The sequence below is a fragment of the Struthio camelus genome, chromosome 5, assembly GCF_040807025.1.
Source record: "Struthio camelus isolate bStrCam1 chromosome 5, bStrCam1.hap1, whole genome shotgun sequence".
In the NCBI taxonomy this organism is placed as follows: Eukaryota; Metazoa; Chordata; class Aves; order Struthioniformes; family Struthionidae; genus Struthio; species Struthio camelus.
The window spans coordinates 14,030,063-14,171,423 of record NC_090946.1 but is presented as its reverse complement, the minus strand read 5'-3'; the positions used below and the strand labels follow the sequence as shown (position 1 = coordinate 14,171,423).

General features: G+C 59.2%; 1 long non-coding RNA gene across 1 annotated transcript; it reads right to left on the bottom strand.

Moving 5' to 3' along the window:
- Positions 1 to 90,240: 90,240 nt before the first annotated feature.
- LOC138067413 (uncharacterized) lies at positions 90,241 to 92,754 on the bottom strand. The gene is made up of 3 exons (XR_011141273.1): positions 92,637 to 92,754; positions 90,837 to 91,078; positions 90,241 to 90,569 (listed from the first exon to the last, which is right to left on the bottom strand). It is a non-coding gene; the product is annotated as an uncharacterized lncRNA (long non-coding RNA).
- Between the last annotated feature and the right edge of the window lie 48,607 nt (positions 92,755 to 141,361).

Below are 141,361 nucleotides of genomic sequence, written 5' to 3'. Positions count from 1 at the left end.
AACCACTCCGCCAAGCCGAAAAGCAGTGCGTCAGGGCTGAAACCCCTCCGTGAAGCCGAAAAGCACTGTGTCGGGGCTGAAACCCCTCCGTGAAGCCGAAAAGCACTGTGTCGGAGTTGAAACCATTCCGCCAAGCCGAAAAGCACTGTGTTGGGGTTGAAACCCCTCCGTGAAGCCGAAAAGCACTCTGTCGGGTTTGAAACCACTCCGAGGCCAAAAGCAGTGCGTCGGGGCTGAAACCACTGTGCCGGGGCGGAAACTGCTCCGTCAGGCTGTAAACCACTGCGTCAGGCCGAAAAGCATTCCACCAGGGCCAAAACCACTGCGTCGGGGCTGAAAGCGTTTCACGAGGGCTAAAACCACTCCGCCGACATTAAAACCACTGCGCCAAGCCTAAAAGCACTGCGTCGGGGCTGAAACCACTCCGCCGAGCCTGAAACCACTGCGTCAGGCCTGAAACCACTCCACCGAGCCGAAAACAACTCCGTCGGGGCCAAAACCACTCCACCAGTGCTGAAACCGCTCCGTCGGGGCTGAAACCCCTCCGTGAAGCCGAAAAGCACTGTGTTGGGGTTGAAACCCCTCCGCCAAGCCGAAAAGCACTGTGTCAGGGCTGAAACCACTCCGCCAAGCCGAAAAGCACTGCGTCGGGGTTGAAACCACTCCATCAAGCCTAAAACCACTCCGCCGGGGCTGAAACTAGTGCGTCAGGGCCCAAACCACTCCAGCAGTGCTGAAACCACTCCGTTGAGCCTGAAACCACTGCGTCGGGGCTGAAACCACTCCGCCGAGCCTGAAACCACTGCGTCGGGGCTGAAACCACTCCGCCGAGCCTGAAACCACTGCGTCAGGCCTGAAACCACTCCGCCAGGGCCAAAACCACTGCGTCAGGCCTAAAACCACTCTGCCGAGCCTAAAACAACTCCGTCGGGGCCAAAACCATTCCACCGAGGCGAAAACCACTCCGCCGGGGCTGAAACCACTCCGCCGAGCCGAAAAGCAGTGCGTCAGGGCTGAAACCCCTCCGTGAAGCCGAAAAGCACTGTGTTGGGGTTGAAACCCCTCCGCCAAGCCGAAAAGCACTGTGTCGGGGCTGAAACCATTCCGCCAAGCCGAAAAGCACTGTGTCGGGGTTGAAACCACTCCGCCAAGCCGAAAAGCACTCTGTCGGGGCTGAAACCACTCCGCCGAGCCGAAAAGCACTCTTTCAGGGTTGAAACCACTCCGCCAGGGCCAAATCCACTCGGTCAGGGCTGAAACCACTCCATCAAACCTAAAAGCACTGCATCAGGCCGAAAACCACTCCGTCGGGGCTGAAACCACCGTGCCAGGGCCAAAACCAGTCTGCCAAGCCTAAAACCACTGCGTCGGGGCGAAAACCACTCCGCCGGGGCTGAAACCACTCCGCCGAGCCTAAAAGCAGTGCGTCGGGGCTGAAACCACTGCGTCAGGCCTGAAATCACTCTGCCGAGCCTGAAACCACTGCGTCAGGCCTAAAACCACTCCGCCGAGCCTAAAACAACTCCGTCGGGGCCAAAACCACTCGTCTGACCTTAAAACCACTCCATCAAGCCTAAAAGCACTGCGTCGGGGCAGAAAGTGCTCCGTCAGGCTGAAAACCACTCCGCCGAGCCTGAAACCACTGCGTCAGGACAGAAGCCACTCCGTGGTTGCTGAAACCACTCTGCCGAGCCTAAAACCACTCCGCCAGGGCCAAAACCACTGCGTCGGGGCTGAAACCACACCGCCAGGGCCAAAACCACTGCGTCAGGCCTAAAACCACTCCACCGAGCCTAAAACAACTCCGTCGGGGCCAAAACCACTCCACCAGTGCTGAAACCGCTCCGTCGGGGCTGAAACCCCTCCGTGAAGCCGAAAAGCACTCTGTCGGGGTTGAATCCACTCATACAAGCCGAAAAGCACTGCATCGGGGCTGAAACCACTCATACAAGCCGAAAAGCACTGCATCGGGGCTGAAACCACTCCGCCAGGGCCAAATCCACTCGGTCAGGGCTGAAACCACTCCATCAAACCTAAAAGCACTGCATCAGGCCGAAAACCACTCCGTCGGGGCTGAAACCACCGTGCCAGGGCCAAAACCAGTCTGTCAAACCTAAAACCACTGCATCAGGCCGAAAACCACTCCGTCGGGGCTGAAACCACCGTGCCAGGGCCAAAACCAGTCTGCCAAGCCTAAAACCACTGCGTCGGGGCGAAAACCACTCCGCCGGGGCTGAAACCACTCCGCCGAGCCTAAAAGCAGTGCGTCGGGGCTGAAACCACTCCGCCGAGCCTAAAAGCAGTGCGTCAGGGCTGAAACCACTCTGCCAAGCCTAAAACCACTCCACCGACATTAAAACCATTCCGCCAAGCCTAAAACCACTCTGTCGGGGCTGAAACCACTCCGCCGAGCCTAAAAGCAGTGCGTCAGGGCTGAAACCACTCCGCCGAGCCTGAAACCACTGCGTCAGGCCTGAAACCACTCTGCCGAACCTGAAACCACTGCGTCAGGCCTAAAAGCACTCCGCCGAGCCTAAAACAACTCCGTCGGGGCCAAAACCACTCCACCAGTGCTGAAACCACTCCGCCGGGGCTGAAACCACTCCGCCAAGCCGAAAACCACTGCGTCGGGGCTGAAACCACTCTGCCAAGCCTAAAACCATTCCGCCAAGCCTAAAACCACTGCGTCGGGGCTGAAACCACTCCGCCGAGCCTGAAACCACTGCGTCAGGCCTGAAATCACTCTGCCGAGCCTGAAACCACTGCGTCAGGCCTAAAACCACTCCGCCGAGCCTAAAACAACTCCGTCGGGGCCAAAACCACTCGGCTGACCTTAAAACCCCTCCGTGAAGCCTAAAAGCACTGCGTCAGGGCAGAAGCCACTCCGTGGTTGCTGAAAGCACTCCGCCGAGCCTAAAACCACTCCGTCGGGGCTGAAACCACTCCGTGGTTGCTGAAACGACTCCGCCGAGCCTAAAACCACTCCGCCAGGGCCAAAACCACTCCGTCGGGGCTGAAACAACATCGCCAGGGCCAAAACCACTGCGTCAGGCCTAAAACCACTCCGCCGAGCCTAAAACAACTCCGTCGGGTCCAAAACCACTCCACCAGTGCTGAAACCGCTCCGTCGGGGCTGAAACCCCTCCGTGAAGCCGAAAAGCACTGTGTCGGGGCTGAAACCCCTCCGTGAAGCCGAAAAGCACTGTGTCGGGGCTGAAACCCCTCCGTGAAGCCGAAAAGCACTGTGTCGGGGCTGAAACCCCTCTGTGAAGCCGAAAAGCACTGTGTCGGGGCTGAAACCCCTCCGTGAAGCCGAAAAGCACTGTGTCGGGGTTGAAACCACTCCGCCAAGCTGAAAAGCACTGTGTCAGGGTTGAAACCACTCCGCCAGGGCCAAAACCACTCGTCTGACCTTAAAACCACTCTGCCAGGGCCAAAACCACTGCGTCGGGGCTGATACCACACCGCCAGGGCCAAAACCACTGTGTCGGGGCTGAAACCACTCCGCCGAGCCCAAAACCACTGCGTCGGGGCTGAAACCACTCCGCAAGGGCCAAAACCACTCTGCCAAACCTAGAACCACTCCGCCGGGGCTGAAACCACTCCGCCGAGCCTAAAAGCACTCCGTCCGGGCTGAAACCACTCCGCCAGGGCCAAAACCCCTCCGCTGACATGAAAACCATTCCGTCAGGGCTGGAACCACTCCGCCGAGCCTAAAACCCCTCCGTTGGGGCTGAAACCACTGTGCTGGGGCGGAAACTGCTCCGTCAGGCTGTACACCACTGTGTCAGGCCGAAAAGCACTCCACCGGGGCCAAAACCACTGCGTCGGGGCTGAAAGCGTTCCACCAGGGCTAAAACCACTCCGCCGACATTAAAACCACTGCGCCAAGCCTAAAAGCACTGCGTCGGGGCTGAAACCACTCCGCCGAGCCTGAAACCACTGCGTCAGGCCTGAAACCACTCCGCCGAGCCGAAAACAACTCCGTCAGGGCCAAAACCACTCCACCAGTGCTGAAACCGCTCCGTCGGGGCTGAAACCCCTCCGTAAAGCCGAAAAGCACTCTGTCGGGGCCGAAACCCCTCCGCCAAGCCGAAAAGCACTGTGTCGGGGTTGAAACCACTCCGCCAAGCCGAAAAGGACTGTGTCGGGTTTGAAACCACTCCGCCAGGGCCAAAACCACTCGTCTGACCTTAAAACCACTCCGCCGAGCCTAAAAGCACTGCATCGGGGCTGAAACCACTCCGCCGAGGCCAAAACCACTGCGTCGGGGCTGGAACCACTCCGCCGAGGCCAAAACCACTGCGTCGGGGCTGGAACCACTCCGCCGAGGCCAAAACCACTGCGTCGGGGCTGGAACCACTCCATCAAGCCTAAAACCACTGCGTCGGGGCTAAAACTACTGCGACAGGCCCAAAACAACTCCGTCAGGGCCCAAACCACTCCACCAGTGATGAAACCACTCCGCCAAGCCTGAAACCAGTGCATCGGGGCTGAAACCACTCCACCAGTGCTGAAACCACTCTGCCAAGCCTAAAACCACTCCATCAAGCCTAAAAGCAGTGCGTCGGGGCTGAAACCACTCCGCCGGGGCTGAAACCACTGCGTCGGGGCGAAAACCACACCGCCGAGCCTAAAAGCAGTGCGTCAGGGCTGAAACCACTCTGCCAAGCCTAAAAGCACTCCACTGAGGCGAAAACCACTGCGTCGGGGCTGAAACCACTCCGCCGAGCCTAAAAGCAGTGTGTCATGGCTGAAACCCCTCCGTGAAGCCTAAAAGCATTGCGTCAGGTGGAAAACCACTCCGCCGAGCCTAGAACCACTCCACTGAGCCTAAAAGCACTGCATTGGGGCTGAAACCACTCTGCCAGGGCTAAAACGACTGCGTCGGGGCTGAAACCACTCCATCAAGCCGAAAAGCACTGCGTCGGGGCTGAAACTAGTGCGTCAGGCCCAAAACAACTCCGTCGGGGCCAAAACCACTCCACCAGTGCTGAAACCGCTCCGTCGGGGCTGAAACCCCTCCATGAAGCCGAAAAGCACTGTGTCGGGGCTGAAAACCCCTCCGTGAAGCCGAAAAGCACTGTGTCGGGGCTGAAACCCCTCCGTGAAGCCGAAAAGCACTGTGTCGGGGCTGAAACCCCTGCGTGAAGCCGAAAAGCACTGTGTCGGGGCTGAAACCCCTCTGTGAAGCCGAAAAGCACTGTGTCGGGGCTGAAACCCCTCCGTGAAGCCGAAAAGCACTGTGTCGGGGTTGAAACCACTCCGCCAAGCTGAAAAGCACTGTGTCAGGGTTGAAACCACTCCGCCAGGGCCAAAACCACTCGTCTGACCTTAAAACCACTCTGCCAGGGCCAAAACCACTGCGTCGGGGCTGATACCACACCGCCAGGGCCAAAACCACTGTGTCGGGGCTGAAACCACTCCGCCAGGGCCAAAACCACTGCGTCGGGGCTGAAACCACTCCGCAAGGGCCAAAACCACTCTGCCAAACCTAGAACCACTCCGCCGGGGCTGAAACCACTCCGCCGAGCCTAAAAGCACTCCGTCCGGGCTGAAACCACTCCGCCAGGGCCAAAACCCCTCCGCTGACATGAAAACCATTCCGTCAGGGCTGGAACCACTCCGCCGAGCCTAAAACCCCTCCGTCGGGGCTGAAACCACTGTGCTGGGGCGGAAACTGCTCCGTCAGGCTGTACACCACTGTGTCAGGCCGAAAAGCACTCCACCGGGGCCAAAACCACTGCGTCGGGGCTGAAAGCGTTCCACCAGGGCTAAAACCACTCCGCCGACATTAAAACCACTGCGCCAAGCCTAAAAGCACTGCGTCGGGGCTGAAACCACTCCGCCGAGCCGAAAAGCACTGCGTCAGGCCTGAAACCACTCCACCGAGCCGAAAACAACTCCGTCAGGGCCAAAACCACTCCACCAGTGCTGAAACCGCTCCGTCGGGGCTGAAACCCCTCCGTAAAGCCGAAAAGCACTCTGTCGGGGCCGAAACCCCTCCGCCAAGCCGAAAAGCACTGTGTCGGGGTTGAAACCACTCCGCCAAGCCGAAAAGGACTGTGTCGGGTTTGAAACCACTCCGCCAGGGCCAAAACCACTCGTCTGACCTTAAAACCACTCCGCCGAGCCTAAAAGCACTGCATCGGGGCTGAAACCACTCCGCCGAGGCCAAAACCACTGCGTCGGGGCTGGAACCACTCCGCCGAGGCCAAAACCACTGCGTCGGGGCTGGAACCACTCCGCCGAGGCCAAAACCACTGTGTCGGGGCTGGAACCACTCCATCAAGCCTAAAACCACTGCGTCGGGGCTAAAACTACTGCGTCAGGCCCAAAACAACTCCGTCAGGGCCCAAACCACTCCACCAGTGCTGAAACCACTCCGCCAAGCCTGAAACCAGTGCATCGGGGCTGAAACCACTCCACCAGTGCTGAAACCACTCTGCCAAGCCTAAAACCACTCCATCAAGCCTAAAAGCAGTGCGTCGGGGCTGAAACCACTCCGCCGGGGCTGAAACTACTCTGCCGAGCCTAAAACCACTTCGCCGGGGCGAAAACCACTCCGCCAAGCCTAAAACCACTGCGTCAGGGCTGAAACCACTCCGCCAAGCCTAAAACCACTGCGTCGGGGCGAAAACCACTCCGCCAAGCCTAAAACCACTGCGTCGGGGCGAAAACCACACCGCCGAGCCTAAAAGCAGTGCGTCAGGGCTGAAACCACTCTGCCAAGCCTAAAAGCACTCCACTGAGGCGAAAACCACTGCGTCGGGGCTGAAACCACTCCGCCGAGCCTAAAAGCAGTGTGTCATGGCTGAAACCCCTCTGTGAAGCCTAAAAGCATTGCGTCAGGTGGAAAACCACTCCGCCGAGCCTAGAACCACTCCACTGAGCCTAAAAGCACTGCATTGGGGCTGAAACCACTCTGCCAGGGCTAAAACGACTGCGTCGGGGCTGAAACCACTCCATCAAGCCGAAAAGCACTGCGTCGGGGCTGAAACTAGTGCGTCAGGCCCAAAACAACTCCGTCGGGGCCAAAACCACTCCACCAGTGCTGAAACCGCTCCGTCGGGGCTGAAACCCCTCCATGAAGCCGAAAAGCACTGTGTCGGGGCTGAAAACCCCTCCGTGAAGCCGAAAAGCACTGTGTCGGGGCTGAAACCCCTCCGTGAAGCCGAAAAGCACTGTGTCGGGGCTGAAACCCCTGCGTGAAGCCGAAAAGCACTGTGTCGGGGCTGAAACCCCTCCGGGAAGCCGAAAAGCACTGCGTCGGGGCTGAAACCCCTCCGTGAAGCCGAAAAGCACTGCGTCGGGGCTGAAACCCCTCTGTGAAGCCGAAAAGCACTGTGTCGGGGCTGAAACCCCTCCGTGAAGCCGAAAAGCACTCTGTCGGGGTTGAAACCCCTCCGTGAAGCCGAAAAGCATTGTGTCGGGGTTGAAACCACTCCGCCAAGCCGAAAACCACTGCGTCAGGGTTTAAACCACTCCGCCAGGGCCAAAACCACTCGTCTGACCTTAAAACCACTCCATCAAGCCTAAAAGCAGTGCATCAGGGCTGAAACCACTCCGCCAAGCGTAAAACCACTGCGTCAGGTGGAAAACCACTCCGCCGAGCCTAAAAGCAGTGCGTCAGGGCTGAAACCACTCCGCCAGGGCCAAAACCACTCAATCGGGGCTGAAAGCGTTCCACCAGGGCTAAAACCACTGTGCCGACATTAAAACTACTGCGCCGAGCCTGAAACCACTGCGTCAGGGCTGAAACCACTCCGCCAAGCCTAAAAGCAGTGCGTCAGGTGGAAAACCACTCCGCCAGGGCCAAAACCCCTCCGCTGACATGAAAACCATTCCGTCAGGGCTGGAACCACTCCGCCGAGCCTAAATCCCCTCCGTCGGGGCTGAAACCACTGTGCTGGGGCGGAAACTGCTCCGTCAGGCTGTAAACCACTGCGTCAGGCCGAAAAGCACTCCAGCAGGGCCAAAACCACTGCGTCGGGGCTGAAAGCGTTCCACCAGGGCTAAAACCACTGCGCCAAGCCTAAAAGCACTGCGTCGGGGCTGAAACCACTCCGCCGAGCCTGAAACCACTGCGTCAGGCCTAAAACCACTGCGCCGAGCCTAAAACAACTCTGTCGGGGCCAAAACCACTCCACCAGTGCTGAAACCGCTCCGTCGGGGCTGAAACCCCTCCGTGAACCCGAAAAGCACTGTGTCGGGGCTGAAACCCCTCCGTGAAGCTGAAAAACATTGTGTCGGGGCTGAAACCCTCCGTGAAGCCGAAAAGCACTGTGTCAGGGTTGAAACCACTCCACCAGGGCCAAAACCACTCGTCTGACCTTAAAACCACTCCGCCGAGCCTAAAAGCACTGCATCGGGGCTGAAACCACAGTGCCAGGGCCAAAACCACTGCGTCGGGGCTGAAACCAATCCATCAAGCCTAAAACCACTCCATCGGGGCTGAAACTAGTGCGTCAGGCCCAAAACGACTCCGTCAGGGCCAAAACCACTCCACCAGTGCTGAAACCACTGCGCCAAGCCTGAAACCACTGCTTTGGGGCTGAAACCACTCCTCCAGAGCCAAAAACCACTGCGTCGGGGTTGACACCACTCTGCCAGGGCCAAAACCACTCATCTGACCTTAAAACCACTCCGCCAAGCCTAAAAGCACTGCATCGGGGCTGAAACCAGTCCGCCGAGCGTAAAACCACTGCATTGGGGCTGAAACCACTGCGTCAGGCCCAAAACAACTCCGTCGGGGCCAAAACCACTCCGCCGGGGCTGAAACCACTCCGCCAAGCCGAAAACCACTGCTTTGGGGCTGAAACCACTCTGCCAAGCCTAAAACCATTCCGCCAAGCCTAAAACCACTGCGTCGGGGCTGAAACCACTCCGCCGAGCCTGAAACCACTGCGTCAGGCCTGAAATCACTCTGCCGAGCCTGAAACCACTGCGTCAGGCCTAAAACCACTCCGCCGAGCCTAAAACAACTCCGTCGGGGCCAAAACCACTCGGCTGACCTTAAAACCCCTCCGTGAAGCCTAAAAGCACTGCGTCAGGGCAGAAGCCACTCCGTGGTTGCTGAAAGCACTCCGCCGAGCCTAAAACCACTCCGTCGGGGCTGAAACCACTCCGTGGTTGCTGAAACGACTCCGCCGAGCCTAAAACCACTCCGCCAGGGCCAAAACCACTCCGTCGGGGCTGAAACAACATCGCCAGGGCCAAAACCACTGCGTCAGGCCTAAAACCACTCCGCCAAGCCTAAAACAACTCCGTCGGGGCCAAAACCACTCCACCAGTGCTGAAACCGCTCCGTCGGGGCTGAAACCCCTCCGTGAAGCCGAAAAGCACTGTGTCGGGGCTGAAACCCCTCGGTGAAGACGAAAAGCACTGTGTCGGGGCTGAAACCCCTCGGTGAAGCCGAAAAGCACTGTGTCGGGGCTGAAACCCCTCCGTGAAGCCGAAAAGCACTGTGTCGGGGCTGAAACCCCTCTGTGAAGCCGAAAAGCACTGTGTCGGGGCTGAAACCCCTCCGTGAAGCCGAAAAGCACTGTGTCGGGGCTGAAACCCCTCCGTGAAGCCGAAAAGCACTGTGTCGGGGTTGAAACCACTCCGCCAAGCTGAAAAGCACTGTGTCAGGGTTGAAACCACTCCGCCAGGGCCAAAACCACTCGTCTGACCTTAAAACCACTCTGCCAGGGCCAAAACCACTGCGTCGGGGCTGATACCACACCGCCAGGGCCAAAACCACTGTGTCGGGGCTGAAACCACTCCGCCAGGGCCAAAACCACTGCGTCGGGGCTGAAACCACTCCGCCAGGGCCAAAACCACTCTGCCAAACCTAGAACCACTCCGCCAGGGCTGAAACCACTCCGCCGAGCCTAAAAGCACTCCGTCCGGGCTGAAACCACTCCGCCAGGGCCAAAACCACTCCGCCGGGGCTGAAACCACACCGCCAGGGCCAAAACCACTGCGTCAGGCCTAAAACCACTCCGCCGAGCCTAAAACAACTCCGTCGGGGCCAAAACCACTCCACCAGTGCTGAAACCGCTCTGTCGGGGCTGAAACCCCTGCGTGAAGCCGAAAAGCACTCTGTCGGGGTTGAAACCACTCCGCCGAGCCTAAAAGCACTGCATTGGGGCTGAAACCACTCCGCCAGGGCCAAATCGACTCGGTCAGGGCTGAAACCACTCCATCAAACCTAAAAGCACTACATCAGGCCGAAAACCACTCCGTCGGGGCTGAAACCACCGTGCCAGGGCCAAAACCAGTCTGGCAAACCTAAAACCACTGCATCAGGCCGAAAACCACTCCGTCGGGGCTGAAACCACCGTGCCAGGGCCAAAACCAGTCTGCCAAGCCTAAAACCACTGCGTCGGGGCGAAAACCACTCCGCCGGGGCTGAAACCACTCCGCCGAGCCTAAAAGCAGTGCGTCAGGGCTGAAACCATTCCGCCGAGCCTAAAACCATTCCGCCGACATTAAAACCACTGCGCCAAGCCTAAAAGCACTGCATCGGGGCTGAAACCACTCCGCCGAGCCTGAAACCACTGTGTCAGGCCTGAAACCACTCCGCCGAGCCTAAAACAACTCTGTCGGGGCCAAAACCACTCCACCAGTGCTGAAACCACTCCGTCGGGGCTGAAACCCCTCCGTGAAGCCGAAAAGCACTGTGTCGGGGCTGAAACCCCTCCGTGAAGCCGAAAAGCACTGTGTCGGGGCTGAAACCCCTCCGTGAAGCCGAAAAGCACTGTGTCGGGGTTGAAACCACTCCGCCAAGCTGAAAAGCACTGTGTCAGGGTTGAAACCACTCCGCCAGGGCCAAAACCACTCGTCTGACCTTAAAACCACTCTGCCAGGGCCAAAACCACTGCGTCGGGGCTGATACCACACCGCCAGGGCCAAAACCACTGTGTCGGGGCTGAAACCACTCCGCCAGGGCCAAAACCACTGCGTCGGGGCTGAAACCACTCCGCAAGGGCCAAAACCACTCTGCCAAACCTAGAACCACTCCGCCAGGGCTGAAACCACTCCGCCGAGCCTAAAAGCACTCCGTCCGGGCTGAAACCACTCCGCCAGGGCCAAAACCACTCCGCCGGGGCTGAAACCACACCGCCAGGGCCAAAACCACTGCGTCAGGCCTAAAACCACTCCGCCGAGCCTAAAACAACTCCGTCGGGGCCAAAACCACTCCACCAGTGCTGAAACCGCTCTGTCGGGGCTGAAACCCCTGCGTGAAGCCGAAAAGCACTCTGTCGGGGTTGAAACCACTCCGCCGAGCCTAAAAGCACTGCATTGGGGCTGAAACCACTCCGCCAGGGCCAAATCGACTCGGTCAGGGCTGAAACCACTCCATCAAACCTAAAAGCACTACATCAGGCCGAAAACCACTCCGTCGGGGCTGAAACCACCGTGCCAGGGCCAAAACCAGTCTGGCAAACCTAAAACCACTGCATCAGGCCGAAAACCACTCCGTCGGGGCTGAAACCACCGTGCCAGGGCCAAAACCAGTCTGCCAAGCCTAAAACCACTGCGTCGGGGCGAAAACCACTCCGCCGGGGCTGAAACCACTCCGCCGAGCCTAAAAGCAGTGCGTCAGGGCTGAAACCATTCCGCCGAGCCTAAAACCATTCCGCCGACATTAAAACCACTGCGCCAAGCCTAAAAGCACTGCATCGGGGCTGAAACCACTCCGCCGAGCCTGAAACCACTGTGTCAGGCCTGAAACCACTCCGCCGAGCCTAAAACAACTCTGTCGGGGCCAAAACCACTCCACCAGTGCTGAAACCACTCCGTCGGGGCTGAAACCCCTCCGTGAAGCCGAAAAGCACTGTGTCGGGGCTGAAACCCCTGCGTGAAGCCGAAAAGCACTCTGTCGGGGCTGAAACCACTCCGCCGAGCCGAAAAGCACTCTTTCAGGGTTGAAACCACTCCGCCGAGCCTGAAACCACTGCGCCGAGCCTAAAACCACTCGTCTGACCTTAAAACCACTCCGCCGAGCCTAAAAGCACTCTGTCGGGGCTGAAACCCCTCTGTGAAGCCGAAAAGCACTGCGTCGGGGCTGAAACCCCTGCGTGAAGCCGAAAAGCACTGTGTCGGGGCTGAAACCCCTCCGTGAAGCCGAAAAGCACTGGGTCGGGGTTGAAACCACTCCGTGAAGCCGAAAAGCACTGCGTCGGGGCTGAAACCCCTCCGTGAAGCCGAAAAGCACTGTGTCGGGGTTGAAACCACTCCGCCAAGCCAAAAACCACTGCGTTCAGGGTTGAAACCACTCCGCCAGGGCAAAACCACTCGTCTGACCTTAAAACCACTCCGCTGAGCCTAAAACCACTGCGTCGGGGCTGATACCACTCCGCCAGGGCCAGAACCACTCATCTGACCTTAAAACCACTCCATCAAGCCTAAAAGCACTCCGTCCGGGCTGAAACCACTCGGCCAGGGCCAAAACCACTGCGTCGGGGCTGAAACCACTCCGCCAAGCCTAAAAGCAGTGCGTCAGGTGGAAAACCACTCCACCGAGCCTAGAACCACTCCACTGAGCCTAAAAGCACTGCATTGGGGCTGAAACCACTCTGCCAGGGCTAAAACGACTGCGTCGGGGCTGAAACCACTCCATCAAGCCTAAAACCACTGCGTCGGGGCTGAAACTACTGTGTCAGGCCCAAAACAACTCCGTCGGGGCCAAAACCACTCCACCAGTGCTGAAACCACTGCGCCAAGCCTCAAACCACTCCGTCGGGGCTGAAACCACTCCGGCAGGGCCAAAACCACTCGGCTGACCTTAAAACCACTCCATCAAGCCTAAAAGCACTGCGTTGGGGCAGAAACTGCTCCGTCAGGCTGAAAACCACTCCACCGAGGCTGAAACCACTGCGTCAGGGCAGAAGCCACTCCGTGGTTGCTGAAACCACTCCGCCGAGCCTGAAACCACTCCGTCGGGGCTGAAACCACTCCGTGGTTGCTGAAACCACTCCGCCGAGCCTAAAACCACTCCGCCGGGGCCAAAATCACTCCGTTGGGGCTGAAACCACTCCGCGGAGCCTAAAAGCAGTGCGTCAGGGCTGAAACCTCTCCGCCAGGGCCAAAACCACTCTGCCAAGCCTAAAACCACTCCACCGGGGCGAAAACCACTCCGCCGGGGCTGAAACCACTCCGCCGAGCCTAAAAGCAGTGCGTCGGGGCTGAAACCACTCTGCCAAGCCTAAAACCGCTCCGCCGGGGCGAAAACCACTCCGTCGGGGCTGAAACCCCTCCGCCGAGCCTAAAAGCAGTGCGTCAGGGCTGAAACCACTCTGCCAAGCCTAAAACCACTCTGCTGAGGCGAAAACTACTCTGCCAAGCCTAAAACCACTCCGCCGAGGCGAAAACCACTGGGTCGGGGCTGAAACCACTCCACCGAGTTTAAAAGCAGTGCGTCGGGGCTGAAACCACTCCGTCGAGCCTAAAACCACTCCGTCGGGGCTGAAACCACTCCGCCGAGCCTGAAACCACTGCGTCAGGGCAGAAGCCACTCGGTCGTTGCTGAAACCACTCCGCCGGACCTGAAACCACTCCGCCAGGGCCAAAACCACTGCGTCAGGCCTAAAACCACTCTGCCGAGCCTAAAACAACTCCGTCGGGGCCAAAACCATTCCACCAAGGCGAAAACCACTCCGCCGGGGCTGAAACCACTCCGCCAAGCCGAAAAGCAGTGCGTCAGGGCTGAAACCCCTCCGTGAAGCCGAAAAGCACTGTGTCGGGGCTGAAACCCCTCCGTGAAGCCGAAAAGCACTGTGTCGGAGTTGAAACCATTCCGCCAAGCCGAAAAGCACTGTGTTGGGGTTGAAACCCCTGCGTGAAGCCGAAAAGCACTCTGTCGGGTTTGAAACCACTCCGAGGCCAAAAGCAGTGCGTCGGGGCTGAAACCACTGTGCCGGGGCGGAAACTGCTCCGTCAGGCTGTAAACCACTGCGTCAGGCCGAAAAGCATTCCACCAGGGCCAAAACCACTGCGTCGGGGCTGAAAGCGTTTCACGAGGGCTAAAACCACTCCGCCGACATTAAAACCACTGCGCCAAGCCTAAAAGCACTGCGTCGGGGCTGAAACCACTCCGCCGAGCCTGAAACCACTGCGTCAGGCCTGAAACCACTCCACCGAGCCGAAAACAACTCCGTCGGGGCCAAAACCACTCCACCAGTGCTGAAACCGCTCCGTCGGGGCTGAAACCCCTCCGTGAAGCCGAAAAGCACTGTGTTGGGGTTGAAACCCCTCCGCCAAGCCGAAAAGCACTGTGTCGGGGCTGAAACCACTCCGCCAAGCCGAAAAGCACTGCGTCGGGGTTGAAACCACTCCATCAAGCCTAAAACCACTCCGCCGGGGCTGAAACTAGTGCGTCAGGGCCCAAACCACTCCAGCAGTGCTGAAACCACTCCGTTGAGCCTGAAACCACTGCGTCGGGGCTGAAACCACTCCGCCGAGCCTGAAACCACTGCGTCGGGGCTGAAACCACTCCGCCGAGCCTGAAACCACTGCGTCAGGCCTGAAACCACTCCGCCAGGGCCAAAACCACTGCGTCAGGCCTAAAACCACTCTGCCGAGCCTAAAACAACTCCGTCGGGGCCAAAACCATTCCACCGAGGCGAAAACCACTCCGCCGGGGCTGAAAACACTCCGCCGAGCCGAAAAGCAGTGCGTCAGGGCTGAAACCCCTCCGTGAAGCCGAAAAGCACTGTGTTGGGGTTGAAACCCCTCCGCCAAGCCGAAAAGCACTGTGTCGGGGCTGAAACCATTCCGCCAAGCCGAAAAGCACTGTGTCGGGGTTGAAACCACTCCGCCAAGCCGAAAAGCACTCTGTCGGGGCTGAAACCACTCCGCCGAGCCGAAAAGCACTCTTTCAGGGTTGAAACCACTCCGCCAGGGCCAAATCCACTCGGTCAGGGCTGAAACCACTCCATCAAACCTAAAAGCACTGCATCAGGCCGAAAACCACTCCGTCGGGGCTGAAACCACCGTGCCAGGGCCAAAACCAGTCTGCCAAGCCTAAAACCACTGCGTCGGGGCGAAAACCACTCCGCCGGGGCTGAAACCACTCCGCCGAGCCTAAAAGCAGTGCGTCGGGGCTGAAACCACTGCGTCAGGCCTGAAATCACTCTGCCGAGCCTGAAACCACTGCGTCAGGCCTAAAACCACTCCGCCGAGCCTAAAACAACTCCGTCGGGGCCAAAACCACTCGTCTGACCTTAAAACCACTCCATCAAGCCTAAAAGCACTGCGTCGGGGCAGAAAGTGCTCCGTCAGGCTGAAAACCACTCCGCCGAGCCTGAAACCACTGCGTCAGGACAGAAGCCACTCCGTGGTTGCTGAAACCACTGTGCCGAGCCTAAAACCACTCCGCCAGGGCCAAAACCACTGCGTCGGGGCTGAAACCACACCGCCAGGGCCAAAACCACTGCGTCAGGCCTAAAACCACTCCACCGAGCCTAAAACAACTCCGTCGGGGCCAAAACCACTCCACCAGTGCTGAAACCGCTCCGTCGGGGCTGAAACCCCTCCGTGAAGCCGAAAAGCACTCTGTCGGGGTTGAATCCACTCATACAAGCCGAAAAGCACTGCATCGGGGCTGAAACCACTCATACAAGCCGAAAAGCACTGCATCGGGGCTGAAACCACTCCGCCAGGGCCAAATCCACTCGGTCAGGGCTGAAACCACTCCATCAAACCTAAAAGCACTGCATCAGGCCGAAAACCACTCCGTCGGGGCTGAAACCACCGTGCCAGGGCCAAAACCAGTCTGTCAAACCTAAAACCACTGCATCAGGCCGAAAACCACTCCGTCGGGGCTGAAACCACCGTGCCAGGGCCAAAACCAGTCTGCCAAGCCTAAAACCACTGTGTCGGGGCGAAAACCACTCCGCCGGGGCTGAAACCACTCCGCCGAGCCTAAAAGCAGTGCGTCGGGGCTGAAACCACTCCGCCGAGCCTAAAAGCAGTGCGTCAGGGCTGAAACCACTCTGCCAAGCCTAAAACCACTCCACCGACATTAAAACCATTCCGCCAAGCCTAAAACCACTCTGTCGGGGCTGAAACCACTCCGCCGAGCCTAAAAGCAGTGCGTCAGGGCTGAAACCACTCCGCCGAGCCTGAAACCACTGCGTCAGGCCTGAAACCACTCTGCCGAACCTGAAACCACTGCGTCAGGCCTAAAAGCACTCCGCCGAGCCTAAAACAACTCCGTCGGGGCCAAAACCACTCCACCAGTGCTGAAACCACTCCGCCGGGGCTGAAACCACTCCGCCAAGCCGAAAACCACTGCGTCGGGGCTGAAACCACTCTGCCAAGCCTAAAACCATTCCGCCAAGCCTAAAACCACTGCGTCGGGGCTGAAACCACTCCGCCGAGCCTGAAACCACTGCGTCAGGCCTGAAATCACTCTGCCGAGCCTGAAACCACTGCGTCAGGCCTAAAACCACTCCGCCGAGCCTAAAACAACTCCGACGGGGCCAAAACCACTCGGCTGACCTTAAAACCCCTCCGTGAAGCCTAAAAGCACTGCGTCAGGGCAGAAGCCACTCCGTGGTTGCTGAAAGCACTCCGCCGAGCCTAAAACCACTCCGTCGGGGCTGAAACCACTCCGTGGTTGCTGAAACGACTCCGCCGAGCCTAAAACCACTCCGCCAGGGCCAAAACCACTCCGTCGGGGCTGAAACAACATCGCCAGGGCCAAAACCACTGCGTCAGGCCTAAAACCACTCCGCCGAGCCTAAAACAACTCCGTCGGGTCCAAAACCACTCCACCAGTGCTGAAACCGCTCCGTCGGGGCTGAAACCCCTCCGTGAAGCCGAAAAGCACTGTGTCGGGGCTGAAACCCCTGCGTGAAGCCGAAAAGCACTGTGTCGGGGCTGAAACCCCTCCGTGAAGCCGAAAAGCACTGTGTCGGGGCTGAAACCCCTCTGTGAAGCCGAAAAGCACTGTGTCGGGGCTGAAACCCCTCCGTGAAGCCGAAAAGCACTGTGTCGGGGTTGAAACCACTCCGCCAAGCTGAAAAGCACTGTGTCAGGGTTGAAACCACTCCGCCAGGGCCAAAACCACTCGTCTGACCTTAAAACCACTCTGCCAGGGCCAAAACCACTGCGTCGGGGCTGATACCACACCGCCAGGGCCAAAACCACTGTGTCGGGGCTGAAACCACTCCGCCAGGGCCAAAACCACTGCGTCGGGGCTGAAACCACTCCGCCAGGGCCAAAACCACTCTGCCAAACCTAGAACCACTCCGCCGGGGCTGAAACCACTCCGCCGAGCCTAAAAGCACTCCGTCCGGGCTGAAACCACTCCGCCAGGGCCAAAACCCCTCCGCTGACATGAAAACCATTCCGTCAGGGCTGGAACCACTCCGCCGAGCCTAAAACCCCTCCGTCGGGGCTGAAACCACTGTGCTGGGGCGGAAACTGCTCCGTCAGGCTGTACACCACTGTGTCAGGCCGAAAAGCACTCCACCGGGGCCAAAACCACTGCGTCGGGGCTGAAAGCGTTCCACCAGGGCTAAAACCACTCCGCCGACATTAAAACCACTGCGCCAAGCCTAAAAGCACTGCGTCGGGGCTGAAACCACTCCGCCGAGCCTGAAACCACTGCGTCAGGCCTGAAACCACTCCGCCGAGCCTAAAACAACTCCGTCAGGGCCAAAACCACTCCACCAGTGCTGAAACCGCTCCGTCGGGGCTGAAACCCCTCCGTAAAGCCGAAAAGCACTCTGTCGGGGCCGAAACCCCTCCGCCAAGCCGAAAAGCACTGTGTCGGGGTTGAAACCACTCCGCCAAGCCGAAAAGGACTGTGTCGGGTTTGAAACCACTCCGCCAGGGCCAAAACCACTCGTCTGACCTTAAAACCACTCCGCCGAGCCTAAAAGCACTGCATCGGGGCTGAAACCACTCCGCCGAGGCCAAAACCACTGCGTCGGGGCTGGAACCACTCCGCCGAGGCCAAAACCACTGCGTCGGGGCTGGAACCACTCCATCAAGCCTAAAACCACTGCGTCGGGGCTAAAACTACTGCGACAGGCCCAAAACAACTCCGTCAGGGCCCAAACCACTCCACCAGTGCTGAAACCACTCCGCCAAGCCTGAAACCAGTGCATCGGGGCTGAAACCACTCCACCAGTGCTGAAACCACTCTGCCAAGCCTAAAACCACTCCATCAAGCCTAAAAGCAGTGCGTCGGGGCTGAAACCACTCCGCCGGGGCTGAAACTACTCTGCCGAGCCTAAAACCACTTCGCCGGGGCGAAAACCACTCCGCCAAGCCTAAAACCACTGCGTCAGGGCTGAAACCACTCCGCCAAGCCTAAAACCACTGCGTCGGGGCGAAAACCACTCCGCCAAGCCTAAAACCACTGCGTCGGGGCGAAAACCACACCGCCGAGCCTAAAAGCAGTGCGTCAGGGCTGAAACCACTCTGCCAAGCCTAAAAGCACTCCACTGAGGCGAAAACCACTGCGTCGGGGCTGAAACCACTCCGCCGAGCCTAAAAGCAGTGTGTCATGGCTGAAACCCCTCTGTGAAGCCTAAAAGCATTGCGTCAGGTGGAAAACCACTCCGCCGAGCCTAGAACCACTCCACTGAGCCTAAAAGCACTGCATTGGGGCTGAAACCACTCTGCCAGGGCTAAAACGACTGCGTCGGGGCTGAAACCACTCCATCAAGCCGAAAAGCACTGCGTCGGGGCTGAAACTAGTGCGTCAGGCCCAAAACAACTCCGTCGGGGCCAAAACCACTCCACCAGTGCTGAAACCGCTCCGTCGGGGCTGAAACCCCTCCATGAAGCCGAAAAGCACTGTGTCGGGGCTGAAAACCCCTCCGTGAAGCCGAAAAGCACTGTGTCGGGGCTGAAACCCCTCCGTGAAGCCGAAAAGCACTGTGTCGGGGCTGAAACCCCTGCGTGAAGCCGAAAAGCACTGTGTCGGGGCTGAAACCCCTCTGTGAAGCCGAAAAGCACTGTGTCGGGGCTGAAACCCCTCCGTGAAGCCGAAAAGCACTGTGTCGGGGTTGAAACCACTCCGCCAAGCTGAAAAGCACTGTGTCAGGGTTGAAACCACTCCGCCAGGGCCAAAACCACTCGTCTGACCTTAAAACCACTCTGCCAGGGCCAAAACCACTGCGTCGGGGCTGATACCACACCGCCAGGGCCAAAACCACTGTGTCGGGGCTGAAACCACTCCGCCAGGGCCAAAACCACTGCGTCGGGGCTGAAACCACTCCGCAAGGGCCAAAACCACTCTGCCAAACCTAGAACCACTCCGCCGGGGCTGAAACCACTCCGCCGAGCCTAAAAGCACTCCGTCCGGGCTGAAACCACTCCGCCAGGGCCAAAACCCCTCCGCTGACATGAAAACCACTCCGCCGGGGCTGGAACCACTCCGCCGAGCCTAAAACCCCTCCGTCGGGGCTGAAACCACTGTGCTGGGGCGGAAACTGCTCCGTCAGGCTGTACACCACTGTGTCAGGCCGAAAAGCACTCCACCGGGGCCAAAACCACTGCGTCGGGGCTGAAAGCGTTCCACCAGGGCTAAAACCACTCCGCCGACATTAAAACCACTGCGCCAAGCCTAAAAGCACTGCGTCGGGGCTGAAACCACTCCGCCGAGCCGAAAAGCACTGCGTCAGGCCTGAAACCACTCCACCGAGCCGAAAACAACTCCGTCGGGGCCAAAACCACTCCACCAGTGCTGAAACCGCTCCGTCGGGGCTGAAACCCCTCCGTAAAGCCGAAAAGCACTCTGTCGGGGCCGAAACCCCTCCGCCAAGCCGAAAAGGACTGTGTCGGGGTTGAAACCACTCCGCCAAGCCGAAAAGGACTGTGTCGGGTTTGAAACCACTCCGCCAGGGCCAAAACCACTCGTCTGACCTTAAAACCACTCCGCCGAGCCTAAAAGCACTGCATCGGGGCTGAAACCACTCCGCCGAGGCCAAAACCACTGCGTCGGGGCTGGAACCACTCCGCCGAGGCCAAAACCACTGCGTCGGGGCTGGAACCACTCCGCCGAGGCCAAAACCACTGTGTCGGGGCTGGAACCACTCCATCAAGCCTAAAACCACTGCGTCGGGGCTAAAACTACTGCGTCAGGCCCAAAACAACTCCGTCAGGGCCCAAACCACTCCACCAGTGCTGAAACCACTCCGCCAAGCCTGAAACCAGTGCATCGGGGCTGAAACCACTCCACCAGTGCTGAAACCACTCTGCCAAGCCTAAAACCACTCCATCAAGCCTAAAAGCAGTGCGTCGGGGCTGAAACCACTCCGCCGGGGCTGAAACTACTCTGCCGAGCCTAAAACCACTTCGCCGGGGCGAAAACCACTCCGCCAAGCCTAAAACCACTGCGTCAGGGCTGAAACCACTCCGCCAAGCCTAAAACCACTGCGTCGGGGCGAAAACCACTCCGCCAAGCCTAAAACCACTGCGTCGGGGCGAAAACCACACCGCCGAGCCTAAAAGCAGTGCGTCAGGGCTGAAACCACTCTGCCAAGCCTAAAAGCACTCCACTGAGGCGAAAACCACTGCGTCGGGGCTGAAACCACTCCGCCGAGCCTAAAAGCAGTGTGTCATGGCTGAAACCCCTCTGTGAAGCCTAAAAGCATTGCGTCAGGTGGAAAACCACTCCGCCGAGCCTAGAACCACTCCACTGAGCCTAAAAGCACTGCATTGGGGCTGAAACCACTCTGCCAGGGCTAAAACGACTGCGTCGGGGCTGAAACCACTCCATCAAGCCGAAAAGCACTGCGTCGGGGCTGAAACTAGTGCGTCAGGCCCAAAACAACTCCGTCGGGGCCAAAACCACTCCACCAGTGCTGAAACCGCTCCGTCGGGGCTGAAACCCCTCCATGAAGCCGAAAAGCACTGTGTCGGGGCTGAAAACCCCTCCGTGAAGCCGAAAAGCACTGTGTCGGGGCTGAAACCCCTCCGTGAAGCCGAAAAGCACTGTGTCGGGGCTGAAACCCCTGCGTGAAGCCGAAAAGCACTGTGTCGGGGCTGAAACCCCTCCGGGAAGCCGAAAAGCACTGCGTCGGGGCTGAAACCCCTCCGTGAAGCCGAAAAGCACTGCGTCGGGGCTGAAACCCCTCTGTGAAGCCGAAAAGCACTGTGTCGGGGCTGAAACCCCTCCGTGAAGCCGAAAAGCACTCTGTCGGGGTTGAAACCCCTCCGTGAAGCCGAAAAGCATTGTGTCGGGGTTGAAACCACTCCGCCAAGCCGAAAACCACTGCGTCAGGGTTTAAACCACTCCGCCAGGGCCAAAACCACTCGTCTGACCTTAAAACCACTCCATCAAGCCTAAAAGCAGTGCATCAGGGCTGAAACCACTCCGCCAAGCGTAAAACCACTGCGTCAGGTGGAAAACCACTCCGCCGAGCCTAAAAGCAGTGCGTCAGGGCTGAAACCACTCCGCCAGGGCCAAAACCACTCAATCGGGGCTGAAAGCGTTCCACCAGGGCTAAAACCACTGTGCCGACATTAAAACTACTGCGCCGAGCCTGAAACCACTGCGTCAGGGCTGAAACCACTCCGCCAAGCCTAAAAGCAGTGCGTCAGGTGGAAAACCACTCCGCCAGGGCCAAAACCCCTCCGCTGACATGAAAACCATTCCGTCAGGGCTGGAACCACTCCGCCGAGCCTAAATCCCCTCCGTCGGGGCTGAAACCACTGTGCTGGGGCGGAAACTGCTCCGTCAGGCTGTAAACCACTGCGTCAGGCCGAAAAGCACTCCAGCAGGGCCAAAACCACTGCGTCGGGGCTGAAAGCGTTCCACCAGGGCTAAAACCACTGCGCCAAGCCTAAAAGCACTGCGTCGGGGCTGAAACCACTCCGCCGAGCCTGAAACCACTGCGTCAGGCCTAAAACCACTGCGCCGAGCCTAAAACAACTCTGTCGGGGCCAAAACCACTCCACCAGTGCTGAAACCGCTCCGTCGGGGCTGAAACCCCTCCGTGAACCCGAAAAGCACTGTGTCGGGGCTGAAACCCCTCCGTGAAGCTGAAAAACATTGTGTCGGGGCTGAAACCCTCCGTGAAGCCGAAAAGCACTGTGTCAGGGTTGAAACCACTCCACCAGGGCCAAAACCACTCGTCTGACCTTAAAACCACTCCGCCGAGCCTAAAAGCACTGCATCGGGGCTGAAACCACAGTGCCAGGGCCAAAACCACTCCGTCGGGGCTGAAACCAATCCATCAAGCCTAAAACCACTCCATCGGGGCTGAAACTAGTGCGTCAGGCCCAAAACGACTCCGTCAGGGCCAAAACCACTCCACCAGTGCTGAAACCACTGCGCCAAGCCTGAAACCACTGCTTTGGGGCTGAAACCACTCCTCCAGAGCCAAAAACCACTGCGTCGGGGTTGACACCACTCTGCCAGGGCCAAAACCACTCATCTGACCTTAAAACCACTCCGCCAAGCCTAAAAGCACTGCATCGGGGCTGAAACCAGTCCGCCGAGCGTAAAACCACTGCATTGGGGCTGAAACCACTGCGTCAGGCCCAAAACAACTCCGTCGGGGCCAAAACCACTCCGCCAGTGCTGAAACCACTGCGCCAAGCCTGAAACCACTGCTTTGGGGCTGAAACCACTCCGGCAGGGCCAAAACCACTCGTCTGACCTTAAAACCACTCCATCAAGCCTAAAAGCACTGTGCTGGGGCAGAAACTGCTCCGTCAGGCTGTAAACCACTGTGTCAGGCGGAAAAGCACTCCGCCAAGCCTAAAACCACTGCATCGGGGCTGAAACCACTCCGGCGAAGCGAAAAGTAGTGTGTCAGGGCTGAAACCACTCCGCCAAGCCTAGAACCACTGCATCGGGGCTGAAACCACTCTGCCGAGCCTAAAACCACTCTGTCGGGGCTGAAATCACTCTTCCGAGTTAAACCACTGCGTCAGGCCTAAAACCACTCCGCCGAGCCTAAAACAACTCCGTCGGGTCCAAAACCACTCCACCAGTGCTGAAACCACTCCGTCGGGGCTGAAACCCCTGCGTGAAGCCGAAAAGCACTCTGTCGGGGTTGAAACCACTCCGCCGAGCCTAAAAGCACTGCATTGGGGCTGAAACCACTCCGCCAGGGCCAAATCGACTCGGTCAGGGCTGAAACCACTCCATCAAACCTAAAAGCACTGCATCAGGCCGAAAACCACTCCGTCGGGGCTGAAACCACCGTGCCAGGGCCAAAACCAGTCTGCCAAGCCTAAAACCACTGCGTCGGGGCGAAAACCACTCCGCCGGGGCTGAAACCACTCCGCCGAGCCTAAAACCATTCCGCCGACATTAAAACCACTGCGCCAAGCCTAAAAGCACTGCATCGGGGCTGAAACCACTCCGCCGAGCCTGAAACCACTGTGTCAGGCCTGAAACCACTCCGCCGAGCCTAAAACAACTCTGTCGGGGCCAAAACCACTCCACCAGTGCTGAAACCACTCCGTCGGGGCTGAAACCCCTCCGTGAAGCCGAAAAGCACTGTGTCGGGGCTGAAACCCCTGCGTGAAGCCGAAAAGCACTCTGTCGGGGCTGAAACCACTCCGCCGAGCCGAAAAGCACTCTTTCAGGGTTGAAACCACTCCGCCGAGCCTGAAACCACTGCGCCGAGCCTAAAACCACTCGTTTGACCTTAAAACCACTCCGCCGAGCCTAAAAGCACTCTGTCGGGGCTGAAACCCCTCTGTGAAGCCGAAAAGCACTGTGTCGGGGCTGAAACCCCTCCGTGAAGCCGAAAAGCACTGTGTCGGGGCTGAAACCCCTCCGTGAAGCCGAAAAGCACTGTGTCGGGGCTGAAACCCCTCCGTGAAGCCGAAAAGCACTGCGTCGGGGTTGAAACCCCTCCGTGAAGCCGAAAAGCACTGCGTCGGGGCTGAAACCCCTCCGTGAAGCCGAAAAGCACTGTGTCGGGGTTGAAACCACTCCGCCAAGCCAAAAACCACTGCGTTCAGGGTTGAAACCACTCCGCCAGGGCAAAACCACTCGTCTGACCTTAAAACCACTCCGCTGAGCCTAAAACCACTGCGTCGGGGCTGAAACCACTCCGCCAGGGCCAGAACCACTCATCTGACCTTAAAACCACTCCATCAAGCCTAAAAGCACTCCGTCCGGGCTGAAACCACTCCGCCAGGGCCAAAACCACTGCGTCGGGGCTGAAACCACTCCGCCAAGCCTAAAAGCAGTGCGTCAGGTGGAAAACCACTCCACCGAGCCTAGAACCACTCCACTGAGCCTAAAAGCACTGCATTGGGGCTGAAACCACTCTGCCAGGGCTAAAACGACTGCGTCGGGGCTGAAACCACTCCATCAAGCCTAAAACCACTGCGTCGGGGCTGAAACTACTGTGTCAGGCCCAAAACAACTCCGTCGGGGCCAAAACCACTCCACCAGTGCTGAAACCACTGCGCCAAGCCTCAAACCACTCCGTCGGGGCTGAAACCACTCCGGAAGGGCCAAAACCACTCGGCTGACCTTAAAACCACTCCATCAAGCCTAAAAGCACTGCGTCGGGGCAGAAACTGCTCCGTCAGGCTGAAAACCACTCCACCGAGGCTGAAACCACTGCGTCAGGGCAGAAGCCACTCCGTGGTTGCTGAAACCACTCCGCCGAGCCTGAAACCACTCCGTCGGGGCTGAAACCACTCCGTGGTTGCTGAAACCACTCCGCCGAGCCTAAAACCACTCCGCCGGGGCCAAAATCACTCTGTCGGGGCTGAAACCACTCCGCCGAGCCTAAAAGCAGTGCGTCAGGGCTGAAACCTCTCCGCCAGGGCCAAAACCACTCTGCCAAGCCTAAAACCGCTCCGCCGGGGCGAAAACCACTCCGTCGGGGCTGAAACCCCTCCGCCGAGCCTAAAAGCAGTGCGTCAGGGCTGAAACCACTCTGCCAAGCCTAAAACCACTCTGCTGAGGCGAAAACTACTCTGCCAAGCCTAAAACCACTCTGCCGAGGCGAAAACCACTGGGTCGGGGCTGAAACCACTCCACCGAGTTTAAAAGCAGTGCGTCGGGGCTGAAACCACTCCGTCGAGCCTAAAACCACTCCGTCGGGGCTGAAACCACTCCGCCGAGCCTGAAACCACTGCGTCAGGGCAGAAGCCACTCGGTCGTTGCTGAAACCACTCCGCCGGACCTGAAACCACTCCGCCAGGGCCAAAACCACTGCGTCAGGCCTAAAACCACTCTGCCGAGCCTAAAACAACTCCGTCGGGGCCAAAACCATTCCACCAAGGCGAAAACCACTCCGCCGGGGCTGAAACCACTCCGCCAAGCCGAAAAGCAGTGCGTCAGGGCTGAAACCCCTCCGTGAAGCCGAAAAGCACTGTGTCGGGGCTGAAACCCCTGCGTGAAGCCGAAAAGCACTGTGTCGGGGCTGAAACCCCTCCGTGAAGCCGAAAAGCACTGTGTCGGAGTTGAAACCATTCCGCCAAGCCGAAAAGCACTGTGTTGGGGTTGAAACCCCTCCGTGAAGCCGAAAAGCACTCTGTCGGGTTTGAAACCACTCCGAGGCCAAAAGCAGTGCGTCGGGGCTGAAACCACTGTGCCGGGGCGGAAACTGCTCCGTCAGGCTGTAAACCACTGCGTCAGGCCGAAAAGCATTCCACCAGGGCCAAAACCACTGCATCGGGGCTGAAAGCGTTTCACGAGGGCTAAAACCACTCCGCCGACATTAAAACCACTGCGCCAAGCCTAAAAGCACTGCGTCGGGGCTGAAACCACTCCGCCGAGCCTGAAACCACTGCGTCAGGCCTGAAACCACTCCACCGAGCCGAAAACAACTCCGTCGGGGCCAAAACCACTCCACCAGTGCTGAAACCGCTCCGTCGGGGCTGAAACCCCTCCGTGAAGCCGAAAAGCACTGTGTTGGGGTTGAAACCCCTCCGCCAAGCCGAAAAGCACTGTGTCGGGGCTGAAACCCTCCGTGAAGCCGAAAAGCACTGTGTCAGGGTTGAAACCACTCCACCAGGGCCAAAACCACTCGTCTGACCTTAAAACCACTCCGCCGAGCCTAAAAGCACTGCATCGGGGCTGAAACCACAGTGCCAGGGCCAAAACCACTCCGTCGGGGCTGAAACCAATCCATCAAGCCTAAAACCACTCCATCGGGGCTGAAACTAGTGCGTCAGGCCCAAAACGACTCCGTCAGGGCCAAAACCACTCCACCAGTGCTGAAACCACTGCGCCAAGCCTGAAACCACTGCTTTGGGGCTGAAACCACTCCTCCAGAGCCAAAAACCACTGCGTCGGGGTTGACACCACTCTGCCAGGGCCAAAACCACTCATCTGACCTTAAAACCACTCCGCCAAGCCTAAAAGCACTGCATCGGGGCTGAAACCAGTCCGCCGAGCGTAAAACCACTGCATTGGGGCTGAAACCACTGCGTCAGGCCCAAAACAACTCCGTCGGGGCCAAAACCACTCCGCCAGTGCTGAAACCACTGCGCCAAGCCTGAAACCACTGCTTTGGGGCTGAAACCACTCCGGCAGGGCCAAAACCACTCGTCTGACCTTAAAACCACTCCATCAAGCCTAAAAGCACTGTGCTGGGGCAGAAACTGCTCCGTCAGGCTGTAAACCACTGTGTCAGGCGGAAAAGCACTCCGCCAAGCCTAAAACCACTGCATCGGGGCTGAAACCACTCCGGCGAAGCGAAAAGTAGTGTGTCAGGGCTGAAACCACTCCGCCAAGCCTAGAACCACTGCATCGGGGCTGAAACCACTCTGCCGAGCCTAAAACCACTCTGTCGGGGCTGAAATCACTCTTCCGAGTTAAACCACTGCGTCAGGCCTAAAACCACTCCGCCGAGCCTAAAACAACTCCGTCGGGTCCAAAACCACTCCACCAGTGCTGAAACCACTCCGTCGGGGCTGAAACCCCTGCGTGAAGCCGAAAAGCACTCTGTCGGGGTTGAAACCACTCCGCCGAGCCTAAAAGCACTGCATTGGGGCTGAAACCACTCCGCCAGGGCCAAATCGACTCGGTCAGGGCTGAAACCACTCCATCAAACCTAAAAGCACTGCATCAGGCCGAAAACCACTCCGTCGGGGCTGAAACCACCGTGCCAGGGCCAAAACCAGTCTGGCAAACCTAAAAGCACTGCATCAGGCCGAAAACCACTCCGTCGGGGCTGAAACCACCGTGCCAGGGCCAAAACCAGTCTGCCAAGCCTAAAACCACTGCGTCGGGGCGAAAACCACTCCGCCGGGGCTGAAACCACTCCGCCGAGCCTAAAACCACTCCGCCGACATTAAAACCACTGCGCCAAGCCTAAAAGCACTGCATCGGGGCTGAAACCACTCCGCCGAGCCTGAAACCACTGTGTCAGGCCTGAAACCACTCCGCCGAGCCTAAAACAACTCTGTCGGGGCCAAAACCACTCCACCAGTGCTGAAACCACTCCGTCGGGGCTGAAACCCCTCCGTGAAGCCGAAAAGCACTGTGTCGGGGCTGAAACCCCTCCGTGAAGCCGAAAAGCACTCTGTCGGGGCTGAAACCACTCCGCCGAGCCGAAAAGCACTCTTTCAGGGTTGAAACCACTCCGCCGAGCCTGAAACCACTGCGCCGAGCCTAAAACCACTCGTCTGACCTTAAAACCACTCCGCCGAGCCTAAAAGCACTGTGTCGGGGCTGAAACCCCTCCGTGAAGCCGAAAAGCACTGTGTCGGGGCTGAAACCCCTGCGTGAAGCCGAAAAGCACTGTGTCGGGGCTGAAACCCCTCCGTGAAGCCGAAAAGCACAGTGTCGGGGCTGAAACCACTCCGTGAAGCCGAAAAGCACTGCGTCGGGGTTGAAACCCCTCCGTGAAGCCGAAAAGCACTGCGTCGGGGTTGAAACCCCTCCGTGAAGCCGAAAAGCACTGTGTCGGGGTTGAAACCACTCCGCCAAGCCAAAAACCACTGCGTTCAGGGTTGAAACCACTCCGCCAGGGCAAAACCACTCGTCTGACCTTAAAACCACTCCGCTGAGCCTAAAACCACTGCGTCGGGGCTGATACCACTCCGCCAGGGCCAGAACCACTCATCTGACCTTAAAACCACTCCATCAAGCCTAAAAGCACTCCGTCCGGGCTGAAACCACTCGGCCAGGGCCAAAACCACTGCGTCGGGGCTGAAACCACTCCGCCAAGCCTAAAAGCAGTGCGTCAGGTGGAAAACCACTCCACCGAGCCTAGAACCACTCCACTGAGCCTAAAAGCACTGCATTGGGGCTGAAACCACTCTGCCAGGGCTAAAACGACTGCGTCGGGGCTGAAACCACTCCATCAAGCCTAAAACCACTGCGTCGGGGCTGAAACTACTGTGTCAGGCCCAAAACAACTCCGTCGGGGCCAAAACCACTCCACCAGTGCTGAAACCACTGCGCCAAGCCTCAAACCACTCCGTCGGGGCTGAAACCACTCCGGCAGGGCCAAAACCACTCGGCTGACCTTAAAACCACTCCATCAAGCCTAAAAGCACTGCGTCGGGGCAGAAACTGCTCCGTCAGGCTGAAAACCACTCCACCGAGGCTGAAACCACTGCGTCAGGGCAGAAGCCACTCCGTGGTTGCTGAAACCACTCCGCCGAGCCTGAAACCACTCCGTCGGGGCTGAAACCACTCCGTGGTTGCTGAAACCACTCCGCCGAGCCTAAAACCACTCCGCCGGGGCCAAAATCACTCCGTCGGGGCTGAAACCACTCCGCCGAGCCTAAAAGCAGTGCGTCAGGGCTGAAACCTCTCCGCCAGGGCCAAAACCACTCTGCCAAGCCTAAAACCACTCCACCGGGGCGAAAACCACTCCGCCGGGGCTGAAACCACTCCGCCGAGCCTAAAAGCAGTGTGTCGGGGCTGAAACCACTCTGCCAAGCCTAAAACCGCTCCGCCGGGGCGAAAACCACTCCGTCGGGGCTGAAACCCCTCCGCCGAGCCTAAAAGCAGTGCGTCAGGGCTGAAAACACTCTGCCAAGCCTAAAACCACTCTGCTGAGGCGAAAACTACTCTGCCAAGCCTAAAACCACTCCGCCGAGGCGAAAACCACTGGGTCGGGGCTGAAACCACTCCACCGAGTTTAAAAGCAGTGCGTCGGGGCTGAAACCACTCCGTCGAGCCTAAAACCACTCCGTCGGGGCTGAAACCACTCCGCCGAGCCTGAAACCACTGCGTCAGGGCAGAAGCCACTCGGTCGTTGCTGAAACCACTCCGCCGGACCTGAAACCACTCCGCCAGGGCCAAAACCACTGCGTCAGGCCTAAAACCACTCTGCCGAGCCTAAAACAACTCCGTCGGGGCCAAAACCATTCCACCAAGGCGAAAACCACTCCGCCGGGTCTGAAACCACTCCGCCAAGCCGAAAAGCAGTGCGTCAGGGCTGAAACCCCTCCGTGAAGCCGAAAAGCACTGTGTCGGGGCTGAAACCCCTCCGTGAAGCCGAAAAGCACTGTGTCGGAGTTGAAACCATTCCGCCAAGCCGAAAAGCACTGTGTTGGGGTTGAAACCCCTGCGTGAAGCCGAAAAGCACTCTGTCGGGTTTGAAACCACTCCGAGGCCAAAAGCAGTGCGTCGGGGCTGAAACCACTGTGCCGGGGCGGAAACTGCTCCGTCAGGCTGTAAACCACTGCGTCAGGCCGAAAAGCATTCCACCGGGGCCAAAACCACTGCATCGGGGCTGAAAGCGTTTCACGAGGGCTAAAACCACTCCGCCGACATTAAAACCACTGCGCCAAGCCTAAAAGCACTGCGTCGGGGCTGAAACCACTCCGCCGAGCCTGAAACCACTGCGTCAGGCCTGAAACCACTCCACCGAGCCGAAAACAACTCCGTCGGGGCCAAAACCACTCCACCAGTGCTGAAACCGCTCCGTCGGGGCTGAAACCCCTCCGTGAAGCCGAAAAGCACTGTGTTGGGGTTGAAACCCCTCCGCCAAGCCGAAAAGCACTGTGTCGGGGCTGAAACCACTCCATCAAGCCTAAAACCACTCCGCCGGGGCTGAAACTAGTGCGTCAGGGCCCAAACCACTCCAGCAGTGCTGAAACCACTCCGTTGAGCCTGAAACCACTGCGTCGGGGCTGAAACCACTCCGCCGAGCCTGAAACCACTGCGTCAGGCCTAAAACCACTCTGCCGAGCCTAAAACAACTCCGTCGGGGCCAAAACCATTCCACCGAGGCGAAAACCACTCCGCCGGGGCTGAAACCACTCCGCCGAGCCGAAAAGCAGTGCGTCAGGGCTGAAACCCCTCCGTGAAGCCGAAAAGCACTGTGGTGGGGTTGAAACCCCTCCGCCAAGCCGAAAAGCACTGTGTCGGGGCTGAAACCATTCCGCCAAGCCGAAAAGCACTGTGTCGGGGTTGAAACCACTCCGCCGAGCCGAAAAGCACTCTTTCAGGGTTGAAACCACTCCGCCAGGGCCAAATCCACTCGGTCAGGGCTGAAACCACTCCATCAAACCTAAAAGCACTGCATCAGGCCGAAAACCACTCCGTCGGGGCTGAAACCACCGTGCCAGGGCCAAAACCAGTCTGCCAAGCCTAAAACCACTGCGTCGGGGCGAAAACCACTCCGCCGGGGCTGAAACCACTCCGCCGAGCCTAAAAGCAGTGCGTCAGGGCTGAAACCACTCCGTCGGGGCTGAAACCACTGCGTCAGGCCTGAAATCACTCTGCCGAGCCTGAAACCACTGCGTCAGGCCTAAAACCACTCCGCCGAGCCTAGAACAACTCCGTCGGGTCCAAAACCACTCCACCAGTGCTGAAACCGCTCCGTCGGGGCTGAAACCCCTCCGTGAAGCCGAAAAGCACTGTGTCGGGGCTGAAACCCCTCCGTGAAGCCGAAAAGCACTGTGTCGGGGCTGAAACCCCTCCGTGAAGCCGAAAAGCACTGTGTCGGGGCTGAAACCCCTCTGTGAAGCCGAAAAGCACTGTGTCGGGGCTGAAACCCCTCCGTGAAGCCGAAAAGCACTGTGTCAGGGTTGAAACCACTCCGCCAGGGCCAAAACCACTCGTCTGACCTTAAAACCACTCTGCCAGGGCCAAAACCACTGCGTCGGGGCTGATACCACACCGCCAGGGCCAAAACCACTGTGTCGGGGCTGAAACCACTCCGCCAGGGCCAAAACCACTGCGTCGGGGCTGAAACCACTCCGCAAGGGCCAAAACCACTCTGCCAAACCTAGAACCACTCCGCCGGGGCTGAAACCACTCCGCCGAGCCTAAAAGCACTCCGTCCGGGCTGAAACCACTCCGCCAGGGCCAAAACCCCTCCGCTGACATGAAAACCACTCCGCCGGGGCTGGAACCACTCCGCCGAGCCTAAAACCCCTCCGTCGGGGCTGAAACCACTGTGCTGGGGCGGAAACTGCTCCGTCAGGCTGTACACCACTGTGTCAGGCCGAAAAGCACTCCACCGGGGCCAAAACCACTGCGTCGGGGCTGAAAGCGTTCCACCAGGGCTAAAACCACTCCGCCGACATTAAAACCACTGCGCCAAGCCTAAAAGCACTGCGTCGGGGCTGAAACCACTCCGCCGAGCCGAAAAGCACTGCGTCAGGCCTGAAACCACTCCACCGAGCCGAAAACAACTCCGTCGGGGCCAAAACCACTCCACCAGTGCTGAAACCGCTCCGTCGGGGCTGAAACCCCTCCGTAAAGCCGAAAAGCACTCTGTCGGGGCCGAAACCCCTCCGCCAAGCCGAAAAGGACTGTGTCGGGGTTGAAACCACTCCGCCAAGCCGAAAAGGACTGTGTCGGGTTTGAAACCACTCCGCCAGGGCCAAAACCACTCGTCTGACCTTAAAACCACTCCGCCGAGCCTAAAAGCACTGCATCGGGGCTGAAACCACTCCGCCGAGGCCAAAACCACTGCGTCGGGGCTGGAACCACTCCGCCGAGGCCAAAACCACTGCGTCGGGGCTGGAACCACTCCGCCGAGGCCAAAACCACTGTGTCGGGGCTGGAACCACTCCATCAAGCCTAAAACCACTGCGTCGGGGCTAAAACTACTGCGTCAGGCCCAAAACAACTCCGTCAGGGCCCAAACCACTCCACCAGTGCTGAAACCACTCCGCCAAGCCTGAAACCAGTGCATCGGGGCTGAAACCACTCCACCAGTGCTGAAACCACTCTGCCAAGCCTAAAACCACTCCATCAAGCCTAAAAGCAGTGCGTCGGGGCTGAAACCACTCCGCCGGGGCTGAAACTACTCTGCCGAGCCTAAAACCACTTCGCCGGGGCGAAAACCACTCCGCCAAGCCTAAAACCACTGCGTCAGGGCTGAAACCACTCCGCCAAGCCTAAAACCACTGCGTCGGGGCGAAAACCACTCCGCCAAGCCTAAAACCACTGCGTCGGGGCGAAAACCACACCGCCGAGCCTAAAAGCAGTGCGTCAGGGCTGAAACCACTCTGCCAAGCCTAAAAGCACTCCACTGAGGCGAAAACCACTGCGTCGGGGCTGAAACCACTCCGCCGAGCCTAAAAGCAGTGTGTCATGGCTGAAACCCCTCTGTGAAGCCTAAAAGCATTGCGTCAGGTGGAAAACCACTCCGCCGAGCCTAGAACCACTCCACTGAGCCTAAAAGCACTGCATTGGGGCTGAAACCACTCTGCCAGGGCTAAAACGACTGCGTCGGGGCTGAAACCACTCCATCAAGCCGAAAAGCACTGCGTCGGGGCTGAAACTAGTGCGTCAGGCCCAAAACAACTCCGTCGGGGCCAAAACCACTCCACCAGTGCTGAAACCGCTCCGTCGGGGCTGAAACCCCTCCATGAAGCCGAAAAGCACTGTGTCGGGGCTGAAAACCCCTCCGTGAAGCCGAAAAGCACTGTGTCGGGGCTGAAACCCCTCCGTGAAGCCGAAAAGCACTGTGTCGGGGCTGAAACCCCTGCGTGAAGCCGAAAAGCACTGTGTCGGGGCTGAAACCCCTCCGGGAAGCCGAAAAGCACTGCGTCGGGGCTGAAACCCCTCCGTGAAGCCGAAAAGCACTGCGTCGGGGCTGAAACCCCTCTGTGAAGCCGAAAAGCACTGTGTCGGGGCTGAAACCCCTCCGTGAAGCCGAAAAGCACTCTGTCGGGGTTGAAACCCCTCCGTGAAGCCGAAAAGCATTGTGTCGGGGTTGAAACCACTCCGCCAAGCCGAAAACCACTGCGTCAGGGTTTAAACCACTCCGCCAGGGCCAAAACCACTCGTCTGACCTTAAAACCACTCCATCAAGCCTAAAAGCAGTGCATCAGGGCTGAAACCACTCCGCCAAGCGTAAAACCACTGCGTCAGGTGGAAAACCACTCCGCCGAGCCTAAAAGCAGTGCGTCAGGGCTGAAACCACTCCGCCAGGGCCAAAACCACTCAATCGGGGCTGAAAGCGTTCCACCAGGGCTAAAACCACTGTGCCGACATTAAAACTACTGCGCCGAGCCTGAAACCACTGCGTCAGGGCTGAAACCACTCCGCCAAGCCTAAAAGCAGTGCGTCAGGTGGAAAACCACTCCGCCAGGGCCAAAACCCCTCCGCTGACATGAAAACCATTCCGTCAGGGCTGGAACCACTCCGCCGAGCCTAAATCCCCTCCGTCGGGGCTGAAACCACTGTGCTGGGGCGGAAACTGCTCCGTCAGGCTGTAAACCACTGCGTCAGGCCGAAAAGCACTCCAGCAGGGCCAAAACCACTGCGTCGGGGCTGAAAGCGTTCCACCAGGGCTAAAACCACTGCGCCAAGCCTAAAAGCACTGCGTCGGGGCTGAAACCACTCCGCCGAGCCTGAAACCACTGCGTCAGGCCTAAAACCACTGCGCCGAGCCTAAAACAACTCTGTCGGGGCCAAAACCACTCCACCAGTGCTGAAACCGCTCCGTCGGGGCTGAAACCCCTCCGTGAACCCGAAAAGCACTGTGTCGGGGCTGAAACCCCTCCGTGAAGCTGAAAAACATTGTGTCGGGGCTGAAACCCTCCGTGAAGCCGAAAAGCACTGTGTCAGGGTTGAAACCACTCCACCAGGGCCAAAACCACTCGTCTGACCTTAAAACCACTCCGCCGAGCCTAAAAGCACTGCATCGGGGCTGAAACCACAGTGCCAGGGCCAAAACCACTCCGTCGGGGCTGAAACCAATCCATCAAGCCTAAAACCACTCCATCGGGGCTGAAACTAGTGCGTCAGGCCCAAAACGACTCCGTCAGGGCCAAAACCACTCCACCAGTGCTGAAACCACTGCGCCAAGCCTGAAACCACTGCTTTGGGGCTGAAACCACTCCTCCAGAGCCAAAAACCACTGCGTCGGGGTTGACACCACTCTGCCAGGGCCAAAACCACTCATCTGACCTTAAAACCACTCCGCCAAGCCTAAAAGCACTGCATCGGGGCTGAAACCAGTCCGCCGAGCGTAAAACCACTGCATTGGGGCTGAAACCACTGCGTCAGGCCCAAAACAACTCCGTCGGGGCCAAAACCACTCCGCCAGTGCTGAAACCACTGCGCCAAGCCTGAAACCACTGCTTTGGGGCTGAAACCACTCCGGCAGGGCCAAAACCACTCGTCTGACCTTAAAACCACTCCATCAAGCCTAAAAGCACTGTGCTGGGGCAGAAACTGCTCCGTCAGGCTGTAAACCACTGTGTCAGGCGGAAAAGCACTCCGCCAAGCCTAAAACCACTGCATCGGGGCTGAAACCACTCCGGCGAAGCGAAAAGTAGTGTGTCAGGGCTGAAACCACTCCGCCAAGCCTAGAACCACTGCATCGGGGCTGAAACCACTCTGCCGAGCCTAAAACCACTCTGTCGGGGCTGAAATCACTCTTCCGAGTTAAACCACTGCGTCAGGCCTAAAACCACTCCGCCGAGCCTAAAACAACTCCGTCGGGTCCAAAACCACTCCACCAGTGCTGAAACCACTCCGTCGGGGCTGAAACCCCTGCGTGAAGCCGAAAAGCACTCTGTCGGGGTTGAAACCACTCCGCCGAGCCTAAAAGCACTGCATTGGGGCTGAAACCACTCCGCCAGGGCCAAATCGACTCGGTCAGGGCTGAAACCACTCCATCAAACCTAAAAGCACTGCATCAGGCCGAAAACCACTCCGTCGGGGCTGAAACCACCGTGCCAGGGCCAAAACCAGTCTGCCAAGCCTAAAACCACTGCGTCGGGGCGAAAACCACTCCGCCGGGGCTGAAACCACTCCGCCGAGCCTAAAACCATTCCGCCGACATTAAAACCACTGCGCCAAGCCTAAAAGCACTGCATCGGGGCTGAAACCACTCCGCCGAGCCTGAAACCACTGTGTCAGGCCTGAAACCACTCCGCCGAGCCTAAAACAACTCTGTCGGGGCCAAAACCACTCCACCAGTGCTGAAACCACTCCGTCGGGGCTGAAACCCCTCCGTGAAGCCGAAAAGCACTGTGTCGGGGCTGAAACCCCTGCGTGAAGCCGAAAAGCACTCTGTCGGGGCTGAAACCACTCCGCCGAGCCGAAAAGCACTCTTTCAGGGTTGAAACCACTCCGCCGAGCCTGAAACCACTGCGCCGAGCCTAAAACCACTCGTTTGACCTTAAAACCACTCCGCCGAGCCTAAAAGCACTCTGTCGGGGCTGAAACCCCTCTGTGAAGCCGAAAAGCACTGTGTCGGGGCTGAAACCCCTCCGTGAAGCCGAAAAGCACTGTGTCGGGGCTGAAACCCCTCCGTGAAGCCGAAAAGCACTGTGTCGGGGCTGAAACCCCTCCGTGAAGCCGAAAAGCACTGCGTCGGGGTTGAAACCCCTCCGTGAAGCCGAAAAGCACTGCGTCGGGGCTGAAACCCCTCCGTGAAGCCGAAAAGCACTGTGTCGGGGTTGAAACCACTCCGCCAAGCCAAAAACCACTGCGTTCAGGGTTGAAACCACTCCGCCAGGGCAAAACCACTCGTCTGACCTTAAAACCACTCCGCTGAGCCTAAAACCACTGCGTCGGGGCTGAAACCACTCCGCCAGGGCCAGAACCACTCATCTGACCTTAAAACCACTCCATCAAGCCTAAAAGCACTCCGTCCGGGCTGAAACCACTCGGCCAGGGCCAAAACCACTGCGTCGGGGCTGAAACCACTCCGCCAAGCCTAAAAGCAGTGCGTCAGGTGGAAAACCACTCCACCGAGCCTAGAACCACTCCACTGAGCCTAAAAGCACTGCATTGGGGCTGAAACCACTCTGCCAGGGCTAAAACGACTGCGTCGGGGCTGAAACCACTCCATCAAGCCTAAAACCACTGCGTCGGGGCTGAAACTACTGTGTCAGGCCCAAAACAACTCCGTCGGGGCCAAAACCACTCCACCAGTGCTGAAACCACTGCGCCAAGCCTCAAACCACTCCGTCGGGGCTGAAACCACTCCGGAAGGGCCAAAACCACTCGGCTGACCTTAAAACCACTCCATCAAGCCTAAAAGCACTGCGTCGGGGCAGAAACTGCTCCGTCAGGCTGAAAACCACTCCACCGAGGCTGAAACCACTGCGTCAGGGCAGAAGCCACTCCGTGGTTGCTGAAACCACTCCGCCGAGCCTGAAACCACTCCGTCGGGGCTGAAACCACTCCGTGGTTGCTGAAACCACTCCGCCGAGCCTAAAACCACTCCGCCGGGGCCAAAATCACTCTGTCGGGGCTGAAACCACTCCGCCGAGCCTAAAAGCAGTGCGTCAGGGCTGAAACCTCTCCGCCAGGGCCAAAACCACTCTGCCAAGCCTAAAACCGCTCCGCCGGGGCGAAAACCACTCCGTCGGGGCTGAAACCCCTCCGCCGAGCCTAAAAGCAGTGCGTCAGGGCTGAAACCACTCTGCCAAGCCTAAAACCACTCTGCTGAGGCGAAAACTACTCTGCCAAGCCTAAAACCACTCTGCCGAGGCGAAAACCACTGGGTCGGGGCTGAAACCACTCCACCGAGTTTAAAAGCAGTGCGTCGGGGCTGAAACCACTCCGTCGAGCCTAAAACCACTCCGTCGGGGCTGAAACCACTCCGCCGAGCCTGAAACCACTGCGTCAGGGCAGAAGCCACTCGGTCGTTGCTGAAACCACTCCGCCGGACCTGAAACCACTCCGCCAGGGCCAAAACCACTGCGTCAGGCCTAAAACCACTCTGCCGAGCCTAAAACAACTCCGTCGGGGCCAAAACCATTCCACCAAGGCGAAAACCACTCCGCCGGGGCTGAAACCACTCCGCCAAGCCGAAAAGCAGTGCGTCAGGGCTGAAACCCCTCCGTGAAGCCGAAAAGCACTGTGTCGGGGCTGAAACCCCTGCGTGAAGCCGAAAAGCACTGTGTCGGGGCTGAAACCCCTCCGTGAAGCCGAAAAGCACTGTGTCGGAGTTGAAACCATTCCGCCAAGCCGAAAAGCACTGTGTTGGGGTTGAAACCCCTCCGTGAAGCCGAAAAGCACTCTGTCGGGTTTGAAACCACTCCGAGGCCAAAAGCAGTGCGTCGGGGCTGAAACCACTGTGCCGGGGCGGAAACTGCTCCGTCAGGCTGTAAACCACTGCGTCAGGCCGAAAAGCATTCCACCAGGGCCAAAACCACTGCATCGGGGCTGAAAGCGTTTCACGAGGGCTAAAACCACTCCGCCGACATTAAAACCACTGCGCCAAGCCTAAAAGCACTGCGTCGGGGCTGAAACCACTCCGCCGAGCCTGAAACCACTGCGTCAGGCCTGAAACCACTCCACCGAGCCGAAAACAACTCCGTCGGGGCCAAAACCACTCCACCAGTGCTGAAACCGCTCCGTCGGGGCTGAAACCCCTCCGTGAAGCCGAAAAGCACTGTGTTGGGGTTGAAACCCCTCCGCCAAGCCGAAAAGCACTGTGTCGGGGCTGAAACCCTCCGTGAAGCCGAAAAGCACTGTGTCAGGGTTGAAACCACTCCACCAGGGCCAAAACCACTCGTCTGACCTTAAAACCACTCCGCCGAGCCTAAAAGCACTGCATCGGGGCTGAAACCACAGTGCCAGGGCCAAAACCACTCCGTCGGGGCTGAAACCAATCCATCAAGCCTAAAACCACTCCATCGGGGCTGAAACTAGTGCGTCAGGCCCAAAACGACTCCGTCAGGGCCAAAACCACTCCACCAGTGCTGAAACCACTGCGCCAAGCCTGAAACCACTGCTTTGGGGCTGAAACCACTCCTCCAGAGCCAAAAACCACTGCGTCGGGGTTGACACCACTCTGCCAGGGCCAAAACCACTCATCTGACCTTAAAACCACTCCGCCAAGCCTAAAAGCACTGCATCGGGGCTGAAACCAGTCCGCCGAGCGTAAAACCACTGCATTGGGGCTGAAACCACTGCGTCAGGCCCAAAACAACTCCGTCGGGGCCAAAACCACTCCGCCAGTGCTGAAACCACTGCGCCAAGCCTGAAACCACTGCTTTGGGGCTGAAACCACTCCGGCAGGGCCAAAACCACTCGTCTGACCTTAAAACCACTCCATCAAGCCTAAAAGCACTGTGCTGGGGCAGAAACTGCTCCGTCAGGCTGTAAACCACTGTGTCAGGCGGAAAAGCACTCCGCCAAGCCTAAAACCACTGCATCGGGGCTGAAACCACTCCGGCGAAGCGAAAAGTAGTGTGTCAGGGCTGAAACCACTCCGCCAAGCCTAGAACCACTGCATCGGGGCTGAAACCACTCTGCCGAGCCTAAAACCACTCTGTCGGGGCTGAAATCACTCTTCCGAGTTAAACCACTGCGTCAGGCCTAAAACCACTCCGCCGAGCCTAAAACAACTCCGTCGGGTCCAAAACCACTCCACCAGTGCTGAAACCACTCCGTCGGGGCTGAAACCCCTGCGTGAAGCCGAAAAGCACTCTGTCGGGGTTGAAACCACTCCGCCGAGCCTAAAAGCACTGCATTGGGGCTGAAACCACTCCGCCAGGGCCAAATCGACTCGGTCAGGGCTGAAACCACTCCATCAAACCTAAAAGCACTGCATCAGGCCGAAAACCACTCCGTCGGGGCTGAAACCACCGTGCCAGGGCCAAAACCAGTCTGGCAAACCTAAAAGCACTGCATCAGGCCGAAAACCACTCCGTCGGGGCTGAAACCACCGTGCCAGGGCCAAAACCAGTCTGCCAAGCCTAAAACCACTGCGTCGGGGCGAAAACCACTCCGCCGGGGCTGAAACCACTCCGCCGAGCCTAAAACCACTCCGCCGACATTAAAACCACTGCGCCAAGCCTAAAAGCACTGCATCGGGGCTGAAACCACTCCGCCGAGCCTGAAACCACTGTGTCAGGCCTGAAACCACTCCGCCGAGCCTAAAACAACTCTGTCGGGGCCAAAACCACTCCACCAGTGCTGAAACCACTCCGTCGGGGCTGAAACCCCTCCGTGAAGCCGAAAAGCACTGTGTCGGGGCTGAAACCCCTCCGTGAAGCCGAAAAGCACTCTGTCGGGGCTGAAACCACTCCGCCGAGCCGAAAAGCACTCTTTCAGGGTTGAAACCACTCCGCCGAGCCTGAAACCACTGCGCCGAGCCTAAAACCACTCGTCTGACCTTAAAACCACTCCGCCGAGCCTAAAAGCACTGTGTCGGGGCTGAAACCCCTCCGTGAAGCCGAAAAGCACTGTGTCGGGGCTGAAACCCCTGCGTGAAGCCGAAAAGCACTGTGTCGGGGCTGAAACCCCTCCGTGAAGCCGAAAAGCACAGTGTCGGGGCTGAAACCACTCCGTGAAGCCGAAAAGCACTGCGTCGGGGTTGAAACCCCTCCGTGAAGCCGAAAAGCACTGCGTCGGGGTTGAAACCCCTCCGTGAAGCCGAAAAGCACTGTGTCGGGGTTGAAACCACTCCGCCAAGCCAAAAACCACTGCGTTCAGGGTTGAAACCACTCCGCCAGGGCAAAACCACTCGTCTGACCTTAAAACCACTCCGCTGAGCCTAAAACCACTGCGTCGGGGCTGATACCACTCCGCCAGGGCCAGAACCACTCATCTGACCTTAAAACCACTCCATCAAGCCTAAAAGCACTCCGTCCGGGCTGAAACCACTCGGCCAGGGCCAAAACCACTGCGTCGGGGCTGAAACCACTCCGCCAAGCCTAAAAGCAGTGCGTCAGGTGGAAAACCACTCCACCGAGCCTAGAACCACTCCACTGAGCCTAAAAGCACTGCATTGGGGCTGAAACCACTCTGCCAGGGCTAAAACGACTGCGTCGGGGCTGAAACCACTCCATCAAGCCTAAAACCACTGCGTCGGGGCTGAAACTACTGTGTCAGGCCCAAAACAACTCCGTCGGGGCCAAAACCACTCCACCAGTGCTGAAACCACTGCGCCAAGCCTCAAACCACTCCGTCGGGGCTGAAACCACTCCGGCAGGGCCAAAACCACTCGGCTGACCTTAAAACCACTCCATCAAGCCTAAAAGCACTGCGTCGGGGCAGAAACTGCTCCGTCAGGCTGAAAACCACTCCACCGAGGCTGAAACCACTGCGTCAGGGCAGAAGCCACTCCGTGGTTGCTGAAACCACTCCGCCGAGCCTGAAACCACTCCGTCGGGGCTGAAACCACTCCGTGGTTGCTGAAACCACTCCGCCGAGCCTAAAACCACTCCGCCGGGGCCAAAATCACTCCGTCGGGGCTGAAACCACTCCGCCGAGCCTAAAAGCAGTGCGTCAGGGCTGAAACCTCTCCGCCAGGGCCAAAACCACTCTGCCAAGCCTAAAACCACTCCACCGGGGCGAAAACCACTCCGCCGGGGCTGAAACCACTCCGCCGAGCCTAAAAGCAGTGTGTCGGGGCTGAAACCACTCTGCCAAGCCTAAAACCGCTCCGCCGGGGCGAAAACCACTCCGTCGGGGCTGAAACCCCTCCGCCGAGCCTAAAAGCAGTGCGTCAGGGCTGAAAACACTCTGCCAAGCCTAAAACCACTCTGCTGAGGCGAAAACTACTCTGCCAAGCCTAAAACCACTCCGCCGAGGCGAAAACCACTGGGTCGGGGCTGAAACCACTCCACCGAGTTTAAAAGCAGTGCGTCGGGGCTGAAACCACTCCGTCGAGCCTAAAACCACTCCGTCGGGGCTGAAACCACTCCGCCGAGCCTGAAACCACTGCGTCAGGGCAGAAGCCACTCGGTCGTTGCTGAAACCACTCCGCCGGACCTGAAACCACTCCGCCAGGGCCAAAACCACTGCGTCAGGCCTAAAACCACTCTGCCGAGCCTAAAACAACTCCGTCGGGGCCAAAACCATTCCACCAAGGCGAAAACCACTCCGCCGGGTCTGAAACCACTCCGCCAAGCCGAAAAGCAGTGCGTCAGGGCTGAAACCCCTCCGTGAAGCCGAAAAGCACTGTGTCGGGGCTGAAACCCCTCCGTGAAGCCGAAAAGCACTGTGTCGGAGTTGAAACCATTCCGCCAAGCCGAAAAGCACTGTGTTGGGGTTGAAACCCCTGCGTGAAGCCGAAAAGCACTCTGTCGGGTTTGAAACCACTCCGAGGCCAAAAGCAGTGCGTCGGGGCTGAAACCACTGTGCCGGGGCGGAAACTGCTCCGTCAGGCTGTAAACCACTGCGTCAGGCCGAAAAGCATTCCACCGGGGCCAAAACCACTGCATCGGGGCTGAAAGCGTTTCACGAGGGCTAAAACCACTCCGCCGACATTAAAACCACTGCGCCAAGCCTAAAAGCACTGCGTCGGGGCTGAAACCACTCCGCCGAGCCTGAAACCACTGCGTCAGGCCTGAAACCACTCCACCGAGCCGAAAACAACTCCGTCGGGGCCAAAACCACTCCACCAGTGCTGAAACCGCTCCGTCGGGGCTGAAACCCCTCCGTGAAGCCGAAAAGCACTGTGTTGGGGTTGAAACCCCTCCGCCAAGCCGAAAAGCACTGTGTCGGGGCTGAAACCACTCCATCAAGCCTAAAACCACTCCGCCGGGGCTGAAACTAGTGCGTCAGGGCCCAAACCACTCCAGCAGTGCTGAAACCACTCCGTTGAGCCTGAAACCACTGCGTCGGGGCTGAAACCACTCCGCCGAGCCTGAAACCACTGCGTCAGGCCTAAAACCACTCTGCCGAGCCTAAAACAACTCCGTCGGGGCCAAAACCATTCCACCGAGGCGAAAACCACTCCGCCGGGGCTGAAACCACTCCGCCGAGCCGAAAAGCAGTGCGTCAGGGCTGAAACCCCTCCGTGAAGCCGAAAAGCACTGTGGTGGGGTTGAAACCCCTCCGCCAAGCCGAAAAGCACTGTGTCGGGGCTGAAACCATTCCGCCAAGCCGAAAAGCACTGTGTCGGGGTTGAAACCACTCCGCCGAGCCGAAAAGCACTCTTTCAGGGTTGAAACCACTCCGCCAGGGCCAAATCCACTCGGTCAGGGCTGAAACCACTCCATCAAACCTAAAAGCACTGCATCAGGCCGAAAACCACTCCGTCGGGGCTGAAACCACCGTGCCAGGGCCAAAACCAGTCTGCCAAGCCTAAAACCACTGCGTCGGGGCGAAAACCACTCCGCCGGGGCTGAAACCACTCCGCCGAGCCTAAAAGCAGTGCGTCAGGGCTGAAACCACTCCGTCGGGGCTGAAACCACTGCGTCAGGCCTGAAATCACTCTGCCGAGCCTGAAACCACTGCGTCAGGCCTAAAACCACTCCGCCGAGCCTAGAACAACTCCGTCGGGTCCAAAACCACTCCACCAGTGCTGAAACCGCTCCGTCGGGGCTGAAACCCCTCCGTGAAGCCGAAAAGCACTGTGTCGGGGCTGAAACCCCTCCGTGAAGCCGAAAAGCACTGTGTCGGGGCTGAAACCCCTCCGTGAAGCCGAAAAGCACTGTGTCGGGGCTGAAACCCCTCTGTGAAGCCGAAAAGCACTGTGTCGGGGCTGAAACCCCTCCGTGAAGCCGAAAAGCACTGTGTCAGGGTTGAAACCACTCCGCCAGGGCCAAAACCACTCGTCTGACCTTAAAACCACTCTGCCAGGGCCAAAACCACTGCGTCGGGGCTGATACCACACCGCCAGGGCCAAAACCACTGTGTCGGGGCTGAAACCACTCCGCCAGGGCCAAAACCACTGCGTCGGGGCTGAAACCACTCCGCAAGGGCCAAAACCACTCTGCCAAACCTAGAACCACTCCGCCGGGGCTGAAACCACTCCGCCGAGCCTAAAAGCACTCCGTCCGGGCTGAAACCACTCCGCCAGGGCCAAAACCCCTCCGCTGACATGAAAACCATTCCGTCAGGGCTGGAACCACTCCGCCGAGCCTAAAACCCCTCCGTCGGGGCTGAAACCACTGTGCTGGGGCGGAAACTGCTCCGTCAGGCTGTACACCACTGTGTCAGGCCGAAAAGCACTCCACCGGGGCCAAAACCACTGCGTCGGGGCTGAAAGCGTTCCACCAGGGCTAAAACCACTCCGCCGACATTAAAACCACTGCGCCAAGCCTAAAAGCACTGCGTCGGGGCTGAAACCACTCCGCCGAGCCTGAAACCACTGCGTCAGGCCTGAAACCACTCCGCCGAGCCTAAAACAACTCCGTCAGGGCCAAAACCACTCCACCAGTGCTGAAACCGCTCCGTCGGGGCTGAAACCCCTCCGTAAAGCCGAAAAGCACTCTGTCGGGGCCGAAACCCCTCCGCCAAGCCGAAAAGCACTGTGTCGGGGTTGAAACCACTCCGCCAAGCCGAAAAGGACTGTGTCGGGTTTGAAACCACTCCGCCAGGGCCAAAACCACTCGTCTGACCTTAAAACCACTCCGCCGAGCCTAAAAGCACTGCATCGGGGCTGAAACCACTCCGCCGAGGCCAAAACCACTGCGTCGGGGCTGGAACCACTCCGCCGAGGCCAAAACCACTGCGTCGGGGCTGGAACCACTTCGCCGAGGCCAAAACCACTGCGTCGGGGCTGGAACCACTCCATCAAGCCTAAAACCACTGCGTCGGGGCTAAAACTACTGCGACAGGCCCAAAACAACTCCGTCAGGGCCCAAACCACTCCACCAGTGCTGAAACCACTCCGCCAAGCCTGAAACCAGTGCATCGGGGCTGAAACCACTCCACCAGTGCTGAAACCACTCTGCCAAGCCTAAAACCACTCCATCAAGCCTAAAAGCAGTGCGTCGGGGCTGAAACCACTCCGCCGGGGCTGAAACTACTCTGCCGAGCCTAAAACCACTTCGCCGGGGCGAAAACCACTCCGCCAAGCCTAAAACCACTGCGTCAGGGCTGAAACCACTCCGCCAAGCCTAAAACCACTGCGTCGGGGCGAAAACCACTCCGCCAAGCCTAAAACCACTGCGTCGGGGCGAAAACCACACCGCCGAGCCTAAAAGCAGTGCGTCAGGGCTGAAACCACTCTGCCAAGCCTAAAAGCACTCCACTGAGGCGAAAACCACTGCGTCGGGGCTGAAACCACTCCGCCGAGCCTAAAAGCAGTGTGTCATGGCTGAAACCCCTCCGTGAAGCCTAAAAGCATTGCGTCAGGTGGAAAACCACTCCGCCGAGCCTAGAACCACTCCACTGAGCCTAAAAGCACTGCATTGGGGCTGAAACCACTCTGCCAGGGCTAAAACGACTGCGTCGGGGCTGAAACCACTCCATCAAGCCGAAAAGCACTGCGTCGGGGCTGAAACTAGTGCGTCAGGCCCAAAACAACTCCGTCGGGGCCAAAACCACTCCACCAGTGCTGAAACCGCTCCGTCGGGGCTGAAACCCCTCCATGAAGCCGAAAAGCACTGTGTCGGGGCTGAAAACCCCTCCGTGAAGCCGAAAAGCACTGTGTCGGGGCTGAAACCCCTCCGTGAAGCCGAAAAGCACTGTGTCGGGGCTGAAACCCCTCCGTGAAGCCGAAAAGCACTGTGTCGGGGCTGAAACCCCTCTGTGAAGCCGAAAAGCACTGTGTCGGGGCTGAAACCCCTCCGTGAAGCCGAAAAGCACTGTGTCGGGGTTGAAACCACTCCGCCAAGCTGAAAAGCACTGTGTCAGGGTTGAAACCACTCCGCCAGGGCCAAAACCACTCGTCTGACCTTAAAACCACTCTGCCAGGGCCAAAACCACTGCGTCGGGGCTGATACCACACCGCCAGGGCCAAAACCACTGTGTCGGGGCTGAAACCACTCCGCCAGGGCCAAAACCACTGCGTCGGGGCTGAAACCACTCCGCAAGGGCCAAAACCACTCTGCCAAACCTAGAACCACTCCGCCGGGGCTGAAACCACTCCGCCGAGCCTAAAAGCACTCCGTCCGGGCTGAAACCACTCCGCCAGGGCCAAAACCCCTCCGCTGACATGAAAACCATTCCGTCAGGGCTGGAACCACTCCGCCGAGCCTAAAACCCCTCCGTCGGGGCTGAAACCACTGTGCTGGGGCGGAAACTGCTCCGTCAGGCTGTACACCACTGTGTCAGGCCGAAAAGCACTCCACCGGGGCCAAAACCACTGCGTCGGGGCTGAAAGCGTTCCACCAGGGCTAAAACCACTCCGCCGACATTAAAACCACTGCGCCAAGCCTAAAAGCACTGCGTCGGGGCTGAAACCACTCCGCCGAGCCTGAAACCACTGCGTCAGGCCTGAAACCACTCCACCGAGCCGAAAACAACTCCGTCAGGGCCAAAACCACTCCACCAGTGCTGAAACCGCTCCGTCGGGGCTGAAACCCCTCCGTGAAGCCGAAAAGCACTCTGTCGGGGTTGAAACCCCTCCGTGAAGCCGAAAAGCATTGTGTCGGGGTTGAAACCACTCCGCCAAGCCGAAAACCACTGCGTCAGGGTTTAAACCACTCCGCCAGGGCCAAAACCACTCGTCTGACCTTAAAACCACTCCATCAAGCCTAAAAGCAGTGCATCAGGGCTGAAACCACTCCGCCAAGCGTAAAACCACTGCGTCAGGTGGAAAACCACTCCGCCGAGCCTAAAAGCAGTGCGTCAGGGCTGAAACCACTCCGCCAGGGCCAAAACCACTCAATCGGGGCTGAAAGCGTTCCACCAGGGCTAAAACCACTGTGCCGACATTAAAACTACTGCGCCGAGCCTGAAACCACTGCGTCAGGGCTGAAACCACTCCGCCAAGCCTAAAAGCAGTGCGTCAGGTGGAAAACCACTCCGCCAGGGCCAAAACCCCTCCGCTGACATGAAAACCATTCCGTCAGGGCTGGAACCACTCCGCCGAGCCTAAAACCCCTCCGTCGGGGCTGAAACCACTGTGCTGGGGCGGAAACTGCTCCGTCAGGCTGTAAACCACTGCGTCAGGCCGAAAAGCACTCCAGCAGGGCCAAAACCACTGCGTCGGGGCTGAAAGCGTTCCACCAGGGCTAAAACCACTGCGCCAAGCCTAAAAGCACTGCGTCGGGGCTGAAACCACTCCGCCGAGCCTGAAACCACTGCGTCAGGCCTAAAACCACTGCGCCGAGCCTAAAACAACTCTGTCGGGGCCAAAACCACTCCACCAGTGCTGAAACCGCTCCGTCGGGGCTGAAACCCCTCCGTGAACCCGAAAAGCACTGTGTCGGGGCTGAAACCCCTCCGTGAAGCCGAAAAGCACTGTGTCGGGGCTGAAACCCTCCGTGAAGCCGAAAAGCACTGTGTCAGGGTTGAAACCACTCCACCAGGGCCAAAACCACTCGTCTGACCTTAAAACCACTCCGCCGAGCCTAAAAGCACTGCATCGGGGCTGAAACCACAGTGCCAGGGCCAAAACCACTCCGTCGGGGCTGAAACCAATCCATCAAGCCTAAAACCACTCCATCGGGGCTGAAACTAGTGCGTCAGGCCCAAAACGACTCCGTCAGGGCCAAAACCACTCCACCAGTGCTGAAACCACTGCGCCAAGCCTGAAACCACTGCTTTGGGGCTGAAACCACTCCTCCAGAGCCAAAAACCACTGCGTCGGGGTTGACACCACTCTGCCAGGGCCAAAACCACTCATCTGACCTTAAAACCACTCCGCCAAGCCTAAAAGCACTGCATCGGGGCTGAAACCAGTCCGCCGAGCGTAAAACCACTGCATTGGGGCTGAAACCACTGCGTCAGGCCCAAAACAACTCCGTCGGGGCCAAAACCACTCCGCCAGTGCTGAAACCACTGCGCCAAGCCTGAAACCACTGCTTTGGGGCTGAAACCACTCCGGCAGGGCCAAAACCACTCGTCTGACCTTAAAACCACTCCATCAAGCCTAAAAGCACTGTGCTGGGGCAGAAACTGCTCCGTCAGGCTGTAAACCACTGTGTCAGGCGGAAAAGCACTCCGCCAAGCCTAAAACCACTGCATCGGGGCTGAAACCACTCCGGCGAAGCGAAAAGTAGTGTGTCAGGGCTGAAACCACTCCGCCAAGCCTAGAACCACTGCATCGGGGCTGAAACCACTCTGCCGAGCCTAAAACCACTCTGTCGGGGCTGAAATCACTCTTCCGAGTTAAACCACTGCGTCAGGCCTAAAACCACTCCGCCGAGCCTAAAACAACTCCGTCGGGGCCAAAACCACTCCACCAGTGCTGAAACCACTCCGTCGGGGCTGAAACCCCTGCGTGAAGCCGAAAAGCACTGTGTCGGGGTTGAAACCACTCCGCCGAGCCTAAAAGCACTGCATTGGGGCTGAAACCACTCCGCCAGGGCCAAATCGACTCGGTCAGGGCTGAAACCACTCCATCAAACCTAAAAGCACTGCATCAGGCCGAAAACCACTCCGTCGGGGCTGAAACCACCGTGCCAGGGCCAAAACCAGTCTGCCAAGCCTAAAACCACTGCGTCGGGGCGAAAACCACTCCGCCGGGGCTGAAACCACTCCGCCGAGCCTAAAAGCAGTGCGTCAGGGCTGAAACCATTCCGCCGAGCCTAAAACCATTCCGCCGACATTAAAACCACTGCGCCAAGCCTAAAAGCACTGCATCGGGGCTGAAACCACTCCGCCGAGCCTGAAACCACTGTGTCAGGCCTGAAACCACTCCGCCGAGCCTAAAACAACTCTGTCGGGGCCAAAACCACTCCACCAGTGCTGAAACCACTCCGTCGGGGCTGAAACCCCTCCGTGAAGCCGAAAAGCACTGTGTCGGGGCTGAAACCCCTGCGTGAAGCCGAAAAGCACTCTGTCGGGGCTGAAACCACTCCGCCGAGCCGAAAAGCACTCTTTCAGGGTTGAAACCACTCCGCCGAGCCTGAAACCACTGCGCCGAGCCTAAAACCACTCGTCTGACCTTAAAACCACTCCGCCGAGCCTAAAAGCACTCTGTCGGGGCTGAAACCCCTCTGTGAAGCCGAAAAGCACTGTGTCGGGGCTGAAACCCCTCCGTGAAGCCGAAAAGCACTGTGTCGGGGCTGAAACCCCTCCGTGAAGCCGAAAAGCACTGTGTCGGGGCTGAAACCCCTCCGTGAAGCCGAAAAGCACTGCGTCGGGGTTGAAACCACTCCGTGAAGCCGAAAAGCACTGCGTCGGGGCTGAAACCCCTCCGTGAAGCCGAAAAGCACTGTGTCGGGGTTGAAACCACTCCGCCAAGCCAAAAACCACTGCGTTCAGGGTTGAAACCACTCCGCCAGGGCAAAACCACTCGTCTGACCTTAAAACCACTCCGCTGAGCCTAAAACCACTGCGTCGGGGCTGAAACCACTCCGCCAGGGCCAGAACCACTCATCTGACCTTAAAACCACTCCATCAAGCCTAAAAGCACTCCGTCCGGGCTGAAACCACTCGGCCAGGGCCAAAACCACTGCGTCGGGGCTGAAACCACTCCGCCAAGCCTAAAAGCAGTGCGTCAGGTGGAAAACCACTCCACCGAGCCTAGAACCACTCCACTGAGCCTAAAAGCACTGCATTGGGGCTGAAACCACTCTGCCAGGGCTAAAACGACTGCGTCGGGGCTGAAACCACTCCATCAAGCCTAAAACCACTGCGTCGGGGCTGAAACTACTGTGTCAGGCCCAAAACAACTCCGTCGGGGCCAAAACCACTCCACCAGTGCTGAAACCACTGCGCCAAGCCTCAAACCACTCCGTCGGGGCTGAAACCACTCCGGAAGGGCCAAAACCACTCGGCTGACCTTAAAACCACTCCATCAAGCCTAAAAGCACTGCGTCGGGGCAGAAACTGCTCCGTCAGGCTGAAAACCACTCCACCGAGGCTGAAACCACTGCGTCAGGGCAGAAGCCACTCCGTGGTTGCTGAAACCACTCCGCCGAGCCTGAAACCACTCCGTCGGGGCTGAAACCACTCCGTGGTTGCTGAAACCACTCCGCCGAGCCTAAAACCACTCCGCCGGGGCCAAAATCACTCTGTCGGGGCTGAAACCACTCCGCCGAGCCTAAAAGCAGTGCGTCAGGGCTGAAACCTCTCCGCCAGGGCCAAAACCACTCTGCCAAGCCTAAAACCGCTCCGCCGGGGCGAAAACCACTCCGTCGGGGCTGAAACCCCTCCGCCGAGCCTAAAAGCAGTGCGTCAGGGCTGAAACCACTCTGCCAAGCCTAAAACCACTCTGCTGAGGCGAAAACTACTCTGCCAAGCCTAAAACCACTCCGCCGAGGCGAAAACCACTGGGTCGGGGCTGAAACCACTCCACCGAGTTTAAAAGCAGTGCGTCGGGGCTGAAACCACTCCGTCGAGCCTAAAACCACTCCGTCGGGGCTGAAACCACTCCGCCGAGCCTGAAACCACTGCGTCAGGGCAGAAGCCACTCGGTCGTTGCTGAAACCACTCCGCCGGACCTGAAACCACTCCGCCAGGGCCAAAACCACTGCGTCAGGCCTAAAACCACTCTGCCGAGCCTAAAACAACTCCGTCGGGGCCAAAACCATTCCACCAAGGCGAAAACCACTCCGCCGGGTCTGAAACCACTCCGCCAAGCCGAAAAGCAGTGCGTCAGGGCTGAAACCCCTCCGTGAAGCCGAAAAGCACTGTGTCGGGGCTGAAACCCCTGCGTGAAGCCGAAAAGCACTGTGTCGGGGCTGAAACCCCTCCGTGAAGCCGAAAAGCACTGTGTCGGAGTTGAAACCATTCCGCCAAGCCGAAAAGCACTGTGTTGGGGTTGAAACCCCTGCGTGAAGCCGAAAAGCACTCTGTCGGGTTTGAAACCACTCCGAGGCCAAAAGCAGTGCGTCGGGGCTGAAACCACTGTGCCGGGGCGGAAACTGCTCCGTCAGGCTGTAAACCACTGCGTCAGGCCGAAAAGCATTCCACCAGGGCCAAAACCACTGCATCGGGGCTGAAAGCGTTTCACGAGGGCTAAAACCACTCCGCCGACATTAAAACCACTGCGCCAAGCCTAAAAGCACTGCGTCGGGGCTGAAACCACTCCGCCGAGCCTGAAACCACTGCGTCAGGCCTGAAACCACTCCACCGAGCCGAAAACAACTCCGTCGGGGCCAAAACCACTCCACCAGTGCTGAAACCGCTCCGTCGGGGCTGAAACCCCTCCGTGAAGCCGAAAAGCACTGTGTTGGGGTTGAAACCCCTCCGCCAAGCCGAAAAGCACTGTGTCGGGGCTGAAACCCTCCGTGAAGCCGAAAAGCACTGTGTCAGGGTTGAAACCACTCCACCAGGGCCAAAACCACTCGTCTGACCTTAAAACCACTCCGCCGAGCCTAAAAGCACTGCATCGGGGCTGAAACCACAGTGCCAGGGCCAAAACCACTCCGTCGGGGCTGAAACCAATCCATCAAGCCTAAAACCACTCCATCGGGGCTGAAACTAGTGTGTCAGGCCCAAAACGACTCCGTCAGGGCCAAAACCACTCCACCAGTGCTGAAACCACTGCGCCAAGCCTGAAACCAGTGCATTGGGGCTGAAACCACTCCTCCAGAGCCAAAAACCACTGCGTCGGGGTTGACACCACTCTGCCAGGGCCAAAACCACTCATCTGACCTTAAAACCACTCCGCCAAGCCTAAAAGCACTGCATCGGGGCTGAAACCAGTCCGCCGAGCGTAAAACCACTGCATTGGGGCTGAAACCACTGCGTCAGGCCCAAAACAACTCCGTCGGGGCCAAAACCACTCCGCCAGTGCTGAAACCACTGCGCCAAGCCTGAAACCACTGCTTTGGGGCTGAAACCACTCCGCCAGGGCCAAAACCACTCGTCTGACCTTAAAACCACTCCATCAAGCCTAAAAGCACTGTGCTGGGGCAGAAACTGCTCCGTCAGGCTGTAAACCACTGTGTCAGGCGGAAAAGCACTCCGCCAAGCCTAAAACCACTGCATCGGGGCTGAAACCACTCCGGCGAAGCGAAAAGTAGTGTGTCAGGGCTGAAACCACTCCGCCAAGCCTAGAACCACTGCATCGGGGCTGAAACCACTCTGCCGAGCCTAAAACCACTCTGTCGGGGCTGAAATCACTCTTCCGAGTTAAACCACTGCGTCAGGCCTAAAACCACTCCACCGAGCCTAAAACAACTCCGTCGGGTCCAAAACCACTCCACCAGTGCTGAAACCACTCCGTCGGGGCTGAAACCCCTGCGTGAAGCCGAAAAGCACTCTGTCGGGGTTGAAACCACTCCGCCGAGCCTAAAAGCACTGCATTGGGGCTGAAACCACTCCGCCAGGGCCAAATCGACTCGGTCAGGGCTGAAACCACTCCATCAAACCTAAAAGCACTGCATCAGGCCGAAAACCACTCCGTCGGGGCTGAAACCACCGTGCCAGGGCCAAAACCAGTCTGGCAAACCTAAAAGCACTGCATCAGGCCGAAAACCACTCCGTCGGGGCTGAAACCACCGTGCCAGGGCCAAAACCAGTCTGCCAAGCCTAAAACCACTGCGTCGGGGCGAAAACCACTCCGCCGGGGCTGAAACCACTCCGCCGAGCCTAAAAGCAGTGCGTCAGGGCTGAAACCATTCCGCCGAGCCTAAAACCATTCCGCCGACATTAAAACCACTGCGCCAAGCCTAAAAGCACTGCATCGGGGCTGAAACCACTCCGCCGAGCCTGAAACCACTGTGTCAGGCCTGAAACCACTCCGCCGAGCCTAAAACAACTCTGTCGGGGCCAAAACCACTCCACCAGTGCTGAAACCACTCCGTCGGGGCTGAAACCCCTCCGTGAAGCCGAAAAGCACTGTGTCGGGGCTGAAACCCCTCCGTGAAGCCGAAAAGCACTCTGTCGGGGCTGAAACCACTCCGCCGAGCCGAAAAGCACTCTTTCAGGGTTGAAACCACTCCGCCGAGCCTGAAACCACTGCGCCGAGCCTAAAACCACTCGTCTGACCTTAAAACCACTCCGCCGAGCCTAAAAGCACTCTGTCGGGGCTGAAACCCCTCTGTGAAGCCGAAAAGCACTGTGTCGGGGCTGAAACCCCTCCGTGAAGCCGAAAAGCACTGTGTCGGGGCTGAAACCCCTCCGTGAAGCCGAAAAGCACTGTGTCGGGGCTGAAACCCCTCCGTGAAGCCGAAAAGCACTGTGTCGGGGCTGAAACCCCTCCGTGAAGCCGAAAAGCACTGCGTCGGGGTTGAAACCACTCCGTGAAGCCAAAAAGCACTGCGTCGGGGTTGAAACCCCTCCGTGAAGCCGAAAAGCACTGTGTCGGGGTTGAAACCACTCCGCCAAGCCAAAAACCACTGCGTTCAGGGTTGAAACCACTCCGCCAGGGCAAAACCACTCGTCTGACCTTAAAACCACTCCGCTGAGCCTAAAACCACTGCATCGGGGCTGATACCACTCCGCCAGGGCCAGAACCACTCATCTGACCTTAAAACCACTCCATCAAGCCTAAAAGCACTCCGTCCGGGCTGAAACCACTCGGCCAGGGCCAAAACCACTGCGTCGGGGCTGAAACCACTCCGCCAAGCCTAAAAGCAGTGCGTCAGGTGGAAAACCACTCCACCGAGCCTAGAACCACTCCACTGAGCCTAAAAGCACTGCATTGGGGCTGAAACCACTCTGCCAGGGCTAAAACGACTGCGTCGGGGCTGAAACCACTCCATCAAGCCTAAAACCACTGCGTCGGGGCTGAAACTACTGTGTCAGGCCCAAAACAACTCCGTCGGGGCCAAAACCACTCCACCAGTGCTGAAACCACTGCGCCAAGCCTCAAACCACTCCGTCGGGGCTGAAACCACTCCGGAAGGGCCAAAACCACTCGGCTGACCTTAAAACCACTCCATCAAGCCTAAAAGCACTGCGTCGGGGCAGAAACTGCTCCGTCAGGCTGAAAACCACTCCACCGAGGCTGAAACCACTGCGTCAGGGCAGAAGCCACTCCGTGGTTGCTGAAACCACTCCGCCGAGCCTGAAACCACTCCGTCGGGGCCAAAATCACTCCGTCGGGGCTGAAACCACTCCGCCGAGCCTAAAAGCAGTGCGTCAGGGCTGAAACCTCTCCGCCAGGGCCAAAACCACTCTGCCAAGCCTAAAACCACTCCACCGGGGCGAAAACCACTCCGCCGGGGCTGAAACCACTCCGCCGAGCCTAAAAGCAGTGCGTCGGGGCTGAAACCACTCTGCCAAGCCTAAAACCGCTCCGCCGGGGCGAAAACCACTCCGTCGGGGCTGAAACCCCTCCGCCGAGCCTAAAAGCAGTGCGTCAGGGCTGAAACCACTCTGCCAAGCCTAAAACCACTCTGCTGAGGCGAAAACTACTCTGCCAAGCCTAAAACCACTCCGCCGAGGCGAAAACCACTGGGTCGGGGCTGAAACCACTCCACCGAGTTTAAAAGCAGTGCGTCGGGGCTGAAACCACTCCGTCGAGCCTAAAACCACTCCGTCGGGGCTGAAACCACTCCGCCGAGCCTGAAACCACTGCGTCAGGGCAGAAGCCACTCGGTCGTTGCTGAAACCACTCCGCCGGACCTGAAACCACTCCGCCAGGGCCAAAACCACTGCGTCAGGCCTAAAACCACTCTGCCGAGCCTAAAACAACTCCGTCGGGGCCAAAACCATTCCACCAAGGCGAAAACCACTCCGCCGGGGCTGAAACCCCTCCGTGAAGCCGAAAAGCAGTGCGTCAGGGCTGAAACCCCTCCGTGAAGCCGAAAAGCACTGTGTCGGGGCTGAAACCCCTCCGTGAAGCCGAAAAGCACTGTGTCGGGGCTGAAACCCCTCCGTGAAGCCGAAAAGCACTGTGTCGGAGTTGAAACCATTCCGCCAAGCCGAAAAGCACTGTGTTGGGGTTGAAACCCCTGCGTGAAGCCGAAAAGCACTCTGTCGGGTTTGAAACCACTCCGAGGCCAAAAGCAGTGCGTCGGGGCTGAAACCACTGTGCCGGGGCGGAAACTGCTCCGTCAGGCTGTAAACCACTGCGTCAGGCCGAAAAGCATTCCACCAGGGCCAAAACCACTGCATCGGGGCTGAAAGCGTTTCACGAGGGCTAAAACCACTCCGCCGACATTAAAACCACTGCGCCAAGCCTAAAAGCACTGCGTCGGGGCTGAAACCACTCCGCCGAGCCTGAAACCACTGCGTCAGGCCTGAAACCACTCCACCGAGCCGAAAACAACTCCGTCGGGGCCAAAACCACTCCACCAGTGCTGAAACCGCTCCGTCGGGGCTGAAACCCCTCCGTGAAGCCGAAAAGCACTGTGTTGGGGTTGAAACCCCTCCGCCAAGCCGAAAAGCACTGTGTCGGGGCTGAAACCACTCCGCCAAGCCGAAAAGCACTGCGTCGGGGTTGAAACCACTCCATCAAGCCTAAAACCACTCCACCGGGGCTGAAACTAGTGCGTCAGGGCCCAAACCACTCCAGCAGTGCTGAAACCACTCCGTTGAGCCTGAAACCACTGCGTCGGGGCTGAAACCACTCCGCCGAGCCTGAAACCACTGCGTCAGGCCTGAAACCACTCCGCCAGGGCCAAAACCACTGCGTCAGGCCTAAAACCACTCTGCCGAGCCTAAAACAACTCCGTCGGGGCCAAAACCATTCCACCGAGGCGAAAACCACTCCGCCGGGGCTGAAACCCCTCCGTGAAGCCGAAAAGCAGTGCGTCAGGGCTGAAACCCCTCCGTGAAGCCGAAAAGCACTGTGTTGGGGTTGAAACCCCTCCGCCAAGCCGAAAAGCACTGTGTCGGGGCTGAAACCATTCCGCCAAGCCGAAAAGCACTGTGTCGGGGTTGAAACCACTCCGCCAAGCTGAAAAGCACTCTGTCGGGGCTGAAACCACTCCGCCGAGCCGAAAAGCACTCTTTCAGGGTTGAAACCACTCCGCCAGGGCCAAATCCACTCGGTCAGGGCTGAAACCACTCCATCAAACCTAAAAGCACTGCATCAGGCCGAAAACCACTCCGTCGGGGCTGAAACCACCGTGCCAGGGCCAAAACCAGTCTGCCAAGCCTAAAACCACTGCGTCGGGGCGAAAACCACTCCGCCGGGGCTGAAACCACTCCGCCGAGCCTAAAAGCAGTGCGTCGGGGCTGAAACCACTCCGCCGAGCCTAAAAGCAGTGCGTCAGGGCTGAAACCACTCTGCCAAGCCTAAAACCACTCCACCGACATTAAAACCATTCCGCCAAGCCTAAAACCACTCTGTCGGGGCTGAAACCACTGCGTCAGGCCTAAAACCACTCCGCCGAGCCTAAAACAACTCCGTCGGGGCCAAAACCACTCCACCAGTGCTGAAACCACTCCGCCGGGGCTGAAACCACTCCGCCAAGCCGAAAACCACTGCGTCGGGGCTGAAACCACTCTGCCAAACCTAAAACCATTCCGCCAAGCCTAAAACCACTGCGTCGGGGCTGAGACCGCTCCATCAAGCCGAAAACCACTGCGTCGGGGCTGGAACCACTCCATCAAGCCTAAAACCACTGCGTCGGGGCTAAAACTACTGCGTCAGGCCCAAAACAACTCCGTCAGGGCCCAAACCACTCCACCAGTGCTGAAACCACTCCGCCAAGCCTGAAACCAGTGCATCGGGGCTGAAACCACTCCACCAGTGCTGAAACCACTCTGCCAAGCCTAAAACCACTCCATCAAGCCTAAAAGCAGTGCGTCGGGGCTGAAACCACTCCGCCGGGGCTGAAACTACTCTGCCGAGCCTAAAACCACTTCGCCGGGGCGAAAACCACTCCGCCAAGCCTAAAACCACTGCGTCGGGGCGAAAACCACTCCGCCAAGCCTAAAACCACTGCGTCAGGTGGAAAACCACACCGCCGAGCCTAAAAGCAGTGCGTCAGGGCTGAAACCACTCTGCCAAACCTAAAACCACTCCACCGAGGCAAAAACCACTCCGTGGTTGCTGAAACCACTCCGCCGAGCCTAAAAGCAGTGCGTCAGGGCTGAAACCACTCCGCCAAGCCTAAAAGCATTGCGTCAGGTGGAAACCACTCCGCCGAGCCTAGAACCACTCCACTGAGCCTAAAAGCACTGCATTGGGGCTGAAACCACTCTGCCAGGGCTAAAACGACTGCGTCGGGGCTGAAACCACTCCATCAAGCCTAAAACCACTGCATTGGGGCTGAAACTAGTGCGTCAGGCCCAAAATAACTCCGTCGGGGCCAAAACTACTCCACCAGTGCTGAAACCACTCCGCCAAGCCTGAAACCAGTGCGTCGGGGCGGAAACCACTCCGCCAGGGCCAAAACCACTCGTCTGACCTTAAAACCACTCCATCAAGCCTAAAAGCACTGCGTCGGGGCTGAAACCACTCCGTCAGGCTGAAAACCACTCCGCCGAGCCTGAAACCACTGCGTCAGGGCAGAAGCCACTCCGTGGTTGCTGAAACCACTCCGCCGAGCCTAAAACCACTCCGTCGGGGCTGAAACCAATCCGCCGGGGCCAAAATCACTCCGTCAGGGCTGAAACCACTGCGTCGGGGCTGAAACCACTCCGCCGAGCCTAAAAGCACTGCATCGGGGCTGAAACCACAGTGCCAGGGCGAAATTGACTCCGTCAGGGCTTAAACCACTCCATCAAGCCTAAAAGCACTGCGTCGGGGCTGAAACTAGTGCGTCAGGCCCAAAATAACTCCGTCGGGGCCAAAACCACTCCACCAGTGCTGGAACCACTCCGCCAAGCCTGAAACCAGTGCGTCGGGGCGGAAACCACTCCGCCAGGGCCAAAACCACTCGTCTGACCTTAAAACCACTCCATCAAGCCTAAAAGCACTGCGTCGGGGCTGAAACCACTCCGTCAGGCTGAAAACCACTCCGCCGAGCCTGAAACCACTGCGTCAGGGCAGAAGCCACTCCGTGGTTGCTGAAAGCACTCCGCCGAGCCTAAAACCACTCCGCCAGGAGCCAAAACCACTGCGTCAGGCCTAAAACCACTCCGCCGAGCCTAAAACAACTCCGTTGGGGCCAAAACCACTCCACCAGTGCTGAAACCGCTCCATCGGGGCTGAAACCCCTCCGTGAAGCCGAAAAGCACTGTGTCGGGGCTGAAACCCCTCCGTGAAGCCGAAAAGCACTGTGTCGGGGCTGAAACCCCTCCGTGAAGCCGAAAAGCACTGTGTTGGGGTTGAAACCCCTCCGCCAAGCCGAAAAGCACTGTGTCGGGGCTGAAACCCTCCGTGAAGCCGAAAAGCACTGTGTCAGGGTTGAAACCACTCCACCAGGGCCAAAACCACTCGTCTGACCTTAAAACCACTCCGCCGAGCCTAAAAGCACTGCATCGGGGCTGAAACCACAGTGCCAGGGCCAAAACCACTCCGTCGGGGCTGAAACCAATCCATCAAGCCTAAAACCACTCCATCGGGGCTGAAACTAGTGCGTCAGGCCCAAAACGACTCCGTCAGGGCCAAAACCACTCCACCAGTGCTGAAACCACTGCGCCAAGCCTGAAACCACTGCTTTGGGGCTGAAACCACTCCTCCAGAGCCAAAAACCACTGCGTCGGGGTTGACACCACTCTGCCAGGGCCAAAACCACTCATCTGACCTTAAAACCACTCCGCCAAGCCTAAAAGCACTGCATCGGGGCTGAAACCAGTCCGCCGAGCGTAAAACCACTGCATTGGGGCTGAAACCACTGCGTCAGGCCCAAAACAACTCCGTCGGGGCCAAAACCACTCCGCCAGTGCTGAAACCACTGCGCCAAGCCTGAAACCACTGCTTTGGGGCTGAAACCACTCCGCCAGGGCCAAAACCACTCGTCTGACCTTAAAACCACTCCATCAAGCCTAAAAGCACTGTGCTGGGGCAGAAACTGCTCCGTCAGGCTGTAAACCACTGTGTCAGGCGGAAAAGCACTCCGCCAAGCCTAAAACCACTGCATCGGGGCTGAAACCACTCCGGCGAAGCGAAAAGTAGTGTGTCAGGGCTGAAACCACTCCGCCAAGCCTAGAACCACTGCATCGGGGCTGAAACCACTCTGCCGAGCCTAAAACCACTCTGTCGGGGCTGAAATCACTCTTCCGAGTTAAACCACTGCGTCAGGCCTAAAACCACTCCACCGAGCCTAAAACAACTCCGTCGGGTCCAAAACCACTCCACCAGTGCTGAAACCACTCCGTCGGGGCTGAAACCCCTGCGTGAAGCCGAAAAGCACTCTGTCGGGGTTGAAACCACTCCGCCGAGCCTAAAAGCACTGCATTGGGGCTGAAACCACTCCGCCAGGGCCAAATCGACTCGGTCAGGGCTGAAACCACTCCATCAAACCTAAAAGCACTGCATCAGGCCGAAAACCACTCCGTCGGGGCTGAAACCACCGTGCCAGGGCCAAAACCAGTCTGGCAAACCTAAAAGCACTGCATCAGGCCGAAAACCACTCCGTCGGGGCTGAAACCACCGTGCCAGGGCCAAAACCAGTCTGCCAAGCCTAAAACCACTGCGTCGGGGCGAAAACCACTCCGCCGGGGCTGAAACCACTCCGCCGAGCCTAAAAGCAGTGCGTCAGGGCTGAAACCATTCCGCCGAGCCTAAAACCATTCCGCCGACATTAAAACCACTGCGCCAAGCCTAAAAGCACTGCATCGGGGCTGAAACCACTCCGCCGAGCCTGAAACCACTGTGTCAGGCCTGAAACCACTCCGCCGAGCCTAAAACAACTCTGTCGGGGCCAAAACCACTCCACCAGTGCTGAAACCACTCCGTCGGGGCTGAAACCCCTCCGTGAAGCCGAAAAGCACTGTGTCGGGGCTGAAACCCCTCCGTGAAGCCGAAAAGCACTCTGTCGGGGCTGAAACCACTCCGCCGAGCCGAAAAGCACTCTTTCAGGGTTGAAACCACTCCGCCGAGCCTGAAACCACTGCGCCGAGCCTAAAACCACTCGTCTGACCTTAAAACCACTCCGCCGAGCCTAAAAGCACTCTGTCGGGGCTGAAACCCCTCTGTGAAGCCGAAAAGCACTGTGTCGGGGCTGAAACCCCTCCGTGAAGCCGAAAAGCACTGTGTCGGGGCTGAAACCCCTCCGTGAAGCCGAAAAGCACTGTGTCGGGGCTGAAACCCCTCCGTGAAGCCGAAAAGCACTGTGTCGGGGCTGAAACCCCTCCGTGAAGCCGAAAAGCACTGCGTCGGGGTTGAAACCACTCCGTGAAGCCAAAAAGCACTGCGTCGGGGTTGAAACCCCTCCGTGAAGCCGAAAAGCACTGTGTCGGGGTTGAAACCACTCCGCCAAGCCAAAAACCACTGCGTTCAGGGTTGAAACCACTCCGCCAGGGCAAAACCACTCGTCTGACCTTAAAACCACTCCGCTGAGCCTAAAACCACTGCATCGGGGCTGATACCACTCCGCCAGGGCCAGAACCACTCATCTGACCTTAAAACCACTCCATCAAGCCTAAAAGCACTCCGTCCGGGCTGAAACCACTCGGCCAGGGCCAAAACCACTGCGTCGGGGCTGAAACCACTCCGCCAAGCCTAAAAGCAGTGCGTCAGGTGGAAAACCACTCCACCGAGCCTAGAACCACTCCACTGAGCCTAAAAGCACTGCATTGGGGCTGAAACCACTCTGCCAGGGCTAAAACGACTGCGTCGGGGCTGAAACCACTCCATCAAGCCTAAAACCACTGCGTCGGGGCTGAAACTACTGTGTCAGGCCCAAAACAACTCCGTCGGGGCCAAAACCACTCCACCAGTGCTGAAACCACTGCGCCAAGCCTCAAACCACTCCGTCGGGGCTGAAACCACTCCGGAAGGGCCAAAACCACTCGGCTGACCTTAAAACCACTCCATCAAGCCTAAAAGCACTGCGTCGGGGCAGAAACTGCTCCGTCAGGCTGAAAACCACTCCACCGAGGCTGAAACCACTGCGTCAGGGCAGAAGCCACTCCGTGGTTGCTGAAACCACTCCGCCGAGCCTGAAACCACTCCGTCGGGGCCAAAATCACTCCGTCGGGGCTGAAACCACTCCGCCGAGCCTAAAAGCAGTGCGTCAGGGCTGAAACCTCTCCGCCAGGGCCAAAACCACTCTGCCAAGCCTAAAACCACTCCACCGGGGCGAAAACCACTCCGCCGGGGCTGAAACCACTCCGCCGAGCCTAAAAGCAGTGCGTCGGGGCTGAAACCACTCTGCCAAGCCTAAAACCGCTCCGCCGGGGCGAAAACCACTCCGTCGGGGCTGAAACCCCTCCGCCGAGCCTAAAAGCAGTGCGTCAGGGCTGAAACCACTCTGCCAAGCCTAAAACCACTCTGCTGAGGCGAAAACTACTCTGCCAAGCCTAAAACCACTCCGCCGAGGCGAAAACCACTGGGTCGGGGCTGAAACCACTCCACCGAGTTTAAAAGCAGTGCGTCGGGGCTGAAACCACTCCGTCGAGCCTAAAACCACTCCGTCGGGGCTGAAACCACTCCGCCGAGCCTGAAACCACTGCGTCAGGGCAGAAGCCACTCGGTCGTTGCTGAAACCACTCCGCCGGACCTGAAACCACTCCGCCAGGGCCAAAACCACTGCGTCAGGCCTAAAACCACTCTGCCGAGCCTAAAACAACTCCGTCGGGGCCAAAACCATTCCACCAAGGCGAAAACCACTCCGCCGGGGCTGAAACCCCTCCGTGAAGCCGAAAAGCAGTGCGTCAGGGCTGAAACCCCTCCGTGAAGCCGAAAAGCACTGTGTCGGGGCTGAAACCCCTCCGTGAAGCCGAAAAGCACTGTGTCGGGGCTGAAACCCCTCCGTGAAGCCGAAAAGCACTGTGTCGGAGTTGAAACCATTCCGCCAAGCCGAAAAGCACTGTGTTGGGGTTGAAACCCCTGCGTGAAGCCGAAAAGCACTCTGTCGGGTTTGAAACCACTCCGAGGCCAAAAGCAGTGCGTCGGGGCTGAAACCACTGTGCCGGGGCGGAAACTGCTCCGTCAGGCTGTAAACCACTGCGTCAGGCCGAAAAGCATTCCACCAGGGCCAAAACCACTGCATCGGGGCTGAAAGCGTTTCACGAGGGCTAAAACCACTCCGCCGACATTAAAACCACTGCGCCAAGCCTAAAAGCACTGCGTCGGGGCTGAAACCACTCCGCCGAGCCTGAAACCACTGCGTCAGGCCTGAAACCACTCCACCGAGCCGAAAACAACTCCGTCGGGGCCAAAACCACTCCACCAGTGCTGAAACCGCTCCGTCGGGGCTGAAACCCCTCCGTGAAGCCGAAAAGCACTGTGTTGGGGTTGAAACCCCTCCGCCAAGCCGAAAAGCACTGTGTCGGGGCTGAAACCACTCCGCCAAGCCGAAAAGCACTGCGTCGGGGTTGAAACCACTCCATCAAGCCTAAAACCACTCCACCGGGGCTGAAACTAGTTCGTCAGGGCCCAAACCACTCCAGCAGTGCTGAAACCACTCCGTTGAGCCTGAAACCACTGCGTCGGGGCTGAAACCACTCCGCCGAGCCTGAAACCACTGCGTCAGGCCTGAAACCACTCCGCCAGGGCCAAAACCACTGCGTCAGGCCTAAAACCACTCTGCCGAGCCTAAAACAACTCCGTCGGGGCCAAAACCATTCCACCGAGGCGAAAACCACTCCGCCGGGGCTGAAACCCCTCCGTGAAGCCGAAAAGCAGTGCGTCAGGGCTGAAACCCCTCCGTGAAGCCGAAAAGCACTGTGTTGGGGTTGAAACCCCTCCGCCAAGCCGAAAAGCACTGTGTCGGGGCTGAAACCATTCCGCCAAGCCGAAAAGCACTCTGTCGGGGTTGAAACCACTCCGCCAAGCCGAAAAGCACTCTGTCGGGGCTGAAACCACTCCGCCGAGCCGAAAAGCACTCTTTCAGGGTTGAAACCACTCCGCCAGGGCCAAATCGACTCGGTCAGGGCTGAAACCACTCCATCAAACCTAAAAGCACTGCATCAGGCCGAAAACCACTCCGTCGGGGCTGAAACCACCGTGCCAGGGCCAAAACCAGTCTGCCAAGCCTAAAACCACTGCGTCGGGGCGAAAACCACTCCGCCGGGGCTGAAACCACTCCGCCGAGCCTAAAAGCAGTGCGTCGGGGCTGAAACCACTCCGCCGAGCCTAAAAGCAGTGCGTCAGGGCTGAAACCACTCTGCCAAGCCTAAAACCACTCCACCGACATTAAAACCATTCCGCCAAGCCTAAAACCACTCTGTCGGGGCTGAAACCACTGCGTCAGGCCTAAAACCACTCCGCCGAGCCTAAAACAACTCCGTCGGGGCCAAAACCACTCCACCAGTGCTGAAACCACTCCGCCGGGGCTGAAACCACTCCGCCAAGCCGAAAACCACTGCGTCGGGGCTGAAACCACTCTGCCAAACCTAAAACCATTCCGCCAAGCCTAAAACCACTGCGTCGGGGCTGAGACCGCTCCATCAAGCCGAAAACCACTGCGTCGGGGCTGGAACCACTCCATCAAGCCTAAAACCACTGCGTCGGGGCTAAAACTACTGCGTCAGGCCCAAAACAACTCCGTCAGGGCCCAAACCACTCCACCAGTGCTGAAACCACTCCGCCAAGCCTGAAACCAGTGCATCGGGGCTGAAACCACTCCACCAGTGCTGAAACCACTCTGCCAAGCCTAAAACCACTCCATCAAGCCTAAAAGCAGTGCGTCGGGGCTGAAACCACTCCGCCGGGGCTGAAACTACTCTGCCGAGCCTAAAACCACTTCGCCGGGGCGAAAACCACTCCGCCAAGCCTAAAACCACTGCGTCGGGGCGAAAACCACTCCGCCAAGCCTAAAACCACTGCGTCAGGTGGAAAACCACACCGCCGAGCCTAAAAGCAGTGCGTCAGGGCTGAAACCACTCTGCCAAACCTAAAACCACTCCACCGAGGCAAAAACCACTCCGTGGTTGCTGAAACCACTCCGCCGAGCCTAAAAGCAGTGCGTCAGGGCTGAAACCACTCCGCCAAGCCTAAAAGCATTGCGTCAGGTGGAAACCACTCCGCCGAGCCTAGAACCACTCCACTGAGCCTAAAAGCACTGCATTGGGGCTGAAACCACTCTGCCAGGGCTAAAACGACTGCGTCGGGGCTGAAACCACTCCATCAAGCCTAAAACCACTGCGTCGGGGCTGAAACTAGTGCGTCAGGCCCAAAATAACTCCGTCGGGGCCAAAACTACTCCACCAGTGCTGAAACCACTCCGCCAAGCCTGAAACCAGTGCGTCGGGGCGGAAACCACTCCGCCAGGGCCAAAACCACTCGTCTGACCTTAAAACCACTCCATCAAGCCTAAAAGCACTGCGTCGGGGCTGAAACCACTCCGTCAGGCTGAAAACCACTCCACCGAGGCTGAAACCACTGCGTCAGGGCAGAAGCCACTCCGTGGTTGCTGAAACCACTCCGCCGAGCCTAAAACCACTCCGTCGGGGCTGAAACCAATCCGCCGGGGCCAAAATCACTCCGTCAGGGCTGAAACCACTGCGTCGGGGCTGAAACCACTCCGCCGAGCCTAAAAGCACTGCATCGGGGCTGAAACCACAGTGCCAGGGCGAAATTGACTCCGTCAGGGCTTAAACCACTCCATCAAGCCTAAAAGCACTGCGTCGGGGCTGAAACTAGTGCGTCAGGCCCAAAATAACTCCGTCGGGGCCAAAACCACTCCACCAGTGCTGGAACCACTCCGCCAAGCCTGAAACCAGTGCGTCGGGGCGGAAACCACTCCGCCAGGGCCAAAACCACTCGTCTGACCTTAAAACCACTCCATCAAGCCTAAAAGCACTGCGTCGGGGCTGAAACCACTCCGTCAGGCTGAAAACCACTCCGCCGAGCCTGAAACCACTGCGTCAGGGCAGAAGCCACTCCGTGGTTGCTGAAAGCACTCCGCCGAGCCTAAAACCACTCCGCCAGGAGCCAAAACCACTGCGTCAGGCCTAAAACCACTCCGCCGAGCCTAAAACAACTCCGTTGGGGCCAAAACCACTCCACCAGTGCTGAAACCGCTCCATCGGGGCTGAAACCCCTCCGTGAAGCCGAAAAGCACTGTGTCGGGGCTGAAACCCCTCCGTGAAGCCGAAAAGCACTGTGTCGGGGCTGAAACCCCTCCGTGAAGCCGAAAAGCACTGCGTCGGGGCTGAAACCCCTCCGTGAAGCCGAAAAGCACTGTGTCGGGGCTGAAACCCCTGCGTGAAGCCGAAAAGCACTGTGTCAGGGTTGAAACCACTCCGCCAGGGCCAAAACCACTCGTCTGACCTTAAAACCACTCTGCCAGGGCCAAAACCACTGCGTCGGGGCTGAAACCACTCCGCCAGGGCCAAAACCACTGCGTCGGGGCTGAAACCACTCCGCCAGGGCCAAAACCACTCTGCCAAACCTAGAACCACTCCGCCGGGGCTGAAACCACTCCGCCGAGCCTAAAAGCAGTGCGTCAGGGCTGAAACCACTCCGCCAAGCCTAAAACCACTGCGTCAGGTGGAAAACCACTCCGCCAGGGCCAAAACCCCTCCGCTGACATGAAAACCATTCCGTCAGGGCTGGAACCACTCCGCCGAGCCTAAAACCCCTCCGTCGGGGCTGAAACCACTGTGCTGGGGCGGAAACTGCTCCGTCAGGCTGTACACCACTGTGTCAGGCCGAAAAGCACTCCACCGGGGCCAAAACCACTGCGTCGGGGCTGAAAGCGTTCCACCAGGGCTAAAACCACTCCGCCGACATTAAAACCACTGCGCCAAGCCTAAAAGCACTGCGTCGGGGCAGAAACCACTCCGCCGAGCCTGAAACCACTGCGTCAGGCCTGAAACCACTCCACCGAGCCGAAAACAACTCCGTCAGGGCCAAAACCACTCCACCAGTGCTGAAACCGCTCCGTCGGGGCTGAAACCCCTCCGTAAAGCCGAAAAGCACTCTGTCGGGGCCGAAACCCCTCCGCCAAGCCGAAAAGCACTGTGTCGGGGTTGAAACCACTCCGCCAAGCCGAAAAGGACTGTGTCGGGGTTTGAAACCACTCCGCCAGGGCCAAAACCACTCGTCTGACCTTAAATCCACTCCGCCGAGCCTAAAAGCACTGCATCGGGGCTGGAACCACTCCGCCGAGGCCAAAACCACTGCGTCGGGGCTGGAACCACTCCGCCGAGGCCAAAACCACTGCGTCGGGGCTGGAACCACTCCGCCGAGGCCAAAACCACTGTGTTGGGGCTGGAACCACTCCATCAAGCCTAAAACCACTGCATCGGGGCTGAAACCACTGCGTCAGGCCCAAAACAACTCCGTCAGGGCCCAAACCACTCCACCAGTGCTGAAACCACTCCGCCAAGCCTGAAACCAGTGCATCGGGGCTGAAACCACTCCACCAGTGCTGAAACCACTCTGCCAAGCCTAAAACCACTCCATCAAGCCTAAAAGCAGTGCGTCGGGGCTGAAACCACTCCGCCGGGGCTGAAAATACTCTGCCGAGCCTAAAACCACTTCGCCGGGGCGAAAACCACTCCGCCAAGCCTAAAACCACTGCGTCAGGGCTGAAACCACTCCGCCAAGCCTAAAACCACTGCGTCGGGGCGAAAACCACTCCGCCAAGCCTAAAACCACTGCGTCGGGGCGAAAACCACACCGCCGAGCCTAAAAGCAGTGCGTCAGGGCTGAAACCACTCTGCCAAGCCTAAAAGCACTCCACTGAGGCGAAAACCACTGCGTCGGGGCTGAAACCACTCCGCCGAGCCTAAAAGCAGTGTGTCATGGCTGAAACCCCTCCGTGAAGCCTAAAAGCATTGCGTCAGGTGGAAAACCACTCCGCCGAGCCTAGAACCACTCCACTGAGCCTAAAAGCACTGCATTGGGGCTGAAACCACTCTGCCAGGGCTAAAACGACTGCGTCGGGGCTGAAACCACTCCATCAAGCCGAAAAGCACTGCGTCGGGGCTGAAACTAGTGCGTCAGGCCCAAAACAACTCCGTCGGAGCCAAAACCACTCCACCAGTGCTGAAACCGCTCCGTCGGGGCTGAAACCCCTCCATGAAGCCGAAAAGCACTGTGTCGGGGCTGAAAACCCCTCCGTGAAGCCGAAAAGCACTGTGTCGGGGCTGAAACCCCTCCGTGAAGCCGAAAAGCACTGTGTCGGGGCTGAAACCCCTGCGTGAAGCCGAAAAGCACTGTGTCGGGGCTGAAACCCCTGCGTGAAGCCGAAAAGCACTGCGTCGGGGCTGAAACCCCTCCGTGAAGCCGAAAAGCACTGCGTCGGGGCTGAAACCCCTCGGTGAAGCCGAAAAGCACTGTGTCGGGGCTGAAACCCCTCGGTGAAGCCGAAAAGCACTGTGTCGGGGCTGAAACCCCTCCATGAAGCCGAAAAGCACTGTGTCGGGGTTGAAACCACTCCGCCAAGCCGAAAACCACTGCGTCAGGGTTTAAACCACTCCGCCAGGGCCAAAACCACTCGTCTGACCTTAAAACCACTCCATCAAGCCTAAAAGCAGTGCATCAGGGCTGAAACCACTCCGCCAAGCGTAAAACCACTGCGTCAGGTGGAAAACCACTCCGCCGAGCCTAAAAGCAGTGCGTCAGGGCTGAAACCACTCCGCCAGGGCCAAAACCACTCAATCGGGGCTGAAAGCGTTCCACCAGGGCTAAAACCACTGTGCCGACATTAAAACTACTGCGCCGAGCCTGAAACCACTGCGTCAGGGCTGAAACCACTCCGCCAAGCCTAAAACCACTGCGTCAGGTGGAAAACCACTCCGCCAGGGCCAAAACCCCTCCGCTGACATGAAAACCATTCCAACAGGGCTGGAACCACTCCGCCGAGCCTAAATCCCCTCCGTCGGGGCTGAAACCACTGTGCTGGGGCGGAAACTGCTCCATCAGGCTGTAAACCACTGCGTCAGGCCGAAAAGCACTCCAGCAGGGCCAAAACCACTGCGTCGGGGCTGAAAGCGTTCCACCAGGGCTAAAACCACTGTGCCAAGCCTAAAAGCACTGCGTCGGGGCTGAAACGACTCCGCCGAGCCTGAAACCACTGCGTCAGGCCTAAAACCACTGCGCCGAGCCTAAAACAACTCCGTCGGGGCCAAAACCACTCCACCAGTGCTGAAGCCGCTCCGTCGGGGCTGAAACCCCTCCGTGAAGCCGAAAAGCACTGTGTCGGGGCTGAAACCCCTCTGTGAAGCCGAAAAGCACTGTGTCGGGGCTGAAACCCCTCCGTGAAGCCAAAAAGCACTGTGTCAGGGTTGAAACCACTCCACCAGGGCCAAAACCACTCGTCTGACCTTAAAACCACTCCGCCGAGCCTAAAAGCACTGCATCGGGGCTGAAACCACAGTGCCAGGGCCAAAACCACTCCGTCGGGGCTGAAACCAATCCATCAAGCCTAAAACCACTCCATCGGGGCTGAAACTAGTGCGTCAGGCCCAAAACGACTCCGTCAGGGCCAAAACCACTCCACCAGTGCTGAAACCACTGCGCCAAGCCTGAAACCACTGCTTTGGGGCTGAAACCACTCCTCCAGAGCCAAAAACCACTGCGTCGGGGTTGACACCACTCTGCCAGGGCCAAAACCACTCATCTGACCTTAAAACCACTCCGCCAAGCCTAAAAGCACTGCATCGAGGCTGAAACCAGTCCGCCGAGCGTAAAACCACTGCATCGGGGCTGAAACCACTGCGTCAGGCCCAAAACAACTCCGTCGGGGCCAAAACCACTCCGCCAGTGCTGAAACCACTGCGCCAAGCCTGAAACCACTGCTTTGGGGCTGAAACCACTCCGCCAGGGCCAAAACCACTCGTCTGACCTTAAAACCACTCCATCAAGCCTAAAAGCACTGTGCTGGGGCAGAAACTGCTCCGTCAGGCTGTAAACCACTGTGTCAGGCGGAAAAGCACTCCGCCAAGCCTAAAACCACTGCATCGGGGCTGAAACCACTCCGGCGAAGCGAAAAGTAGTGTGTCAGGGCTGAAAACCACTCCGCCAAGCCTAGAACCACTGCATCGGGGCTGAAACCACTCTGCAGAGCCTAAAACCACTCTGTCGGGGCTGAAATCACTCTTCCGAGTTAAACCACTGCGTCAGGCCTAAAACCACTCCGCCGAGCCTAAAACAACTCCGTCGGGTCCAAAACCACTCCACCAGTGCTGAAAGCACTCCGTCGGGGCTGAAACCCCTGCGTGAAGCCGAAAAGCACTGTGTCGGGGTTGAAACCACTCCGCCGAGCCTAAAAGCACTGCATTGGGGCTGAAACCACTCCGCCAGGGCCAAATCGACTCGGTCAGGGCTGAAACCACTCCATCAAACCTAAAAGCACTACATCAGGCCGAAAACCACTCCGTCGGGGCTGAAACCACCGTGCCAGGGCCAAAACCAGTCTGGCAAACCTAAAAGCACTGCATCAGGCCGAAAACCACTCCGTCGGGGCTGAAACCACCGTGCCAGGGCCAAAACCAGTCTGCCAAGCCTAAAACCACTGCGTCGGGGCGAAAACCACTCCGCCGGGGCTGAAACCACTCCGCCGAGCCTAAAAGCAGTGCGTCAGGGCTGAAACCATTCCGCCGAGCCTAAAACCATTCCGCCGACATTAAAACCACTGCGCCAAGCCTAAAAGCACTGCATCGGGGCTGAAACCACTCCGCCGAGCCTGAAACCACTGTGTCAGGCCTGAAACCACTCCGCCGAGCCTAAAACAACTCTGTCGGGGCCAAAACCACTCCACCAGTGCTGAAACCACTCCGTCGGGGCTGAAACCCCTCCGTGAAGCCGAAAAGCACTGCGTCGGGGTTGAAACCCCTCCGTGAAGCCGAAAAGCACTGCGTCGGGGTTGAAACCCCTCCGTGAAGCCGAAAAGCACTGTGTCGGGGTTGAAACCACTCCGCCAAGCCAAAAACCACTGCGTTCAGGGTTGAAACCACTCCGCCAGGGCAAAACCACTCGTCTGACCTTAAAACCACTCCGCTGAGCCTAAAACCACTGCGTCGGGGCTGATACCACTCCGCCAGGGCCAGAACCACTCATCTGACCTTAAAACCACTCCATCAAGCCTAAAAGCACTCCGTCCGGGCTGAAACCACTCGGCCAGGGCCAAAACCACTGCGTCGGGGCTGAAACCACTCCGCCAAGCCTAAAAGCAGTGCGTCAGGTGGAAAACCACTCCACCGAGCCTAGAACCACTCCACTGAGCCTAAAAGCACTGCATTGGGGCTGAAACCACTCTGCCAGGGCTAAAACGACTGCGTCGGGGCTGAAACCACTCCATCAAGCCGAAAAGCACTGCGTCGGGGCTGAAACTACTGTGTCAGGCCCAAAACAACTCCGTCGGGGCCAAAACCACTCCACCAGTGCTGAAACCACTGCGCCAAGCCTCAAACCACTCCGTCGGGGCTGAAACCACTCCGGCAGGGCCAAAAGCACTCGGCTGACCTTAAAACCACTCCATCAAGCCTAAAAGCACTGCGTCGGGGCAGAAACTGCTCCGTCAGGCTGAAAACCACTCCACCGAGGCTGAAACCACTGCGTCAGGGCAGAAGCCACTCCGTGGTTGCTGAAACCACTCCGCCGAGCCTGAAACCACTCCGTCGGGGCCAAAATCACTCCGTCGGGGCTGAAACCACTCCGCCGAGCCTAAAAGCAGTGCGTCAGGGCTGAAACCTCTCCGCCAGGGCCAAAACCACTCTGCCAAGCCTAAAACCACTCCACCGGGGCGAAAACCACTCCGCCGGGGCTGAAACCACTCCGCCGAGCCTAAAAGCAGTGTGTCGGGGCTGAAACCACTCTGCCAAGCCTAAAACCGCTCCGCCGGGGCGAAAACCACTCCGTCGGGGCTGAAACCCCTCCGCCGAGCCTAAAAGCAGTGCGTCAGGGCTGAAACCACTCTGCCAAGCCTAAAACCACTCTGCTGAGGCGAAAACTACTCTGCCAAGCCTAAAACCACTCTGCTGAGGCGAAAACTACTCTGCCAAGCCTAAAACCACTCCGCCGAGGCGAAAACCACTGGGTCGGGGCTGAAACCACTCCACCGAGTTTAAAAGCAGTGCGTCGGGGCTGAAACCACTCCGTCGAGCCTAAAACCACTCCGTCGGGGCTGAAACCACTCCGCCGAGCCTGAAACCACTGCGTCAGGGCAGAAGCCACTCGGTCGTTGCTGAAACCACTCCGCCGGACCTGAAACCACTCCGCCAGGGCCAAAACCACTGCGTCAGGCCTAAAACCACTCTGCCGAGCCTAAAACAACTCCGTCGGGGCCAAAACCATTCCACCAAGGCGAAAACCACTCCGCCGGGGCTGAAACCACTCCGCCAAGCCGAAAAGCAGTGCGTCAGGGCTGAAACCCCTCCGTGAAGCCGAAAAGCACTGTGTCGGGGCTGAAACCCCTCCGTGAAGCCGAAAAGCACTGTGTCGGGGCTGAAACCCCTCCGTGAAGCCGAAAAGCACTGTGTCGGGGCTGAAACCCCTCCGTGAAGCCGAAAAGCACTGTGTCGGAGTTGAAACCATTCCGCCAAGCCGAAAAGCACTGTGTTGGGGTTGAAACCCCTGCGTGAAGCTGAAAAGCACTCTGTCGGGTTTGAAACCACTCCGAGGCCAAAAGCAGTGCGTCGGGGCTGAAACCACTGTGCCGGGGCGGAAACTGCTCCGTCAGGCTGTAAACCACTGCGTCAGGCCGAAAAGCATTCCACCGGGGCCAAAACCACTGCATCGGGGCTGAAAGCGTTTCACGAGGGCTAAAACCACTCCGCCGACATTAAAACCACTGCGCCAAGCCTAAAAGCACTGCGTCGGGGCTGAAACCACTCCGCCGAGCCTGAAACCACTGCGTCAGGCCTGAAACCACTCCACCGAGCCGAAAACAACTCCGTCGGGGCCAAAACCACTCCACCAGTGCTGAAACCGCTCCGTCGGGGCTGAAACCCCTCCGTGAAGCCGAAAAGCACTGTGTTGGGGTTGAAACCCCTCCGCCAAGCCGAAAAGCACTGTGTCGGGGCTGAAACCCCTCCGTGAAGCCGAAAAGCACTGCGTCGGGGTTGAAACCACTCCATCAAGCCTAAAACCACTCCGCCGGGGCTGAAACTAGTGCGTCAGGGCCCAAACCACTCCAGCAGTGCTGAAACCACTCCGTTGAGCCTGAAACCACTGCGTCGGGGCTGAAACCACTCCGTTGAGCCTGAAACCACTGCGTCAGGCCTGAAACCACTCCGCCAGGGCCAAAACCACTGCGTCAGGCCTAAAACCACTCTGCCGAGCCTAAAACAACTCCGTCGGGGCCAAAACCATTCCACCGAGGCGAAAACCACTCCGCCGGGGCTGAAACCACTCCGCCGAGCCGAAAAGCAGTGCGTCAGGGCTGAAACCCCTCCGTGAAGCCGAAAAGCACTGTGTTGGGGTTGAAACCCCTCCGCCAAGCCGAAAAGCACTGTGTCGGGGCTGAAACCATTCCGCCAAGCCGAAAAGCACTGTGTCGGGGTTGAAACCACTCCGCCAAGCCGAAAAGCACTCTGTCGGGGCTGAAACCACTCCGCCGAGCCGAAAAGCACTCTTTCAGGGTTGAAACCACTCCGCCAGGGCCAAATCCACTCGGTCAGGGCTGAAACCACTCCATCAAACCTAAAAGCACTGCATCAGGCCGAAAACCACTCCGTCGGGGCTGAAACCACCGTGCCAGGGCCAAAACCAGTCTGCCAAGCCTAAAACCACTGCGTCGGGGCGAAAACCACTCCGCCGGGGCTGAAACCACTCCGCCGAGCCTAAAAGCAGTGCGTCGGGGCTGAAACCACTCCGTCGGGGCTGAAACTACTGCATCAGGCCTGAAATCACTCTGCCGAGCCTGAAACCACTGCGTCAGGCCTAAAACCACTCCGCCGAGCCTAAAACAACTCCGTCGGGGCCAAAACCACTCGTCTGACCTTAAAACCACTCCATCAAGCCTAAAAGCACTGCGTCGGGGCAGAAAGTGCTCCGTCAGGCTGAAAACCACTCCGCCGAGCCTGAAACCACTGCGTCAGGACAGAAGCCACTCCGTGGTTGCTGAAACCACTGTGCCGAGCCTAAAACCACTCCGCCAGGGCCAAAACCACTGCGTCGGGGCTGAAACCACACCGCCAGGGCCAAAACCACTGCGTCAGGCCTAAAACCACTCCACCGAGCCTAAAACAACTCCGTCGGGGCCAAAACCACTCCACCAGTGCTGAAACCGCTCCGTCGGGGCTGAAACCCCTCCGTGAAGCCGAAAAGCACTCTGTCGGGGTTGAATCCACTCATACAAGCCGAAAAGCACTGCATCGGGGCTGAAACCACTCATACAAGCCGAAAAGCACTGCATCGGGGCTGAAACCACTCCGCCAGGGCCAAATCCACTCGGTCAGGGCTGAAACCACTCCATCAAACCTAAAAGCACTGCATCAGGCCGAAAACCACTCCGTCGGGGCTGAAACCACCGTGCCAGGGCCAAAACCAGTCTGTCAAACCTAAAACCACTGCATCAGGCCGAAAACCACTCCGTCGGGGCTGAAACCACCGTGCCAGGGCCAAAACCAGTCTGCCAAGCCTAAAACCACTGCGTCGGGGCGAAAACCACTCCGCCGGGGCTGAAACCACTCCGCCGAGCCTAAAAGCAGTGCGTCGGGGCTGAAACCACTCCGCCGAGCCTAAAAGCAGTGCGTCAGGGCTGAAACCACTCTGCCAAGCCTAAAACCACTCCACCGACATTAAAACCATTCCGCCAAGCCTAAAACCACTCTGTCGGGGCTGAAACCACTGCGTCAGGCCTAAAACCACTCCGCCGAGCCTAAAACAACTCCGTCGGGGCCAAAACCACTCCACCAGTGCTGAAACCACTCCGCCGGGGCTGAAACCACTCCGCCAAGCCGAAAACCACTGCGTCGGGGCTGAAACCACTCTGCCAAGCCTAAAACCATTCCGCCAAGCCTAAAACCACTGCGTCGGGGCTGAGACCGCTCCATCAAGCCGAAAACCACTGCGTCGGGGCTGGAACCACTCCATCAAGCCTAAAACCACTGCGTCGGGGCTAAAACTACTGCGTCAGGCCCAAAACAACTCCGTCAGGGCCCAAACCACTCCACCAGTGCTGAAACCACTGCGCCAAGCCTGAAACCAGTGCATCGGGGCTGAAACCACTCCACCAGTGCTGAAACCACTCTGCCAAGCCTAAAACCACTCCATCAAGCCTAAAAGCAGTGCGTCGGGGCTGAAACCACTCCGCCGGGGCTGAAACTACTCTGCCGAGCCTAAAACCACTTCGCCGGGGCGAAAACCACTCCGCCAAGCCTAAAACCACTGCGTCAGGGCTGAAACCACTCCGCCAAGCCTAAAACCACTGCGTCGGGGCTGAAACCACTCCGCCAGGGCCAAAACCACTCGTCTGACCTTAAAACCACTCCATCAAACCTAAAAGCACTGCGTCGGGGCTGAAACTGCTCCGTCAGGCTGAAAACCACTCGGCCGAGCCTGAAACCACTGCGTCAGGGCAGAAGCCACTCCGTGGTTGCTGAAACCACTCCGCCGAGCCTAAAACCACTCCGCCAGGGCCAAAACCACTCCGTCGGGGCTGAAACCACACCGCCAGGGCCAAAACCACTGCGTCAGGCCTAAAACCACTCCGCCGAACCTAAAACAACTCCGTCGGGGCCAAAACCACTCCACCAGTGCTGAAACCGCTCCGTCGGGGCTGAAACCCCTCCGTGAAGCCGAAAAGCACTGTGTCGGGGCTGAAAACCCCTCCGTGAAGCCGAAAAGCACTGTGTCGGGGCTGAAACCCCTGCGTGAAGCCGAAAAGCACTGTGTCGGGGCTGAAACCCCTCCGTGAAGCCGAAAAGCACTGCGTCGGGGCTGAAACCCCTCCGTGAAGCCGAAAAGCACTGCGTCGGGGCTGAAACCCCTCCATGAAGCCGAAAAGCACTGCGTCGGGGCTGAAACCCCTGCGTGAAGCCGAAAAGCACTGCGTCGGGGCTGAAACCCCTCGGTGAAGCCGAAAAGCACTGTGTCGGGGCTGAAACCCCTCCGTGAAGCCGAAAAGCACTGTGTCGGGGCTGAAACCCCTCCGTGAAGCCGAAAAGCACTGTGTCGGGGCTGAAACCCCTCCGTGAAGCCGAAAAGCACTGTGTCGGGGTTGAAACCACTCCGCCAAGCCGAAAAGCACTGTGTCAGGGTTGAAACCACTCCGCCAGGGCCAAAACCACTCGTCTGACCTTAAAACCACTCTGCCAGGGCCAAAACCACTGCGTCGGGGCTGAAACCACTCCGCCAGGGCCAAAACCACTGCGTCGGGGCTGAAACCACTCCGCCAGGGCCAAAACCACTCTGCCAAACCTAGAACCACTCCGCCGGGGCTGAAACCACTCCGCCGAGCCTAAAAGCAGTGCGTCAGGGCTGAAACCACTCCGCCAAGCCTAAAAGCAGTGCGTCAGGTGGAAAACCACTCCGCCAGGGCCAAAACCCCTCCGCTGACATGAAAACCATTCCGTCAGGGCTGGAACCACTCCGCCGAGCCTAAAACCCCTCCGTCGGGGCTGAAACCACTGTGCTGGGGCGGAAACTGCTCCGTCAGGCTGTACACCACTGTGTCAGGCCGAAAAGCACTCCACCGGGGCCAAAACCACTGCGTCGGGGCTGAAAGCGTTCCACCAGGGCTAAAACCACTCCGCCGACATTAAAACCACTGCGCCAAGCCTAAAAGCACTGCGTCGGGGCTGAAACCACTCCGCCGAGCCTGAAACCACTGCGTCAGGCCTGAAACCACTCCACCGAGCCGAAAACAACTCCGTCAGGGCCAAAACCACTCCACCAGTGCTGAAACCGCTCCGTCGGGGCTGAAACCCCTCCGTAAAGCCGAAAAGCACTCTGTCGGGGCCGAAACCCCTCCGCCAAGCCGAAAAGCACTGTGTTGGGGTTGAAACCACTCCGCCAAGCCGAAAAGGACTGTGTCGGGTTTGAAACCACTCCGCCAGGGCCAAAACCACTCGTCTGACCTTAAATCCACTCCGCCGAGCCTAAAAGCACTGCGTTGGGGCTGAAACCACTCCGCCGAGGCCAAAACCACTGCGTCGGGGCTGGAACCACTCCGCCGAGGCCAAAACCACTCCGCCGGGGCTGAAACTACTCTGCCGAGCCTAAAACCACTTCGCCGGGGCGAAAACCACTCCGCCAAGCCTAAAACCACTGCGTCAGGGCTGAAACCACTCCGCCAAGCCTAAAACCACTGCGTCGGGGCGAAAACCACTCCGCCAAGCCTAAAACCACTGCGTCAGGTGGAAAACCACACCGCCGAGCCTAAAAGCAGTGCGTCAGGGCTGAAACCACTCTGCCAAGCCTAAAAGCACTCCACTGAGGCGAAAACCACTGCGTCGGGGCTGAAACCACTCCGCCGAGCCTAAAAGCAGTGTGTCATGGCTGAAACCCCTCCGTGAAGCCTAAAAGCATTGCGTCAGGTGGAAAACCACTCCGCCGAGCCTAGAACCACTCCACTGAGCCTAAAAGCACTGCATTGGGGCTGAAACCACTCTGCCAGGGCTAAAACGACTGCGTCGGGGCTGAAACCACTCCATCAAGCCGAAAAGCACTGCGTCGGGGCTGAAACTAGTGCGTCAGGCCCAAAACAACTCCGTCGGGGCCAAAACCACTCCACCAGTGCTGAAACCACTGCGCCAAGCCTGAAACCAGTGCGTCGGGGCTGAAACCACTCCGCCAGGGCCAAAACCACTCGGCTGACCTTAAAACCACTCCATCAAGCCTAAAAGCACTGCGTCGGGGCAGAAACCGCTCCGTCAGGCTGAAAACCACTCGGCCGAGCCTGAAACCACTGCGTCAGGGCAGAAGCCACTCCGTGGTTGCTGAAACCACTCCGCCGAGCCTAAAACCACTCCGCCAGGGCCAAAACCACTCCGTCGGGGCTGAAACCACACCGCCAGGGCCAAAACCACTGCGTCAGGCCTAAAACCACTCCGCCGAGCCTAAAACAACTCCGTCGGGGCCAAAACCACTCCACCAGTGCTGAAACCGCTCCGTCGGGGCTGAAACCCCTCCGTGAAGCCGAAAAGCACTGTGTCGGGGCTGAAAACCCCTCCGTGAAGCCGAAAAGCACTGTGTCGGGGCTGAAACCCCTGCGTGAAGCCGAAAAGCACTGTGTCGGGGCTGAAACCCCTCCGTGAAGCCGAAAAGGACTGTGTCGGGTTTGAAACCACTCCGCCAGGGCCAAAACCACTCGTCTGACATTAAAACCACTGCGCCGAGCCTAAAAGCACTGCGTCGGGGCTGAAACCACTCCGCCGAGCCGAAAACAACTCCGTCAGGGCCAAAACCACTCCACCAGTGCTGAAACCGCTCCGTCGGGGCTGAAACCCCTCCGTAAAGCCGAAAAGCACTCTGTCGGGGCCGAAACCCCTCCGCCAAGCCGAAAAGCACTGTGTCGGGGTTGAAACCACTCCGCCAAGCCGAAAAGGACTGTGTCGGGTTTGAAACCACTCCGCCAGGGCCAAAACCACTCGTCTGACCTTAAATCCACTCCGCCGAGCCTAAAAGCACTGCATCGGGGCTGAAACCACTCCGCCGAGGCCAAAACCACTGCGTCGGGGCTGGAACCACTCCGCCGAGGCCAAAACCACTGCGTCGGGGCTGGAACCACTCCGCCGAGGCCAAAACCACTGCGTCGGGGCTGGAACCACTCCATCAAGCCTAAAACCACTGCGTCGGGGATAAAACTACTGCGTCAGGCCCAAAACAACTCCGTCAGGGCCCAAACCACTCCACCAGTGCTGAAACCACTGCGCCAAGCCTGAAACCAGTGCATCGGGGCTGAAACCACTCCACCAGTGCTGAAACCACTCTGCCAAGCCTAAAACCACTCCATCAAGCCTAAAAGCAGTGCGTCGGGGCTGAAACCACTCCGCCGGGGCTGAAACTACTCTGCCGAGCCTAAAACCACTTCGCCGGGGCGAAAACCACTCCGCCAAGCCTAAAACCACTGCGTCAGGGCTGAAACCACTCCGCCAAGCCTAAAACCACTGCGTCAGGTCTGAAACCACTCCGCCAAGCCTAAAACCACTGCGTCGGGGCGAAAACCACTCCGCCAAGCCTAAAACCACTGCGTCGGGGCGAAAACCACACCGCCGAGCCTAAAAGCAGTGCGTCAGGGCTGAAACCACTCTGCCAAGCCTAAAAGCACTCCACTGAGGCGAAAACCACTGCGTCGGGGCTGAATCCACTCCGCCGAGCCTAAAAGCAGTGTGTCATGGCTGAAACCCCTCCGTGAAGCCTAAAAGCATTGCGTCAGGTGGAAAACCACTCCGCCGAGCCTAGAACCACTCCACTGAGCCTAAAAGCACTGCATTGGGGCTGAAACCACTCTGCCAGGGCTAAAACGACTGCGTCGGGGCTGAAACCACTCCATCAAGCCGAAAAGCACTGCGTCGGGGCTGAAACTAGTGCGTCAGGCCCAAAACAACTCCGTCGGGGCCAAAACCACTCCACCAGTGCTGAAACCACTGCGCCAAGCCTGAAACCAGTGCGTCGGGGCTGAAACCACTCCGCCAGGGCCAAAACCACTCGGCTGACCTTAAAACCACTCCATCAAGCCTAAAAGCACTGCATTGGGGCAGAAACTGCTCCGTCAGGCTGAAAACCACTCGGCCGAGCCTGAAACCACTGCGTCAGGGCAGAAGCCACTCCGTGGTTGCTGAAACCACTCCGCCGAGCCTAAAACCACTCCGTCGGGCCAAAACCACTCCGTCGGGGCTGAAACCACACCGCCAGGGCCAAAACCACTGCGTCAGGCCTAAAACCACTCCGCCGAACCTAAAACAACTCCGTCGGGGCCAAAACCACTCCACCAGTGCTGAAACCGCTCCGTCGGGGCTGAAACCCCTCCGCGAAGCCGAAAAGCACTGTGTCGGGGCTGAAACCCCTCCGCGAAGCCGAAAAGCACTGTGTCGGGGCTGAAACCATTCCGCGAAGCCAAAAAGCACTGTGTCAGGGCTGAAACCCCTCCGTGAAGCCGAAAAGCACTGTGTCGGGGCTGAAACCCCTCCGTGAAGCCGAAAAGCACTGTGTCAGGGCTGAAACCCCTCCGTGAAGCCGAAAAGCACTGCGTCGGGGCTGAAACCCCTCCGTGAAGCCGAAAAGCACTGCGTCGGGGCTGAAACCCCTCCGTGAAGCCGAAAAGCACTGTGTCGGGGCTGAAACCCCTCCGTGAAGCCGAAAAGCACTGTGTCGGGGCTGAAACCCCTCCGTGAAGCCGAAAAGCACTGCGTCGGGGCTGAAACCCCTCCGTGAAGCCGAAAAGCACTGTGTCGGGGTTGAAACCACTCCGCCAAGCCGAAAACCACTGCGTCAGGGTTTAAACCACTCCGCCAGGGCCAAAACCACTCGTCTGACCTTAAAACCACTCCATCAAGCCTAAAAGCAGTGCATCAGGGCTGAAACCACTCCGCCAAGCCTAAAAGCAGTGCGTCAGGTGGAAAACCACTCCGCCAGGGCCAAAACCCCTCCGCTGACATGAAAACCATTCCGTCAGGGCTGGAACCACTCCGCCGAGCCTAAATCCCCTCCGTCGGGGCTGAAACCACTGTGCTGGGGCGGAAACTGCTCCGTCAGGCTGTAAACCACTGTGTCAGGCCGAAAAGCACTCCAGCAGGGCCAAAACCACTGCGTCGGGGCTGAAAGCGTTCCACCAGGCCTAAAACCACTGCGCCGAGCCTAAAACAACTCCGTCGGGGCCAAAACCACTCCACCAGTGCTGAAACCGCTCCGTCGGGGCTGAAACCCCTCCGTAAAGCCGAAAAGCACTGTGTCGGGGCTGAAACCCCTCTGTGAAGCCGAAAAACACTGTGTCGGGGCTGAAACCCCTGCGTGAAGCCGAAAAGCACTGTGTCAGGGTTGAAACCACTCCACCAGGGCCAAAACCACTCGTCTGACCTTAAAACCACTCCGCCGAGCCTAAAAGCACTGCATCGGGGCTGAAACCACAGTGCCAGGGCCAAAACCACTCCGTCGGGGCTGAAACCAATCCATCAAGCCTAAAACCACTCCATCGGGGCTGAAACTAGTGCGTCAGGCCCAAAACGACTCCGTCAGGGCCAAAACCACTCCACCAGTGCTGAAACCACTGCGCCAAGCCTGAAACCACTGCTTTGGGGCTGAAACCACTCCGCCAGGGCCAAAACCACTGCGTCGGGGTTGACACCACTCTGCCAGGGCCAAAACCACTCATCTGACCTTAAAACCACTCCGCCAAGCCTAAAAGCACTGCATCGGGGCTGAAACCAGTCCGCCGAGCGTAAAACCACTGCATCGGGGCTGAAACCACTGCGTCAGGCCCAAAACAACTCCGTCAGGGCCAAAACCACTCCGCCAGTGCTGAAACCACTGCGCCAAGCCTGAAACCACTGCGTCGGGGCTGAAACCACTCCGTCGGGGCCAAAACCACTCGTCTGACCTTAAAACCACTCCATCAAGCCTAAAAGCACTGTGCTGGGGCAGAAACTGCTCCGTCAGGCTGTAAACCACTGTGTCAGGCGGAAAAGCACTCCGCCAAGCCTAAAACCACTGCATCGGGGCTGAAACCACTCCGGCGAAGCGAAAAGTAGTGTGTCAGGGCTGAAACCACTCCGCCAAGCCTAGAACCACTGCATCGGGGCTGAAACCACTCTGCCGAGCCTAAAACCACTCTGTCGGGGCTGAAATCACTCTTCCGAGTTAAACCACTGCGTCAGGCCTAAAACCACTCCGCCGAGCCTAAAACAACTCCGTCGGGTCCAAAACCACTCCACCAGTGCTGAAAGCACTCCGTCGGGGCTGAAACCCCTGCGTGAAGCCGAAAAGCACTCTGTCGGGGTTGAAACCACTCCGCCAAGCCTAAAACAACTCCGTCAGGGCTGAAACCACTCCACCAAGCCTAAAACAACTCCGTCAGGGCTGAAACCACTCCGGCAGGGCCAAAACCACTGCGTCGGGGCTGAAACCACTCCGCCGAGGCCAAAACCACTGCGTCGGGGCTGAAACCACTCCGCCAAGCCTAAAAGCAGTGCGTCAGGTGGAAAACCACTCCACCGAGCCTAGAACCACTCCACTGAGCCTAAAAGCACTGCATTGGGGCTGAAACCACTCTGCCAGGGCTAAAACGACTGCGTCGGGGCTGAAACCACTCCATCAAGCCTAAAACCACTGCGTCGGGGCTGAAACTACTGTGTCAGGCCCAAAACAACTCCGTCGGGGCCAAAACCACTCCACCAGTGCTGAAACCACTGCGCCAAGCCTGAAACCAGTGCGTCGGGGCTGAAACCACTCCGGCAGGGCCAAAACCACTGCGTCGGGGCTGAAACCACTCCGCCAAGCCTAAAAGCAGTGCGTCAGGTGGAAAACCACTCCACCGAGCCTAGAACCACTCCACTGAGCCTAAAAGCACTGCATTGGGGCTGAAACCACTCTGCCAGGGCTAAAACGACTGCGTCGGGGCTGAAACCACTCCATCAAGCCTAAAACCACTGCGTCGGGGCTGAAACTACTGTGTCAGGCCCAAAACAACTCCGTCGGGGCCAAAACCACTCCACCAGTGCTGAAACCACTACGCCAAGCCTCAAACCACTCCGTCGGGGCTGAAACCACTCCGGCAGGGCCAAAACCACTCGTCTGACCTTAAAACCACTCCATCAAGCCTAAAAGCACTGCGTCGGGGCAGAAACTGCTCCGTCAGGCTGAAAACCACTCCACCGAGGCTGAAACCACTGCGTCAGGGCAGAAGCCACTCCGCCGAGCCTGAAACCACTCCGCCGAGCCTGAAACTACTCCGTCGGGGCTGAAACCACTCCGTGGTTGCTGAAACCACTCCGCCGAGCCTAAAACCACTCCGCCGGGGCCAAAACCACTCCGTGGTTGCTGAAACCACTCCGCCGAGCCTAAAAGCAGTGCGTCACGGCTGAAACCACTCCGCCAAGCCTAAAACCACTGCGTCGGGGCGAAAACCACTCCGCCAAGCCTAAAACCACTGCGTCAGGTGGAAAACCACACCGCCGAGCCTAAAAGCAGTGCGTCAGGGCTGAAACCACTCTGCCAAGCCTAAAAGCACTCCACTGAGGCGAAAACCACTGCGTCGGAGCTGAAACCACTCCGCCGAGCCTAAAACCATTCCGCCGACATTAAAACCACTGCGCCAAGCCTAAAAGCACTGCATCGGGGCTGAAACCACTCCGCCGAGCCTGAAACCACTGCGTCAGGCCTGAAACCACTCCGCCGAGCCTAAAACAACTCCGTCGGGGCCAAAAGCACTCCACCAGTGCTGAAACCGCTCCGTCGGGGCTGAAACCCCTCCGTGAAGCCGAAAAGCACTGTGTCGGGGCTGAAACCCCTCCGCCAAGCCGAAAAGCACTGTGTCGGGGCTGAAACCCCTCCGTGAAGCCGAAAAGCACTGTGTCGGGGCTGAAACCACTCCGCCAAGCCGAAAAGCACTGTGTTGGGGCTGAAACCACTCCGCCAAGCCGAAAAGCACTCTGTCGGGGCTGAAACCACTCCGCCAAGCCGAAAAGCACTCTGTTGGGGTTGAAACCACTCCGCCAAGCTGAAAAGCACTGCGTCGGGGTTGAAACCACTGCGCCGAGCCTAAAACCACTCGTCTGACCTTAAAACCACTCCGCCGAGCCTGAAACCACTGCGTCAGGCCTGAAACCACTCCGCCAGGGCCAAAACCACTGCGTCAGGCCTGAAACCACTCCGCCGAGCCTGAAACCACTGCGTCAGGCCTAAAACCACTCCGCCGAGCCTAAAACAACTCTGTCGGGGCCAAAACCACTCCACCAGTGCTGAAACCGCTCCGTCGGGGCTGAAACCCCTCCGTGAAGCCGAAAAGCACTGTGTCGGGGCTGAAACCCCTCTGCGAAGCCGAAAAGCACTCTGTCGGGGTTGAAACCACTCCGCCAAGCCGAAAAGCACTGCGTCGGGGTTGAAACCACTCCGCCGAGCCTGAAAGCACTCCGCCGAGCCTAAAAGCACTGCATCGGGGCTGAAACCACTCCGCCAGGGCCAAAACCACTGCATCGGGGCAGAAACCACTCCGCCGAGCCTAAAACCACTCCGTCGGGGCAGAAACCACTCCGCCGAGCCTAAAAACACTCCGTCGGGGCAGAAACCACTCCGCCGAGCCTAAAAGCACTGCGTCGGGGCTGAAACCCCTCCGGGAAGCCGAAAAGCACTGTGTCGGGGCTGAAACCCCTCCGTGAAGCCGAAAAGCACTGTGTCGGGGCTGAAACCCCTCTGTGAAGCCGAAAAGCACTGTGTCGGGGCTGAAACCCCTCCGTGAAGCCGAAAAGCACTGTGTCGGGGCTGAAACCCCTCGGTGAAGCCGAAAAGCACTGTGTCGGGGCTGAAACCCCTCCGTGAAGCCGAAAAGCACTGTGTCGGGGCTGAAACCCCTCCGGGAAGCCGAAAAGCACTGTGTCGGGGCTGAAACCCCTCCGTGAAGCCGAAAAGCACTGTGTCGGGGCTGAAACCCCTCCGCCAGAGCCAAAACCACTCGTCTGACCTTAAAACCACTCCGCCGAGCCGAAAAGCACTGCATCGGGGCTGAAACCCCTCCGCTGAGGCCAAAACGACTGCGTCGGGGCTGAAACCACTCCGCCGAGCCGAAAAGCACTACGTCGGGGCTGAAACCCCTCCGCTGAGGCCAAAACGACTGCGTCGGGGCTGAAACCACTCCGCCGAGCCTAAAACCACTCCGTCGGGGCTGAAAGCACTCCGCCGAGCCTAAAACCACTCCGTCGGGGCTGAAAGCACTCCGCCGAGCCTAAAACCACTCCGTCGGGGCTGGAACCACTCCGCCGAGCCTAAAACCACTCCGTGGGGGCTGAAACCACTCTGCCGAGCCGAAAACCACAGCGTCGGGGCTGGAACCACTCCACCGAGCCTAAAACAACTCCGTCAGGGCCAAAACCACTCCACCAGTGCTGAAACCGCTCCGTCGGGGCTGAAACCCCTCCGTGAAGCCGAAAAGCACTGTGTCGGGGCTGAAAACCCCTCCGTGAAGCCGAAAAGCACTGTGTCGGGGCTGAAACCCCTGCGTGAAGCCGAAAAGCACTGTGTCGGGGCTGAAACCCCTCCGTGAAGCCGAAAAGCACTGTGTCGGGGCTGAAACCCCTGCGTGAAGCCGAAAAGCACTGTGTCGGGGCTGAAACGCCTCCGTGAAGCCGAAAAGCACTGTGTCGGGGCTGAAACGCCTCCGTGAAGCCGAAATGCACTCTGTCGGGGTTGAATCCACTCATACAAGCCGAAAAGCACTGCATCGGGGCTGAAACCCCTCCGTGAAGCCGAAAAGCACTGTGTCGGGGCTGAAACCACTCCACCAGGGCCAAATCCACTCGGTCAGGGCTGAAACCACTCCATCAAACCTAAAAGCACTGCATCAGGCCGAAAACCACTCCGTCGGGGCTGAAACCACCGTGCCAGGGCCAAAACCAGTCTGCCAAGCCTAAAACCACTGCGTCGGGGCAAAAACCACTCCGCCGGGGCTTAAACCACTGCGCCAAGCCTAAAACCACTCCGCCGGGGCTGAAACCACTCCGCCGAGCCTGAAACCACTGCGTCAGGCCTGAAATCACTCTGCCGAGCCTAAAAGCACTGCGTCAGGCCTAAAAGCACTCCGCCGAGCCTAAAACAACTCCGTCGGGGCCAAAACCACTCGGCTGACCTTAAAACCACTCCATCAAGCCTAAAAGCACTGCGTCGGGGCAGAAACTGCTCCGTCAGGCTGAAAACCACTGCGTCGGGGCTGAAACCACTCCGTGGTTGCTGAAACCACTCCGCCAGGGCCAAAACCACTCCGTCGGGGCTGAAACCACTCCGCCGGGGCCGAAACCACTCCGTGGGGCCAAAACCACTGCGTCAGGCCTAAAACCACTCCGCCGAGCCTAAAACCACTCCGCCGGGGCCAAAACCACTCCACCAGTGCTGAAACCGCTCCGTCGGGGCTGAAACCCCTCCGTGAAGCCGAAAAGCACTGTGTCGGGGCTGAAACCCCTCCGTGAAGCCGAAAAGCACTGTGTTGGGGCTGAAACCCCTCCGTGAAGCCGAAAAGCACTGTGTCGGGGCTGAAACCCCTCCGTGAAGCCGAAAAGCACTGCGTCGGGGCTGAAACCCCTCCGTGAAGCCGAAAAGCACTGCGTCGGGGCTGAAACCACTCCGTCAAGCCTAAAACCACTCCGCCGGGGCTGAAACTAGTGCGTCAGTGCCAAAACCACTCCAACAGTGCTGAAACCACTGTGCCAAGCCTGAAACCACTGCGTCAGGGCTGAAACCACTCCGCCGAGCCTAAAACCCCTCCGTCGGGGCTGAAACCACTCCAGAAAGCCGAAAAGCACTCCGTTGGTGCTGAAACCACTCCACCAGGGCCAGAACTACTCCAGCGATCCGAGAATGGGTAGCCTGCGCGTGTCGTAGACTAGGGAACCTCCGTTTGCCTTTTGGCACCTCGGGGCAGCCTCGGAGTGTCGTTGTAGGAGGCCGGAGAGCCTCCGCATACCTTTTGGTTTGGCCAGGCAGCCTCCACGTGCCTTTGTGAGCGTCCGGGCAGCCTCCGCAGGCCTTTGGGTGCGGCCGGGCAGCCTCGGAGTGTCGTTCTAGCAGGCTGGGGAGCCTCCACGTGTCTTTCTAGGAGAGCGGGCAGCCTCGCAGTGTGGTTGTAGGAGAGCGGGCAGCCTCGCAGTGTGGTTGTAGGAGGCCGGGAAAGCTTCACATGCCTTTGGGTGCAGCTGGGCGGCCTCCGTGTGCCTTTGGGTGCGGCCGGGCAGCCTCTGAGTGTGGTTGCAGGAGACTAGGGAGCCTCCACTTGTCTTTCGGTCCGGCCAGGCAGCCTGCCAGTGTGATTCCAGGAGAGCGGGCAGCCTCCGAGTATCGTTCGGGGAGGCCGGGGAGCCTCCGCGTGCCTTTCTGTGCAGCCGGGGAGCCTCCTCCTACCTTTGGGTACGGCCGGGCAGCCTCGGAGTGTCGTTCGAGGAGGCCGGGGAGCCTCCCCGTGCCTTTGGGTGTGGCCAGAGATCCTGTGCGTGTCTTTAGGTGTGGCCGGGGAGGCTCCGCATATGTTTCGGTACGTCCAGGCAGCCTTTGAGCGTCATAGTAGGAGAGCGGACAACCTCCGTGTGCCTTTGGGGACGTCCAAGCAGCCTCGGCGTGTCGTTGTAGGAGGCCGAGCAGCCTCGGCGTGTTGTTCTAGGAGAGTGGGGAGCCTCTGCGTGTCCTTGCAGGAAACCGAGCAGCGTCCACGAACCTTGCAGTGTGGCCAGGGAGCCTCCGAGTATCGTTGTAGGAGAGCGGGCAGCATCCGCGTGCCCTTGGGTGCGGCCAGGCAGCCTCCGCGTGTCGTTCGAGGAGGCCGGGCAGCCTCCGCGTTCCTTTTGGTGCGGCTGGGGAGCCTCTGCCTGCCTTTCAGTGCGGCCAGGGAGCCTGCGAGTGTCATCCTAAGAGGCCGAGGAGCCTCTAAATGTCGTTCTAGGAAGCTGAGGAGCCTCCGAGTGTCGTTCTAGGAGACCAGGGAGCCTCCGTGTGCCTTTGGGTGCGACCAGGGAGCCTGCACGTGTCGTTCTAGGAAGCTGAGGAGCCTCCGCGTGTCGTTCTAGGAAGCCAGGAAACGTGCACGTGCGTTTGGGTGCAGCTGGGCAACCTGCGAGTGTTGTTCTAGGAGACCGGGCAGCCTCGGAGCGTCATTCTTGGAAGCCAGGCAGCCTCCGAGTGTCATTTCAGTCGACCGGTCCGGCTCCGCGTGCCTTTGGGTGCGGCCGTGCAGCCTCTGAACTTCGTTCTAGAGACCGGGGAGCCTCGGAGCGTTGTTCTAGGAAGCGGAGGATCCTCTGTGTGCTTTTTGGAGCAGCCGGGGAGCATCTAGTTTTGTTCTAGGAAGCCGGGTATCCTCCGTGTGCCTTTGGGTGCGGCCAGAGAGCCTCCTCGTCCCTTTCGGTGCAGCCGGGGAGCCTGTGCATGTCGTTCTAGGAGAGTGGGCAGCATCCGAGTGTCGCCTTCGAGTCAGGGGAGCATCCGCGTGTCGTCGTAGGAGACCGGGCAGCTTCCGAGGATCGTCGTAGGAGACCGGGCAGCCTCGGAGTGTCGTTGTAGGAGGCTGAGGAGCCTCCGACTGCCTTTGGGTGCGGCCAGGGAGCCTCCGAGTGTCGTTCTACAAGATCGGGGAGCGTCAGAGTGTCGTTCTGGTGAGTTGGGGATCCTCCGCGCGCCTTCGAGTGCGGCCGTGGAGCCTCCGCGTGCCTTTGGGTGCGGCCTGGACAGCTTCGTATCAGGCTCTGCGTGCTCGGACGGCCTTGTGGCAGGCTCTGCAGGCTTGGGCGAGCTTGGAGGGGCTCTGCGGTCTCATTGGGGCTCTTTTGGAGGTGGCCCGGCCGAGGCCCTCCGTGTGCCCTCTGGGGTGCCGCACCCTCCTGGGGGTGGTTTTTGGCCCCATCCCAGCCCCCTTGGTCTGTCTGTTGTGGTGCCTCTGAGTCATTTGGTGCCTTTTGGGGCACCTGCGACCCCTCGGGGTGGCTTTGGGGGTGCCCAGACCCCATGTTGTGCTTTTGTGTCGTCCGTGACCCCTCGGTGTGCGTTTGTGCCCGCCGCAGGGCTCTTCAGGTGCCCCGTGGTGCTGCCCAGACCCATCGCTGCCCCTCTGGGGACGCCCCAGAGCCCTCGTGGTGCCCGCTGGTGCTCCCCAGGGCATTCGGTGTGCCTCTGGGTGCTGCGCTGGCGTCTTGGGGGCCTTTGGGGGTGGCCCGGCCGTATGGGTGTGCTCTGGGAGGGCAGCCGGAGCCCTGGGTGTGCTTTGTGGTGTCCGCTGGGTGCCTTGGTGTGGGGTCGGTGGCTGCCTGGAGGCGTTTGTGGTGCTGTTAGGGTTGCCGGTGGCCCTTGGAAGGGGGTTGGGGCGCTCGTCGGAGGCCTCGTGGCCCCTTTGGGGGTGTCCTGGGCCCTCGGGGGTGTCTTTTGGTGCTGGCCAGGGCTTGTGAGGTGCGTGTGGTTGCTCGCAGAGGCCTGGCTGTGCCTTGTGGTGCCTCTGCGGCCCCTGGTTGTGGCTCTCCTGGTGGCCCAGGGAGCTCGGTGGGCGTGTTGGTGCGTCGCGGGTGCCTGCCCGTGCCTTTTGGTGCGCCCAGGGCCCTCGGGGTGTGTGGAGGGGGGGCCCGCAGTGCCCTCAGGGTGCGTGTGGGGGTGCCGTGGAGATGTCTGGTGGGCCTCTTGGGGTGCTTAGAGGTGCTGAGGGTGCCTTTTGGTGTGCGCTGGGCCCCTTGGTGTGGCTTTTGGGGCAGCCCAGGGCTGTGGATGTGGCTTTTGGGGCACCGCAGAGCCATGTCGTGTGCTTGTTGGTAGGTCCCAGGCGGGTTGTTGTGGCTTTTGGGGTGCCCCTGGCCCCGCGTTGGGCCTTTCGGAGAGGCCTGGCGCCCTCAGCAGTTTTCTCCTGCTGCCCCGGGCTCCTCGGTGGGCGTTTCGGTGCAGCCTGAGCCCCGAGTGGGGCTGTGGGTGCTTCCTGGTGCCCCCATTGCGCTTTTGGGGCTGCCCTGGAGCCCTCGGTGTCACTTTTGGTGCCCCGCAGAGTGTTTGCCGCGTCTTTCAGGGCTTTCCTGGCCTCTCGCTGTGCTGCTCGGGCCACGCGGACCCCCCGGTGTTTCTTTTGGAGTGCCTCAGCCCCTCGGTGTGCCGTCCAGGGTGCCCAAGGCCCCTTGGTGTGCTTTTTGGGGGCCCCTAGACCCCTTGGTGTGCTTTTCAGTGCCTGCTGGTCCCCTTGCTGTGCCTTTTGGTGCGCCCCAGAGCTCGGGATGTGGCTTTTGGGGCACCACAGACCCATTTCTTGTCCTTTTAGGTACGTCCTGGGCCTGTTGGTGTGTATTTTGGGGTGTCTTAGCCCCCTCGGAGTGCCTTTCCTTGCACCCCAGAGCAATGGGGGGGGGTGCCTTGTGTGGTGCTCTGCTCCCCCCAAGTGCCTTTCAGGGTGCCCCTGACCCCTCGAGTTGCCTTTCAGGGTGCCCCTGGCCCCTCAGTGTGGCTTTTGGGGCACCCTGCACCCCTAGGAGATGCCTTTTGGGGCATCCCAGAGCACTTGGGGTGCTCTTCAGGGTGCTCTAGCCACCTCGGGTGCTTTTCCTGGAGCCCCGCTGTAGCTCTTTGAGAGCCCTCTAGGCTTCGGGTTGCCTTTTGAAACGTCTGAGATGTTTCTGCTCGCCTGTGGGGATGTGCTGGAGCCCTGGGGTTTGCTTTTTGGCTCCCCAGAGCCTTGGGGGTTGTTTGTTTGTTTGTTTGTTTGTGTTTTTTCCCCTTCCAGAGCACCTCGGAGCCCTCCGTTTGGTTCCTCGGCCCGCCGCTCGCTTCTCCGTGCGCCCCAGGCTCCTCGGGTTGCCTTTCGGAGCACCCTCGATGCTTGGATTGTCTTGTGGGGCACCCCAGAGCCCCCCCCCCAACACTGCACCCCGCTGGCTTCACCCCAGCCAGGCGGGGAGGGGCTCGTGCAGCACCTGCAGGCAGGCAGGAGGCAGAGGAGTTTGGCAGCGATCCCCTTGCCCTGCCCAGCACCAGGAGGAGGAAGAGGAGGGAGCCGCGGTCCTGTGCCCGCGGAGCCCTCTCCGGCCGGGCAGCGCCCGGCAGCTCAGCCGTCAGCAGCCGGGCAGAGGACGGGCCACCAAGGGCTCTTGTCTTTCCCTTGCAGCCCGCCCGGCCCTGCAGCAGCGCCAGCGGAGTCAGCGAGACGGCTGGGCCCGGCCCCCAGCCCCCAGGGACCCGATCCCGGAGCCCAAGGGGGAGAGCAGCCTCCTCTCCCGGGAGAGCAGCGTTGCCGGCCCGGCCGGGCCCCCAGGCGGTGGAGAAAGCAGCCACGGCCGCTGCGGGGCCATCTAGGTCCCCGGGGCCCCGACCTTTCCGCGGCTGGACGTGGGCGTTCCTTGTGACAGCCAAGGTTTGGGCGTCAACTCGGCTGGGGGCACGTGGCCGAGCAGCGAGGGCGCCCCAGGCACAGCGAGGCCGCGGCGCTTTTTTGCCCCGAGCAGCTCCCTGGAGCGGGAGCGGCTCCAGTGGGGCCAGGCCTGCCCCTGCCCCCCGGGGGAGCCGGGCGGGTCGAGGCCGGCCCCCGACACCCACCCCTGCCCTTAAAGGCAGGCTTGGGAGACTGTCAGAGTCTTCAAGCCTCAGGGTGCTCTTCAAGTAGCTTGGAGGTCCTTAATTTCTTCCCGAGTCCCTCAGTGTAACTGGAAGACCAACCTCAGGGACTCAGCCCACCTGGGAGACCTCTCTTCTGCAGGGCTCCCAGGTCAGCTGCGTTCCTTACAAGTCCCTAGGGGCTGTCAGAGTCTTAAAGTCTCTGGGGGCTCTGAAGGGAACCAGGAGGCACTGAGGAAGACATTAAGGAGCTCCAAGTACCTGGAAGACCAACCTCAGGGAGTCCGCCCACCTGGGAGACCTTTCTTCTTCAGGTCTCCCAGTTGGGCTGAGTCCCTGAGGTGGTTCTTCCAGTAACTTGGAGAGCCCCCAGAGACTTGAAGACTCTGAAAGTCTCCCAGCCCTGCCTTTAAGGGCAGTGGTGGGCGTCGGGGGCAGGCCTGGACCTGATTGGCTCCCCCGGGGGGCAGGGGCCGGCCTGGCCCAATGGGGGCCCTGGAGGCCCCTGGGCTCCCTAGCCTAAGAGACTTGTGTGGGGACAGAAATTCAGCAAGGCTTTTTTGCCCCCACACAAGTCTCTTAGGCTAGGGAGCCCAGGGGCCTCCAGGGCCCCCACTGGCTCCCGGGGGGGGTGTGGCCCAATGGGGGCCAGGCCTGGCCCCCACGCCCCCCACTGCCCTTAAAGGCAAGGTGGAGAGGCTTTAAGGCTCTTCAAGTCCCTGGGGGCTCCTTCAGTTCCATGAAGAGCCCCCAGAGACTTGAAGAGCCTTAAAGCCTCTCCACCTTGCCTTTAAGGGCAGCAGGGGCAGGCCTCAGCCCAGACCCCCCCACTCCCCAGCCTCAGGGCTTTGGTGGGGGCACAAAAAAGCCCTGCCCAGCGGCTGCCCCCACACAAAGCCCTGAGGCCAAGGAGCGCTCGCTGCTCCCTCGTCGCCCCGGCCTTCCCCGCTGCCTCCCGGGCTGGAGCTGGGCTGCCAGGGCCCCTGCTCAAAGGAAGGGCCAACCTGGGGGCGAGGAGAAACAGCCCCTTGGGACAGGAGCTCTTCCCCGAGCAGGGAGAACGCAGCCTTCGGCAAGCTGCGAGCAGGCGTGAACAGAGACCGCGCACAGAACACAGCACGTGGCACCTCGCCTCAGCTGGGGCTCGCGCCAAGTTTTATTGCCCAGAGCCCAAACACCTTCGCGCGGTGCCACCGTGCCCAAGTCCCACTTGGCGCTTCCTGGGGAGCGGGACGAGCTGGCAGGCGCAGGCCGCCTTCCTGCTGCGGCAGCTCCTGGAGGGGTGCGTGAAGGCCAAAGCCGGATTCTTGCTCCTTCGGGTGGTGGTGGGGGGGGGGGGGGGGGGGGTCTGGGAAAGCAGGTCACTTCCTCAGTGCAGCTGGAGTCTGAAGCTGGGGCCCCAGAGAGCTGCGGGAGGGGTGGGCAAGAGACGAAAGAGCAGCTCTTGCCAGCAACCAGCACCTAGGAAAACAAAACAGAGCTCTTAAGAAAGAGCAGGACCAGGCACTTTCCCCTCTCTCAACACTCGGGCCCGACCCCGCGTCCCCCCCCGAGGAGCGGGCGCTGGGGCTCTGCGCACTGCGGCTCTGCCTTCTGGCCTTCAGCGCATCCACAGAGCACGGCTCCTGCTGAAAACAGAGCAGAAACGCACACAACTAGTGGCCCCAAATATGAAAAAACAATAATAAAATAAATCAAAACCAGAGCCATAGCTTGTCTGGCACCTACCAGGCCTCAAAGGTCTCGGAAGGAGCCCGAGCGCCGCTGCTCTCTGCGCGCTGCCAGTGATGGGCAAAAAGCCTCTTCCTCCCATACGCAGCTCAGGCCCATTTCTCCTCCTCCTTCGTGTGCAAGGCGACAGCGCTGAACACCAAGAGGCCTGCCTTCAGGGAGAAGGCGCCGGCACAGTACAGAAATGCCGAGGGGACACATCGTTCCTACTGCGTGGGCTGCAGGGGACGCCCAGACACCTAGAAAAGGAGAGACCCTCTCTCGAGTCTGGCACTGCACCACAGCACAGCAACAGCAGCTCTTGCACACAACTCACACTCCCTCTCCTGTATTAGTGCCCGTGGCTTCCCTGAAAAGGCAAGGGAGCTCTTGAGGTTCTGCCCCAAATCACTGCTTTCCTCCTTAGCTAAAAGCTCGCAGACATGTCCCACCTCGTTTTCCAGCGCCACGTTCTCTACTCTGCAAGAAACAGTTGCACAATTCAACTCTCCGCAACACCAAGACTCTCCGGGCTGCCTTTCGCAGCAACTGCCCAACAGCTCCCCAAAAAGGGGCAGCCACAAGCACAGGTTGCTGGGAAGCCCAGGCCGGGAGCTTGCTAAACAACTCCAAAAAGCAAAGCCAAAGAGAAGCAAGTCCAAAGTCCTCCAGCCCCTCGTACGCTCCAGGACACTGCAGCCCAGCCAGAGCTGTCCCAGAGAGCCCCTTCCCCTGGCACAAGACATTCCCACTGGCCTTACCTGCGGAGAGGAGCCCCGGGGAGCGAAACCCAGTTGGTCATGACCTACTGGGAACTGAAACACCCCACAGCCCTCCGGCAGCGGGAGCTGCACGCCCCAGTTGCCCCCGCAGACAGACAAAGCGGCCACGTTGAGCTGACCCAGGCAACAGAAAACACAACCGAGAAACACAACCGAGCTCTCAGTGAGCACGTCAGCTCCCAGCGGCCACAAAGGAAGCAGACAGAGATCTTGCAGAGACAGGACACAGCTCCCACTACGCTTCTCAGCTCCCCAGGCAGCTGAAACCCCAAAACAGCCTCGCCAGTAAAACACATCTTCTACTTATACGCTTCACAGGCAAGGAGATGGTTTTTCCCCCTGGCCAAATGATACGCTCTGATTCCACTTTCTACAGCAAAGGCTGAAAGCTCTGCACGGGCAGACAGACAGACAAGGAAGGACCCCGCGCCAGCGCCACCACACGCCGCGCCACCACCAGGCTCCAGCGGCTCCCACAGGGCTGGGAACCAGCCTGCCAACACCCGCCCCCGAAGAAAGCCCGAGGGAGGGCGGCAGCCGCGCTGGAAACCTGCCGCCCCCGGCAGCAGACGAGCCCCCGGCGGGGCGGGAAGCGCCACCCGGCCGCCTCGGGGCCGCCAGGGAAGCCCTTGCCCGAGCGCTGCCCCCTCCCCGGCGCTCCGGACAGCCCGGCCGCCGGCTGCCAACGCTCCCTCCTCCGGCGCCGCCCGCAGCCCGCCGGGCACTCGCTGCACGGGCCGGCAAACAGCGCCCGCAGACACCCAGCGCTCCGCTGCCGGCGCTCGCTCCTCCGCGCCGCCCGCCGGTGCTGCCAGCAGCTCGCGGCCGGCACCATCGCGCACGTCCCGCTCGGTCCCGCCGCGCTGCCAACGGCGCTGCCACAACCGTTGCGCGTTGCCCAGGCGAGAGCGACCGGCCGCCCCGACCGCCTCCCCGCGCCCGGCCCGGCCCCCCCGCCGCCCCCGAGCCCGGCTGCGCCACGACCCGCCGCGCGTCCCGCAGCCTGCCGCTCTCCAGCAGCGCCGCGCCACCGCACCAGACAGGACGCGACGCGACGCGACGCGACGGGACCCGGCCGCCGCCGCCAGGCGCCACCACACAGCCGGCCACCCCGCCGCCATCTTCGCCGCCGGCCGCTCGCTCCCCCCACCCCCGGCCAGAGGCGGGAGCGGGGCGCCAATCAGCGGCGGGCGGCGCGCAGGCGCCCTCCAATGGCCGAGAGGCAGCTGGCCCGGCCGGCCAATCCCCGCGGCGGCCCGGGCGGAGGGCGGGAGGGAGCGGAGAGAGGCCGGAGATGGCGTCCGGCGGCCGTGGGCGCCGCCGAGCGGGCGGGCGGCGGGGCGGGGTCTGCCGGCGCCAGGGACGCGGTCCCCGCTGTCCCCCCTCAGTGTCCCCCTCGCTGTCCCCTCGACCCCGTCCACCCCTTGTGCCCGCCCGCCCGGGCCGCTCGGGCGCCTCGGCCGAGCTGCGGCTCTGGTGGGGGCGAAGGGCGAGAGCGGGCCGAGGGGCCCCTGGCAAAAGAAGTGGGCCGGGAGCTGCTGGGCTCGGGGGTTGGTGGCCCTGGGCGAGGCGGCCAGGAGAGCAGGGCGGTCGGCTGTCGGTGGCGGCAGAGGGCAGCGGGGAGGGCAGGCGCCGTGCGTGCGCGGGCAGGGCAGGGGCTGCGGGCAGGGCAGGCAGGAAGCGGCGGTGGCTGGCGCGGGCCTGGAGCGGCCGGTGCCGAAGGCCAAGTGCTGGGAGCAGGTTGGGCTGTGCGCAGGGTGCCGCCAAGCGAGGCGGGAGGGTGCGTTGCGGGGGAGCGCTGCCCCCGAGGCGCTGGGGTGTCCCGCGAGGCCCGAGGGGGTGGGCTGCGCGAGGCGGGGTGTCGGCGAGGGCGGCGAGGCTGGAGGAGGCGCGGGTCGGGGGGCTGCTGTCCACGGAAAGGCCCGGCCGTGCGAGAGGGTCCCTAGGAAAGCTGCGCGTGGCCTTGTTGTGCTTGGTTTTGGCAGGCGGTGCGGTGAAGCGGAGCGCTTGGAGGGGGAAAGGCGGCGTGTGGAGCCTGTGGAGAGCGGGTGCCGGAGAGGCGGAGGCGGCGCTGGAGGTGCTGGTGCTGGCAGGGCCGCTGAGGGCAGAGGTGGGTTGAGGTGAGGTGGGAAGCAGAGGAAGAGGCTGTGGCTGGGTGTGGGACGTGTTGGGCTGTAGAGCTGCATTGCCATGTTGCCTGCTGCCTGGAGAGTGGAGGTTGGCTGTACTGGTGCTGGACCTGGGGTGCTGGTGCAGCGTGGTGCGGGGCCTGGTGGGCTAGGGTAGCGTGGTGTGGGGGAAGGGGGGCTGGTGCAGCGTGGTACGGCCTACTGCTAAGTCTGGTGGGCTTGGGAGAACACTCCGTTGGGGCGGAAACCACTCCGCCGACATAAAAACCACTCCGTCGGGCCTAAAAGCAGTGCGTCGGGCCTAAAAGCAGTGCGTCGGGCCTAAAAGCAATGCGTCAGGGCTGAAACCGCTCCACCAAACTTAAAACCACTGCATACGACCGAAAACCACTCTATCGGAGCTGAAACCACTGTGCCAGGACCAAAACCACTCGGTCGGGGCGGAAACCACTCCACCAGGGCCAAAAGCACTCGGCTGACCTTAAAACCACTCCATCAAGCCTAAAACCATTCCGTGAGGGCTGGAACGACTCTGCCAAGCGTAGAACCACTCCGTCGGGGCTGAAACCACAGTGCTGGGGCAGAAACTGCTCCATCAGGCCGAAAACCACTCCGCCAGGGCCAAAACCCCTCCGCTGACATTAAAACCATTCCGTCAGGGCCGGAACCACTCCGCCGAGCCTAAAACCCCTCCGTCGGGGCTGAAACCACTGTGCTGGGGCGGAAACTGCTCCGTCAGGCTGTAAACCACTGCGTCAGGCCGAAAAGCATTCCACCAGGGCCAAAACCACTGCATCGGGGCTGAAAGCGTTTCACGAGGGCTAAAACCACTCCGTCGACATTAAAACCACTGCGCCAAGCCTAAAAGCACTGCATCGGGGCTGAAACCACACCGCTGAGCCTGAAACCACTGCGTCAGGGCAGAAGACACTCGGTCGTTGATGAAACCGCTCCGCCGAGCCTAAAACCACTCCGCCAGAGCAAAAACCACTCCGTCGGGCCTGAAACCACTCCGCCAGGGCGAAAACCACTGCGTCAGGCCTAAAACCACTCTGCCGAGCCTAAAACAACTCCGTCGGGGCCAAAACCAGTCCACCAAGGCGAAAACCACTCCGCCGGGGCTGAAACCACTCCGCCGAGCCTAAAAGCACTGTGTCGGGGCTGAAACCCCTCCGTGAAGCCGAAAAGCACTGTGTCGGGGCTGAAACCCCTCCGTGAAGCCGAAAAGCACTGTGTCGGGGCTGAAACCCCTCCGTGAAGCCGAAAAGCACTGTGTCGGGGCTGAAACCCCTCGGTGAAGCCGAAAAGCACTGTGTCGGGGCTGAAACCCCTCGGTGAAGCCGAAAAGCACTGTGTCGGGGCTGAAACCCCTCGGTGAAGCCGAAAAGCACTGTGTCGGGGCTGAAACCCCTCCGTGAAGCCGAAAAGCACTGTGTCGGGGCTGAAACCCCTCGGTGAAGCCGAAAAGCACTGTGTCGGGGCTGAAACCCCTCCGTGAAGCCGAAAAGCACTGCATCGGGGCTGAAACCCCTCCGTGAAGCCGAAAAGCACTGTGTCGGGGCTGAAACCATTTCGCCAAGCCGAAAAGCACTGTGTCGGGGCTGAAACCATTTCGCCAACCCGAAAAGCACTGTGTCGGAGTTGAAACCACTCTGCCAAGCCGAAAAGCACTGTGTCGGAGTTGAAACCACTCCGCCAAGCTGAAAAGCACTGTGTCGGGGTTGAAACCCCTCCGTGAAGCCTAAAAGCACTGTGTCGGGGCTGAAACCCCTCCGCCGAGCCGAAAAGCAGTCCGTCGGGGCTGAAACCACTCCATCAAACCTAAAACCACTGTATCAGCCCGAAAACCGCTCCGTCGGGGCTGAAACCACTGCGTCAGGCCTAAAACCACTCCGCCTAGCCGAAAACCACTCCGTCAGGGCCAAAATCACTGTGCTGGGGCGGAAACTGCTCCTTCAGGCTGTAAACCACTGCGTCAGGCCAAAAAGCACTCCACCAGGGCCAAAACCACTGCGTCGGGGCTGAAAGCGTTCCACCAGGGCTAAAACCACTGCGCCGACATTAAAACCACTGCGCCAAGCCTGAAACCACTGCGTCAGGCCTAAAACCACTCCGCCGAGCCTAAAACAACTCCGTCAGGGCCAAAACCACTCCACCAGTGCTGAAACCGCTCCGTCGGGGCTGAAACCCCTCCGTGAAGCCGAAAAGCACTGTATCGGGGTTGAAACCACTCCGCCAGGGCCAAAACCACTCGTCTGACCTTAAAACCACTCCGCCGAGCCTAAAAGCACTGCGTCAGGCCTGAAACCACTGCGTCGGGGCTGAAACCACTCCATCAAGCCTAAAACCACTGCGTCGGGGCTGAAACTAGTGCGTCATGCCCAAAACAACTCCATCAGGGCCCAAACCACTCCAGCAGTGCTGAAACCACTGCGTCAGGGCAGAAGCCACTCGGTGGTTGTTGAAACCACTCCGTCGGGGCCAAAACCACTCGTCTGACCTTAAAATCACTCCATCAAGCCTAAAAGCACTGCGTCGGGGCAGAAACTGCTCCGTCAGGCTTAAAACCACTCCGCCAAGGCCAAAACTGTTCCATCGCGGCAGAAACCACTCCGTCGAGCCTAAAAGCAGTGCGTCGGGGCTGAAACCACTCCGCCGGGGCCAAAACCACTCTGCCAAGCCTAAAACCACTCCTCCGGGGCGAAAACCACTCCGCCAAGCCTGAAACCACTGCGTCAGGCCTGAAATAACTCCGCCGAGCCTGAAACCACTGCGTCAGGGCAGAAGCCACTCCGTGGTTGCTGAAACCACTCCGCCGAGCCTAAAACCACTCCGCCGGGGCCAAAACCACTCCGTCGGGGCTGAAACCACTCCGCCAGGGCCAAAACCACTGCGTCAGGCCTAAAACCACTCCGCCGAGCCGAAAACAACTCCGTCGGGGCCAAAACCACTCCACCAGTGCTGAAACCGCTCCGTCGGGGCTGAAACCCCTCCGTGAAGCCGAAAAGCACTGTGTCGGGGCTGAAACCCCTCCGTGAAGCCGAAAAGCACTCTGTCAGGGCTGAAACCATTCCGCCAAGCCGAAAAGCACTCTGTCGGGGTTGAATCCACTCCGCCAAGCCGAAAAGCACTGTGTCGGGGTTGAAACCACTCCGCCAAGCCAAAAACCACTGCGTTCAGGGTTGAAACCACTCCGCCAGGGCAAAACCACTCGTCTGACCTTAAAACCACTCCGCTGAGCCTAAAACCACTGCGTGAGGCCTGATACCACTCCGCCAGGGCCAGAACCACTCATCTGACCTTAAAACCACTCCATCAAGCCTAAAAGCACTCCGTCCGGGCTGAAACCACTCGGCAAGGGCCAAAACCACTGCGTCGGGGCTGAAACCACTCCGCCAAGCCTAAAAGCAGTGCGTCAGGTGGAAAACCACTCCACCGAGCCTAGAACCACTCCACTGAGCCTAAAAGCACTGCATTGGGGCTGAAACCACTCTGCCAGGGCTAAAACGACTGCGTCGGGGCTGAAACCACTCCATCAAGCCTAAAACCACTGCGTCGGGGCTGAAACTACTGCGTCAGGCCCAAAACAACTCCGTCGGGGCCAAAACCACTCCACCAGTGCTGAAACCACTGCGCCAAGCCTGAAACCAGTGCGTCGGGGCTGAAACCACTCCGCCAGGGCCAAAACCACTCGGCTGACCTTAAAACCACTCCATCAAGCCTAAAAGCACTGCGTCGGGGCAGAAACTGCTCCGTCAGGCTGAAAACCACTCCACCGAGGCTGAAACCACTGCGTCAGGGCAGAAGCCACTCCGTGGTTGCTGAAACCACTCCGCCGAGCCTGAAACCACTCCGTCGGGGCTGAAACCACTCCGTGGTTGCTGAAACCACTCCGCCGGGGCCAAAATCACTCCGTCGGGGCTGAAACCACTCCGCCGAGCCTAAAAGCAGTGCGTCAGGGCTGAAACCTCTCCGCCAGGGCCAAAACCACTCTGCCAAGCCTAAAACCACTCCACCGGGGCGAAAACCACTCCGCCGGGGCTGAAACCACTCCTCCGAGCCTAAAAGCAGTGCGTCGGGGCTGAAACCACTCTGCCAAGCCAAAAACCACTCCGCCGGGGCGAAAACCACTCCGTCGGGGCTGAAACCCCTCCGCCGAGCCTAAAAGCAGTGCGTCAGGGCTGAAACCACTCTGCCAAGCCTAAAACCACTCTGCTGAGGCGAAAACTACTCTGCCAAGCCTAAAACCACTCCACCGAGGAGAAAACCACTGCGTCGGGGCTGAAACCACTCCACCGAGTTTAAAAGCAGTGCGTCGGGGCTGAAACCACTCCGTCGAGCCTAAAACCACTCCGTCGGGGCTGAAACCACTCCGCCGAGCCTGAAACCACTGCGTCAGGGCAGAAGCCGCTCGGTCGTTGCTGAAACCACTCCGCCGGACCTGAAACCACTCCGCCAGGGCCAAAACCACTGCGTCAGGCCTAAAACCACTCTGCCGAGCCTAAAACAACTCCGTCGGGGCCAAAACCATTCCACCAAGGCGAAAAGCACTCCGCCGGGGCTGAAACCACTCCGCCGAGCCGAAAAGCAGTGCGTCAGGGCTGAAACCCCTCCGTGAAGCCGAAAAGCACTGTGTCGGGGCTGAAACGCCTCCGTGAAGCCGAAAAGCACTGTGTCGGGGCTGAAACCCCTCCGTGAAGCCGAAAAGCACTGTGTCGGGGCTGAAACCCCTCCGCCGAGCCGAAAAGCACTGTGTCGGAGTTGAAACCATTCCGCCAAGCCGAAAAGCACTGTGTCGGGGTTGAAACCACTCCGCCAAGCCGAAAAGCACTGTGTCGGGGTTGAAACCACTCCGAGGCCAAAAGCAGTGCGTCGGGGCTGAAACCACTGTGCCGGGGCGGAAACTGCTCCGTCAGGCTGTAAACCACTGCGTCAGGCCGAAAAGCATTCCACCAGGGCCAAAACCACTGCGTCGGGGCTGAAAGCGTTTCAGGAGGGCTAAAACCACTCCGCCGACATTAAAACCACTGCGCCAAGCCTAAAAGCACTGCGTCGGGGCTGAAACCAATCTGCTGAGCCTGAAACCACTGCGTCAGGCCTGAAACCACTCCACCGAGCCGAAAACAACTCCGTCGGGGCCAAAACCACTCCACCAGTGCTGAAACCGCTCCGTCGGGGCTGAAACCCCTCCGTGAAGCCGAAAAGCACTGTGTCGGGGCTGAAACCCCTCCGTGAAGCCGAAAAGCACTGTGTCGGGGCTGAAACCCCTCCGTGAAGCCGAAAAGCACTGCGTCGGGGTTGAAACCACTCCATCAAGCCTAAAACCACTCCGCCGGGGCTGAAACTAGTGCGTCAGGGCCCAAACCACTCCAGCAGTGCTGAAACCACTGCGTCGGGGCTGAAACCACTGCGTCGGGGCTGAAACCACTCCGTCGAGCCTGAAACCACTGCGTCAGGCCTGAAACCACTCCGCCAGGGCCAAAACCACTGCGTCAGGCCTAAAACCACTCTGCCGAGCCTAAAACAACTCCGTCGGGGCCAAAACCATTCCACCGAGGCCAAAACCACTGCGTCGGGGCTGAAACCACTCCGCCGGGGCGAAAACCACTCCGTCGGGGCTGAAACCTCTCCGTGAAGCCGAAAAGCACTGTGTCGGGGCTGAAACCATTCCGCCAAGCCGAAAAGCACTGTGTCGGGGTTGAAACCACTCCGAGGCCGAAAGCAGTGCGTCGGGGCTGAAACCACTGTGCCGGGGTGGAAACTGCTCCATCAGGCTGTAAACTACTGCGTCAGGCCGAAAAGCATTCCACCAGGGCCAAAACCACTGCGTCGGGGCTGAAAGCGTTCCACGAGGGCTAAAACCACTCCGCCGACATTAAAACCACTGCGCCAAGCCTAAAAGCACTGCATCGGGGCTGAAACCACTCCGCCGAGCCTGAAACCACTGTGTCAGGCCTAAAACCACTCCGCCGAGCCTAAAACAACTCCGTCGGGGCCAAAACCACTCCACCAGTGCTGAAACCACTCCGTCGGGGCTGAAACCCCTCCGTGAAGCCGAAAAGCACTGTGTCGGGGCTGAAACCCCTCGGTGAAGCCGAAAAGCACTGTGTCGGGGCTGAAACCCCTGCGTGAAGCCGAAAAGCACTGTGTCGGGGCTGAAACCCCTCGGTGAAGCCGAAAAGCACTGTGTCGGGGCTGAAACCCCTCCGTGAAGCCGAAAAGCACTGTGTCGGGGCTGAAACCCCTCCGTGAAGCCGAAAAGCACTGTGTCGGGGCTGAAACCACTCCGCCGAGCCTGAAACCACTGCGCCGAGCCTAAAACCACTCGTCTGACCTTAAAACCACTCCGCCGAGCCTAAAAGCACTGCGTCGGGGCTGAAACCACTCCGCCGAGCCTAAAAGCACTGCGTCGGGGCTGAAACCACTCCGCCGAGGCCAAATCCACTGCGTCGGGGCTGAAACCACTCTGCCGAGCCTGAAACCACTGCGTCGGGGCTGAAACTACTGCGTCAGGCCCAAAACAACTGCGACAGGGCCAAAACCACTCCAGCAGTGCTGAAACCACTGCGCCAAGCCTGAAACCACTGCGTCGGGGCTGAAACCACTCCGCCAGGGCCAAAACCACTCGTCTGACCTTAAAACCACTCCATCAAGCCTAAAAGCACTGCGTCGGGGCAGAAACTGCTCCGTCAGGCTGAAAACCACTCCGCCGAGCCTGAAACCACTCCGCCAAGGCCAAAACTGTTCCGTCGTTGCTGAAACCACTCCGCCAGGGCCAAAACCACTCCGTCGGGGCTGAAACCACTCCGCCAGGGCCAAAACCACTCTGCCAAGCCAAAAACCACTCCATCGGGGCGAAAACCACTCCGCCGGGGCTGAAACCACTCCGCGGAGCCTAAAAGCAGTGCGTCAGGGCTGAAACCCCTCTGCCAAGCCTAAAACCACTCCGCCGGGGCGAAAACCACTCCGTCGGGGCTGAAACCCCTCCGTGAAGCTGAAAAGCACTCTATCGGGGCTGAAACCATTCGGCGAAGCTGAAAAGCACTCTGTCGGGGTTGAAACCACTCCGCCAAGCTGAAAAGCACTCTGTCGGGGTTGAAACCACTCCGCCAAGCCGAAAACCACTCTGTCGGGGTTGAAACCACTCCGCCAAGCCGAAAAGCACTCTGTCGGGGCTGAAACCATTCCGCCAAGCCGAAAACCACTCGTCTGACCTTAAAACCACTCCGCCAAGCCGAAAAGCACTGCATCGGGGCTGAAACCACTCCGAGGCCAAAAGCAGTGCATCGGGGCTGAAACCACTGTGCCGGGGCGGAAACTGCTCCGTCAGGCTGTAAACCACTGCGTCAGGCCGAAAAGCATTCCACCGGGGCCAAAACCACTGCGTCGGGGCTGAAAGCGTTTCACGAGGGCTAAAACCACTCCGCCGACATTAAAACCACTGCGCCAAGCCTAAAAGCACTGCGTCGGGGCTGAAACCACTCCGCCGAGCCTGAAACCACTGCGTCAGGCCTGAAAGCACTCCGCCGAGCCTAAAACAACTCCGTCGGGGCCAAAAGCACTCCACCAGTGCTGAAACCGCTCCGTCGGGGCTGAAACCATTCCGCCAAGCCAAAAAGCACTGTGTCGGGGCTGAAACCCCTCCGTGAAGCCGAAAAGCACTGTGTCGGGGCTGAAACCACTCTGCCAAGCCGAAAAGCACTGTGTCGGGGCTGAAACCACTCCGCCAAGCCTAAAAGCACTGCATCGGGGCTGAAACCACTCCGCCAAGCCGAAAAGCACTCTGTTGGGGTTGAAACCACTCCGCCAAGCTGAAAAGCACTGCGTCGGGGTTGAAACCGCTGCGCCGAGCCTAAAACCACTCGTCTGACCTTAAAACCACTCCGCCGAGCCTGAAACCACTGCGTGAGGCCTGAAACCACTCCGCCAGGGCCAAAACCACTGCGTCAGGCCTGAAACCACTCCGCCGAGCCTGAAACCACTGCGTCAGGCCTAAAACCACTCCGCCGAGCCTAAAACAACTCCGTCGGGGCCAAAACCACTCCACCAGTGCTGAAACCGCTCCGTCGGGGCTGAAACCCCTCCGTGAAGCCGAAAAGCACTCTGTCGGGGCTGAAACCCCTCTGCGAAGCCGAAAAGCACTCTGTCGGGGTTGAAACCACTCCGCCAAGCCGAAAAGCACTGCGTCGGGGTTGAAACCACTCCGCCAGGGCCAAAACCACTCCGTCGGGGCTGAAACCACTCCGCCAGGGCCAAAACCACTCTGCCAAGCCAAAAACCACTCCACCGGGGCGAAAACCACTCCGCCGGGGCTGAAACCACTCCGCGGAGCCTAAAAGCAGTGCGTCAGGGCTGAAACCCCTCTGCCAAGCCTAAAACCACTCCGCCGGGGCGAAAACCACTCCGTCGGGGCTGAAACCCCTCCGTGAAGCTGAAAAGCACTCTGTCGGGGCTGAAACCATTCGGCGAAGCTGAAAAGCAGTCTGTCAGGGTTGAAACCACTCCGCCAAGCCGAAAAGCACTCTGTCGGGGCTGAAACCACTCCGCCGAGCCTGAAACCACTGCGTCAGGCCTGAAACCATTCCGCCGAGCCTAAAACAACTCCGTCGGGGCCAAAAGCACTCCACCAGTGCTGAAACCGCTCCGTCGGGGCTGAAACCCCTCCGTGAAGCCGAAAAGCACTGCATCGGGGCTGAAACCCCTCCGTGAAGCCGAAAAGCACTGTGTCGGGGCTGAAACCACTCCGCCAAGCCGAAAAGCACTCTGTCGGGGCTGAAACCACTCCGCCAAGCCTAAAAGCACTCTGTCGGGGCTGAAACCACTCCGACAAGCCGAAAAGCACTCTGTTGGGGTTGAAACCACTCCGCCAAGCTGAAAAGCACTGCGTCGGGGTTGAAACCCCTCCATCAAGCCGAAAACCACTCGTCTGACCTTAAAACCACTCCGCCGAGCCTGAAACCACTGCGTCAGGCCTGAAACCACTCTGCCAGGGCCAAAACCACTGCTTCAGGCCTGAAACCACTCCGCCAGGGCCAAAACCACTGTGTGAGGCCTAAAACCACTCCACCGAGCCTAAAACAACTCCGTCGGGGCCAAAACCACTCCACAAGTGCTGAAACCGCTCCGTCGGGGCTGAAACCCCTCCGTGAAGCCGAAAAGCACTCTGTCGGGGTTGAAACCACTCCGCCGAGCCTAAAAGCACTGCATCAGGCCCAAAACCACTCCGTCGGGGCTAAAACCACTGCGTCAGGCCTAAAACCACTCCGCCGAGCCTAAAACAAGTCGGTCGGGGCCAAAACCACTCCACCAGTGCTGAAACCGCTCCGTCGGGGCTGAAACCCCTCCGTGAAGCCGAAAAGCACTGCATCGGGGCTGAAACCCCTCTGCGAAGCAGAAAAGCACTCTGTCGGGGTTGAAACCACTCCGCTAAGCCGAAAAGCACTGTGTCGGGGCTGAAACCCCTCCGTGAAGCCGAAAAGCACTGCGTCGGGGTTGAAACCACTCCATCAAGCCTAAAACCACTCCGCCGGGGCTGAAACTAGTGCGTCAGGGCCCAAACCACTCCAGCAGTGCTGAAATCACTGTGCCACGCCTGAAACCACTGCGTCGGGGCTGAAACCACTCCGCCGAGCCTGAAACCACTGCGTCAGGCCTGAAACCACTCCGCCGAGCCTGAAACCACTGCGTCAGGCCTGAAACCACTCCGCCAGGGCCAAAACCACTGCGTCAGACCTAAAACCACTCTGCCGAGCCTAAAACAACTCCGTCGGGGCCAAAACCATTCCACCGAGGCGAAAACAACTCAGCCGGGGCTGAAACCACTCTGCCGAGCCTAAAAGCAGTGCGTCAGGGCTGAAACCCCTCCGTGAAGCCGAAAAGCACTGTGTCGGGGCTGAAACCCCTCCGTGAAGCCGAAAAGCACTGTGTCGGGGCTGAAACCCCTCCGTGAAGCCGAAAAGCACTGTGTCGGGGCTGAAACCCCTCCGTGAAGCCGAAAAGCACTGTGTCGGGGCTGAAACCCCTCCGGGAAGCCGAAAAGCACTGCGTCGGGGTTGAAACCACTCCGTGAAGCCGAAAAGCACTGTGTCGGGGCTGAAACCCCTCCGTGAAGCCGAAAAGCACTGCGTCGGGGTTGAAACCACTCCGCCAAGCCTAAAACCACTCCGCCGGGGCTGAAACTAGTGCGTCAGGGCCCAAACCACTCCAGCAGTGCTGAAACCACTGTGCCAAGCCTGAAACCACTGCGTCAGGCCTGAAACCACTCCGCCAGGGCCAAAACCACTGCGTCGAGCCTAAAAGCACTCCGCCGAGCCTAAAACAACTCCGTCGGGGCCAAAACCATTCCACCGAGGCGAAAACCACTCCACCGGGGCTGAAACCCCTCCGTGAAGCCGAAAAGCACTGTGTCGGGGCTGAAACCCCTCCGTGAAGCCGAAAAGCACTGTGTCGGGGCTGAAACCCCTCCGTGAAGCCGAAAAGCACTGTGTCGGGGCTGAAACCCCTCCGTGAAGCCGAAAAGCACTGTGTCGGGGCTGAAACCACTCCGCCGAGCCTAAAAGCACTGTGTCGGGGCTGAAACCACTCCGCCGAGCCTAAAAGCACTGCGTTGGGGCTGAAACCACTCCGCCGAGCCTAAAAGCACTGCGTTGGGGCTGAAACCACTCCGCCGAGCCTGAAACCACTGCGCCGAGCCTAAAACCACTCGTCTGACCTTAAAACCACTCCGCCGAGCCTAAAAGCGCTGCATCGGGGCTGAAACCACTCCGCCGAGCCTAAAAGCACTGCATCGGGGCTGAAACCACTCCGCCGAGGCCAAATCCACTGCGTCGGGGCTGAAACCACTCCGCCGAGCCTAAAACCACTCCGTCGGGGCTGAAACTACTGCGTCAGGCCCAAAACAACTGCGACAGGGCCAAAACCACTCCACCAGTGCTGAAACCACTGCGCCAAGCCTGAAACCAGTGCGTCGGGGCTGAAACCACTCCGCCAGGGCCAAAACCACTCGTCTGACCTTAAAACCACTCCATCAAGCCTGAAAGCACTGCGTCGGGGCAGAAACTGCTCCGTCAGGCTGAAAACCACTCCGCCGAGCCTGAAACCACTCCGCCAAGGCCAAAACTGTTCCGTCGTTGCTGAAACCACTCCGCCAGGGCCAAAACCACTCCGTCGGGGCTGAAACCACTCCGCCAGGGCCAAAACCACTCTGCCAAGCCAAAAACCACTCCGTCGGGGCGAAAACCACTCCGCCGGGGCTGAAACCACTCCGCGGAGCCTAAAAGCAGTGCGTCAGGGCTGAAACCCCTCTGCCAAGCCTAAAACCACTCCGCCGGGGCGAAAACCACTCCGTCGGGGCTGAAACCCCTCCGTGAAGCTGAAAAGCACTCTGTCGGGGCTGAAACCATTCGACGAAGCTGAAAAGCACTGTGTCGGGGTTGAAACCACTCCGCCAAGCCGAAAAGCACTCTGTCGGGGGTTGAAACCACTCTGCCAAGCCGAAAACCACTCTGTCGGGGTTGAAACCACTCCGCCAAGCCGAAAAGCACTCTGTCGGGGCTGAAACCATTCCGCCAAGCCGAAAACCACTCGTCTGACCTTAAAACCACTCCGCCAAGCCGAAAAGCACTGCATCGGGGCTGAAACCACTCCGAGGCCAAAAGCAGTGCGTCGGGGCTGAAACCACTGTGCCGGGGCGGAAACTGCTCCGTCAGGCTGTAAACCACTGCGTCAGGCCGAAAAGCATTCCACCAGGGCCAAAACCACTGCATCGGGGCTGAAAGCGTTTCACGAGGGCTAAAATCACTCCGCCGACATTAAAACCACTGCGCCAAGCCTAAAAGCACTGCATCGGGGCTGAAACCACTCCGCCGAGCCTGAAACCACTGCGTCAGGCCTGAAACCACTCCGCCGAGCCTAAAACAACTCCGTCGGGGCCAAAAGCACTCCACCAGTGCTGAAACCGCTCCGTCGGGGCTGAAACCCCTCCGTGAAGCCGAAAAGCACTGTGTCGGGGCTGAAACCCCTCCGTGAAGCCGAAAAGCACTGTGTCGGGGCTGAAACCCCTCGGTGAAGCCGAAAAGCACTGTGTCGGGGCTGAAACCCCTCCGTGAAGCCGAAAAGCACTCTGTCGGGGCTGAAACCACTCCGCAAAGCCAAAAAGCACTCTGTCGGGGCTGAAACCACTCCGCCAAGCCGAAAAGCACTCTGTTGGGGTTGAAACCACTCCGCCAAGCTGAAAAGCACTGCGTCGGGGTTGAAACCGCTGCGCCGAGCCTAAAACCACTCGTCTGACCTTAAAACCACTCCGCCGAGCCTGAAACCACTGCGTCAGGCCTGAAACCACTCCGCCAGGGCCAAAACCACTGCGTCAGGCCTGAAACCACTCCGCCGGGCCTGAAACCACTCCGCCGAGCCTGAAACCACTGCGTCAGGCCTAAAACCACTCCGCCGAGCCTAAAACAACTCCGTCGGGGCCAAAACCACTCCACCAGTGCTGAAACCGCTCCGTCGGGGCTGAAACCCCTCCGTGAAGCCTAAAAGCACTCTGTCGGGGCTGAAACCCCTCTGCGAAACCGAAAAGCACTCTGTCGGGGTTGAAACCACTCCGCCAAGCCGAAAAGCACTGCGTCGGGGTTGAAACCACTCCGCCGAGCCTGAAAGCACTCCGCAGAGCGTAAAACCACTCGTCTGACCTTAAAACCACTCTGCCGAGCCTAAAAGCGCTGCATCGGGCCTGAAACCACTCCGCCGAGCCTAAAACCACTCCGTCGGGGCTGAAACTACTGCGTCAGGCCCAAAACAACTGCGACAGGGCCAAAACCACTCCACCAGTGCTGAAACCACTGCGCCAAGCCTGAAACCAGTGCGTCGGGGCTGAAACCACTCCGCCAGGGCCAAAACCATTCGTCTGACCTTAAAACCACTCCATCAAGCCTAAAAGCACTGCGTCGGGGCAGAAACTGCTCCGTCAGGCTGAAAACCACTCCGCCGAGCCTGAAACCACTCCGCCAAGGCCAAAACTGTTCCGTCGTTGCTGAAACCACTCCGTCGGGGCTGAAACCACTCCATCCAGGGCCAAAACCACTCCATCAAGCCAAAAACCACTCCGTCGGGGCGAAAACCACTCCGCCGGGGCTGAAACCACTCCGCCGAGCCTAAAAGCAGTGCGTCAGGGCTGAAACCCCTCTGCCAAGCCTAAAACCACTCCGCCAGGGCGAAAACCACTCCGCCGGGGCTGAAACCCCTCCGTGAAGCTGAAAAGCACTCTATCGGGGCTGAAACCATTCCGCGAAGCTGAAAAGCACTCTGTCAGGGTTGAAACCACTCCGCCAAGCCGAAAAGCACTCTGTCGGTGTTGAAACCACTCCGCCAAGCCGAAAAGCACTCTGTCGGGGTTGAAACCACTCTGCCAAGCTGAAAAGCACTCTGTCGGGGTTGAAACCACTCCGCCAAGCCGAAAAGCACTCTGTCGGGGTTGAAACCACTCCGCCAAGCCGAAAAGCACTGTGTCGGGGTTGAAACCATTCCGCCAAGCCGAAAACCACTCGTCTGACCTTAAAACCACTCCGCCAAGCCGAAAAGCACTCTGTCGGGGTTGAAACCACTCCGAGGCCAAAAGCAGTGCATCGGGGCTGAAACCACTGTGCCGGGGCGGAAACTGCTCCGTCAGGCTGTAAACCACTGCGTCAGGCCGAAAAGCATTCCACCGGGGCCAAAACCACTGCGTCGGGGCTGAAAGCGTTTCACGAGGGCTAAAACCACTCCGCCGACATTAAAACCACTGCGCCAAGCCTAAAAGCACTGCGTCGGGGCTGAAACCACTCCGCCGAGCCTGAAACCACTGCGTCAGGCCTGAAACCACTCCGCCGAGCCTAAAACAACTCCGTCGGGGCTAAAAGCACTCCACCAGTGCTGAAACCGCTCCGTCGGGGCTGAAACCCCTCCGTGAAGCCGAAAAGCACTGTGTCGGGGCTGAAACCCCTCCGTGAAGCCGAAAAGCACTGTGTCGGGGCTGAAACCCCTCGGTGAAGCCGAAAAGCACTGTGTCGGGGCTGAAACCCCTCCGTGAAGCCGAAAAGCACTCTGTCGGGGTTGAAACCCCTCCGTGAAGCCGAAAAGCACTGCGTCGGGGTTGAAACCACTCCATCAAGCCTAAAACCACTCCGCCGGGGCTGAAACTAGTGCGTCAGGGCCCAAACCACTCCAGCAGTGCTGAAACCACTGTGCCAAGCCTGAAACCACTGCGTCAGGCCTGAAACCACTCCGCCAGGGCCAAAACCACTGCGTCGAGCCTAAAAGCACTCCGCCGAGCCTAAAACAACTCCGTCGGGGCCAAAACCATTCCACCGAGGCGAAAACCACTCCGCCGGGGCTGAAACCCCTCCGTGAAGCCGAAAAGCACTGTGTCGGGGCTGAAACCCCTCCGTGAAGCCGAAAAGCACTGTGTCGGGGCTGAAACCCCTCCGTGAAGCCGAAAAGCAGTGTGTCGGGGCTGAAACCCCTGCGTGAAGCCGAAAAGCACTGCGTCGGGGTTGAAACCACTCCATCAAGCCTAAAACCACTCCGTCGGGGCTGAAACTAGTGCGTCAGGGCCCAAACCACTCCAACAGTGCTGAAACCACTGTGCCAAGCCTGAAACCACTGCGTCAGGGCTGAAACCACTCCGCCGAGCCTAAAAGCACTGCATCAGGCCTGAAACCACTCCGCCAGGGCCAAAACCACTGCATCAGGCCTAAAACCACTCCGCCGAGCCTAAAACAACTCCGTCGGGGCCAAAACCATTCCACCAGTGCTGAAACCGCTCCGTCGGGGCTGAAACCCCTCCGTGAAGCCGAAAAGCACTGTGTCGGGGCTGAAACCCCTCCGTGAAGCCGAAAAGCACTGTGTCGGGGCTGAAACCACTCCACCGAGCCTAAAAGCACTGCATCAGGCCCAAAACCACTCCGTCGGGGCTGAAACCACTGCGTCAGGCCTAAAACCACTCCACCGAGCCGAGAACAACTCCATCGGGGCCAAAACCACTCCACCAGTGCTGAAACCGCTCCGTCGGGGCTGAAACCCCTCCGTGAAGCCGAAAAGCACTGCATCGGGGCTGAAACCCCTCCGTGAAGCCGAAAAGCACTGTGTCGGGGTTGAAACCACTCCGCTAAGCCGAAAAGCACTGTGTCGGGGCTGAAACCCCTCCGTGAAGCCGAAAAGCACTGCGTCGGGGTTGAAACCACTCCATCAAGCCTAAAACCACTCCGCCGGGGCTGAAACTAGTGCGTCAGGGCCCAAACCACTCCAGCAGTGCTGAAACCACTGTGCCAAGCCTGAAACCACTGTGTCGGGGCTGAAACCACTCCGCCGAGCCTGAAACCACTGCGTCAGGCCTGAAACCACTCCGCCGAGCCTGAAACCACTGCGTCAGGCCTGAAACCACTCCGCCAGGGCCAAAACCACTGCGTCAGGCCTAAAACCACTCTGCCGAGCCTAAAACAACTCCGTCAGGGCCAAAACCATTCCACCGAGGCGAAAACAACTCAGCCGGGGCTGAAACCACTCTGCCGAGCCTAAAAGCAGTGCGTCAGGGCTGAAACCCCTCCGTGAAGCCGAAAAGCACTGTGTCGGGGCTGAAACCCCTCCGTGAAGCCGAAAAGCACTGTGTCGGGGCTGAAACCCCTCCGTGAAGCCGAAAAGCACTGTGTCGGGGCTGAAACCCCTCCGTGAAGCCGAAAAGCACTGTGTCGGGGCTGAAACCCCTCCGTGAAGCCGAAAAGCACTGTGTCGGGGCTGAAACCCCTCCGTGAAGCCGAAAAGCACTGCGTCGGGGTTGAAACCACTCCATCAAGCCTAAAACCACTCCGCCGGGGCTGAAACTAGTGCGTCAGGGCCCAAACCACTCCAGCAGTGCTGAAACCACTGTGCCAAGCCTGAAACCACTGCGTCAGGCCTGAAACCACTCCGCCAGGGCCAAAACCACTGCGTCGAGCCTAAAAGCACTCCGCCGAGCCTAAAACAACTCCGTCGGGGCCAAAACCATTCCACCGAGGCGAAAACCACTCCGCCGGGGCTGAAACCCCTCCGTGAAGCCGAAAAGCACTGTGTCGGGGCTGAAACCCCTCCGTGAAGCCGAAAAGCACTGTGTCGGGGCTGAAACCCCTCCGTGAAGCCGAAAAGCACTGCGTCGGGGCTGAAACCCCTCCGTGAAGCCGAAAAGCACTGTGTCGGGGCTGAAACCACTCCGCCGAGCCTAAAAGCACTGCGTTGGGGCTGAAACCACTCCGCCGAGCCTGAAACCACTGCGCCGAGCCTAAAACCACTCGTCTGACCTTAAAACCACTCCGCCGAGCCTAAAAGCACTGTGTCGGGGCTGAAACCACTCCGCCGAGCCTAAAAGCACTGCATCGGGGCTGAAACCACTCCGCCGAGGCCAAATCCACTGCGTCGGGGCTGAAACCACTCCGCCGAGCCTAAAACCACTCCGTCGGGGCTGAAACTACTGCGTCAGGCCCAAAACAACTGCGACAGGGCCAAAACCACTCCACCAGTGCTGAAACCACTGCGCCAAGCCTGAAACCAGTGCGTCGGGGCTGAAACCACTCCGCCAGGGCCAAAACCACTCGTCTGACCTTAAAACCACTCCATCAAGCCTGAAAGCACTGCGTCGGGGCAGAAACTGCTCCGTCAGGCTGAAAACCACTCCGCCGAGCCTGAAACCACTCCGCCAAGGCCAAAACTGTTCCGTCGTTGCTGAAACCACTCCGCCAGGGCCAAAACCACTCCGTCGGGGCTGAAACCACTCCGCCAGGGCCAAAACCACTCTGCCAAGCCAAAAACCACTCCGTCGGGGCGAAAACCACTCCGCCGGGGCTGAAACCACTCCGCGGAGCCTAAAAGCAGTGCGTCAGGGCTGAAACCCCTCTGCCAAGCCTAAAACCACTCCGCCGGGGCGAAAACCACTCCGTCGGGGCTGAAACCCCTCCGTGAAGCTGAAAAGCACTCTGTCGGGGCTGAAACCATTCGACGAAGCTGAAAAGCACTGTGTCGGGGTTGAAACCACTCCGCCAAGCCGAAAAGCACTCTGTCGGGGTTGAAACCACTCCGCCAAGCCGAAAAGCACTGTGTCGGGGTTGAAACCACTCCGCCAAGCCGAAAAGCACTCTGTCGGGGCTGAAACCATTCCGCCAAGCCGAAAACCACTCGTCTGACCTTAAAACCACTCCGCCAAGCCGAAAAGCACTGCATCGGGGCTGAAACCACTCCGAGGCCAAAAGCAGTGCGTCGGGGCTGAAACCACTGTGCCGGGGCGGAAACTGCTCCGTCAGGCTGTAAACCACTGCGTCAGGCCGAAAAGCATTCCACCAGGGCCAAAACCACTGCATCGGGGCTGAAAGCGTTTCACGAGGGCTAAAATCACTCCGCCGACATTAAAACCACTGCGCCAAGCCTAAAAGCACTGCATCGGGGCTGAAACCACTCCGCCGAGCCTGAAACCACTGCGTCAGGCCTGAAACCACTCCGCCGAGCCTAAAACAACTCCGTCGGGGCCAAAAGCACTCCACCAGTGCTGAAACCGCTCCATCGGGGCTGAAACCCCTCCGTGAAGCCGAAAAGCACTGTGTCGGGGCTGAAACCCCTCCGTGAAGCCGAAAAGCACTGTGTCGGGGCTGAAACCCCTCCGTGAAGCCGAAAAGTACTGTGTCGGGGCTGAAACCCCTCCGTGAAGCCGAAAAGCACTGTGTCGGGGCTGAAACCCCTCCGTGAAGCCGAAAAGCACTGCGTCGGGGTTGAAACCACTCCATCAAGCCTAAAACCACTCCGCCGGGGCTGAAACTAGTGCGTCAGGGCCCAAACCACTCCAGCAGTGCTGAAACCACTGTGCCAAGCCTGAAACCACTGCGTCAGGCCTGAAACCACTCCGCCAGGGCCAAAACCACTGCGTCGAGCCTAAAAGCACTCCGCCGAGCCTAAAACAACTCCGTCGGGGCCAAAACCATTCCACCGAGGCGAAAACCACTCCGCCGGGGCTGAAACCCCTCCGTGAAGCCGAAAAGCACTGTGTCGGGGCTGAAACCCCTCCGTGAAGCCGAAAAGCACTGTGTCGGGGCTGAAACCCCTCCGTGAAGCCGAAAAGCACTGCGTCGGGGCTGAAACCCCTCCGTGAAGCCGAAAAGCACTGTGTCGGGGCTGAAACCACTCCGCCGAGCCTAAAAGCACTGCGTTGGGGCTGAAACCACTCCGCCGAGCCTGAAACCACTGCGCCGAGCCTAAAACCACTCGTCTGACCTTAAAACCACTCCGCCGAGCCTAAAAGCACTGTGTCGGGGCTGAAACCACTCCGCCGAGCCTAAAAGCACTGCATCGGGGCTGAAACCACTCCGCCGAGGCCAAATCCACTGCGTCGGGGCTGAAACCACTCCGCCGAGCCTAAAACCACTCCGTCGGGGCTGAAACTACTGCGTCAGGCCCAAAACAACTGCGACAGGGCCAAAACCACTCCACCAGTGCTGAAACCACTGCGCCAAGCCTGAAACCAGTGCGTCGGGGCTGAAACCACTCCGCCAGGGCCAAAACCACTCGTCTGACCTTAAAACCACTCCATCAAGCCTGAAAGCACTGCGTCGGGGCAGAAACTGCTCCGTCAGGCTGAAAACCACTCCGCCGAGCCTGAAACCACTCCGCCAAGGCCAAAACTGTTCCGTCGTTGCTGAAACCACTCCGCCAGGGCCAAAACCACTCCGTCGGGGCTGAAACCACTCCGCCAGGGCCAAAACCACTCTGCCAAGCCAAAAACCACTCCGTCGGGGCGAAAACCACTCCGCCGGGGCTGAAACCACTCCGCCGAGCCTAAAAGCAGTGCGTCAGGGCTGAAACCCCTCTGCCAAGCCTAAAACCACTCCGCCGGGGCGAAAACCACTCCGTCGGGGCTGAAACCCCTCCGTGAAGCTGAAAAGCACTCTGTCGGGGCTGAAACCATTCGACGAAGCTGAAAAGCACTGTGTCGGGGTTGAAACCACTCCGCCAAGCCGAAAAGCACTCTGTCGGGGTTGAAACCACTCCGCCAAGCCGAAAAGCACTGTGTCGGGGTTGAAACCACTCCGCCAAGCCGAAAAGCACTCTGTCGGGGCTGAAACCATTCCGCCAAGCCGAAAACCACTCGTCTGACCTTAAAACCACTCCGCCAAGCCGAAAAGCACTGCATCGGGGCTGAAACCACTCCGAGGCCAAAAGCAGTGCGTCGGGGCTGAAACCACTGTGCCGGGGCGGAAACTGCTCCGTCAGGCTGTAAACCACTGCGTCAGGCCGAAAAGCATTCCACCAGGGCCAAAACCACTGCATCGGGGCTGAAAGCGTTTCACGAGGGCTAAAATCACTCCGCCGACATTAAAACCACTGCGCCAAGCCTAAAAGCACTGCATCGGGGCTGAAACCACTCCGCCGAGCCTGAAACCACTGCGTCAGGCCTGAAACCCCTCCGCCGAGCCTAAAACAACTCCGTCGGGGCCAAAAGCACTCCACCAGTGCTGAAACCGCTCCATCGGGGCTGAAACCCCTCCGTGAAGCCGAAAAGCACTGTGTCGGGGCTGAAACCCCTCCGTGAAGCCGAAAAGCACTGTGTCGGGGCTGAAACCCCTCCGTGAAGCCGAAAAGCACTGTGTCGGGGCTGAAACCCCTCTGCGAAGCAGAAAAGCACTCTGTCGGGGTTGAAACCCCTCCGTGAAGCCGAAAAGCACTGTGTCGGGGCTGAAACCCCTCCGTGAAGCCGAAAAGCACTGCGTCGGGGTTGAAACCACTCCATCAAGCCTAAAACCACTCCGCCGGGGCTGAAACTAGTGCGTCAGGGCCCAAACCACTCCAGCAGTGCTGAAACCACTGTGCCAAGCCTGAAACCACTGCGTCAGGCCTGAAACCACTCCGCCAGGGCCAAAACCACTGCGTCGAGCCTAAAAGCACTCCGCCGAGCCTAAAACAACTCCGTCGGGGCCAAAACCATTCCACCGAGGCGAAAACCACTCCGCCGGGGCTGAAACCCCTCCGTGAAGCCGAAAAGCACTGTGTCGGGGCTGAAACCCCTCCGTGAAGCCGAAAAGCACTGTGTCGGGGCTGAAACCCCTCCGTGAAGCCGAAAAGCACTGCGTCGGGGCTGAAACCCCTCCGTGAAGCCGAAAAGCACTGTGTCGGGGCTGAAACCACTCCGCCGAGCCTAAAAGCACTGCGTTGGGGCTGAAACCACTCCGCCGAGCCTGAAACCACTGCGCCGAGCCTAAAACCACTCGTCTGACCTTAAAACCACTCCGCCGAGCCTAAAAGCACTGTGTCGGGGCTGAAACCACTCCGCCGAGCCTAAAAGCACTGCATCGGGGCTGAAACCACTCCGCCGAGGCCAAATCCACTGCGTCGGGGCTGAAACCACTCCGCCGAGCCTAAAACCACTCCGTCGGGGCTGAAACTACTGCGTCAGGCCCAAAACAACTGCGACAGGGCCAAAACCACTCCACCAGTGCTGAAACCACTGCGCCAAGCCTGAAACCAGTGCGTCGGGGCTGAAACCACTCCGCCAGGGCCAAAACCACTCGTCTGACCTTAAAACCACTCCATCAAGCCTGAAAGCACTGCGTCGGGGCGGAAACTGCTCCGTCAGGCTGAAAACCACTCCGCCGAGCCTGAAACCACTCCGCCAAGGCCAAAACTGTTCCGTCGTTGCTGAAACCACTCCGCCAGGGCCAAAACCACTCCGTCGGGGCTGAAACCACTCCGCCAGGGCCAAAACCACTCTGCCAAGCCAAAAACCACTCCATCGGGGCGAAAACCACTCCGCCGGGGCTGAAACCACTCCGCGGAGCCTAAAAGCAGTGCGTCAGGGCTGAAACCCCTCTGCCAAGCCTAAAACCACTCCGCCGGGGCGAAAACCACTCCGTCGGGGCTGAAACCCCTCCGTGAAGCTGAAAAGCACTCTGTCGGGGCTGAAACCATTCGACGAAGCTGAAAAGCACTGTGTCGGGGTTGAAACCACTCCGCCAAGCCGAAAAGCACTCTGTCGGGGTTGAAACCACTCCGCCAAGCCGAAAACCACTCTGTCGGGGTTGAAACCACTCCGCCAAGCCGAAAAGCACTCTGTCGGGGCTGAAACCATTCCGCCAAGCCGAAAACCACTCGTCTGACCTTAAAACCACTCCGCCAAGCTGACCTTAAAACCACTCCGGGGCTGAAACCACTCCGAGGCCAAAAGCAGTGCGTCGGGGCTGAAACCACTGTGCCGGGGTGGAAACTGCTCCGTCAGGCTGTAAACCACTGCGTCAGGCCGAAAAGCATTCCACCAGGGCCAAAACCACTGCATCGGGGCTGAAAGCGTTTCACGAGGGCTAAAATCACTCCGCCGACATTAAAACCACTGCGCCAAGCCTAAAAGCACTGCATCGGGGCTGAAACCACTCCGCCGAGCCTGAAACCACTGCGTCAGGCCTGAAACCACTCCGCCGAGCCTAAAACAACTCCGTCGGGGCCAAAAGCACTCCACCAGTGCTGAAACCGCTCCATCGGGGCTGAAACCCCTCCGTGAAGCCGAAAAGCACTGTGTCGGGGCTGAAACCCCTCCGTGAAGCCGAAAAGCACTGTGTCGGGGCTGAAACCCCTCCGTGAAGACGAAAAGCACTCTGTCGGGGCTGAAACCACTCCGCCAAGCCGAAAAGCACTCTGTCGGGGCTGAAACCACTCCGCCAAGCCGAAAAGCACTCTGTCGGGGCTGAAACCACTCCGCCAAGCCGAAAAGCACTCTGTTGGGGTTGAAACCACTCCGCCAAGCTGAAAAGCACTGCGTCGGGGTTGAAACCGCTGCGCCGAGCCTAAAACCACTCGTCTGACCTTAAAACCACTCCGCCGAACCTGAAACCACTGCGTCAGGCCTGAAACCACTCCGCCAGGGCCAAAACCACTGCGTCAGGCCTGAAACCACTCCGCCGAGACTGAAACCACTGCGTCAGGCCTAAAACCACTCCGCCGAGCCTAAAACAACTCCGTCGGGGACAAAACCACTCCACCAGTGCTGAAACCGCTCCGTCGGGGCTGAAACCCCTCCGTGAAGCCGAAAAGCACTCTGTCGGGGCTGAAACCCCTCTGCGAAGCCGAAAAGCACTCTGTCGGGGTTGAAACCACTCCGCCAAGCCGAAAAGCACTGCGTCGGGGTTGAAACCACTCCGCCGAGCCTGAAAGCACTCCGCCGAGCCTAAAACCACTCGTCTGACCTTAAAACCACTCCGCCGAGCCTAAAAGCGCTGCATCGGGGCTGAAACCACTCCCCCGAGCCTAAAACCACTCCGTCGGGGCTGAAACTACTGCGTCAGGCCCAAAACAACTGCGACAGGGCCAAAACCACTCCACCAGTGCTGAAACCACTGCGCCAAGCCTGAATCCAGTGCGTCGGGGCTGAAACCACTCCGCCAGGGCCAAAACCATTCGTCTGACCTTAAAACCACTCCATCAAGCCTAAAAGCACTGCGTCGGGGCAGAAACTGCTCCGTCAGGCTGAAAACCACTCCGCCGAGCCTGAAACCACTCCGCCAAGGCCAAAACTGTTCCGTCGTTGCTGAAACCACTCCGTCGGGGCTGAAACCACTCCGCCAGGGCCAAAACCACTCCATCAAGCCAAAAACCACTCCGTCGGGGCGAAAACCACTCCGCCGGGGCTGAAACCACTCCGCGGAGCCTAAAAGCAGTGCGTCAGGGCTGAAACCCCTCTGCCAAGCCTAAAACCACTCCGCCGGGGCGAAAACCACTCCGCCGGGGCTGAAACCCCTCCGTGAAGCTGAAAAGCACTCTATCGGGGCTGAAACCATTCCGCGAAGCTGAAAAGCACTGTGTCGGGGTTGAAACCACTCCGCCAAGCCGAAAAGCACTCTGTCGGTGTTGAAACCACTCCGCCAAGCCGAAAAGCACTCTGTCGGTGTTGAAACCACTCTGCCAAGCTGAAAAGCACTCTGTCGGGGTTGAAACCACTCCGCCAAGCCGAAAAGCACTCTGTCGGGGTTGAAACCACTCCGCCAAGCCGAAAAGCACTGTGTCGGGGTTGAAACCATTCCGCCAAGCCGAAAACCACTCGTCTGACCTTAAAACCACTCCGCCAAGCCGAAAAGCACTCTGTCGGGGTTGAAACCACTCCGAGGCCAAAAGCAGTGCATTGGGGCTGAAACCACTGTGCCGGGGCGGAAACTGCTCCGTCAGGCTGTAAACCACTGCGTCAGGCCGAAAAGCATTCCACCGGGGCCAAAACCACTGCGTCGGGGCTGAAAGCGTTTCACGAGGGCTAAAACCACTCCGCCGACATTAAAACCACTGCGCCAAGCCTAAAAGCACTGCGTCGGGGCTGAAACCACTCCGCCGAGCCTGAAACCACTGCGTCAGGCCTGAAACCCCTCCGCCGAGCCTAAAACAACTCCGTCGGGGCCAAAAGCACTCCACCAGTGCTGAAACCGCTCCGTCGGGGCTGAAACCCCTCCGTGAAGCCGAAAAGCACTGTGTCGGGGCTGAAACCCCTCCGTGAAGCCGAAAAGCACTGTGTCGGGGCTGAAACCCCTCCGTGAAGCCGAAAAGCACTGCGTCGGGGCTGAAACCCCTCCGCCAGAGCCAAAACCACTCGTCTGACCTTAAAACCACTCCGGGAAGCCGAAAAGCACTGCATCGGGGCTGAAACCCCTCCGCTGAGGCCAAAACCACTGCGTCGGGGCTGAAACCACTCCGCCGAGCCTAAAACCACTACGTCGGGGCTGAAATCACTCTGCCGAGCCTAAAACCACTCCGTCGGGGCTGAAAGTACTCCGCCGAGCCTAAAACCACTCCGTCGGGGCTGAAAGCACTCCGCTGAGCCTAAAACCACTCCGTCGGGGCTGGAACCACTCCGCCGAGCCGAAAACCACTCCGTCGGGGCTGAAACCACTCCGCCAGAGCCTAAAAGCACTCCGTCGGGGCTGAAACCACTCTGCCGAGCCGAAAACAACTCCGTCAGGGCCAAAACCACTCCACCAGTGCTGAAACCGCTCCGTCGGGGCTGAAACCCCTCCGTGAAGCCGAAAAGCACTGTGTCGGGGCTGAAACCACTCCACCAGGGCCAAATCCACTCGGTCAGGGCTGAAACCACTCCATCAAACCTAAAAGCACTGCATCAGGCCGAAAACCACTCCGTCGGGGTGAAACCACCGTGCCAGGGCCAAAACCAGTCTGCCAAGCCTAAAACCACTGCGTCGGGGCGAAAACCACTCCGCCGGGGCTGAAACCACTCCGCCAAGCCTAAAAGCAGTGCGTCAGGGCTGAAACCACTCTGCCAAGCCTAAAACCACTGCGCCGACATTAAAACCATTCCGCCAAGCCTAAAACCACTGCGTCGGGGCTGAAACCACTCCGCCGAGCCTGAAACCACTGCGTCAGGCCTGAAATCACTCTGCCGAGCCTGAAAGCACTGTGTCAGGCCTAAAAGCACTCCGCCGAGCCTAAAACAACTCCGTCGGGGCCAAAACCACTCGGCTGACCTTAAAACCACTCCATCAAGCCTAAAAGCACTGCGTCGGGGCAGAAACTGCTCCGTCAGGCTGAAAACCACTCCGCCGAGCCTGAAACCACTGCGTCAGGGCAGAAGCCACTCCGTGGTTGCTGAAACCACTCCGCCGAGCCTAAAACCACTCCGCCAGGGCCAAAACCACTCCGTCGGGGCTGAAACCACACCGCCAGGGCCAAAACCACTGCGTCAGGCCTAAAACCACTCCGCCGAGCCTAAAACAACTCCGTCGGGGCCAAAAGCACTCCACCAGTGCTGAAACCGCACCGTCGGGGCTGAAACCCCTCCGTGAAGCTGAAAAGCACTGCATCGGGGCTGAAACCCCTCCATGAACCCGAAAAGCACTGTGTTGGGGCTGAAACCCCTCCATGAACCCGAAAAGCACTGTGTCGGGGCTGAAACCCCTCCATGAACCCGAAAAGCACTGTGTCGGGGCTGAAACCCCTCCGTGAAGCCGAAAAGCACTGTGTCGGGGCTGAAACCCCTCCGTGAAGCCGAAAAGCACTGTGTCGGGGCTGAAACCCCTCCGCCAGGGCCAAAACCACTCGTCTGACCTTAAAACCACTCCGCCGAGCCGAAAAGCACTGCATCGGGGCTGAAACCCCTCCGCTGAGGCCAAAACGACTGCGTTGGGGCTGAAACCACTCCGCCGAGCCTAAAAGCACTGCATCGGGGCTGAAACACCTTCGCTGAGGCCAAAACCACTGCGTCGGGGCTGAAAGCACACCGCCGAGCCTAAAACCACTCCGTCGGGGCTGGAACCACTCCGCCGAGCCTAAAACCACTCCGTCGGGGCTGAAAGCACTCCGCCGAGCCTAAAACCACTCCGTCGGGGCTGAAACCACTCCGCCAGGGCCGAAAACCACAGCGTCGGGGCTGGAACCACTCCACTGAGCCTAAAACAACTCCGTCAGGGCCAAAACCACTCCACCAGTGCTGAAACCACAGCGCCAAGCCTGAAACCAGTGCGTCGGGGCTGAAACCACTCCGCCAGGGCCAAAACCATTCGTCTGACCTTAAAACCACTCCATCAAGCCTAAAAGCACTGCGTCGGGGCAGAAACTGCTCCGTCAGGCTGAAAACCACTCCACCGAGCCTGAAACCACTCCGCCAAGGCCAAAACTGTTCCGTCGTTGCTGAAACCACTCCGTCGGGGCTGAAACCACTCCGCCAGGGCCAAAACCACTCCATCAAGCCAAAAACCACTCCGTCGGGGCGAAAACCACTCCGCCGGGGCTGAAACCACTCCGCCGAGCCTAAAAGCAGTGCGTCAGGGCTGAAACCCCTCTGCCAAGCCTAAAACCACTGCGCCGGGGCGAAAACCACTCCGTCGGGGCTGAAACCCCTCCGTGAAGCTGAAAAGCACTCTATCGGGGCTGAAACCATTCCGCGAAGCTGAAAAGCACTCTGTCAGGGTTGAAACCACTCCGCCAAGCCGAAAAGCACTCTGTCGGTGTTGAAACCACTCCGCCAAGCCGAAAAGCACTGTGTCGGGGTTGAAACCACTCCGCCAAGCCGAAAAGCACTGTGTCGGGGTTGAAACCACTCCGCCAAGCTGAAAAGCACTCTGTCGGGGTTGAAACCACTCCGCCAAGCCGAAAAGCACTCTGTCGGGGTTGAAACCACTCCGCCAAGCCGAAAAGCACTGTGTCGGGGTTGAAACCATTCCGCCAAGCCGAAAACCACTCGTCTGACCTTAAAACCACTCCGCCAAGCCGAAAAGCACTCTGTCGGGGTTGAAACCACTCCGAGGCCAAAAGCAGTGCATTGGGGCTGAAACCACTGTGCCGGGGCGGAAACTGCTCCGTCAGGCTGTAAACCACTGCGTCAGGCCGAAAAGCATTCCACCGGGGCCAAAACCACTGCGTCGGGGCTGAAAGCGTTTCACGAGGGCTAAAACCACTCCGCCGACATTAAAACCACTGCGCCAAGCCTAAAAGCACTGCGTCGGGGCTGAAACCACTCCGCCGAGCCTGAAACCACTGCGTCAGGCCTGAAACCACTCCGCCGAGCCTAAAACAACTCCGTCGGGGCTAAAAGCACTCCACCAGTGCTGAAACCGCTCCGTCGGGGCTGAAACCCCTCCGTGAAGCCGAAAAGCACTGTGTCGGGGCTGAAACGCCTCCGTGAAGCCGAAAAGCACTGTGTCGGGGCTGAAACCCCTCCGTGAAGCCGAAAAGCACTGTGTCGGGGTTGAAACCCCTCCGCCAGGGCCAAAACCACTCGTCTGACCTTAAAACCACTCCGCCGAGCCGAAAAGCACTGCATCGGGGCTGAAACCCCTCCGCTGAGGCCAAAACGACTGCGTCGGGGCTGAAACCCCTTCGCCGAGCCTAAAACCACTACGTCGGGGCTGAAATCACTCTGCCGAGCCTAAAACCACTCCGTCGGGGCTGAAAGTACTCCGCCGAGCCTAAAACCACTCCGTCGGGGCTGAAAGCACTCCGCCGAGCCTAAAACCACTCCGTCGGGGCTGGAACCACTCCGCCGAGCCGAAAACCACTCCGTCGGGGCTGAAACCACTCCGCCAGAGCCTAAAAGCACTCCGTCGGGGCTGAAACCACTCTGCCGAGCCGAAAACCACAGCGTCGGGGCTGGCACCACTCCACCGAGCCTAAAACAACTCCGTCAGGGCCAAAACCACTCCACCAGTGCTGAAACCGCTCCGTCGGGGCTGAAACCCCTCCGTGAAGCCGAAAAGCACTGTGTCGGGGCTGAAACCACTCCACCAGGGCCAAATCCACTCGGTCAGGGCTGAAACCACTCCATCAAACCTAAAAGCACTGCATCAGGCCGAAAACCACTCCGTCGGGGTGAAACCACCGTGCCAGGGCCAAAACCAGTCTGCCAAGCCTAAAACCACTGCGTCGGGGCGAAAACCACTCCGCCGGGGCTGAAACCACTCCGCCAAGCCTAAAAGCAGTGCGTCAGGGCTGAAACCACTCTGCCAAGCCTAAAACCACTGCGCCGACATTAAAACCATTCCGCCAAGCCTAAAACCACTGCGTCGGGGCTGAAACCACTCCGCCGAGCCTGAAACCACTGCGTCAGGCCTGAAATCACTCTGCCGAGCCTGAAAGCACTGTGTCAGGCCTAAAAGCACTCCGCCGAGCCTAAAACAACTCCGTCGGGGCCAAAACCACTCGTCTGACCTTAAAACCACTCCATCAAGCCTAAAAACACTGCGTCGGGGCAGAAACTGCTCCGTCAGGCTGAAAACCACTCCGCCGAGCCTGAAACCACTGCGTCAGGGCAGAAGCCACTCCGTGGTTGCTGAAACCACTCCGCCGAGCCTAAAACCACTCTGCCGAGCCTAAAACCACTCCGTCGGGGCTGAAACCACACCGCCAGGGCCAAAACCACTGCGTCAGGCCTAAAACCACTCCGCCGAGCCTAAAACAACTCCGTCGGGGCCAAAACCACTCCACCAGTGCTGAAACCGCACCGTCGGGGCTGAAACCCCTCCGTGAAGCTGAAAAGCACTGCATCGGGGCTGAAACCCCTCCATGAACCCGAAAAGCACTGTGTTGGGGCTGAAACCCCTCCATGAACCCGAAAAGCACTGTGTCGGGGCTGAAACCCCTCCGTGAAGCCGAAAAGCACTGTGTCGGGGCTGAAACCCCTCCGTGAAGCCGAAAAGCACTGTGTCGGGGCTGAAACCCCTCCGCCAGGGCCAAAACCACTCGTCTGACCTTAAAACCACTCCGCCGAGCCGAAAAGCACTGCATCGGGGCTGAAACCCCTCCGCTGAGGCCAAAACGACTGCGTTGGGGCGAAACCACTCCGCCGACCCAAAAAACACTGCGTCGACGCTGAAAGCACTCCGCCGAGCCTAAAACCACTCCGTCGGGGCTGGAACCACTCCGCCGAGCCTAAAACCACTCCGTCGGGGCTGGAACCACTCCGCCGAGCCTAAAACCACTCCGTCGGGGCTGAAACCACTCCGCCAGAGCCGAAAACCACTCCGTCGGGGCTGAAACCACTCCGCCAGGGCCGAAAACCACAGCGTCGGGGCTGGAACCACTCCACCGAGCCTAAAACAACTCCGTCAGGGCCAAAACCACTCCACCAGTGCTGAAACCACTGCGCCAAGCCTGAAACCAGTGCGTCGGGGCTGAAACCACTCCGCCAGGGCCAAAACCATTCGTCTGACCTTAAAACCACTCCATCAAGCCTAAAAGCACTGCGTCGGGGCAGAAACTGCTCCGTCAGGCTGAAAACCACTCCACCGAGCCTGAAACCACTCCGCCAAGGCCAAAACTGTTCCGTCGTTGCTGAAACCACTCCGTCGGGGCTGAAACCACTCCGCCAGGGCCAAAACCACTCCATCAAGCCAAAAACCACTCCGTCGGGGCGAAAACCACTCCGCCGGGGCTGAAACCACTCCGCGGAGCCTAAAAGCAGTGCGTCAGGGCTGAAACCCCTCTGCCAAGCCTAAAACCACTGCGCCGGGGCGAAAACCACTCCGCCGGGGCTGAAACCCCTCCGTGAAGCTGAAAAGCACTCTATCGGGGCTGAAACCATTCCGCGAAGCTGAAAAGCACTCTGTCGGGGTTGAAACCACTCCGCCAAGCCGAAAAGCACTCTGTCGGGGTTGAAACCACTCCGCCAAGCTGAAAAGCACTCTGTCGGGGTTGAAACCACTCCGCCAAGCCGAAAAGCACTCTGTCGGGGTTGAAACCACTCCGCCAAGCCGAAAAGCACTCTGTCGGGGCTGAAACCATTCCGCCAAGCCGAAAACCACTCGTCTGACCTTAAAACCACTCCGCCAAGCCGAAAAGCACTCTGTCGGGGTTGAAACCACTCCGAGGCCAAAAGCAGTGCGTCGGGGCTGAAACCACTGTGCCGGGGCGGAAACTGCTCCGTCAGGCTGTAAACCACTGCGTCAGGCCGAAAAGCATTCCACCGGGGCCAAAACCACTGCGTCGGGGCTGAAAGCGTTTCACGAGGGCTAAAACCACTCCGCCGACATTAAAACCACTGCGCCAAGCCTAAAAGCACTGCGTCGGGGCTGAAACCACTCCGCCGAGCCTGAAACCACTGCGTCAGGCCTGAAACCACTCCGCCGAGCCTAAAACAACTCCGTCGGGGCTAAAAGCACTCCACCAGTGCTGAAACCGCTCCGTCGGGGCTGAAACCCCTCCGTGAAGCCGAAAAGCACTGTGTCGGGGCTGAAACCCCTCCGTGAAGCCGAAAAGCACTGTGTCGGGGCTGAAACGCCTCCGTGAAGCCGAAAAGCACTGTGTCGGGGCTGAAACCCCTCCGTGAAGCCGAAAAGCACTGTGTCGGGGTTGAAACCCCTCCGCCAGGGCCAAAACCACTCGTCTGACCTTAAAACCACTCCGCCGAGCCGAAAAGCACTGCATCGGGGCTGAAACCACTCTGCCGAGCCGAAAACCACAGCGTCGGGGCTGGAACCACTCCGCCGAGCCTAAAACCACTCCGTCGGGGCTGAAACCACTCCGCCAGAGCCTAAAAGCACTCCGTCGGGGCTGAAACCACTCTGCCGAGCCGAAAACCACAGCGTCGGGGCTGGAACCACTCCACTGAGCCTAAAACAACTCCGTCAGGGCCAAAACCACTCCACCAGTGCTGAAACCGCTCCGTCGGGGCTGAAACCCCTCCGTGAAGCCGAAAAGCACTGTGTTGGGGCTGAAACCCCTCCGTGAAGCCGAAAAGCACTGTGTCGGGGCTGAAACCACTCCACCAGGGCCAAATCCACTCGGTCAGGGCTGAAACCACTCCATCAAACCTAAAAGCACTGCATCAGGCCGAAAACCACTCCGTCGGGGTGAAACCACCGTGCCAGGGCCAAAACCAGTCTGCCAAGCCTAAAACCACTGCGTCGGGGCGAAAACCACTCCGCCGGGGCTGAAACCACTCCGCCAAGCCTAAAAGCAGTGCGTCAGGGCTGAAACCACTCTGCCAAGCCTAAAACCACTGCGCCGACATTAAAACCATTCCGCCAAGCCTAAAACCACTGCGTCGGGGCTGAAACCACTCCGCCGAGCCTGAAACCACTGCGTCAGGCCTGAAATCACTCTGCCGAGCCTGAAAGCACTGTGTCAGGCCTAAAAGCACTCCGCCGAGCCTAAAACAACTCCGTCGGGGCCAAAACCACTCGGCTGACCTTAAAACCACTCCATCAAGCCTAAAAACACTGCGTCGGGGCAGAAACTGCTCCGTCAGGCTGAAAACCACTCCGCCGAGCCTGAAACCACTGCGTCAGGGCAGAAGCCACTCCGTGGTTGCTGAAACCACTCCGCCGAGCCTAAAACCACTCCGCCAGGGCCAAAACCACTCCGTCGGGGCTGAAACCACACCGCCAGGGCCAAAACCACTGCGTCAGGCCTAAAACCACTCCGCCGAGCCTAAAACAACTCCGTCGGGGCCAAAACCACTCCACCAGTGCTGAAACCGCACCGTCGGGGCTGAAACCCCTCCGTGAAGCTGAAAAGCACTGCATCGGGGCTGAAACCCCTCCATGAACCCGAAAAGCACTGTGTCGGGGCTGAAACCCCTCCGTGAAGCCGAAAAGCACTGTGTCGGGGCTGAAACCCCTCCGCCAGGGCCAAAACCACTCGTCTGACCTTAAAACCACTCCGCCGAGCCGAAAAGCACTGCATCGGGGCTGAAACCCCTCCGCTGAGGCCAAAACGACTGCGTTGGGGCTGAAACCACTCCGCCGACCCTAAAAGCACTGCGTCGACGCTGAAAGCACTCCGCCGAGCCTAAAACCACTGCGTCGGGGCTGAAAGCACACTGCCGAGCCTAAAACCACTCCGTCGGGGCTGGAACCACTCCGCCGAGCCTAAAACCACTCCGTCGGGGCTGAAACCACTCCGCCAGAGCCGAAAACCACTCCGCCGGGGCTGAAACCACTCCGCCAGGGCCGAAAACCACAGCGTCGGGGCTGGAACCACTCCACCGAGCCTAAAACAACTCCGTCAGGGCCAAAACCACTCCACCAGTGCTGAAACCACTGCGCCAAGCCTGAAACCAGTGCGTCGGGGCTGAAACCACTCCGCCAGGGCCAAAACCATTCGTCTGACCTTAAAACCACTCCATCAAGCCTAAAAGCACTGCGTCGGGGCAGAAACTGCTCCGTCAGGCTGAAAACCACTCCGCCGAGCCTGAAACCACTCCGCCAAGGCCAAAACTGTTCCGTCGTTGCTGAAACCACTCCGTCGGGGCTGAAACCACTCCGCCAGGGCCAAAACCACTCCATCAAGCCAAAAACCACTCCGTCGGGGCGAAAACCACTCCGCCGGGGCTGAAACCACTCCGCCGAGCCTAAAAGCAGTGCGTCAGGGCTGAAACCCCTCTGCCAAGCCTAAAACCACTGCGCCGGGGCGAAAACCACTCCGCCGGGGCTGAAACCCCTCCGTGAAGCTGAAAAGCACTCTATCGGGGCTGAAACCATTCCGCGAAGCTGAAAAGCACTCTGTCAGGGTTGAAACCACTCCGCCAAGCCGAAAAGCACTCTGTCGGGGTTGAAACCACTCCGCCAAGCTGAAAAGCACTCTGTCGGGGTTGAAACCACTCCGCCAAGCCGAAAAGCACTCTGTCGGGGTTGAAACCACTCCGCCAAGCCGAAAAGCACTGTGTCGGGGTTGAAACCATTCCGCCAAGCCGAAAACCACTCGTCTGACCTTAAAACCACTCCGCCAAGCCGAAAAGCACTCTGTCGGGGTTGAAACCACTCCGAGGCCAAAAGCAGTGCGTCGGGGCTGAAACCACTGTGCCGGGGCGGAAACTGCTCCGTCAGGCTGTAAACCACTGCGTCAGGCCGAAAAGCATTCCACCGGGGCCAAAACCACTGCGTCGGGGCTGAAAGCGTTTCACGAGGGCTAAAACCACTCCGCCGACATTAAAACCACTGCGCCAAGCCTAAAAGCACTGCGTCGGGGCTGAAACCACTCCGCCGAGCCTGAAACCACTGCGTCAGGCCTGAAACCACTCCGCCGAGCCTAAAACAACTCCGTCGGGGCTAAAAGCACTCCACCAGTGCTGAAACCGCTCCGTCGGGGCTGAAACCCCTCCGTGAAGCCGAAAAGCACTGTGTCGGGGCTGAAACCCCTCGGTGAAGCCGAAAAGCACTGTGTCGGGGCTGAAACGCCTCCGTGAAGCCGAAAAGCACTGTGTCGGGGCTGAAACCCCTCCGTGAAGCCGAAAAGCACTGTGTCGGGGTTGAAACCCCTCCGCCAGGGCCAAAACCACTCGTCTGACCTTAAAACCACTCCGCCGAGCCGAAAAGCACTGCATCGGGGCTGAAACCCCTCCGCTGAGGCCAAAACGACTGCGTCGGGGCTGAAACCCCTTCGCCGAGCCTAAAACCACTACGTCGGGGCTGAAATCACTCTGCCGAGCCTAAAACCACTCCGTCGGGGCTGAAAGTACTCCGCCGAGCCTAAAAGCACTCCGTCGGGGCTGAAACCACTCTGCCGAGCCGAAAACCACAGCGTCGGGGCTGGAACCACTCCACTGAGCCTAAAACAACTCCGTCAGGGCCAAAACCACTCCACCAGTGCTGAAACCGCTCCGTCGGGGCTGAAACCCCTCCGTGAAGCCGAAAAGCACTGTGTTGGGGCTGAAACCCCTCCGTGAAGCCGAAAAGCACTGTGTCGGGGCTGAAACCACTCCACCAGGGCCAAATCCACTCGGTCAGGGCTGAAACCACTCCATCAAACCTAAAAGCACTGCATCAGGCCGAAAACCACTCCGTCGGGGTGAAACCACCGTGCCAGGGCCAAAACCAGTCTGCCAAGCCTAAAACCACTGCGTCGGGGCGAAAACCACTCCGCCGGGGCTGAAACCACTCCGCCAAGCCTAAAAGCAGTGTGTCAGGGCTGAAACCACTCTGCCAAGCCTAAAACCACTGCGCCGACATTAAAACCATTCCGCCAAGCCTAAAACCACTGCGTCGGGGCTGAAACCACTCCGCCGAGCCTGAAACCACTGCGTCAGGCCTGAAATCACTCTGCCGAGCCTAAAACAACTCCGTCGGGGCCAAAACCACTCGGCTGACCTTAAAACCACTCCATCAAGCCTAAAAACACTGCGTCGGGGCAGAAACTGCTCCGTCAGGCTGAAAACCACTCCGCCGAGCCTGAAACCACTGCGTCAGGGCAGAAGCCACTCCGTGGTTGCTGAAACCACTCCGCCGAGCCTAAAACCACTCCGCCAGGGCCAAAACCACTCCGTCGGGGCTGAAACCACACCGCCAGGGCCAAAACCACTGCGTCAGGCCTAAAACCACTCCGCCGAGCCTAAAACAACTCCGTCGGGGCCAAAAGCACTCCACCAGTGCTGAAACCGCACCGTCGGGGCTGAAACCCCTCCGTGAAGCTGAAAAGCACTGCATCGGGGCTGAAACCCCTCCATGAACCCGAAAAGCACTGTGTTGGGGCTGAAACCCCTCCATGAACCCGAAAAGCACTGTGTCGGGGCTGAAACCCCTCCGTGAAGCCGAAAAGCACTGTGTCGGGGCTGAAACCCCTCCGTGAAGCCGAAAAGCACTGTGTCGGGGCTGAAACCCCTCCGCCAGGGCCAAAACCACTCGTCTGACCTTAAAACCACTCCGCCGAGCCGAAAAGCACTGCATCGGGGCTGAAACCCCTCCGCTGAGGCCAAAACGACTGCGTTGGGGCTGAAACCACTCCGCCGACCCTAAAAGCACTGCGTCGACGCTGAAAGCACTCCGCCGAGCCTAAAACCACTCCGTCGGGGCTGAAAGCACACCGCCGAGCCTAAAACCACTCCGTCGGGGCTGGAACCACTCCGCCGAGCCTAAAACCACTCCGTCGGGGCTGAAACCACTCCGCCAGAGCCGAAAACCACTCCGTCGGGGCTGAAACCACTCCGCCAGGGCCGAAAACCACAGCGTCGGGGCTGGAACCACTCCACCGAGCCTAAAACAACTCCGTCAGGGCCAAAACCACTCCACCAGTGCTGAAACCACTGCGCCAAGCCTGAAACCAGTGCGTCGGGGCTGAAACCACTCCGCCAGGGCCAAAACCATTCGTCTGACCTTAAAACCACTCCATCAAGCCTAAAAGCACTGCGTCGGGGCAGAAACTGCTCCGTCAGGCTGAAAACCACTCCACCGAGCCTGAAACCACTCCGCCAAGGCCAAAACTGTTCCGTCGTTGCTGAAACCACTCCGTCGGGGCTGAAACCACTCCGCCAGGGCCAAAACCACTCCATCAAGCCAAAAACCACTCCGTCGGGGCGAAAACCACTCCGCCGGGGCTGAAACCACTCCGCCGAGCCTAAAAGCAGTGCGTCAGGGCTGAAACCCCTCTGCCAAGCCTAAAACCACTCCGCCGGGGCGAAAACCACTCCGCCGGGGCTGAAACCCCTCCGTGAAGCTGAAAAGCACTCTATCGGGGCTGAAACCATTCCGCGAAGCTGAAAAGCACTCTGTCAGGGTTGAAACCACTCCGCCAAGCCGAAAAGCACTCTGTCGGTGTTGAAACCACTCCGCCAAGCCGAAAAGCACTGTGTCGGGGTTGAAACCACTCCGCCAAGCTGAAAAGCACTCTGTCGGGGCTGAAACCATTCCGCCAAGCCGAAAACCACTCGTCTGACCTTAAAACCACTCCGCCAAGCCGAAAAGCACTCTGTCGGGGTTGAAACCATTCCGCCAAGCCGAAAACCACTCGTCTGACCTTAAAACCACTCCGCCAAGCCGAAAAGCACTCTGTCGGGGTTGAAACCACTCCGAGGCCAAAAGCAGTGCATCGGGGCTGAAACCACTGTGCCGGGGCGGAAACTGCTCCGTCAGGCTGTAAACCACTGCGTCAGGCCGAAAAGCATTCCACCGGGGCCAAAACCACTGCGTCGGGGCTGAAAGCGTTTCACGAGGGCTAAAACCACTCCGCCGACATTAAAACCACTGCGCCAAGCCTAAAAGCACTGCGTCGGGGCTGAAACCACTCCGCCGAGCCTGAAACCACTGCGTCAGGCCTGAAACCACTCCGCCGAGCCTAAAACAACTCCGTCGGGGCTAAAAGCACTCCACCAGTGCTGAAACCGCTCCGTCGGGGCTGAAACCCCTCCGTGAAGCCGAAAAGCACTGTGTCGGGGCTGAAACCCCTCCGTGAAGCCGAAAAGCACTGTGTCGGGGCTGAAACCCCTCCGTGAAGCCGAAAAGCACTGTGTCGGGGCTGAAACCCCTCCGTGAAGCCGAAAAGCACTGTGTCGGGGTTGAAACCCCTCCGCCAGGGCCAAAACCACTCGTCTGACCTTAAAACCACTCCGCCGAGCCGAAAAGCACTGCATCGGGGCTGAAACCCCTCCGCTGAGGCCAAAACGACTGCGTCGGGGCTGAAACCCCTTCGCCGAGCCTAAAACCACTACGTCGGGGCTGAAATCACTCTGCCGAGCCTAAAACCACTCTGTCGGGGCTGAAAGTACTCCGCCGAGCCTAAAACCACTCCGTCGGGGCTGAAACCACTCTGCCGAGCCGAAAACCACAGCGTCGGGGCTGGAACCACTCCGCCGAGCCTAAAACCACTCCGTCGGGGCTGAAACCACTCCGCCAGAGCCTAAAAGCACTCCGTCGGGGCTGAAACCACTCTGCCGAGCCGAAAACCACAGCGTCGGGGCTGGAACCACTCCACTGAGCCTAAAACAACTCCGTCAGGGCCAAAACCACTCCACCAGTGCTGAAACCGCTCCGTCGGGGCTGAAACCCCTCCGTGAAGCCGAAAAGCACTGTGTTGGGGCTGAAACCCCTCCGTGAAGCCGAAAAGCACTGTGTCGGGGCTGAAACCACTCCACCAGGGCCAAATCCACTCGGTCAGGGCTGAAACCACTCCATCAAACCTAAAAGCACTGCATCAGGCCGAAAACCACTCCGTCGGGGTGAAACCACCGTGCCAGGGCCAAAACCAGTCTGCCAAGCCTAAAACCACTGCGTCGGGGCGAAAACCACTCCGCCGGGGCTGAAACCACTCCGCCAAGCCTAAAAGCAGTGCGTCAGGGCTGAAACCACTCTGCCAAGCCTAAAACCACTGCGCCGACATTAAAACCATTCCGCCAAGCCTAAAACCACTGCGTCGGGGCTGAAACCACTCCGCCGAGCCTGAAACCACTGCGTCAGGCCTGAAATCACTCTGCCGAGCCTGAAAGCACTGTGTCAGGCCTAAAAGCACTCCGCCGAGCCTAAAACAACTCCGTCGGGGCCAAAACCACTCGGCTGACCTTAAAACCACTCCATCAAGCCTAAAAACACTGCGTCGGGGCAGAAACTGCTCCGTCAGGCTGAAAACCACTCCGCCGAGCCTGAAACCACTGCGTCAGGGCAGAAGCCACTCCGTGGTTGCTGAAACCACTCCGCCGAGCCTAAAACCACTCCGCCAGGGCCAAAACCACTCCGTCGGGGCTGAAACCACACCGCCAGGGCCAAAACCACTGCGTCAGGCCTAAAACCACTCCGCCGAGCCTAAAACAACTCCGTCGGGGCCAAAAGCACTCCACCAGTGCTGAAACCGCACCGTCGGGGCTGAAACCCCTCCGTGAAGCTGAAAAGCACTGCATCGGGGCTGAAACCCCTCCATGAACCCGAAAAGCACTGTGTTGGGGCTGAAACCCCTCCATGAACCCGAAAAGCACTGTGTCGGGGCTGAAACCCCTCCGTGAAGCCGAAAAGCACTGTGTCGGGGCTGAAACCCCTCCGTGAAGCCGAAAAGCACTGTGTCGGGGCTGAAACCCCTCCGCCAGGGCCAAAACCACTCGTCTGACCTTAAAACCACTCCGCCGAGCCGAAAAGCACTGCATCGGGGCTGAAACCCCTCCGCTGAGGCCAAAACGACTGCGTTGGGGCTGAAACCACTCCGCCGACCCTAAAAGCACTGCGTCGACGCTGAAAGCACTCCGCCGAGCCTAAAACCACTCCGTCGGGGCTGAAAGCACACCGCCGAGCCTAAAACCACTCCGTCGGGGCTGGAACCACTCCGCCGAGCCTAAAACCACTCCGTCGGGGCTGAAACCACTCCGCCAGAGCCGAAAACCACTCCGTCGGGGCTGAAACCACTCCGCCAGGGCCGAAAACCACAGCGTCGGGGCTGGAACCACTCCACCGAGCCTAAAACAACTCCGTCAGGGCCAAAACCACTCCACCAGTGCTGAAACCACTGCGCCAAGCCTGAAACCAGTGCGTCGGGGCTGAAACCACTCCGCCAGGGCCAAAACCATTCGTCTGACCTTAAAACCACTCCATCAAGCCTAAAAGCACTGCGTCGGGGCAGAAACTGCTCCGTCAGGCTGAAAACCACTCCACCGAGCCTGAAACCACTCCGCCAAGGCCAAAACTGTTCCGTCGTTGCTGAAACCACTCCGTCGGGGCTGAAACCACTCCGCCAGGGCCAAAACCACTCCATCAAGCCAAAAACCACTCCGTCGGGGCGAAAACCACTCCGCCGGGGCTGAAACCACTCCGCCGAGCCTAAAAGCAGTGCGTCAGGGCTGAAACCCCTCTGCCAAGCCTAAAACCACTCCGCCGGGGCGAAAACCACTCCGCCGGGGCTGAAACCCCTCCGTGAAGCTGAAAAGCACTCTATCGGGGCTGAAACCATTCCGCGAAGCTGAAAAGCACTCTGTCAGGGTTGAAACCACTCCGCCAAGCCGAAAAGCACTCTGTCGGTGTTGAAACCACTCCGCCAAGCCGAAAAGCACTGTGTCGGGGTTGAAACCACTCCGCCAAGCTGAAAAGCACTCTGTCGGGGCTGAAACCATTCCGCCAAGCCGAAAACCACTCGTCTGACCTTAAAACCACTCCGCCAAGCCGAAAAGCACTCTGTCGGGGTTGAAACCATTCCGCCAAGCCGAAAACCACTCGTCTGACCTTAAAACCACTCCGCCAAGCCGAAAAGCACTCTGTCGGGGTTGAAACCACTCCGAGGCCAAAAGCAGTGCATCGGGGCTGAAACCACTGTGCCGGGGCGGAAACTGCTCCGTCAGGCTGTAAACCACTGCGTCAGGCCGAAAAGCATTCCACCGGGGCCAAAACCACTGCGTCGGGGCTGAAAGCGTTTCACGAGGGCTAAAACCACTCCGCCGACATTAAAACCACTGCGCCAAGCCTAAAAGCACTGCGTCGGGGCTGAAACCACTCCGCCGAGCCTGAAACCACTGCGTCAGGCCTGAAACCACTCCGCCGAGCCTAAAACAACTCCGTCGGGGCTAAAAGCACTCCACCAGTGCTGAAACCGCTCCGTCGGGGCTGAAACCCCTCCGTGAAGCCGAAAAGCACTGTGTCGGGGCTGAAACCCCTCCGTGAAGCCGAAAAGCACTGTGTCGGGGCTGAAACCCCTCCGTGAAGCCGAAAAGCACTGTGTCGGGGCTGAAACCCCTCCGTGAAGCCGAAAAGCACTGTGTCGGGGTTGAAACCCCTCCGCCAGGGCCAAAACCACTCGTCTGACCTTAAAACCACTCCGCCGAGCCGAAAAGCACTGCATCGGGGCTGAAACCCCTCCGCTGAGGCCAAAACGACTGCGTCGGGGCTGAAACCCCTTCGCCGAGCCTAAAACCACTACGTCGGGGCTGAAATCACTCTGCCGAGCCTAAAACCACTCTGTCGGGGCTGAAAGTACTCCGCCGAGCCTAAAACCACTCCGTCGGGGCTGAAACCACTCTGCCGAGCCGAAAACCACAGCGTCGGGGCTGGAACCACTCCGCCGAGCCTAAAACCACTCCGTCGGGGCTGAAACCACTCCGCCAGAGCCTAAAAGCACTCCGTCGGGGCTGAAACCACTCTGCCGAGCCGAAAACCACAGCGTCGGGGCTGGAACCACTCCACTGAGCCTAAAACAACTCCGTCAGGGCCAAAACCACTCCACCAGTGCTGAAACCGCTCCGTCGGGGCTGAAACCCCTCCGTGAAGCCGAAAAGCACTGTGTTGGGGCTGAAACCCCTCCGTGAAGCCGAAAAGCACTGTGTCGGGGCTGAAACCACTCCACCAGGGCCAAATCCACTCGGTCAGGGCTGAAACCACTCCATCAAACCTAAAAGCACTGCATCAGGCCGAAAACCACTCCGTCGGGGTGAAACCACCGTGCCAGGGCCAAAACCAGTCTGCCAAGCCTAAAACCACTGCGTCGGGGCGAAAACCACTCCGCCGGGGCTGAAACCACTCCGCCAAGCCTAAAAGCAGTGCGTCAGGGCTGAAACCACTCTGCCAAGCCTAAAACCACTGCGCCGACATTAAAACCATTCCGCCAAGCCTAAAACCACTGCGTCGGGGCTGAAACCACTCCGCCGAGCCTGAAACCACTGCGTCAGGCCTGAAATCACTCTGCCGAGCCTGAAAGCACTGTGTCAGGCCTAAAAGCACTCCGCCGAGCCTAAAACAACTCCGTCGGGGCCAAAACCACTCGGCTGACCTTAAAACCACTCCATCAAGCCTAAAAACACTGCGTCGGGGCAGAAACTGCTCCGTCAGGCTGAAAACCACTCCGCCGAGCCTGAAACCACTGCGTCAGGGCAGAAGCCACTCCGTGGTTGCTGAAACCACTCCGCCGAGCCTAAAACCACTCCGCCAGGGCCAAAACCACTCCGTCGGGGCTGAAACCACACCGCCAGGGCCAAAACCACTGCGTCAGGCCTAAAACCACTCCGCCGAGCCTAAAACAACTCCGTCGGGGCCAAAAGCACTCCACCAGTGCTGAAACCGCACCGTCGGGGCTGAAACCCCTCCGTGAAGCTGAAAAGCACTGCATCGGGGCTGAAACCCCTCCATGAACCCGAAAAGCACTGTGTTGGGGCTGAAACCCCTCCATGAACCCGAAAAGCACTGTGTCGGGGCTGAAACCCCTCCGTGAAGCCGAAAAGCACTGTGTCGGGGCTGAAACCCCTCCGTGAAGCCGAAAAGCACTGTGTCGGGGCTGAAACCCCTCCGCCAGGGCCAAAACCACTCGTCTGACCTTAAAACCACTCCGCCGAGCCGAAAAGCACTGCATCGGGGCTGAAACCCCTCCGCTGAGGCCAAAACGACTGCGTTGGGGCTGAAACCACTCCGCCGACCCTAAAAGCACTGCGTCGACGCTGAAAGCACTCCGCCGAGCCTAAAACCACTCCGTCGGGGCTGAAAGCACACCGCCGAGCCTAAAACCACTCCGTCGGGGCTGGAACCACTCCGCCGAGCCTAAAACCACTCCGTCGGGGCTGAAACCACTCCGCCAGAGCCGAAAACCACTCCGTCGGGGCTGAAACCACTCCGCCAGGGCCGAAAACCACAGCGTCGGGGCTGGAACCACTCCACCGAGCCTAAAACAACTCCGTCAGGGCCAAAACCACTCCACCAGTGCTGAAACCACTGCGCCAAGCCTGAAACCAGTGCGTCGGGGCTGAAACCACTCCGCCAGGGCCAAAACCATTCGTCTGACCTTAAAACCACTCCATCAAGCCTAAAAGCACTGCGTCGGGGCAGAAACTGCTCCGTCAGGCTGAAAACCACTCCACCGAGCCTGAAACCACTCCGCCAAGGCCAAAACTGTTCCGTCGTTGCTGAAACCACTCCGTCGGGGCTGAAACCACTCCGCCAGGGCCAAAACCACTCCATCAAGCCAAAAACCACTCCGTCGGGGCGAAAACCACTCCGCCGGGGCTGAAACCACTCCGCCGAGCCTAAAAGCAGTGCGTCAGGGCTGAAACCCCTCTGCCAAGCCTAAAACCACTCCGCCGGGGCGAAAACCACTCCGCCGGGGCTGAAACCCCTCCGTGAAGCTGAAAAGCACTCTATCGGGGCTGAAACCATTCCGCGAAGCTGAAAAGCACTCTGTCAGGGTTGAAACCACTCCGCCAAGCCGAAAAGCACTCTGTCGGTGTTGAAACCACTCCGCCAAGCCGAAAAGCACTGTGTCGGGGTTGAAACCACTCCGCCAAGCTGAAAAGCACTCTGTCGGGGCTGAAACCATTCCGCCAAGCCGAAAACCACTCGTCTGACCTTAAAACCACTCCGCCAAGCCGAAAAGCACTCTGTCGGGGTTGAAACCATTCCGCCAAGCCGAAAACCACTCGTCTGACCTTAAAACCACTCCGCCAAGCCGAAAAGCACTCTGTCGGGGTTGAAACCACTCCGAGGCCAAAAGCAGTGCATCGGGGCTGAAACCACTGTGCCGGGGCGGAAACTGCTCCGTCAGGCTGTAAACCACTGCGTCAGGCCGAAAAGCATTCCACCGGGGCCAAAACCACTGCGTCGGGGCTGAAAGCGTTTCACGAGGGCTAAAACCACTCCGCCGACATTAAAACCACTGCGCCAAGCCTAAAAGCACTGCGTCGGGGCTGAAACCACTCCGCCGAGCCTGAAACCACTGCGTCAGGCCTGAAACCACTCCGCCGAGCCTAAAACAACTCCGTCGGGGCTAAAAGCACTCCACCAGTGCTGAAACCGCTCCGTCGGGGCTGAAACCCCTCCGTGAAGCCGAAAAGCACTGTGTCGGGGCTGAAACCCCTCCGTGAAGCCGAAAAGCACTGTGTCGGGGCTGAAACCCCTCCGTGAAGCCGAAAAGCACTGTGTCGGGGCTGAAACCCCTCCGTGAAGCCGAAAAGCACTGTGTCGGGGTTGAAACCCCTCCGCCAGGGCCAAAACCACTCGTCTGACCTTAAAACCACTCCGCCGAGCCGAAAAGCACTGCATCGGGGCTGAAACCCCTCCGCTGAGGCCAAAACGACTGCGTCGGGGCTGAAACCCCTTCGCCGAGCCTAAAACCACTACGTCGGGGCTGAAATCACTCTGCCGAGCCTAAAACCACTCTGTCGGGGCTGAAAGTACTCCGCCGAGCCTAAAACCACTCCGTCGGGGCTGAAACCACTCTGCCGAGCCGAAAACCACAGCGTCGGGGCTGGAACCACTCCGCCGAGCCTAAAACCACTCCGTCGGGGCTGAAACCACTCCGCCAGAGCCTAAAAGCACTCCGTCGGGGCTGAAACCACTCTGCCGAGCCGAAAACCACAGCGTCGGGGCTGGAACCACTCCACTGAGCCTAAAACAACTCCGTCAGGGCCAAAACCACTCCACCAGTGCTGAAACCGCTCCGTCGGGGCTGAAACCCCTCCGTGAAGCCGAAAAGCACTGTGTTGGGGCTGAAACCCCTCCGTGAAGCCGAAAAGCACTGTGTCGGGGCTGAAACCACTCCACCAGGGCCAAATCCACTCGGTCAGGGCTGAAACCACTCCATCAAACCTAAAAGCACTGCATCAGGCCGAAAACCACTCCGTCGGGGTGAAACCACCGTGCCAGGGCCAAAACCAGTCTGCCAAGCCTAAAACCACTGCGTCGGGGCGAAAACCACTCCGCCGGGGCTGAAACCACTCCGCCAAGCCTAAAAGCAGTGCGTCAGGGCTGAAACCACTCTGCCAAGCCTAAAACCACTGCGCCGACATTAAAACCATTCCGCCAAGCCTAAAACCACTGCGTCGGGGCTGAAACCACTCCGCCGAGCCTGAAACCACTGCGTCAGGCCTGAAATCACTCTGCCGAGCCTGAAAGCACTGTGTCAGGCCTAAAAGCACTCCGCCGAGCCTAAAACAACTCCGTCGGGGCCAAAACCACTCGGCTGACCTTAAAACCACTCCATCAAGCCTAAAAACACTGCGTCGGGGCAGAAACTGCTCCGTCAGGCTGAAAACCACTCCGCCGAGCCTGAAACCACTGCGTCAGGGCAGAAGCCACTCCGTGGTTGCTGAAACCACTCCGCCGAGCCTAAAACCACTCCGCCAGGGCCAAAACCACTCCGTCGGGGCTGAAACCACACCGCCAGGGCCAAAACCACTGCGTCAGGCCTAAAACCACTCCGCCGAGCCTAAAACAACTCCGTCGGGGCCAAAAGCACTCCACCAGTGCTGAAACCGCACCGTCGGGGCTGAAACCCCTCCGTGAAGCTGAAAAGCACTGCATCGGGGCTGAAACCCCTCCATGAACCCGAAAAGCACTGTGTTGGGGCTGAAACCCCTCCATGAACCCGAAAAGCACTGTGTCGGGGCTGAAACCCCTCCGTGAAGCCGAAAAGCACTGTGTCGGGGCTGAAACCCCTCCGTGAAGCCGAAAAGCACTGTGTCGGGGCTGAAACCCCTCCGCCAGGGCCAAAACCACTCGTCTGACCTTAAAACCACTCCGCCGAGCCGAAAAGCACTGCATCGGGGCTGAAACCCCTCCGCTGAGGCCAAAACGACTGCGTTGGGGCTGAAACCACTCCGCCGACCCTAAAAGCACTGCGTCGACGCTGAAAGCACTCCGCCGAGCCTAAAACCACTCCGTCGGGGCTGAAAGCACACTGCCGAGCCTAAAACCACTCCGTCGGGGCTGGAACCACTCCGCCGAGCCTAAAACCACTCCGTCGGGGCTGAAACCACTCCGCCAGAGCCGAAAACCACTCCGTCGGGGCTGAAACCACTCCGCCAGGGCCGAAAACCACAGCGTCGGGGCTGGAACCACTCCACCGAGCCTAAAACAACTCCGTCAGGGCCAAAACCACTCCACCAGTGCTGAAACCACTGCGCCAAGCCTGAAACCAGTGCGTCGGGGCTGAAACCACTCCGCCAGGGCCAAAACCATTCGTCTGACCTTAAAACCACTCCATCAAGCCTAAAAGCACTGCGTCGGGGCAGAAACTGCTCCGTCAGGCTGAAAACCACTCCGCCGAGCCTGAAACCACTCCGCCAAGGCCAAAACTGTTCCGTCGTTGCTGAAACCACTCCGCCGGGGCTGAAACCACTCCGCCGAGCCTAAAAGCAGTGCGTCAGGGCTGAAACCCCTCTGCCAAGCCTAAAACCACTGCGCCGGGGCGAAAACCACTCCGCCGGGGCTGAAACCCCTCCGTGAAGCTGAAAAGCACTCTATCGGGGCTGAAACCATTCCGCGAAGCTGAAAAGCACTCTGTCGGGGTTGAAACCACTCCGCCAAGCCGAAAAGCACTCTGTCGGGGTTGAAACCACTCCGCCAAGCTGAAAAGCACTCTGTCGGGGTTGAAACCACTCCGCCAAGCCGAAAAGCACTCTGTCGGGGTTGAAACCACTCCGCCAAGCCGAAAAGCACTGTGTCGGGGTTGAAACCATTCCGCCAAGCCGAAAACCACTCGTCTGACCTTAAAACCACTCCGCCAAGCCGAAAAGCACTCTGTCGGGGTTGAAACCACTCCGAGGCCAAAAGCAGTGCGTCGGGGCTGAAACCACTGTGCCGGGGCGGAAACTGCTCCGTCAGGCTGTAAACCACTGCGTCAGGCCGAAAAGCATTCCACCGGGGCCAAAACCACTGCGTCGGGGCTGAAAGCGTTTCACGAGGGCTAAAACCACTCCGCCGACATTAAAACCACTGCGCCAAGCCTAAAAGCACTGCGTCGGGGCTGAAACCACTCCGCCGAGCCTGAAACCACTGCGTCAGGCCTGAAACCACTCCGCCGAGCCTAAAACAACTCCGTCGGGGCTAAAAGCACTCCACCAGTGCTGAAACCGCTCCGTCGGGGCTGAAACCCCTCCGTGAAGCCGAAAAGCACTGTGTCGGGGCTGAAACCCCTCGGTGAAGCCGAAAAGCACTGTGTCGGGGCTGAAACGCCTCCGTGAAGCCGAAAAGCACTGTGTCGGGGCTGAAACCCCTCCGTGAAGCCGAAAAGCACTGTGTCGGGGTTGAAACCCCTCCGCCAGGGCCAAAACCACTCGTCTGACCTTAAAACCACTCCGCCGAGCCGAAAAGCACTGCATCGGGGCTGAAACCCCTCCGCTGAGGCCAAAACGACTGCGTCGGGGCTGAAACCCCTTCGCCGAGCCTAAAACCACTACGTCGGGGCTGAAATCACTCTGCCGAGCCTAAAACCACTCCGTCGGGGCTGAAAGTACTCCGCCGAGCCTAAAAGCACTCCGTCGGGGCTGAAACCACTCTGCCGAGCCGAAAACCACAGCGTCGGGGCTGGAACCACTCCACTGAGCCTAAAACAACTCCGTCAGGGCCAAAACCACTCCACCAGTGCTGAAACCGCTCCGTCGGGGCTGAAACCCCTCCGTGAAGCCGAAAAGCACTGTGTTGGGGCTGAAACCCCTCCGTGAAGCCGAAAAGCACTGTGTCGGGGCTGAAACCACTCCACCAGGGCCAAATCCACTCGGTCAGGGCTGAAACCACTCCATCAAACCTAAAAGCACTGCATCAGGCCGAAAACCACTCCGTCGGGGTGAAACCACCGTGCCAGGGCCAAAACCAGTCTGCCAAGCCTAAAACCACTGCGTCGGGGCGAAAACCACTCCGCCGGGGCTGAAACCACTCCGCCAAGCCTAAAAGCAGTGTGTCAGGGCTGAAACCACTCTGCCAAGCCTAAAACCACTGCGCCGACATTAAAACCATTCCGCCAAGCCTAAAACCACTGCGTCGGGGCTGAAACCACTCCGCCGAGCCTGAAACCACTGCGTCAGGCCTGAAATCACTCTGCCGAGCCTAAAACAACTCCGTCGGGGCCAAAACCACTCGGCTGACCTTAAAACCACTCCATCAAGCCTAAAAACACTGCGTCGGGGCAGAAACTGCTCCGTCAGGCTGAAAACCACTCCGCCGAGCCTGAAACCACTGCGTCAGGGCAGAAGCCACTCCGTGGTTGCTGAAACCACTCCGCCGAGCCTAAAACCACTCCGCCAGGGCCAAAACCACTCCGTCGGGGCTGAAACCACACCGCCAGGGCCAAAACCACTGCGTCAGGCCTAAAACCACTCCGCCGAGCCTAAAACAACTCCGTCGGGGCCAAAAGCACTCCACCAGTGCTGAAACCGCACCGTCGGGGCTGAAACCCCTCCGTGAAGCTGAAAAGCACTGCATCGGGGCTGAAACCCCTCCATGAACCCGAAAAGCACTGTGTTGGGGCTGAAACCCCTGCGTGAAGCCGAAAAGCACTGTGTCGGGGCTGAAACCCCTCCGTGAAGCCGAAAAGCACTGTGTCGGGGCTGAAACCCCTCCGTGAAGCCGAAAAGCACTGTATCGGGGCTGAAACCCCTCCGCCAGGGCCAAAACCACTCGTCTGACCTTAAAACCACTCCGCCGAGCTGAAAAGCACTGCATCGGGGCTGAAACCCCTCCGCTGAGGCCAAAACGACTGCGTTGGGGCTGAAACCACTCCGCCGACCCTAAAAGCACTGCGTCGACGCTGAAAGCACTCCGCCGAGCCTAAAACCACTGCGTCGGGGCTGAAAGCACACCGCCGAGCCTAAAACCACTCCGTCGGGGCTGGAACCACTCCGCCGAGCCTAAAACCACTCCGTCGGGGCTGAAACCACTCCGCCAGAGCCGAAAACCACTCCGTCGGGGCTGAAACCACTCCGCCAGGGCCGAAAACCACAGCGTCGGGGCTGGAACCACTCCACCGAGCCTAAAACAACTCCGTCAGGGCCAAAACCACTCCACCAGTGCTGAAACCACTGCGCCAAGCCTGAAACCAGTGCGTCGGGGCTGAAACCACTCCGCCAGGGCCAAAACCATTCGTCTGACCTTAAAACCACTCCATCAAGCCTAAAAGCACTGCGTCGGGGCAGAAACTGCTCCGTCAGGCTGAAAACCACTCCACCGAGCCTGAAACCACTCCGCCAAGGCCAAAACTGTTCCGTCGTTGCTGAAACCACTCCGTCGGGGCTGAAACCACTCCGCCAGGGCCAAAACCACTCCATCAAGCCAAAAACCACTCCGTCGGGGCGAAAACCACTCCGCCGGGGCTGAAACCACTCCGCCGAGCCTAAAAGCAGTGCGTCAGGGCTGAAACCCCTCTGCCAAGCCTAAAACCACTGCGCCGGGGCGAAAACCACTCCGCCGGGGCTGAAACCCCTCCGTGAAGCTGAAAAGCACTCTATCGGGGCTGAAACCATTCCGCGAAGCTGAAAAGCACTCTGTCGGGGTTGAAACCACTCCGCCAAGCCGAAAAGCACTCTGTCGGGGTTGAAACCACTCCGCCAAGCTGAAAAGCACTCTGTCGGGGTTGAAACCACTCCGCCAAGCCGAAAAGCACTCTGTCGGGGTTGAAACCACTCCGCCAAGCCGAAAAGCACTCTGTCGGGGCTGAAACCATTCCGCCAAGCCGAAAACCACTCGTCTGACCTTAAAACCACTCCGCCAAGCCGAAAAGCACTCTGTCGGGGTTG